Raw genomic sequence first — 132,345 nt, forward strand, 5'->3', positions numbered from 1 at the left:
GCAGTCTGCGGTATTATCCGTCTAAAGAAACTTAGCATCACCTACTGTAAGGATCTGTCTGTGCTGCCTCAGGAATTTGCAAAGTTGGTAAACTTGGAAGTGCTGAGGCTTCGTTCTTGTAAGAGATTGCGACAGTTGCCAGGCTTGATTGGGAGCGTTCAGAAGTTGAGCATTCTTGATATTTCCTACTGCTCTTGTGTTGGGAAATTACCTGAAGAAATTGGTGAATTGATTAACCTAAGCAAGCTCTACATGACAGCATGCCCAGTTACAAAATTGCCGGACTCGATGAGAAATCTTGAGCACTTGAAATTTGCAGAATGCGACAACCAGGTAGCCCAACTGTTGAAATCTTTTAGACTTCCAAACCTGATCATAAAGATAAAATACTGATCATGGGCTCTTCATCCGGCTGTGAGCATCGATCCTTTTGCTAAGGTTTTTATTGTCTGAAACAGGAGATTGGACGACTATCTTATAGATTTAGAGTGTCTTTGGAATTGCTGTTCGGTGATTAAAAAACAGATTTGAATTTTTTTTTTTAATTTAATACATAATTCTTTTTAATTTTTTATAAACTGGTTTTCTCAAATCTCAGTTCACATACTTTTCGTAAAAATAATTTTTTTTAAAACTAAAAAAGAATATAAAATAAAAATTGAAGTTTCTCCAATTTTAATGCCAAACTTGCAATAAGATTAAGATATTTGTTACTTCTTTTACAAGCCCTGCAATCTCAGGTATAAAAGGCATATTAAACAAGGAATAATCCGAATCTTACCTTTACGAGTTTTTTCAATTTTTTGGCGCATCTTTTCGTTCCCTAAAATCACAATTAATTTGCAGATTGAGCTAGGATTCTGAAATATATATATACTAAAAGCTGATGAAGAACAAATGCATAACACATGTATAAACCAGCAGTTAAAGACTAAGGGTCAAGGCCTCAGGTCCTATCATCACAGGCCACCAAGCTGACATTAGGAGCAACCTTTCTTCCCTAAGGAAGAAAGGTCACTTCCACTAATCCCAGATCAAGAAATAAGAACGTTGACATAGAGTTTAGGGTCTAAATATCATAGCTATAAGACCGTTAACTTCAAATGTATATATTAGGGTCATATTCATTTAGTAGAACTTAGAATCTCAATTTTGTAAATCATCACAGTTCAATACAACAATTATTTCATCTTTTTCACATGGTATCAGAGCAGGTTTGATCCTGTCATCATCTACCCAGCCTCAATCACACAAAATACTTCATTGTCATGTCTCACAGTGACATTACCAAATTAACCAATATCACATTAAAAGACAATCAGAATTACTCCGAGTGGTCAAGGGCAGTATATATAAACCTAAGTGGCAGAAATAAATTAGGGTTCATCACAGGAACCTGATGCAAGCCATAGCCAATTAACCCCAATGAACCATCAAAGGAAGAAATTGAAGCAGTAGAATAGTGGCAGACGACTGACCACATGGTCATGTCACTACTCACCAATACCATGGAGCCTCAGATAGCCAGGCTATGTATGCTACTGGCTTCATCACAGGTGATTTGGGACAAAGTTAAAAACTTGTATGGGCATGACCGAAACTATGCTCATATTTTTCATTTAAAACAAGAACTGTCCCGGATACGACAAGGAACTCGGACAAGCACGAGTTATGCCACAGAAGTTCTGACTCGGTGGGAAGAACTCCAGAGTTACCTCCCACCAACCACAGACTAAGAGGAGGCGAGAAGAAGAGAGGAGCAAAATTTAGTATATACCTACCTGGGGGGGGGCTCGATTCGAGCTACGAAGCCCTTCGATCTCAGATACTGTTGTCAAACAGTCTGCCTAACATCGATGCTGTCATAGCAATAATCCAACAGGAGGAAACAAGACGGGCAATGATGGGGACTGCAGGTAGTTTAGACAACACAGAGCAAGCATACAACTCCAGTCTCTCGCAACCCCGTGACGCAGCTCGAGCACGAGGAGGACTGCCGGTAGAAAGTAGCGGGGCACACTCGAGCTGTTGGCACCTCCATCGGCTTAGAATGTTAACCGTGAAATGAAAGAGGGAGAAACGGGAGACGGGAGAATGAAGGAAGAAATACGTTTGGCGGCGTGGGAATGTCGAGTGGAAATAACCCTAGTGTCTATGAAGGATGTGACGCAGGTAGGGATGTAAGCAGCGGGTCGGGTTTTTGCAACTTAACTCGACTCGGCTCTCATACCCTGACCCGACCCGAAACCTTTGATCCGGCCCGACCCGACAACATTAACCTGACCCGGCCCATGGGTAGTGACCCAACCCGATCCGTGTGGAGTGACCCAGCTCGATCCGGTTCAAGCGACCCGACCCGGTTCGACTCCATCAATTGGTCCGGCCCTAATCCAATCGAAAAATTCCAAATTTCTCAACTTATCACCCAGCTTCAGTCAATTATTCAGCCTCCACACTCTCGTGGGTCAGGTTTGATATCACAAAATTAGATGAATTGCTTAAATAACTCTTTAAATTGGATACTTGACTCCGGGGCAACGGATCATATGATATGGGATGCCACAAAATTGTAAAATTTTGTTTCCATAAATTCCAGCCATGTGACCGTTGCCAATGGACACCGAGCTAAAATCTCTGGCTTTGGCTCCTTAAAATTATTGCATAATGATATTCACAATGTTCTTCTCTTACTGGATTTCAAATCCAATTTATTATCTATTGGTAAGATCACTAGAAATTTAAATTGCAATGTTATTTTCTCACCATCTACAGTCTTATTTCAGGATCGAATCACAGGGAAGATGATTGGTGAAGGCCGCTTCGAGAATGGCATCTATTATCTCATAAATTCTCCCAACCAGTGTCTAGTCTCATCCAATCCTGTCAGTCACGACATTTTGATTCACCAGCGGTTTGGGCATCCATCTGATCATGTTTTAAATCAGCTTTTCTGTCTCAAAATTAACACTAGTTGCTATGACATTTGCAAATTTACCAAGCATACTAGATTACCTTTTCCTGTATCCTCTACTACATCTGATCATATGTTCGATTTAATTCATTCTGCTATTTGGGACCTGCCCCCGTTACTTCTTATAATCACTTCTGCTATTTTGTCACCTTTATTGATGACCATTCTCGCACCACTTGGGTCTACTTATTAAAAGGAAAAATGAAATTTTTTCTTGCTTCCAGAAGTTTTTCCATTTTATTCAAACTCAGTACAATGCCAAAATTAAAACTTTTCTATCAGATAATGGCACTGAATACGTAAATAATTACTTTTTTGATTTTTTTCTCCAATCAATGAATTTTACATCAAACCACCTGCATTTACACTCCCGAACAAAATGACGTTTCTGAAAGAAAAAACCGTCATCTTCTTAAAGTCACCAGATTAATTCTTTTTCAAAATAATATTCCCCATATTTTTTGGTCGGATGCCCTCCTGACTGTTGCCTACCTCATCAATCGCCTACCTAGTCCCAAGCTCAAAAATCTCAGTCCCTTGGAAATTCTGAAAGAGGGAAAAACAGAATTAGGCCACATTCGAGTCTTTGGGTGCACATCCTTTATCCATATTAGACGTTCTCATAAACTTGCCCAAGTTCTGTGAAAATAATGTTCCTAAGGTACTCTTCTGAAAAGAAGGGGTATAAATGCTACTACCCTTCTACCCATAAAATCTATATCTCCCGGGATGTGTCATTTGACGAGTGTACCCCTTACTTTACAAAAGACTCTGCCCATGTCACCTCTACTCTGTTATTTCCCGATAACTATCTCTTTCCTAACAGGTTAGACTTTACTACTCCAGCCACCAGGGAGCCGCTTCCCGAGGCCACTCCTGACGCCTCTCCTTCAGGGGGAGCCAGTACCATTCTCGAGGCAACCTTTTCAGGGGGAGACAATGAGTTACGAGCTGACCAAATTGAAGAACTTGCCCCGCGAAGATCATCTCGGCCTATCCGCCCTCCTATCAGACTAAGGGACTATGTGTCCTATCAGGTGTCGTATCGCATTCAATAATTTATTAGCTATCATTCTGTGTCTAGTTCATATAAGACCTATTTAAGTAATCTCACCGCTCACACTGAGCCTTCTTCCTTTTATGAAGCTAACACCAACCTTAACTGGTGCAAGGCTATGAATGAAGAGCTTCAGGCTCTTGAAAAAAATGACACCTGAGAATTAACATCTCTGCCAAAAAATAAAAAACATGTGGGGTGTAAATGGGTGTATAAAATCAAATATAAACATGATGGGACGATTAAGTGATATAAGGCTAGATTGGTGGCAAAAGGGTTCACTCAAACATACGGGGTAGACTATCAGGAAACCTTGGCTCCTATAGCAAAAATGAGCACCGTTCGCATTTTATTATCTGTTGCTACTAACTCAGGATGGAGTCTATTTCAAATGGATGTGAAAAACGCGTTCCTCCAAGGGTCTCTCTCGAAGAAGTATACATGACCCTACCTCCAGGTTACGAGCCTACAACCGATCAATCCCTGGTATGTAAGCTAAAAAAGGCTATCTATGGATTGAAATAGTCCCCAAGAGCATGGTATGCCAAGCTAAGCCACTTCCTTTTAAAAATCAATTTCATTAAATGTGCATCTGATTCCTCTATGTTTGTCAAACACACTTATGCATGCACCATCATTGTCCTTGTTTACGCTGATGACATCATCATAACAGGTAACATTAATAAAGAAATTGAGGAAGTTAAACAAAAACTAAAAAAAGAATTTGACATCAAAGACCTCGGGCAACTGTCCTATTTTCTTGGAATAGAAATATCCAAATCTCATAAAGACCTATTTCTATCCCAAAGAAAGTACGTCCTTGATCTGTTAAAAGAAACAGGAAAACTAGGAGTGAAACCTATAGATACACCGATGGAAACTAAAGTCAAACTTAATCTTGAAGATGGCGATCTTTTAAACAATATAGGGCATTATCAGCGACTAGTAGGGAAACTAATCTACCTCACTGTAACCAGACCTGACATCACCTATGCTGTAAGTATGGTAAGTCAGTTCATGCATGCACCTCGCACTAGTCATTTGGATGCCATCGATAGGATTCTTAGGTATCTCAAGGGCACCCCTGGTCAAGGGATTTGGATGAAAAATAGTTGTTGATTTTTCTGATGCAGATTGGGCCAGAAGCTGTGACAGAAAATCAACTTTTGGTTTTTGTACCTTTGTGGGTGGCAACCTAGTAACGTGGAAAAGCAAAAAACAAACTGTAACTGCAAGATCCAGCGCAGAAGCAGAATACAGAACAATGGCATCAACTGCCAGTGAGCTAATATGGATCAAACAAGTACTTACAGACATGGGAATTGAATGAAAGGCCCAATGAAAATGTATTGTGACAATCAAGCAGCAAGGCACGTTGCTTCAAACCCTGTCTTCCATGAACGCACCAAGCATATTGAAGTAGACTGCCACTTCATAAGAGAAAAAGTCTAATCTGGCGAAATTGAAACTCCATTCATCAGAAGCCACGAACAGTTGGCAGACATTCTGACAAAAGCCTTGAACAAAGCTGATCATCAAAATCTTCTTAGCAAGATGGGATCGATCAACCTATTCGGACCCATCTTGAGGAGGAGCGTTGAAGAACAAAAGCATAACACAACATGTATAAACCAACAGTTAAAGATTGAAGGTCAAGGCCTCAGGTCCTATCATCACCGGCCACCAAGCTGACATTAGGAGCAACCTTTCTTCCCTAAGGAAGAAAGGTCACTTCCACTAATCCCAGATCAAGAAATAAAAACGTTGACATAGAGTTTAGAGTCTAAATATCATAGCTATAAGACCATTAACTTCAAATGTATATATTAGGGTCATATTCATTGAGTAGAATTTAGAATCTCAATTTGTAAATCATCACAGTTCAATACAACAATTATTTCATCTTTTTCACAGAAGCCAAGGGTTTTATTGTATTTACAATTTATTTTCAGGGAATTTAGTGAGTGACCACACTGTCTAAAATATAAGGTAGTACGGTGTAAGGATACACGCTAAAATAAGTATAAATAATTGTTGATCAATAACATCCAAGAGTACTGTGCACCACTAGGCCAAATCGAACCACAGGGTGAGCTTGATAGCAGTTTTGTCCATTAAGTTTCATTGCTCATCCTGGATATAACAAGTAGAACTCCTGTGTGAATTTTGGTACTCCGCAACCAATCATGCGCCACACTCTCATCTCCTCCACCTTCACCTGTTTGCCAGAATTTCTCGACGGGAAAACATCTATTGTCCACTAGTCCATATTTTCATGATATCCCAAAATATCGATTTGTTCATGTGCAGTAGTGTCATCATCTACAGCCGGTCCCTATAAAAAGGAGAAAAGATATCCTAAAGGAGGCAAACAAATTGCAGCAAGAAATAGATGTATATGTAGTTCCCATAAGCATACGAAGATGAGAATGGGAAAGGTCTCATGTAGCTGTATGATTACAAAGATATCTATATCCCAATCAGACAGTATCCTGAAATAAATTTGGAGCTACCTACTTGCACCTACTAAAATAACTTGAATTCTCCCTATAAGGCTGGTTATTCTATTTATGAATGAAGGTGAATAACTAAAAGATTATTGAGATTTTTCCTAATATATACTTTGGTCTAAGCTATTCAGAATAGTAAATTTAGTTCTTATATATGATCCATCAAGCAATGAATTTTTGGTGACCAAGTTGTACTTGTGAACTAGCAATTCGAGGACTAAACTAATAATTAAATTTCAGAAACCGTCATGCAGTTCAACTGAAACAATAACATACTAAATTCATTATGATTATGTAATCAAGTACTAAAGTGTAAACCACTAACAAAATTTAAAGACAAAGGTTACTAATTTTGAAACAAGAGGGACGGAAGTGCAAACTTTGTTAAATCTCTAAAACATCAAACTTCGGCGAACTCCAGATTTTTATGAAAAGAAGCTTGCTGAGGGTATATATTCAGGGAAAAGTAACTAGTCGGAGGATGATAAGCAATTTCTGATATTACCTAATGACCCAAAAAAGACCCTTTGCATGTTCTAGAGAAAAATATGGCAACAATATTACATCTTTATTTAAAATTCAGTAAGCAATATGGCATCATTCAATTCCAAAATTCTCGCATAAAAATAAATAATGAAACAAAAGGAGAAACTAAAGAAGGGCGGAACAGAGATATCGGGAAATTGGCCATACCTTCCCTTTGGTGAAGTAATTTATGGTGGTATTTAAGTCTCCCATTAATGCACAGTGGTGGGATTCAATACACACTTCCTCTAGCTTCAGCGTGCTCACATGTTTATAAGTGAATATCTTCATCTTGGGGCATCCTACCAAAATCAGCTTATCTAGTGATGGCATTTCAAAATCATAAATCCCCCTATAGAAAGCTTCGAGACTTGGTAAATTTTCCATTGTCAAATTCCGTAGCTCAGGTAACTCAATCTTATTATCTGCTGCTTCATGCTCTTTGTCATCTTCCTTCTCAATGATTTCCATAATCATTTTGCAATTCGATATTTTCAGTGTTTTGAGTTGCTGAAGACTTGCAGCCACAGATAGGCAGAATATGCTTCTGAGACTGCTGCAATCGTTAACCTTTAGGATTTCAAGATGCTGAAAGTTCAGAAACCTTACACCGCTCAGTAGATGTGTAAGGTTTGGCAGAGATGCCAGATTGATTTCTTTCAGCTTTCCAGCTCTTGTTTCATCCAAACTCACTCGTTTAGGTTCAAATATTTCAGACAAGGAGGCACAGGAACGTACAGTTAGCTTTTCTAGTTTTAGAAACATTTCCATCATGTGGGAAGGAAAAATATTTAATAAGTGTTTACACTCTTTAACTTCCATTTCTCTAAGTTTTCGTAAAAAGCCACCTGATAGTTGGTCATGCCCTACACTTCTCAAATTGTCCACACGAGATATATGCAATGTCTCCAATTTGTCCAATGCCACCTACAAAAGAAATATATATATGTTTAATAACCTTGAATTTTGAAAAAGAAAAAAATAGAAAATGAAATGGGTTTAGAAATGCATCATCAATTATGTACTTGAAATCAAATTAGGACTGAAGAAAATAAGTTTGTCAATGAGCTTCTTGAAAAACATATCTGTCCATGCTATAAGTTGTTTCTTTCTAACTAGTATGATTAAGCATTGGTAAGTTAAGGAAGTCTGAAAAAGCAGTTTAGTAGAAGAATAAGTAATGATATTAATGGCTTAGTTACAGAAGAACAAAGGATTGAACTAATGGTTGACATGAGAATGTGTCAAATGCAAATTAAGGTGTTGAGGTTGAAGTGCGAGATAATCATGCAAAATGAAAGAAGCAATATAAACAATTGATAAATAAGAAGATAGCTCCAGTTGAAGAAGTCGGGAAAATATCAATTAACTTCTAATTTCAGTCTCGCTCTCTATCATGTGCACATACACACAAGCTTTTCTAAATATTGTTGGCATATATTTACAAAGCCTTGCCTAGGAAGTTGATGAACAGAATTCCGGAAAGTTAAGAAAAGGAAAAAGGCCATTGGAGAGGAAGATGTCATTCTCACAAAATCATTGCCACAATTCTCCATATAGAACTACATAACCATATAACGGAGCCTCCATTCCTAAGGCTTTTCCATTTTTGCAAAAAACAAGTAAATGAAGTTGTAATGCTAATCATTTTTCCCAAGGCCATTTGTCACAAATATGTAATTTATTTATTATGATAAACTTTCTATCCTGAAAAGATAGTCTCTTTTAATAAATTTGAGACTCCTCTGCAACTTGAAATGGATAGAAAAAGAAGAGGAAACTGCCTACAATAGAAGAAGATAAGGTGTCATTGTACAGGAGTAAAGCAATTGTAATCAACTCAACGGCCAATGGAATTGCCAAGAGGAAGTCAATGAAGTAAAAAAGGAATGCAGCATTCATAATGAGAATAACTTAAAACTCTTCAAGTCTTTATGATTTCTTTATTTTGAGTTTCCTAAATAGAAAGAAGTAAATTTGAAAAGTCAAATGACTACGCACCAGAGCGTAGCATGAAATATAATAATAGGCTTGGGCATGAATGAAAATAAATTGACAAAGAAAATACTCAAACTGGATTAATTGATTATATTTGGCTCTACGAGTATTCAAACCTGAGTTGCACCCCAAATCATTTTTGGATTAGTTAATGAATATTCAAAACAAATTTTTCAAAAATATTAATAACTTGGTCTTGAGTTTAGGAATAAAAATTTCAAGTAGTTAATTTGGAGTGTTCTAGCTACTTCCTCCCTCCCATCAGAGCCTTGATCAGAAGAGTAAATTCTCACTCTTTCCCCTGAATGCAACTTTATGTATTATCAGTGAGGGGTTTCATATTTTATGTAGTCAAGTTCTCATTCCCAAAAGCTTGTCAGTTTCTACACGTTCATGCAACTATAAGAAAGCTAATAATCTGGAAAATATTCATGAGCATTAGATTTTCTGTAAATCTTCCTCAAAATGTTCGATACTGATTCATGCCTCAAATTCTTAAATATTGTTTCTAGACTAGGCTGCAGTAATCATGATCTTGAGTTTTTGAATAATGAACTTTCCAGAACATGTGGGGGAAGGAGGAGAAATGCAATGGGAAATTGGGCATACCTTTTTCTTGAATTGGCTAGCTACATTTTTACTAGAGTCTCCCATTAGCAGGCACTCGGAGGATTCAATGCAGACCTTTTTTAGCTTTGGTGCATTCAGATGTCCGAAAGTGGGAGGCTTCACCTTCGGACATTCTTTTATAACCAGTTCTCCTAGAGATGGCAATTCAATAGCATACATCCCTTCACAGAAACATGTAAGGTTGGGTAACTTGACAAGCTCCAGAAATTCAAGTTGACGAAACAATCTCTGGTTATTCCTTGCTTCATGTGCTTCTTTATTTTCTTGTGCAACAATTTTCTCCACCTTTTGACAAGTAGATATCTTTAGCATCTGGAGTTGCTGAAGACTTGTTGCCAGAGAAAGAAAGAATATGATTTCCAGATTTCCACAATCATAAACTTCAAGCGTTCTAAGTCTCTGAAAGCATATAATTCTTCCTGGGTTTTCCAGTATGCTCGAAAGTCTGGGGAGAGACATCAAAATCATTTCTTCTAACTGGTAGACTATTTTTGTATGTTCATCTACCGCATGTGCTTGTGATTCAAAAATATCTAATAATGAAGCACAACGATACACAAAAAGCTTTTCTAGATTTTGGAATCGTGCTATCAAATTGGAGGCTAAGACATTCGGTAAATTTTCACAATTATCAACTTCTATCTCTCTTATGTTGCATAAGGAGCCATCCACAAGTTGATCATGCCCTATCCTTGTTAAGTTGTCCAAGCAAGACAGATGTAATACTATCATGTGCAATGCCACCTACACATGCAACCAATTATATTAATTACTTTCAGTTTCAGGAGAAATTATACAGTAGAGTGGTGATTCCAACTCAGCAGTCCTAGTGGAATTCCACTAGAAAATAGCCACCTAGGAAGTTTCACATGAATATAGATCTAGATATATAAATTTCTGTTGGCACAAACAAGAGTCAAAGAGGTAACTCACAATTTACATTTGGGTACATACCTTTGCATTAAAGAGAGGTTCTATAGTCATCGATTTAGTGTGGCCGCCTAGCGCTAGCTGTTGGCCTGTTGTATCAAATATTTTTAATCTGGTACACCTTTTGACTATCACTTTCTTCAGTAACGGCCATTCAGAAGCATTGGCATCTGAGCAGAAATTCATAAGATTTGGAAGATGCACCAGCTTCAGAGAATTTAAGTGAGGGAACAGCATAGCATTGGCTTTCTCATCTTCTCCTGCTTTTGGGACAATGCCTTCCATAGCCTCACAAGAAGTAATTTCTAGAACCTGCAAGTTAGATAAAAGGGTGGCAATGCAAGGTGAAAATAATATTTTCAAACTTCTGCACCCTTCTACCGTTAACAATCTTAAGTTTTGGAAGCCCTGAGTTCCTTGAAAACAATTTTTCCAAACATGTGTAAGCTTTGTTAAATATCGCAGTTCAAGCTTTCTTAAGCAAGAAAGAGCAGCATTTCCTTGGTATTTTAGGTCAAATACCACTTCTAATGAATCACACCCTTTCAGTACAAGCCATTCCAAATTCAGCAACCACTGCATCCAGCAGGATGTAAATAGTTTGTTAGAGACAAGCTCCAGCATGTATCTTGATCTGGAGATGTCGTGTACTTGATGTGGACTGTGTTGGGTCTTGATCTTGTCAAGTGGACATATACTTTGTTTGAAGCCAGACCATTCTAACTGCATAATCCATTAAACTATACTACGTCAAATACTTTTTCAGAGTTTCCATTCATTAGTGACGGAGACAGTAACACAAGAATGAATCATTTTCCTTTAGTCTATCTACTTAAGCTCAATAGAGTGTTTGTGGAGTAATGAATAAGAGGAGTTCCCAGGATAGAATTGGGTGTAGTTTAGAATTGGATTGGATAAAAATAATCCAAGGAGAAAGAATTGCAGTGCTGCCTAGGCCAAATTCAGAATGGACCACCCGTAGATACTTGTTCAAACAGAAGTAACTTCAGCATTCCTTAAAAATTAAATGAAGACCACAACTTTATAACTTGTTTAGTGTTGCTGTGGCTGTTGTTTCCAAGAAGTTCATGTCACTATGTTGTAAAATTAGTGAATTCATTGTATTGGCTTGTCTCTAGGTGCCCATATATGTAGGGCGTTATAGTCTTAACATCAACTTCAGATATACAATGGAAAATCTCCCTCACTTTAAATAAACAAATTAAAAATCTAAAAAATAACTGAAGATGTGATTATTTGGTAGGCAGAGGAAAAAAAGACTGCATAATTGACAAGTATAATTCAACAAGCAGAGCAATAAAGACTGCAAAACGAAGAAAAGGAAAAAAAAGAAAAAAAAGAAAGAATAAGTTAAATATCAGTATCATCCTTTTCATAGAGATGCATGTGAAGTAAGACTTCTTAAACCCACTATAACTAATCAAAGTTTTGGGAAATCCACCTAATAATATTCCATCTGGATATGGAATTTGAAATCAAGGTTTGATTTTGAAGTTCTACTTCTATTATGAACAAACATGCAGACTTTTAAATGAGAAGAAAACAATGTCCCATAACCAAATCTTAGAATAAATGAAATCATGCTTTTATTCTAGAGCTTTCAGACTCTGGCTTCCTCAAAAACTTTTCACTGGCATTCATGAACTTCAACAAAAAGTAAAATGAAGAATCGATATGATTTAAACATCAGTTATGTACTTTAAACCAAAAAGAAATTCACACTCCGTTTATTTTTACTATGAAATGCCTTGATTTGAAATGCTCTCATGAGAGACATGGAACAGGATTCAAATTTTTGTTCTTAATATTCAAATCTCAACATCCATTCCCATATAGCTTTATCTTCACTACAAAGCCAAGACACCAGTTAAAAGTCCAACCATACGGTAGGACAAAGCATCTTAGTATGTTTCTTTTTTCCCTTCTAGTCTCCTAATACAACTAGTTGTAAAAAGAAACCGAAAGATATGCTTATTTTCAGAATTTTTAAACATGCTAGTTTCAAAACTAATCACAAAATTATTTCAAATATACCAACACCAGAATTATTTTTCCAACAGGTCAGATTGTTCATCCAGTTTTTCCACCTCTAAATAGAATCTAGTAAAATGTACAAAAAATCAGTTGCTCATACTGCAAAACAATACAGAACTTTTACAATCAGCAGAAGTGCAGATAACTAGTTCAAAGAAGAATCTGAAACAGAAAGGATACCTGATGGTTTGAAGGTCGCTGAGCAACTGCATCAGCCATAGCTTGGCAGAAACTTATTAGTTCTGGAAGAGAATCCAGCTCCAAGTAGGTTAATTTGGGGAACCAAGTATTTTCTGCTGCTTCTGCAATTCTGAAATCTTCACCTTCCTTTTTTGAGATAATTTCTCGTATTTTTCCACAGTGAGAGCAGTCTAAGTATTCAAGATGTACCAAAACTCTGGCTATGGACAGAGAAAAAACATTTTTCAATTTACCACAGTCATGTATATGAAGAGACCTAAGGTTGTCAAAACATGGAAGGCCACTAGGATTCTTTGGGAGTTCCCCATGCCATATCTCCTTTAGTTTGTACAACGATCTGAGTGAAAGTGACTCTAGAAGGGGGAAGGCTGTAGTATGTGGCACCCAATCCCTGGCATTAATGATACATTCAAGTTTATAACAAGAAGCTAATGACAGAATCTGAGTTTTCTCCAAAAGTTTATGAATACCACACCAAATAGCACCATGCATATCACCCGAAATTCTAAAATAGTTTTGAAATAGATATGCACCCGTTTCATAAACAGGGGAGCCTACAGATATCTTAAACCTTTCCAGGTTTTGAAAAATCAAGCCTTCTGTCAAAAGATTGACTTCTGGTAAATGAATGTCTAAAACCTTCAAATGACCAGATAAAGAACCAAGCTCAGCAATGCTTGCATTGTTTTTCTGTTCAAAATCTCCACAGGCAGATTGCCATTTAGAAAAGCTATTTCTCATATATAGCTCCTCTAGTCGGGATAATTTTGAAAGAACACCTACTGGAATTTTTCTGAGAGAAGTGCATGATGTCAAATCCAACAACCTTAGATGACTTAGTTGTCCTATTTCTCTCGGCAACTCCATAATATCAGAACCAGCAAAGCTTAGAATCTCTAGATTTACCAAAATTCCAATTTTGAACAGGTCTTTGGTGGAGCTAGACATTGCCTCAAAGCAACAATTACCAAGACATAAGACTTTAAGATTCTCCAGTACATGGAATGACACTAAATTTGATGAAATACGCATATCCAGAAAAGCTAAAACTTGAACCCCTCTCATTCCTTCAAATGCAGAGTTTAAGTCTTGAAGTTTCACAATCAAGGAACAGTTGATGGAGACTAACTGCAAAAACTTAAGTCTTGAGCAATCTAAATCAACAGCTCCTTTGTATGTATCATTGCAGACAATTGAAAGCACAGTGAAACTATTGTATGCATCATTCATCAGCCCTTCCCTTTCAGCATCACGAAGTACTAGAAACTTGTTCTCTCTTTTGGATGCAATTGATAGGGCAGTACTGCGGACAACAACATGCAATTTGACACACTCCACCTTGCTACTTTGGAATAGTAAAAAGGATGTCCTTAGCTTATCGACTAGGGCATGCACCCTATTCCTTCCTTCTTTCAAGGTATAAACTCCATCAAACAACCCTAGTCCCATTCCATATCTGACCAAATATTCAATTGGGATATCAGAATCTTCAGGAAATAAACAACAAAGCAGAAAACAAGACTTGGCCTCATTGCTTTCTAACTTGCTGTAACTCAGCTCAATTTTAGAATATACCTCATTTTCCATCTCTAAAACATCTACTTTTATAGCCTTCTTCAATTTCCCAAGCACATCCTTCCATATATGCACTTCTTTACCTCTCAGTGCATTTCCCAAATTAGTGATAGCGACTGGTAAACCCCCACATTTCTTTCCAACTTCTTTTGCCAAAGGATGAATATCGGGACTGTTTGCAGTATTGCCTGCTACCTCCACGAAATACTTCCACGCCTCTTGTTCAGAAAGGGCATCAAGAATGAAATTTATTTGACTGTTCATCCTACAACAAACATCTTGATTTCCTGATGTTAAAACAATTTTGCATCCCTGATGCTGATGTGCTGAAGGTAGACCAATCTCCTCAAAATTGAGCTTTTCCCAAACGTCATCCAATACTATCAGGATCCTGTTAATACGTCTCAGACTCATCTGCAGATGACCTGCTATTCCATGTAACCCTTTCTGTTCAAGCTTCAAGCCTAGCCTATCAGAAATTTCGAGTTGAATCTTTTGAATACAAGGACACTGAGAGACTTTTGCCATCACCACGTTGTCAAACATGTTCTCAGCCTCTACTCTTCTTATGACTTCTTTAACCATTGTGGTTTTACCCACGCCTACCATTCCACAAATAGAAATCATGTTTATCCTACTATCTTTCAGAGCCTCCATAACCTCAATTATTATTGATTCTCTAGATTGAAAGCTCTTAAAACTATCAATGAACATAGATCCAAGATTTGGTGGAGAAGCAGGATAGGATTTTTTATCCAACTTATACCATTTTTCCCTGAGCTTAAGAACAAGCCCAGTCTTCTTCTTAGCTTCCTTACTTGAGTAATAACATAACCTAATCTTTGGATGCCACCTGTATAAAGCAGTCCTGTCTCCTTCAACAACGTTCGCCAAAAGCTCCCTTGACTCTTCAATTATTTTGTCCGTCTCTGTCAACCAACTCTCGACATCATGTGTGATAAGTCTACCATTGCTAGTAGCTGCATTCCTCAGTTGTTTACTCGAGTCCCTTAGCTCATTCAGTTTGTCTATTTCATCCTTAAGAACCTTAACATTGCTCTCATAGTCAATAAGATATCCAATCCGTCTGCCAATTGGATTGACCAAGTTTTCACCAATTTTAGATGCAACTGAAATAATAATCTCCATCTCTTTCCACCTTATTATCTCTCCCTCACCCTTTTTTTTTAATATTTCCCTTTTCTATTTATTTTTTCCTTTGCTAATTTTTTTAAAGGACTATTATTTAAAAGTGCAGGTGAAGATATAGAACTGAGCAACAGCAGCAAAACAAAAATAGAAGACTTAACTCAGCAGTCTGTAAAGCTCAGGAAGGTTCAGCAAAGATGTATCCCAGCAAATAACAACAGCAATATCTCAGAACAGTTATGCATATTGATTTGTGTATTGAACAGATAAAACCACAACACAAGTGCAAACCTTTGTAATGAAATTATATGCAAAGAAAGAAGAACCTGATGCGTCGCTTTAAGAAATCACTGCTACTTCTGTTGTCAAACACGACAATTACTTTTATCTAAAGAAGAAACAAATGACAGTTAATTCCTCAACAATCGAGAACCTTTTAAATTTGCAAAAGAAAAATATAACAAAAGGAAGAAAAAGAATATTAACTCATTATTAGCTAATCTAGTTTCAATCATACTAATCTAGCACATATCATAAACTGAAGATTTGATGTTGTTTAATCATAATCTACCTTGTGGCCCACTAAAATTTGCCACATTGCTTGCTGTTTCTCCCAACTCTCGGCCCCATCAAAGACCAACATTCTCTTCTCAACAATCTATCCGCTTTTTTCCCTCTCTGTGGCAAATTAGATTCTTTTTATTTAATTAATTCTTTTGATAACATTTCAAAAGAATTAGAACAACAAACCATTATTATACAATTACACCAAGCCACCAACCCTAGTTCCAAATCATTTATACTCACACAAGATAATTCCAGAAAGAAAAAACCAACAAAAGTTTTGGAAACCATGTCTATCAAACACATACTTTCACCAATTTTGCAATGCATTGATAAGATACTAAACTAGTGAGATATGATGTTAAGATTATAAGAATTGAAGAAACAATGGAGCATGAGGATTTATTAATGTCAAAATTACTAAAAAGAACTACATTATATCATTATATCTTGAAGTGCAGAAATCAAGTAAATGGTGCAACTCACCAGTATATTAAGAGCAGCAATTTCCACCACCTATGCAGCAGAACGCAAGAGGCAATAATTTGAGAACGGAGGCAAATTTAAAATGGAAAATGTAATTTAGCCGTATAGATTAAATAATTTGAATTCACAATTTAAAGCATTCTGACCAGCCACTTTTATTATTATTATTATTATTATTATTATTTGTTTTGCCCTTAATTCCTTAATTCACAGTCAAGCATATCTTTCTTAGCTTCATTAATGATCTCAAGAATCTAAGGATATTGTTTGCATACACAATCTACCAGAAACATTACAAAAGCGAATAAAAAGAATCACTAGAGAAAAAAAAAAGTTTCAATTGTTTATTATAAATATAGGGTGCAATCCAACTCAGTCGAGCCGAGCCGAGCTAAACAAAAATTCATATTTCTTGAGCCGCTAGCCTAAATGAACTTAATTAATGTAATTAAAAATTAAATTATTCAGCGATCAATTAAAAATATGAAATTTTATAAGGACTATAATAAATATAATAAATTTATAACTTTATTCAGACAAATATATTTTAATAGGGATTATAATATCTAATAAAATCATAGATATATAAATTTTATATTTAAATTTCCCGCTATTGATAATATTAATTTATGAGCTAACTAAACAAATTTTTACCCGTCAAGCTCTGATTTGAAGGAGTAAAATTGACGTGACGCCCGTCCGGGAAGAATGCCCAAAAAGATCTCCAGTAAATTGAAAGGCTGAAACCTGTTCGACGACATATTTAAAAGAGTCGATAACAATATAATTTCGTAATGTTGTTATCTCACTGCTAGCAAGAAGATGGCAGGTTTAAGCTTGCCTCACTTGTAAACTTAAATTTCAAAATCAAACTGGAGCCTGATGAAGTTTTATTTGAAATTCGAGCTCATTAAAATAGTTGAAGTAATCAAGCTTTGCTCAACTTGAGCAAACTAGTCAGATGAAAAAAAAGAATTTCTTTTTTCTTCTCCTTATCCTGTTGTGCAGTACTTTGAGTAGTTCGAGGTTTGGAATATTTTGGAAATTGTTTAGTTAAATATAAGATAAGATTTGTTGCTAAAAAGAGGATTTGGGTTGGGCTAGAGGCATCCTTTCTTTTTGTTCCGAGTCAATATCAATTGGTTTTCTTTGCAGACAATTGCATTGGTTTTTTTGTTGAAATCACGCAGCTCTACCTGCAGAAATTAATGGATATTTCCGAGTGGATTGCTTTGGTGGCCTCAATCAGATGAGAAGAGATGTGAGTGTTTTCTACATGTTCATATTTTTGAGAAACAGATGGCTTCTTGCATTCTGCTCTGGTAAAGTTTAAGTCTTTGTTTATGACATGTTTAGTTTTGTGATGGTGCTGGCATTGCCCGTTTGCTGAATGCCACTCCAGTTTTTTGCCCAAGTTTGAAGCGGCTTCATATTGGAACTAGTCAAGGTAACTTTTGCTTATATTTATCCATTGGTTTCTTCATAATTTTATCAGATGTTTAAACATGAATTATAACTTCTTAATGTATCTAAGTCTCTAAATATTAAGCTTTGTTGGTCTTGCTGAGATTTTTTGTTCAAGAATCTAATCAAGCTTAGTCAGATTTCAGGTAATGTTAACTATATTTCATTAATGTAATTATATCTCTGGAATGTTATTAGTTCTGGGTGAAAATGAATAGTGATCCTTGTTTCAGGGACACAAGTATGGTGTTAGGTTTAGTAGATTTTGACTAAAAAAAGAATTTCTCTCCATAAAAAGGAGGTTTTTGTGTAGTGCGTATTGTATTGAAAGAAAGGCAAGAAAATAAGGAAGAAAAAGAAGAAAAAAATGTTTATAATTTTTAGAGTTACAATTTTTATCTTTTCTTGCATTTAATCTATATTTTCTGCTGCCAATCTTTTGTTCCATGTTTTTCTCTCCTTTCTCCTAAACTCAAACGTCAAGAAAGAAAAAAATGTTTATAATTTTCAGACTTATAACTTTTATTCTTTACTGCATTTAACTTATATTTTCTATTGCAAATTTTTTGTTCCATGTTCTTCTTTTCTATTTCCTGAACTCAACAGTGGTATTAAAGCTTTAATGATCCTTGAGGGGTTTGTTTATGCTAACAAAAAAGAATGAGCTTGTCTTTGATTTAAGAAGAAGCTTAGCTTTATGTTTGTTAAGTTCATGCCTCCATGTTTGCATTTTGAATTCACCTTTCTTGGAAAGGAAAAAAGCAAAATAAGTGTTTAATTAATTCTCTACACAATGAAAATGAAAATTCGCCTCCAAAATGTCTTTGGAAGGATATTTTTTACAATGACGATCTATTATGATCTGTTGTTTCTCAAAAAAGAGAAAAAGAAGAAGGTTGTGGTATTTACTTAGGTTGTAAGAAAAAAAGTATCTTTGAAGGGACCAATGTGTCCTTAAATTGAAATGTCTATGAAAAGAAACCTAATGAAGTCTTTAAACTGCATAACTTGATGAACACCATCATGTCTCTAAACTAAGAATTTGATAAGAACTTGATGGAAATCTAAGCAAGTCTATAAACTGTAAAAATTTGATGGAAGCTTTCATGTCTTAAAACTGAAAATATGATAAAGACCATAGTAGTCTTTAAACTGAAAGTTGATGAAAATTTGGGAGGACCATCAAGTCCATAGACTGAAACGCTCGTGATAGGAACTTACATGTCCAAAAACTGCTTCAATTTGTTGAGTTTGTTGACAAGCCATCAACCATTTGCTAAATACCTTTAAGGAGGCGTTTTTTCTTGTTGGTAAGAGGCAAAAAGCAAAAGATAAACATTAAAGATAAAGCAATCCAAGTAAAGTTATAGAGAAAAAATCAGATTTCCATCTATGGAAACACAACACGAAAACTCCAACAAAAATCTCATCAAGGAGGAGTGTTGGATTTGCTAAGATTTTTGCTTAAGAATCTAATCAAGATTAGTCAAATTTCATGCAATGTTAACTATGTTTTATTAATGTAATTATATCTCAGCAATGTTATTAGTTTTAGATGAAAAGGAACGGTGACTCTTGTTTCAAGAACACGAGCATGGTGTTAGGTTATAGTAGTTTTGAGTAAGAAAAATGAATTTCTCTTAATTATAGGGAGCATAATGTTATTATTGGAAAGACTATGATTAACTTTTGTGAACAACGCAATTAGACAACTCTAAATGCTTGAAAGATTCCCAAATACACAAAAGTCAAATATTCTTATATGCTAGAATTCTATTAAAACCTTCGTACCTGTTTTTATTCTCTCAAACTTGCAGAATATGATGAGCCCATTTCGAGTTCAGTGTGGAGATTCCTCATTGATCAATGCTTGAAAATGCACTGTTGGACAAGCAGCATACATATTCCAACTTGAAGATAATCTTGAAGCTTTGCAGGCTGCTTTAGAAGAATTAAGAGAGTTAAAGAATGATGTGATCCTAAATATTGGCCTTTCAAACCATCAACGATCATAAAGCTTTAGTGAAAAGTCTACCTAATGACTCTGCTACTAAGACCTATTTTCAATCTTGTTTTGAAGCATTTTCAGTGCAAAAGAAAAAAAGAAGGTTAAGTTAAGGATTGTTAATTTTCTTTTCGATTTCATAAATTCCAACTCTAGCACTCTGTTTTTTCTTTTATTTTATCCTTTTATTCCTCAATTATCCTGTCTACTTGCTCCATTTCTGCTGTTTTAGTTTTTGACATACTAATTCAATAGAATTTCAATCAGATCAATCTCTTTATCACAGAATGATGATCGATGAGATTGAGGTTTTAATTTATATTTCTAGGAAACATTTCTCAGTAGCAAGTTTCTGAGCCCCATCCAAGCTTGCTCTAAAATCTCTAGTCACTTTTGTACTCAAGAACTTTTCCAGTACAAGAACCATTCTCCATCATGATTCTGATTGCTTTTAACAGAATCATCATCACTGTAGTACTTGCGATTATGATCAGAATATGCACCAGAATAATTGATCAGCTGGGCATTTGCTTTAATGCATGGAATTACAAGCAGTCCTAGCTTTCTATTATGAACACTAGGAATTTATGGCTGACAAATGGTTGACAAAGAAATGACAGTGTATACTTCAGTTGTTGAGATGGTCCCCTCAATAATGGCGACCTCTCTTTATTCAAGTGGAAAGATTTATCAGCTCATCTTTCTTTTATCAAAGAAACTTTAATAAAATTTTCGATAAGTACAAAAGTAAATTAGTTTCATACATTGACAAAAACATCTTTTCAAGACTTGAACTTTTTTCTTTTATTTTGCTAACAAACCACGTCTTTCTTCTTCTGAACTAATAGAGCAATTTGCAAGAACTTCAATCATACAGGGTCCATAATGTTGATACTGTTAGAGGCTTGACTTTTCGTCTGAACCACCTTACGTGTATGAAAACAATTACGCGACTCTGGATGCTTTAAAGATTGTCAAATCTAATTTTACTCAAAAGTCATATTTCTCATGTTAAAATTCAATGGTGGAATTGACATTTTATTTTCCCTTCATCAAACAAATTTCTATTTTTGTGATCTGCCACTGCTGAAATTCTATCAAAAACTTGAGATCTGCCTAGTTCTCTATTTTTTGTTTTTTATCTCAAACTTGCAAACCATGGTCTGCCCATTTCAAGTACAGTGTGGAGATTCCTTGATCCGTCAATGTTTGAAATGCACTGCTGGACAAGGAGCATACATATGCAAACTTGAAGATAATCTTGTAGCTTTGCAGACTGCTACAGAAGAATTAAGAGAGTTAAAGGATGATGTGATCCAAAAGCTCAGTATAGAGGAAGGACAGCGAATGAAGCGGCTGAAACAAGTTCAAGGGTGGATTTCAAGAGCTGAAGCTAAGATAACTGAGGTTGATGAGCTTATTAAAGAAGGTCTACCAAAAATTCTCAACTGTAAATCTCGCTACATATTTGGAAGAAGTGTCGCTAAGAAACTAGAAGATGTGATTGCTATGAAGAGAAAAGGAGATTTCAAAGTGGTGGCTGAAAGGGCAGCAGGAGAAGCTGTAGTTGAAAGGCCTAGCGAGCCAACGGTCGGTTTGGAAAGTATATTGAATAGGGTGTGGAAATGCCTTGTAGAAGAAGAAGTGGGAGTTGTTGGCATATATGGCATGGGGGGTGTTGGAAAAACTACCATCTTGACCCAAATCAATAACATGTTCGTTACTTCACCCAATGATTTTGTTGCGGTGATTTGGGTGGTGGTGTCAAAAGATTTAAGACTTGACAAAGTTCAAGAAGAAATTGCAAAAAGGATAGGTCTTTCTGATGATCAACAATGGAAGAACAAAAACTTTAGCGACAAAGCTGAAGACATCTTCAGGGTATTACACAAGAGGAAGTTTGTACTTTTGCTAGATGATATATGGAAGCGACTCGAGCTTAAAGAAGTTGGGGTTCCTCTTCCAAAAAGACAAAGCAGGTCGAAAATAGTATTCACAGCACGTTCTGAGGCAGTGTGTAGCAGCATGGAGGCTCAAAAGAAGATTAAGGTGGAACCTCTGGAATGGCTTGAAGCTTGGGAGCTATTCCAAGAAAAAGTTGGTGGAGACACCCTTCGTGCACATCCTGAAATCCCTCTCATAGCTGAAGCCGTAGCAAGGAAATGCGGCGGTTTACCACTTGCACTCGTTACAATTGCTCGGGCCATGGCTTGTAGGAGGACACTTCAAGAGTGGAAGTACGCTGTTGAAACCTTAAGAAAATCTGCCTCAAATTTACAAGGTATGGGGGATGAAGTGTTTCCTATTTTGAAATTTAGTTATGATTGTTTACCTAATGATACAATCAAATCCTGCTTTTTATACTGTGCCTTGTTCCCTGAGGATGTCAAGATTCTGAAGGATAACTTGATAGATTATTGGATTTGCGAGGATTTTTGGGACAACGATGATGATAATCAAGAGGATGCCCTGAACAAGGGTTATAATATTATAGGCACACTTGTTCATGCGTGCTTACTGAAAGAGGAAAAGGAAGGCAGATTTGTTAAAATGCATGATATGATCCGTGATATGGCTTTGTGGGTAGCATGTGAGGTTGAAAAGAAGGAAAATTATTTGGTGTCGGCAGGTGCCCGTTTAACCAAAGCACCAGAGATGGGAAGATGGAGAAGGGTAAAGAGAATTTCACTGATGGATAACAGAATCGAACAACTAAAGGAAGTACCAAACTGCCCTGATCTTTTAACCTTGATTCTTCGCTGTAATAAAAATTTGTGGATGATCACTAGTGACTTCTTTCAATCTATGAATGCATTAACAGTTCTAGACTTAGCACATACTGCATTGCAAGTTTTGCCTACTGGAATTTCGGAATTGATTGCATTACAGTATCTTAATTTACTAGGAACGAAGCTGAAAGAATTGCCTCCTGAGTTAACCAAGTTAAAAAAGCTGAAATATTTGAACCTGAGTTGGAATGAACATCTAAGAAACATTCCAGGAGACCTGATAGCAAGTCTGCCGATGTTGCAGGTTTTGAGAATGTATAGATGCGGTATAGTTTGTAACATAGAAGAGAAGGGGGATGTGTTTCGTGGCACTCATCATGTAACTGTACAGGAACTGCAGAGGTTAGTGCATTTGCAGGAGTTGAGCATAACAATTAGACATGCATCTGTTCTCCATCTATTTCTCGACAGCCAGAAATTAGTAAGTTGTACTCAAGCATTATCCCTAGAGGGTTTTTGGGATTTAGAGTTGCTAAACTTTTCAGCACTATCATTAGCAAAAATGGAGCATCAAGATAGGTTATTAACCTCTTATCATGGTGATTTGGGAGTGACAAGACTTGGCAACTTACTGAGTTTGAGAAATAGATGCTTTGATAGCCTTCACACAGTGACAGTGTCCGAATGTTATCATTTGCAGGACTTGACATGGCTAATTCTAGCTCCAAATCTGGCCAACTTGGTGGTCTCGAGCTGTGAAGAATTGGAACAAGTAATCAGCTCTGAAAAACTAGGTGAAGTTCTTGATGGAGATGAAAAACTAAATCCATTTTGGAGAATTGAGCTTCTTACCTTGCAAAAATTGCCACGACTGAAGAGTATATATTGGAATGCCTTGCCTTTTCCATTTCTTGAGGAAATTGTTGTATTCCAATGCCCATTGCTCGAGAAGCTTCCATTAAGCTCTAGCAGCGCAGAGGGGCGTCAAGTTGCCATCAAAGCTGAGAAACATTGGTGGAGCACTGTTGAATGGGAAGATGATGATACTAAAACTGCTTTTCAATCATGTTTCTATGATATTCTTGAGCATTTTCATGTTTTATCTATTTACTAATTGTAACTAGAGATTTTTCAGATGTATATCATTCTGTAGTATATTTATATCTAAGGAAAGGCATAGGTACACTTGATTACCAATATTTCAGACCGGATCTTCAACCTGTTTTTCTTAACCATTTTTAATGATATTTCATCGCAATCCACCTTTAAAAGGGACAAAAAATGCAGATGAGGAGAAGCTGCTCCAGAAAATTGGGTTTGACGACTATATTTTTGCTGATGTTTATATCAACAGCCGTGGTCTTTTTTTCTTTTCTTTTTTAGTACTCTATGCATTTCTCTCTTAGCAAAAATGTTACAAATTCATTGGTATTCACTAACATTGCCATATGATGCAAGATTATATGAAGTTCGTTTTTGTTATTTTTAATATGTTGCACTTAATCCTTTAGTATTTTTTTTTTAGTACATATATATTTAAAATTGATATAGAGTGTGTCGGATAAATTCTTACGGAGGTATCGTTTTACAAAAAAAGTATTTTTGTGATAGATTCTATTCTTTTCCAAAATAATTCTATTCATTTCCAAAAGAATCTTGATATTAAAAATGTTCAAACATGGACAGTTTTGAAACTATTAAACACTCAAAGCAATCAAGATCGTTATCGATCGTTTGAGCGTTAGTCCGTTTTTATATTCTTCATATCAAGATATAAATTTTAATAGAATAATTATATGATAGGTCATTTTTTTATCAAATAACACCACTCTAGAGTCTGAAGTTTTAATTATTTTATAGTAGCTAATAATTAAATTGGTTTCAGTTGAAATCCATTTTAGGCATGCATTTACTGTCCCAAAATAACTTAATTTTAAAATGGGATAACATGCTCGATAAGGCATGAACTCGAATGTCATAAGTTTTTCTTTATAAGAATGTCCACGAATCTAATCAATTATTCTTTGTGCTTTCTGAATGAATATACATATACATTGGCCTAAAGCATATATTTCCATATATGAATTTCTCTTTTTCTTTATTTTTTGCGGATAGTAAAATATTACTTTAAAAATTTTAATAAGCATATTGAATGTTTGAATTCGAAACTTTAGTTAAGCTAAAATAGACCTTTACTATCCCTATGCACGCTCTTGATTATGTGGTTTATATTTAACAATAAAAGAATGTCATATAATTTAAATTTTATATATTTTGTAAATACGTTAAAAAGTGCAATACTTAGGAGTAAAAAAAAATCTTCCAAATTAATGTAATGAGAATCTTATATACCTTGAGTTGCATTGTTAAAAAAAAAAAAATCTATTATAGAAAAAAGAACCGATTTAAACTGAATGAGGTTTGGTCTGGCCGGAGTCCAGGCCAACAACAGTTATAATACTGAAATAATTACATTTTTAATGTTTAAACTTGTCAAAAAATGACAATTTAGTGGTTGAATTTTTAAAATTAACAATTGAGTGTGACAACATGTAAAAGAATAATTGAGTTGTGTTTTTAATAGGTAACTTTTAGACTTTTCTTAAATTTTCACAAATATAGATAAGAAAGTAAAAATTGTTGAATATGTCAAAAACTAAATAGATTCATTAATGATATAGCTTTAGGGTAAATTTATTTTATTTAACTCTCTTTTTCTAACTTCTATTAATCTTCAATTTAGTAGTTCTAATACTTAATTTTCAATTTATGAATCATATTATTTATTGTGCTATAAAACTCTAATGACTTGATAAAAACATATTCATATAAGATGGACAAATTTATTATTTTATTATTTTTATAATACATTTATACTGCATATCTCTTATTTTTTATCTCATTTAATATAAAAAGAATCACATCGTTATTTATAACGGTGACCTACTAAAAATGATAAATAATTGTGACACTAGTGTCACAATTATTTATACCTACAATAACAGGTAAAACAAGTAACAATGTTTTATATTAATATTATTTAAAAATTCCTAGAATTAAAATAAGACCAATTACAAAATGCTTTTTATTCAAAAAAATATGCAAACCACTTTTCTCTTTTAATTATTTTTATTTTAAATTTTTGTGCATTAAGATAATATATATAAAAATCACAAATATTTTGAATTTTAGAGGAAACAAAAAGAAATTAGATAATTCAAATATATATCCTACATACTAATTTATTAAATAAAAAACTAAAAATTTATGATATAATTATTATGTTTTCACTATGCCGTAATTAAATTTGAAAATTATTTTATATTAAGATATTTATAATGAATTGTTAATATTTGATGGAATCAAATCCAATAATATTACCTATAAATTAGTGTTAAAAGATGTCAAATAAAACCCTTATTGTTTAATCATAAAAGTTAATAAGATAAAATAAATATTTTTTCAATTATATGAATTTAGTTTTTCCATGCCATGTTTTTATTGGTTTCAATTAATTTTTCTTATTTCATTATTACAAATAAATGTTCTAACCTACTGTAATCCTATCATAATAGGACTTCATCTAGCATTTTTGAAGTGGTACCATCTTGTTTTTAATAATATTTTGTATTAAAATTTAATATTTATTTTATCAGATTTTTTTTTTGTACATGTAATAATATAAATACCATATTAGATACAAGATTAAATTAATTTAAGGATATAATTTATATTAAATTGATAATTTAATTTAGAATTATTTAATGAATATATGTAAATTGATTGCTACATTAATATATTATTTTTATAGGACTTATCAATTTCAGTTGCACGAATAATATTTATAAAATTGAACAAGTGTATATATTCTATTTTTAAGCAAATATTTGATTGTATTAATGAAAAGAAAAGAATTAGAAAAAAAATAAATTAAAGATATATTAATTTTTATTTTGATTTAATAAATATGATTAGTTTAATGAATAGAAATGAATTATTTTTAAAAAAAATGACTATTTATCGATTAGTATTATTTTGAATTTAATTTAATTTTTTTAACTAGTTATTCAAGTTATAAGTTATTTAAGAAAATGAAGTTGAATAGTTGAGATTTAAAATAAGTAATCCAACCATTAAAATTTAACATGTCATCATTTTACATGACACCGGTGATATATGATACATGTGTCACATGACACCAAATAATGCTAAAAATACTATTTTATTTGAAAAAATTTAGATGGTCACTGAATTTTGTATTTAGTTTCATTCTGGTTATAAAAAATTTATTTGTTTCATTTTAATCATTCAATTTTACTTTGGTTGCAATCTAGTCACCTTACCGAGAGATGTCATATTTTTCTTTTTTAATTATTTTTTTTTATTGGTTGTTTTTGCCACATGTCGACTTTTTATTTATAAATTGACTAAATTGAAACAAGATTAAAGTTAGATGATAAAAACAAAATAAATTAAAATTTTGTGACTAAAATAAAATTAAGTGCAAAGTTCAATGGCCATTTATATTATTATCCCATTTTATCACATTCTTACAAGTTGACACACTTTATTGTTAGATTTTGATGTTCAACCACTCTATTGTAATTTTTAACAACTTTACACACTATAAATATAATTATTTCTATAATATGACATAATAGTTTAAAAAATTTAAATTTTTGTGACAGTTTGCTATTTTAATTAATTTTTTAAAAATTATCAATTTAACTATAATTTAATCAATTGAATGTAATTTTGGGTAAATTGTATTGCTGGTTAAAATTAAATAAATGGATAGCGATGTGAATGTAATTTAGAAAATAAAAATTTAAAATTAAGTAATGTGTATAGATAATATGACATTAAAATTTATTAATTTAAATTTATTATTTTTTAATTAGTGTCTATATGACTATTTATATTGTTTAATTTTAAAAATAACTAAATTAAATTAAAATTATATTCAATTTATTAAATTATAATTAAATTAATAATTTTTAAAAAATTGATCAAAATAATAAAATTTTATAAAAATTTAGATAATTTACGCTGTTAGGCCCGTAAAAGTCGAGGCAAAAAGTAGCCAACGCAGCGAAAGAAAGCAAAATCATTCACTCTCCAGCAATTTCTTCAGATCAGACTCACAACACAACGGACGCCATAAATATCATCAAATTGCACTTCAATAATCAAATCACATTCCTACAAATGATTGCAGGAGTCTCTGTGAAGCCATTGTTCATTGCAATCTTCACTTTCTCAGTGTTGCTTGCTGTCATTTTACTATCTCCTTCAACGACGTCATTCTCTTCAGGCCAACTTTCTTCTCCAGATTCATACACGTAAGCGTTCTTCTAAATGATACCGCAGTTTTTTTTATTGTTTAATTCGATTCTTCATTAAATTCTTATATCTTTGTTGATTATTTTGTGTAAATTGTAGAGGGAAATCATTGGATATATGGAGTGTTAAAAGGGTTTTAGAGTGGCGCCCTTGTAAATGGTGGCTTCAAGGACATCTTTCAGGTATTAAATTTTTCGTGTTTTTCCTATTAATTGCTTCTTTTGTTGTTAATTGAAATATCAGAGAGCTGATAATTTGAAAATGGATATTTCTGTGTTTTGTTTTGCAAGTACAGATTGTTGAAGTTGCTGTTACAGTGTTACTTTCTGTTTAGTTGGGTCTGAAGCAGTCCATTTGAGCTACATTAGTGGCATGTTTAGATAACAATATTCTTGTTCCACGTTTATTCTTGAAATAATTAAATTAGATTAAAGTGATAATCATAAGAGTTAAGCTTATTTCAACACGAATCAAGTTTTTTAAACATAAGATAAGAACGTCAGAAAAATATTGAACCTTTTTTCTTTTCTTTTTTGCTTTTCCTTTTCCTTGTCCTGTTGTGCAGTACTTTGAGTAGTTCAAGGTTCGGAGTATTTTGGAATTTTCGGAAATTATTGAGTTAAATATAAGATAAGATCTAGACTGTATTTTTTGCTAAAAAGAGGACTTGGGTTGGGCTAGAGGACATACTTTTGTTTTATTCTGAGTCAATTTTAATTGGTTTTCATTGCAGACAATTCCATTGGTTTTTTTGTTGAAATCATGCAGCTCTACCAGCAGAAAGTAATGGATATGTCCGAGTGGATTGTTATGGTGGCCTCAATCAGATGAGAAGAGATGTGAGTGTTTTCTACTTGTGGATGTTTTTGAGAAACAGTTGCTTCTTGCTTTCTGCTATGGTAAAATTAAGTCTTTGTTTATGACATGTTCAGTTTTGTGATGGTGTTGGCATTGCCCGTTTGCTGAATGCAACTCTAGTTTTGCCCAAGTTTGAAGTGGCTTCATATTGGAACGAGTCAAGGTAGCTTTTGCTTATATTTATCAATTGGTTTCTTCATAATTTAGACATCTACTTTGATTTCTCAGATGTATAAACATGAATTATAACTTCTTAATATTGTTTAAGTCTCTGTAATACTAAGCTTATCAAAACATGTTGTCTATGTCTTAGTTCTGAAGGATTACTGTTTGTTTTTAACTGACATAGATGATCATTGCTTAATAGTAACCTTTCTGGTCATGTATTCTTTTCTAGGTAACACTTTCAAATTATTTTGAGAGATACATTTTTAATACAAAATCAAGGCTAATGTCTTATTGATGTATTACTCTTCTAAATCTTCTTGTTATTTATCCTTTTTTGGGGGGTTATATTGATGTATTACTTTTTATATTGTTTACTGATCATTTGAACCTATAACTTATTAGTTTTTACCTCAGCGGCTTTGCAGATGTATTTGATGTAGATTACTTCATTCAACAGATAAATGGTTTTGTTAAAGTTGTTAAGGAATTGCCACCAGAGATTGCATCAAAAGAACCGTTTCGGGTAGACACTAGCAAACGCAAAGGTCAATTTGATTATATTGAAAGTATTCTCCCATCCCTATTGGAGCACCATTATATTTCACTTACGCCAGCAATGAGCCAAAGAAGGGACAGGTAGTGCATTCCGGCTTTGCCTTTTTATTTGTTATGACATCCAAAGAAAATAGGGTAGAACTAACCATTTACTTGATTGGCCTACCGTTTGGTTTTATTGGTTATGGAATTCATAGTCAAGTATTGAGAAAAAGTTAAGATGGACGACATGGATTCAACACTTAGGCCTTGCATCCCAAAGACAAAGAAATAAATAAGAGATAAAAGAAAAAAATAAATTAAGTGGTATGGTATTAATAGCATGTGATTGTTTTATATCTGAATTGATTTTCACAATATGTAAACAGAATTGAAATGCGTACACTTTGTCATTTTAGGTATCCTTTGTATGCAAAGGCTGCACTTTGTCAAGCTTGTTATAGTGCTTTACGCCTTACACGATCCTTGGAAAAGAAAGCTTCAGAACTTCTGGGAGCTATACCAAAACCCTTTCTTTCCCTTCACCTTCGATTTGAACCTGATATGGTTGCATACAGCCAATGTGAGTACTCAGGCCTTTCTCCTGCATCAATGAAAGCCATTGAAGCTGCAAGGGTAGATAGAAAACCATGGACTGGAGAGTTGGCTCGTATTTGGAGAAGAAGGGGGAAGTGTCCTCTCACCCCTAACGAGACAGCCATCATATTTCAGGCGCTTGCTATTCCCACAAAAACAAATATATATCTTGCAGCTGGGGATGGCCTGATGGAGATTGAAGGCTTAACATCTGTGTACACAAATGTTTTTAAAAAGTCTGAGCTTCTTAGTGGTGAGGACTTTATAAACATGCATGGGAACACAAAAGCTGCCTTGGATTATTATGTATCTATTCATAGTGATTCATATATGGCTACCTATTTTGGTAACATGGATAAGATGGTTTCTGCAATGCGAGCTTACAAGGGGCTCTATAAAACCCTATTCTTAAGCCGAAGAGCCTTTTCAGAGCTCACCTTTCAGGGCTTGAGAGGGAAGGAATTGATGCAAGCCTTATGGAAAGCTCACAAAGAAGATTTTGTCATGGGTAAAGGGTCTGCTTTGCCCGACTGTTTTTGTGAATTTAAATTGTGACACGAGGTTTATGTGTCTTTTATCGTGATTTAATCATGTAATATTAGTTTTGTATTGTATCTGTTACATTGCTTCCTTGTGTTCATTTTCAGAAAGTTAAGAGGCCTATTATCAAAAACCGATTAAAATAGGAAACAACAATCAGTTTTGGCAACTGTGTTGGTTGGATTATGCCATAGAAGATTAGCTCATTCCCTTTGTTCACATCGGATTTTATGCCACCCTGTTATCCGACTATTCTCCGATTGGCAAATAGTCTTGTCTTATTCTTATATAAGGGAGAGAAGAAAAAAAACCCTATCTCTTAGATCTAGAACTATATATAATCTATCTATCTAACTATTTCTAAAAGATCTTAACTTAACAACCTATTTTCCAAACATTATGTCGGCACTGTGTTGGTTGGATTATGCCATAGAAGATTTACACATGCAGGGAATTGTGCTTTCACTTCTAATCTAATGGTGCCGTCATGGCGCTGGGTTGGTCTAGCGATCAGTTTCTGTTGAACTTTGAGCCTTTCTGGTGAACGCATGATGCTGAGTAATTTGATAGATAGGACAAACTAATTACTGAAGGTAGAGAGCTAGAATTTAGGATATCAGCTTCGGACGCCCTCAGTGTCAGATGACCATACATAAATATATTTTTTAAAAACCCTTAATTGAGAGGTTAAATTTTAACCCTCAATTAACCATAAAATCACAATCGCAACTTGGTACCAACTGTATGATTCGAACCATAGTTTTATGGAGCAGGTACGTCTACCTGTTGTTTCTTTAAGCGGCATCACCGCCAAGAAGTTCAGGAGACCCTAAAAAAAAACCATGCATTTCTAGTGAAAAACTATCACATCATTCATGGTCCTGACGTAGCATTAGTGTCAAATTTTTCACACATGTTAATCACTTAATTGTCAAGCAGTGGCAGAAAAAATCAACGTCGAACTAATTTCCTCCTATAGTCCTTGTTGATATGGTGTAGTCCGGTATCTTTATTTGAACTAAACCATTTAACTACCATCCAGGATTCAGCATAATAGTTCAAAAGTCCCGTGCTATAAAAAATCAGCAGCTCCTGACTATAATGAAACAAGTTCAGAAACACACAACTGTCATCAGGAAGTTAGCTGATCAGTGTGTTATCATATCATAGCAGCATCCCAAAAGCTTCCCCTTTTCATATAAAAGTAGAAAGAGCGCTTTTGCTTCTATTTTACAATTGTTTCACATTTGGCAAATGCTACTCTTTCTTTCTGTAAGAATATGCAGGTAAGTAAACAAAAAAAATGAGTACAGAAACTTTTATTGAAAAAAATTGGCTTCAACATAGATGTGGTAATAATGCCCAAGAAAGTAGTCAGATACCTGCCAAGTTATATCTTTCAAGGAAAAAAGAAAGCAGAGGAGTATTGAAAGGAGTCAATGCACTATAGGAATCTGTGTGTGTTTGTACTGGAATATTACATCACATTTGTTAACCTATTTACAAGTCAGCAATATGAAGAGCAACAGGAAAAAAAGAAGAAGTCAAAATCGTGTTTTCTCTATACAGAAGTGATGAACATGATCACTCTGCTGTCCTAGCTGCATAAGAATAAAAGATGCACAAAATAAAATTATGTTGCATACCTCCAAAAGCAAACTCATTTTTCCTTCAATGTCTTGCTGATGGATGCAAAACTTCTTCCTTCACAACATAATTACAGCTATTTTACAAATATGTGCAATTGCACTTGGAGGTATGAATGAAACACAGTAGCATCATAACTGAGCTATAACTAAAGATGAATCCAGTCTCTCATCATAAATCAAATGCAAGACCTGCAAAAGAATTTAACCGCCAGCATTTATCCACATTAACATGTTGACTGACAGCAAAGTCCAAGGGCCACCTCATGCAACAGATTCTTCAGAATCAGATAACCAACAGGATCTAAAAGGATTTTTCTGGCAGATTCTCGTCAAGGAACTGATAAGCATTCCGAAGTATCACTAGAATGGAATTTTAACTACCAACTCAATTCAAAGGTCTGGTTTTCGATGAGGCCTCGAGGTTATCCACTTCTTCCATCTGGAGGCTGAACTGATCAGCCAAGGAATGCAAAATCAACGAGGCCTCAGAAGTTTGTCCCTGGGAGAGGAACGCATCCAATTTCTCTGAGTACTTGACAGCAACTTGGAGTTCTCGTTCATTCAGTTTACAGGAGATGACATTGTTCCAATCCTGTGATCTTCCTTCCAAGCAAAGGCCATGCAGCAGTGCAACAAGAGAAACAGGATCCGGAAGGAATCCCTTGCTCATCATTTTATCGCGCAAATGCAAAGCATGTTTCACCATTTTATGTTGGCAAAGGCAGATGAGTATAGAATTATAGGAAGCAGCCCTCCTATCCCATCCATCTGAAATCATCATTCCAAAAGATTCCAGGACTAGAGAATTCTCAGTCTGTTCACTTCTTTGGTTAGAAATCACAAAATCAACGTTATTTGTTAAGCCATTCATCAAATAATTGTAGGTAACATCATTAGGGAGGCACTTCTCCATCAACATTTGCTCAAAAAAGGAGCAAGCCTTAGTGAGATTAACCCCTTTACAAAAGCAACCAATAAGTATTGTATATGTTACTACATTGGGCTTCAATCTAAGAGATCGCATCTGTTTAAAAGTTTTTTCTGCTCTATTGATGTCTCCGCTGAGACAAAACCCATTAATTAGCAAGGTATAAGTTACCACATTTGGTTTGCAGGCCCCTTTCACCATCAGTCCAAACATTCTCAGTGCTCCATGCAAGTCATTCATCTTTATGTATCCATCTATGATTGTAGAATAGGTGAACTCATCTGGAGAATGAAGCCCTTGTATCATTCTTTTAAAGCATAGCAGTGCATCCTTCATCATTCCAAATTTGCAATAACCCTTAATCATGGCATTATATCCAACAACACCAGGATCTATACCCTTTTCAATTGTGAGCTCAAAAAGTTTTTTGGCTTCTTCAAAGTCACCATGTCTTATAAATCCATCAACCAAGGTAGCAGTAATAAATGCATCAGGGGCTACATTTTGGTCAAGCATCTCTGCAAGCAGGACCTTAGCAGCGGGAAGCCTCCCTTTCTTGCAAAGTCCACTCATCAAAACATTGTAAATATTTGCATCAGGCAATACTCCCTTTTCCACCATTTTATTTCGAACTGTTAATGCAACATCAACCTCCCCTGCAACAATAAGCCCATGGATAAGTGCTGCATAAGTAACCAAATCAGGCTTATGTCCTCTCTCTGACATCTTAATAAGCAAATCTAAGGCCCTCAAGTATTCCCCTTGTTTGCAATAGTTGTGTATAAGAGGAGTATAACTAACTTTATTGGGCAACAATCCCCTCTTTATAGCTTGTTCTAGAAGTTGTTCAGCTTTATGAACTTCTCCACAGCTGCATGAACCAGTAATCAAGATATTATATGTTGCCATATCAGGATCACAACCACTTTTAATCATCCATCCTACAGTATCTGCTGCTTCAATTCTACAGCCATGCTTAAATTGAGCATCAATAATATTATTATAAATATGAATACTAACATCCAAACCTCTCTCGCTCATTTCAACTAGAAGCTTATCAACCACCTCAAACTTCCCTTTTTTACAGAACCCATTAATTATGGCACCATAAGTCTTCACTGTAGGTAAGAAACCCTTCATTTTCAACTCCTTGAAGAGTACATTAGCCCTTTCAGTATCTCCTTTCTTGCAATACCCATCAATTAGAGTATTATAAAACACAATATTCGGCATACACCCTCTTCCCCATCTCTTCTCAATCAACTTCCAACCATCCTCAACTTTCCCTTCTTTACACAGACCTTTTACCATTATACAAACAGTGTAATTATCAACTTCCCCATTTCTATCAACCATTTCATCATACACCTTACATGCAATTTCAACTTTCCCATGTTTTACCAGCACATTAAGCAATGAATTGCAAGAAAAAACGTCAGGCACACAATGATGGATTTTAATAAAAGTACGGTAGAATTCAAGAGCCCTATCAACCAACCCACAATCCGCAAATACACTAATTACAAGACTGAAAGCTTCACGTGTAGGCATTAAATCCTTCGATTTCATTATCTTTAATAAACTCTCAACCTCTGAAAACAGTCTACGTCTTGCCAATAACCTCAAAAGCGAAGAACAAGAAAACTCATTTAAGTAATTTCCGCAATTCGACTGCTTTGATGCCCAATGAAAGAACTCTAGACCCATTTCTGGGTCGTGAATTTGATCAAACATATGGCATGCGATATCTGAAGCCGGGATTTCTGTATCCAAGAAATGGGTTTCGAGAGATTCTTGCCATTCTGGGTCGGTTTTGATGATGTAAATTGCGTCTTTAACCATATCTTTGAGATGAGGTGTGAAGGGAATGCGAGAACTAGAAGTGGGTGTTGGGCGATGAAGGGGTTTGATGCGAGAGAGAAGAGTTTTAGACATGAGAAAGTAAAGCTGAGTTTTGAGGGTTTTAAGTATTAAAATGTGGAGATGAATTCTTCATTATTTTCTTCCTACCAGATCTCATGGATAAGCAGAAATGGGCGCCAAATTTGAATATTATTAGGGCATGCCCATTTCCTCAAAACCCCAGTTAATTACCTTTTCTGATTAGGTAAGCACGCATTTTCGAGTCCTTAACTTTTTATATTTTGTTTTATTAAGCCCCTAAATTTCAGATGTAATGCATTAAATCCTTGTATTTGTAATTGTGTGGTATCAAGATTTTTGGACTTAATTCATTGGTTAAGAAAAGAAAACTACAGTTGAACAAAAAATTTCCAAGCCTTTGAATTTTTATATTTTATTTTATTAAGTTCTCAAATTTCAGTTATTATTTGACTAATAATAACATTTTTTATTTTATTAAATATGTGAACTTCAATATTACAGTGAGGATATATATTTTATTTGACCAATAGTAATAAAATATAGCAGTTAGTATTAAGAAAAAGATATAAGGATAAAATATTGATCAATTAATCATATAACAATTACAATTTTTGAAAAGAAAAAAAAGAAAGATAAATCTCGAACTCGACATACCGAGACACAAATGCCTGGTAGTTTACGCCCTTTGGCAGTTTCTGAGAGGACAAAATAATATATTAGAACCCATCTGTTACTTTCATTTTCAAGCAGAACTAATTCAGTTTTGGAACGAATTCCACGTTTATAATTACATTTGGACTGGCAAGCCTTGCACCGAGGAAGTTAGGGTTCATGCTGTGAATAGAGTAATGGCAGAGAATAGAACATGTGAAGAAGAGAATACAATAAAGAAAGCCATAGTGAAGAACTTGTATCATTTCAATCATGACAGTAATTCCTTTTGACAACCCTTCTGATCTTATTAGTGGCTCAAAATAGAAATCAGTTACAAGCCCTAATAGCTAATTTGCTAATAACATAATTTGTTCCAACTGTATGACAGTTGATAACAAATTCTCCCTCCAAAACCTGGGCCGCACATATTACTAACGCGTGCTGAATTCCCTAACTCCCCTTGGGCAACAGACATGTTCATCTGCTCAGTCTTCAACTTGATTGAACTGTTTGGTCCAACTCTTACTCTTCTTAAGCTCTTTTGGCCATGCATGCGTGCAACATTGCTTGCATTTCTCAGCTGCCAAATATCTTTCCTGATGATATGAAGATAGCACATCTATGACAAGAAAAAAGAAAAAGTAAATAAATAATTGAAAGGAAGACAATCAACACCACAATATAATGCAGGTCGAAAAGTATCTAATCAAACTTGCTTAACATCAAGAAAATAGTTTATCAACCCAATCAACATCCCCATAAAGCAATTCACAGGTAAAAAAAGTAAAAGACAATTAGACAGTGCTCCACCCCTGAAGCCACTAAATCACACCTCTAGTTTTAGGATGTGCGATGCGCCTTTATATGTGTAAGCTAGTTTCTGTCTTTACTCTTTACATTGTCAACAAAACAATATCCAAATTCAGCTGGATAAGGAATCAAGGTGAAAATAGGAAACATGGTAAAGAAACATTTGTAGTCTAAATATACCTGTTTATAGAGGACTAATCTCCCAAATACAAACCATAGCTAAAACTAATTACAGACCAGCTAAAAGATCCTTTTGGCATGATAACAGTGCATTAAGAAGTTACTAAAGAAATATATTAAAATTGAGAGATATTTGGCCAGAGAGTTAAGCAAACAATTTGATTGACTATAAATTAGGTCTTTTTTAACTGTGATTTACATTGCCAGCCTTATACAAGGTAAAATCTTCCCTATTCTATGCTTCCTGTCATAGATTTACGGTACATTTAGCATTTTCTTTCATCCTCATTTCAAAAGTTTACATTAAGGTCCCTCACAGTATTAACATTTTGGGAATAAGGCACCACCATTTAGTCAACAGAACTGTTTCTTAGTTATTTTGGAACCAAAATGTTGATTTCTCTAAGACCTAAGGGAACATTGTGCAGATTTTTCTAAAATTTGAGGATCAAATAGTAATTACAACTGAATCTCAGAGATTTTCCCTATTATTTTCCTATAATTATACTTCTTTCTATGGCAGGTGAATAGATCCGCAGAGTTGTGTGACATTAAGGGCACTATACTATATGTTTATGTGGACTCTATTGTATGTTTTATGCTATCTCCCTCCTTTAGGGTATCCTCAAGATAAGAATAAAATTCTTTCAGAAAATTAATGTAAAAATTATTCATCCAATGCCATCTGGAAATGAATATGTACAAAATATGAGACAATAAATAGCTATCATCCCTTTCAGTCTCAATTAATGACAAATATTGGAGGATGCTGGCTATTTTCACAACACACAGTGACCCATTCAACTTTGTTAAGAAAATCTACTGTTCTTTAGATCCCTCATATATGATTCCTGCCATATACTTCCATTCACAAAGTGCTTATTTGCATGATATGCAGAGGTTTCTTCTAAGACATTTTATGATTCTATCTATTTCTAATTACTCAGGGACCTGCCCAATTACAATGCGAAGACGATTACTCACACCAAAAGCAATTAACTTCTCATCATTTATATGTGACAAAGACAAACTTCAAGTTACTGGTGACTGAATTACCTTCTAGCATTCTATGTTATTACAATAATTTTATTGAGTTAATGCATTACAACATTTCCAAAAGATTAGATACAGCCAACTGTAACATCAAACATTTGAAAGTATACATATAAACTAACCTTCACTCTCATCGCAAGCAAACTTATAGAGAAATATGAAACTTTTATTTGAAACTGAAGGGCATCTAAAATAATGAAGCAATAAGTGCCTTGTATCACTAATGCTTGTGCTAAACCTAATAGTAATAAGCAAAAACATTATGCTTACCTATATTAGCATCTAAGCAATATACAACAAGAAGATTGACTTCTTTTCATTGGCCAACAAACTCTCCATCAGTAACACTGAAAAGAAGATCAACAACACGCACAATCTCAGAAATCAACTACCATCAAATCAAAACTTCAGATTCAGGACCAATGCAGCATAACATGACATCAATAAAGCTTAATCTAATATAATAAAGCCATATTTTGAGTTTAACTCAATTTATTAACTCAAATGCACCACCATATTGTAAATGGCATGGCATGTACATTTATAAAGAGTGATAAAACATAGAGGCGAAAAAAATATATAAACTTATACAATTGCACTTAAAATGAAAATAGAAAGAGAGGATTTGCATAATAATTGGTAACTTACAAGAATCACAGCACCATAAAGTGGAGATTTCATTCGATCATGAGTTGTATTGAGTTGGTACAACGAATTAATTAGAAAAGAATGGATCTCCCCTGGATCTGATATTAACCACTAAGATTTTGACTCCAGTTAGTTTTGCAAATCTACCAAAATTGCGTGAAAAGAATATCTATTTCTGTTATGCTGGAGATTACAAATAATTAAACTCATCGAGTTCTTTCCATCAATTGAATCAACTTCTAGACAATAAGGAATCAAAAATACTCAATTGCTTTGAAGAAAAAGGAGGCATTCTTCTTTGAGCCAATGTCACAATCATCTTAGCCTTATCTAGCTGCCCATTCTTCTTTAGTCCATCAAGCAGCGTGTGAATGGTATCCACATTCAAAAACCAACTCTTTTTCATGCAGTCTTTACACATTGTATATGCCAAATCAAACTCCCCACCCTTGCACAAACAATGAATCATGGTTTGGTAAATTTTAACATTGGGCTTATACCCCTTGCCGTGTAAAGCAGAGTAAACCCTTCTGGCCATCTCTAGATACCCAGCTTGACCAAACCCTTTGATAACCAAATTATATGTAACCTCATCAGGTGAAATCCCAATTCTCTCCATCAAAAGCATCACTTCATTAGCTTGCCATGATTGTCTAATGTTAACTAGATGTTGAATCCTAACATTAAATGTTGAAAGGTTGGGTAAGCACCCCTTAAGCACCATAAGGTTCCACAAGCCATTGCTAATTTCCCACCGATCATTCTTATAAAATGCTGATATAAGTGTTGTATATGTAACGACATCAGGTCTTATCCCCAACCTTTCCATCTGTATCATGACCAAATATGCTTTATCCAAAATACTCATTTTGCAAAAAGCCTTGATAATAATGTTTACTGAGAAAATATCCAGTATAATATCAAACTTCTCAGGAACCTCGCTAAGAAATGCCTTAATTGCTTCTAAATCACAGGTTTCTGTCAACACCTTAAGTGCAGCATTAAAAGATTTAACAGTCCTCTTACACCCATACATGTGCATATCATTAAAAGTATCTACAGCATGCTTAGTCATCCCTGCCTTACCATACAACATTATAATCCTAATAATAAACCCTTCACGCCTACCTTGGGGAAGAGTCTTTTGGTGCTCAAGCAAATGCTCAATGTAATCGAACCGACGAGCACCAGCTAAACGAGAAATGGTGTCTTCAAATGCAAAGCGGTTTTCAATGACAAGCCTATTCCGAGCATTAGCTTTGAAAAGGTTAAATAGTTTTTCAGGGTCTCTCTCAGCTTTTAGCTTGGCAAGGGCAGGTTCTTCCAAAGGTTTTTGATTTAAAACACGATTGGATACAGCTGCAGGACTATCAGTTGACGAAATAGCAGCAGCGGCGGAGTAACAAAATCTGCGAATAGGTCGCAGAGAAAGCATATTCTAAGCCCTTCGTCAAAACAAAACATACCGGTATGGCAAGTTTAATATCTTATGCAATAAAGTCACAATTGTCAATTCCCATTTTCCAAAATGAAAACCCAGAAACATCAAAACACCTTTTGTTGATGGAACTGAACTACTATATGGTACACTTTTCTCAAATTGAAGCATACCATTGCCCGTTTAACCCACAAACACAAGTCCTTCAAATGTAGAATTTTCCACTCAGAACTTTTATCAAACAGATACAGACCAATTGCTAAAAACTAGATTGTAATCAAGAACCAAAAAGGAATTTTCAAAACCAATACAGAGAAATGAATAAACCAATAATAATCAATCCCCAAAAGGCAAAAGGTAGCAATTGACTTAATAATCCAAACCAAAACAAAGATAAAAGTTTTCCTGTTAATAGATTGTGTAGAAAATGGACATTAAATGGATATTGGATTAAGAATCGAGGAAAAAAAAAAGAAAGAAGAAGAGGAAAGATGGGATCAGATTCAGAATGAATCTTCTCTTTTTATTTTCGCTTTGATTGGGTTCTCTTGTTGGAGGTTTTGGGATTTAGGTCTTAATTTTTGCCAACTTTCAAGCAAGTTTTGAAGTTAAAGAGGTGAAGCTCATGGTAAGCTACCGTAGACTGCCATGATGGGCGATTGTGATTGGTTGGAATAGTGGATCCGCATGGAGTTTCGTGTCCTGAATTTGGCCCTAACATTCCTTATTTTGACATAATAAATAATTTCACAATAATGATTTCAAGAAAATAAAGATTTCACAACAAGTCAAAGGAAACTATTTATCTCAAAACTTTTAATATGAATTTATTTTCTTAAATTTTTTATTTTTCAAAAATAAAGTAAATTTATTTTTATCATTTAAAGATGGTATGGATTATCTTTAGTTTACTGTTTGGAAGCAACATTGAAAAAATCACCGCAACAAAATTAGAATTCATTTGATTAAATTGTTGTTAATAACTAATAGTTTTTTTTTTGTTGGGAGTTAATAGCTAATAGTTAGGCTGGCAGTGGATAGCAGATAAATGTCTAAGTGTTTGGTAATTATTATTAACTATTCGTTTATCCATGCATTATTATAAAATTAAATTGAAAGATATAATAATAGTTTAAAAGTAATAACAAATTAATTATTTTTAAATATTTTTTAAAATTTAAAATTTTATTAATATAATAATATAAAAATTATTTTAAAATATTTATTAATTAATTTTATGAATTAATACTATCAATATCATTGATATGGAGTTCAATGTGATGTTAAAAATATATGGTTGATATGAATCTATTTTTTAAAATTAAAAATTTATTGTATAATTAAAAAATTAATTTATTATTAAATATAATATTCAAAAAAAATTTAAGGTATTATTTCTAGAATTGGAGTTATTATTCAATTAGAATTTATTAGTTAATATAATATTAAAATATAATTAACGTGCTATTTTTTATGATAAACATTAGTATCTTTATATAATTAAGAAACTATTTATTAGTTAATATAATATTAAAATATAATTAATATGTTATTTCAGTATTTAATTAAAAATATAACTTCTTAATCAATAAATTATGAAAAATTATAAAATCACATATAAATTTAAATCTCATGTATTAAAAATAAATTCACATATTAAAATAAAAATTATATATGTCAAAAATTAAGCACACATGTCAAAAAAATTTAGATTTCAGAAATTAATATATATATAAATTTTAAAATATTTGTATTTAAATACTATTATAAGTACTAATTAAAGATGCATCAGAAATTTCAATAAAATAATTATTCAATTATAAAAGTTATTATTTTCTATTTATTTATTTATTTTAAATATTTATTATTATATTTTTGGTTGATTTTCAGCTAATGACAGAACTATTATTTTTCATTGAGATATTTATAGAGTTTTAGTGAACTTAAAATGAGATCCGCTAGGATAAAAGGGTTGAATCTCTTAGCCGAATCCTCTCTTAACTTTTACTTAGTATAACCAATATAAGTCCAGGCTAAAAAGAAGCCCAAAACACAAATAAAAGGCAAGGATCTTTGTCCTAAAAAAAAGCTTTCTAATATCCTTTAATAAAATGTTCTTTTACAAAAAATTAGAATAAATTTCAGAAATTTTTATTTTCTTTTATTTAAAAGTTATTTACTCTCTTTTATCTATATACAAAAATAGAGATATTAATTAAAATATTAATTTAGTTTAAGTAGATTATTGTTGTTAGATAAGACATTCATAATATTAGAATTTGAATAATTAATTAATGGAGTTAAATGAATGAGTATAGAGTAGAAGATGCTAATATGATTCCATTTTGGTCCAATTAATACCAAAATGACTAAAACTAGTCATTTAGTAAATTGAAGTTTAGCATTTATAAATTAATTTTATAGTTTATCCTTTAGTAATATGAGAATTTTATACTCTGCATCAAGTGTATATTTAATTTTGCTACTCTATTGTTACTTAAATTCTCATTCTCTCTCTAAAATATGAACCTAATTTGAAATGTAAATATATTATATATTAAGCTACTGAGACTGGATAATCATTCAAAAAAAACTAAGAAATTAAGAAAATAAGCATTCATCGTGGTAAAAAACTGAAAATTAATACATGGGTCAATGCAAAGTTTATTAACGGAATTGGACTTAATTCCTATAAATATCAAAATGACTAAAACTAACCATTTAATGAATTAAATCTTCGACATTAATAAATTATTTGAATTTTTTCTTTTTTAATAACATGAAATCTCTAAAACGTGGTGCTTTAAAGAGTCATATCAACTAATTAGCTTATTCTATGACTATGAAGGGACTAAACCAATAAACATAAAATTAAGTTTATACCACTGTTATTTATTTATATTTTAAATATTAATTTAATATAGTTACTACTTTAATTAGATGAAATAAATCCAAATAAATTAATTATAAAAATTATTATCATAATTTAATTCTAACCATACTTATAATAATTTTTTAAGTCCTACAAATATTATAAGTTGGAAAAAATTAAGATATTATATAGTTACTTTGAATAATATTTTTTTGTTGACCTTTGATTGATACTTACTTGATGTTAAGATGTTATAGTTTATGTTTGATTGATTTTACGATCTATGAAAAATTATCTTCAATTTCTTTCGTTAAATATCTTTTTTTTGATCTCTACTTTAATTTATCTCTATCGCTAAATATAATTTCTTTTGTAGTAAACTTATAGCAGAAATGAGAAAGTACTTATTATCTAATCCATATTTGTTTAGATCTTAATTTTATTCGTTTTATTCATTCAATAATTTTTTTTTTGTAATCAAATAATTTTGTTGATTTTTTGTTGACATTTAGTTGATGTGTGGTTGATTTTATGACTGATATGTTTGATGTTTGGTTGATTTTCAGATTTATAAAGTGGTGTCTTTATTTTTTTTCTTAAAGTATTTATTTTGGGTCTCATTTTTTTTATTTTTTCTCTAATTTCTGTTATTTTAGTTAATTTTTATGTAAAATATTATAATTTTTGAATTTTTCTTAAAATTTGTTAGATTTTACTCTCTATAAGAAGTTCAATTTTTTTTAAAAAATTCTATGTAAATAAATTATTTCAACTTGAAATCTTTTAAATTTTTAGCTAAATCATTTAAATTGATATTCTATTAATTTGATTTGTCATCCGTTTCTTTACTTGAAATGATATATTACTTCTTGAAATAGTTCTAAAATATTAAAAATAATTTTTTTGGTTAAGAAATTATGTCTCAATATTGAAAAATATTAAAAATTGAGTTTCAATTTCACATTAATAATTCTCATAATCTCAAAAACAATAATAATTTTTATCCGGGCATAAAAGAAAAAAAATATTCTATTAATATAAATAAAGTGAAAGTAATTACATATAGTAAAAATAATTATTTTTTTATTAAAAATAATTTCTTTGCAATAAAAAGATGCATGTTGTAAACAAAAGTAATACATGAATAATTAAACAAATAATTTTTCTTATAAAAAATATAAAATCTCTAAAATAAAAAGAAAATATAGGTATAATATAAAAAAAGATTCGTGTACCCTATAGTCATATTAATCGTTTTCTGTTTTAAATTTCTGCATAAATTAAAAATCGATAGTATTATCATTATTTTTTGCAAAAAAATGTTAGCTTGAATGGTTTATGTGAACTTGTGTGTTATAGAGGAATTTTTGTAAGACTTCTATTTTAGGTGAAATTTTATTATTATTGTAAAAAAAGAGTATTTTTATAAAGAACCTGTTTTTTTCCATAGAAGGTGAAGGACCTTCCACTTTCCGCTATAAATAGCAATCTATCATTCATTTTCAATGAAAAAGCATATAATTCTAAACTCAATTTCTAAAATTTCAAAATCTATTTTTTTTAAACATCTATATCTTTAACTTGTTAAGGTTCATACATAATCCAAAAATTTAATTACTGCAATTTTTGAAGTTGAATTTGTATTACAAGGATTCAAATAAAAATTGCATAAGTTTAATCTATCATTTTCTTTTAGTATAAATTGCTAAAAAGAAATTCACTTTGTTTTTTCTAGTCATTTTTTATGATCCTTGATGGTAAAGGGGTCTTCAGAAAAAGTTCTAAAAGCCAACTAAAATATCAGACAAAATCAAGTGATGCTACTCATGCATAATAATCTACCAAGGATTCACACCTTAATCTATCCATAAAATTATTTTTCTTTTTCTTTTTCTTTTCTATTTCTCTGTCCAACTTAAAATAACCGTTATAAAAACTTTTAGCTCAAGCAACAGCAACTTCTACTCTGCTCCACCCTTCAAACTGATAAGCATCCTTCAGTCCTTCGAAGTTATGACAAGCAATCCCAATGCACCAATAAGTATGTACTGCGCAAGCAAAAACAAACAACACACAATTAAACGTCCAAATATAAAAGAAATGCGAATGAAAAAACAAATAATCAAATGAAAAGAAAAATAAAAGAACTGAAATGCAAAATGATCATCACTAGAAAATTACTTTTCAGTTAATCAAATGATTCATAGAGAAACAAACCTTAATAATTGGCTTTTCTGTCATGATAATTGTTACCCAACCAACATAAGGTAAGAACCTGGGAACATGAAAATATGTTCGCAACATTAAGAGTCTATGCATGCCATTCTATACCAACAGCAGATTGGACATGTCCGACTACACCTCCCACCGGGAAAAGGGGAGGAAAAGAAATTAAGGTTACGAATAAGGCTTTTACCCAACAGCTCTGCCCATGATATGGTGCCGCTGCAGCCAGAGCTGACCTTGAGCATACAAAAGTCTGTCATCCCCATAATTATTATCCCCTGAAGCAATAAGATTGCAGGTCGAACATTAAAGTAGTTGTTAAAACAAACATAATGTAATGCAGGATGACCTTGTAAGAAGCAACTTAGTCAATTTTAACAAAGTAGTCTTTGCTCAAGAAGCTGGCACCTTTTGTGAGGACATCAACTTCCCCAGTATCTTCCCTTTCATGGACCTACACAACAATTGATTATCAAGAATCATTGTAAGAGAAGGCAACGGTTTGTAACTCAAAATTACTCCAACAAATAACAAAATGAAACCCTTCAATCCACCAAATACCCCAGCCCCCTCCAGGGGGTGCCAGCCTCCACTCAAAAGGAACAAAACTTTAATTCAAAAGCTGGCAAAGGGTGTGATATAATGATAACTTCAATCTGTATCACTTCAAATTTTGCTTTTACAGTCAGTGCCTACAGCTCATCCAAAGGGAGATTTGGGTAGAGGCGGTTTATTAAAATAAGCCCTTAGTAATTGGAGTAATTACCTTAATTACACGATGGACAATTGGAATCTCCCGGCCCTGATGAATAAAGTAGAAATTTTCAAAATGCACATGGTGATGGAGAAAAGTAGTAGAAACAGCACATAAGAAAATTTTCAAGGGGGAAAAAGAACAAGCAAGAAAATGAGACAGAACCACATTGACAAGTGATCTCAGTGCTAAAATGCAATATCAGTAACATGTTGATGAAAATAGAACAGCAACAGGAACTTTACCAACTGAAAAATCAGTAATAAGAACAATGTACCAAAACTATTTAGTTATATTCTGAATCGCCAAATACAGTTTTTCTTCCACTTGCCTTTAACTAATGTGAAGAGAGCGTTTTGGTGAACTTGCATGGTGAAATGAGCAAGTCAACACAATTTAAATCCACCTACTTTCTACTAGATAAAAAATGGCTTAACTCGTTAATATACGCAAAGCAATGCCTTTCACTGTGTACGATATCAATTAGTTGCTTCTCTCAAGAATCCTACCAATATCGAGTATTAATGCTTTCCTCACCCATTATTATTGAAAAAGAAAGCTAATTTTGGACATAAGCATGCTAAAATGCATCATCTGATATAACAGAGATATTCACAATCTGATTTTGCAGTTATTTATTCATATACTTTTTATGATTCTTTCTCTCCAGAAGGTACAGAGAGCAAGTCCTTTATTTTTTTTAATAAAAAGGCTACTTTATAGGTCATAATGAGTGCTTATATTAAAAGAAAACTGCATACTATAATTGCAAGCTGGAAATGACCAGAGCATGGAATAGTACAAGTAGAAGCAAAACTCCAACAGCCAATCCCAGCATAATCCCAGTCACAATTAAAGCACTCAGAGAAACATTATATTCAGCATACTTCTAAAAGCATAAACATATTCCTTACTACTCATGCCCTATGCTGAAGTAAATATAGAGGACTGTGCTGTACAGTCAAAAACCAACCAAAGAAATTGTGCTAGCTTGCCTACAATCATATGCACAAGTTTATTGATGTTTCTTTATGAGTCAATAATGCAAAACCAAATATTTTCTTCATGTGGACACATATGGATACAAATGAATAGCACAGTGATAACTAATTACGAAAGCACAGAACTAATTTCCAATTCTAAGACATGGAAAGAAAGAAAATAATACAGAGAAAAGCTCAACAACAAACATATACAGACAACATACAACTAATGATACATAACAAAACAAGACATCAAAGTAATAGGATCTTACATCAACATTAAAGACAACAATCTCCCCTGTACGAATAGGATCCCTACTCATGTGCAAAAACAATATATCCCCCTGCAAAGGAAGTGAATATAATTAGTCAAGCAATGTAATCAGTACAAAAGGGCACCAACTGCATCATCAAATAACAACAGTACCACTAGTAACCCCATTACAAATGCTTGGTGAAAATATTACCAAGTTCAATCTTGCAAAATATTAAAAATAAGTGAATGGTCAACTAATTTAGCGATGATACATATTAGATCTCAACGAGAACAGAACAAACAGTACATACGCATATGAGCAGTATGCCAAGGCATCATAAGATTTCTGTCACACCTAACATGACTTTTCATATAATACCAGATACAAAGATTCTGCTTTGACAGAGGACAGTCAGTCACAAATAAAAAAAAAGTTGTCCTTCAGAAAACGATCTCTTACAGGAATTAAAATCGCATTTTAAGAACTTTTGAGGCCTCAAGGCAGAAGATAACTTGCTAAGAACATAGCAAGGAGAAGAAAAGAAAATGTTAATCTTCACTTTCACATATGGGAACTGAACTTCTATATTTCAATCTTTCTGCAAGCTCTATGGATATTATTAAACTAATAACATGTGATGGATAGAGAACTAGGGCAGCAAGATTCGTTAAAAAAACTGGAAAAGAAAGGGGGAAAACTACTCTGATCCAAATAATTAAGTCACATAATATGCTCACCCTCTTGAAGCCAGGTTCCATACTTCCAGATAGAACAACCACCACAGGAGACTCACTACCGGTAATGCACATCAATGCCTTCCATATAATTAGTGCAGATGTAACAATCATTCCTGAAATAACAAGCCAACGTTCAAAAAACCAGCGACTCTAGCTAATGCTGATGCCAAAGAGCAAATCACAACATTTTATGATCACCTCCTGCTAATGGGCAAAGTGAAGGTGAAGCAACTTAAACAAGATGAAAGCTAAACTTGACCCACCCAGAGTATAAAAGTATTGATTTTTCCTTAAAACAGTTTGTCAATATGCACAACCAAAGACACTAGCAAAATATTCCATTAGATACCCAAGTAGGTACATTCATATTCTATATTTTTGGTAAGTAACTTTTGAAGGAATGCCAAGATACCATGGCCTATACAAACAAACCATAAAAGCTACAGGAAAAATAAAATTACCAAAGAAATGTGATAATTTTTATCAAAGCTACTGCTGCTATGCAGAAATAAAAATGCCAGACAACTAAGTTCTCAAACTGGTGTCAAACACTCATATTCATGATTCACGTTCATTACAGATTTATGTCTGTCATGCATTTAGATCAAACACAACAGACAGTTATTACTTCATAGTCATTTTACAATCTATGGCTGAACTTGCCCAATCCAGTAAACAATCAGAGTTAAGTCTTTAATTCTGAAAACCCTTCTTCATAAATATCTTTTCCAAAAATAACAACTTCAAAAGAAAATTTTGAATCTATAACTCTGTAGTTGTGTTTGTACCAATGATACAAAATTCCTAATTCAACAGAGTATATGAGTCAAATTAAGCTTAAAAGTTCAGTTCTTCCAAACTTTAATCTCTATCCAGTATGATAGTCTCAATTTCAGTATTAATTACAGTAAAAACAGATATTTCAACCAAAATAAAAACTGTAGCAGCGAAGTACGATAATTCGACTTTTCTAAGCCCAATAGCAATATACATATACAAACTTTAACAAACTGAAAAAAAGAAGAAAATAACCTATTTTTGGCCAAATTAAGTCAGAACCGAAATGAAGATTCAAAAAATAAAAATTTCTCTTAGTATAATTATCTCCTCACCTTCATTCTCGTATATAAGGAAAAAATAAATAAAAGAACTGACCTAGACTAACGGCCTGAGTAAGAAGCTGCCGGATCTGTATAGATTTGATAGAATCCACTGTTTCTCCGATCCACCCCATTTTTCCTTTTCTTTTCCTTTTGCTTCTGCTTTTCTCCTCTTGCTCTTCGTTTTTAAAGGCGTTTTGTAGACTCTTATATCGGCTTTTGTTTTCAGTTGTCTAATGTTCCCCTTTTTTTCAAAATAAAATTATCAAATAATTAATGGTTTATATGGAAAAACAAAGCGATTTACTTTTTTGAAATTCTGTCCTTTTTCTTTCTCCGTTCTGTAGGAAAAACAAAACAGGAGTTTTGAGATTAGTGGACTTGCTAAACCAGTATTTTTTATTTTTATTTTTATTTTTAGCATGTCATCATATTATTTTCCTGTTTACTTCCATCTCAGCTGATTTTGTTTAAAATTATATTAGTTTTGTATGAAATTTTAATAATAAAATAGTTTATTATATGATTAATTCTAATTAATAAAATCAATATGAGTTTCTATTTTATAAGAGGTAATTTTTAAAATAATATTTTTAGGTATTATTTATATCAGCGAGTTTGATAGTAAATTAATTAGAAAATAATTTTATTATTAAAAATAAATATTTATTCCCTTTAAAAAAAGAAACATATAACTAAATAGTATTTTTCTTATACTTTTTTAATATTCTTATTAATTAAGTAATTGATACGCTGATTATATATATTTTATGGTTGAATGGAGTAGAATTGATTAATATTATTTAGAAAAATGATTAACTTCGTGAAGTTTGTAAAAGCCAGCAAATCGATAGAGTGACATTCAGATAGAGTCAATGGACAAAGTATGAATAGCGATAGCAAAGTGACATTCAGATTTAAAAGTATTTTTGGAGATGTGAATGAAGAAGTTTTAGAGAGGTTAAATAACAAACAAACTCTATTCAACAATTTCTTATAACCATCTTATAAAGGATTACATGGCTTTCTAAAATAAAATATGCGTTCTTTTTTTCTAAGGTGATGCGACTTTAATTTTAGTTTTCGAAAGTTATTTTTTTGAATTTATTTTATTTTGTTATAAATTTTTAAATTTATTTCAATGTAGTGAGTTGTCTTCTTTTAATAGATTTTAATTTTTTTATTATATATTTAATATAATTATCAAAATATTTTTATTTTTACAAAATCTGAATTTAATGTTTAAATTTTATGATAGTTGAGTTTTAAGGTTTTAGTTTTGTTTTTTAAGTCTAATGATGAAAGAAAACTATGCAAGTTAGTGAGATTTTAGTTTATTATTTTAAATTATTAAAATAGACTTAAATTTATAAATTTATATATAATTTTAATTTAATTAGTTATTTATCTATATATTGTATAGTGTTATTATTATTTTAATTATAAGTAATATTGTAAATTAAATTTATAAATGTAATTTAATAAAAAATTTAATAGAAGCTGGTGTACCCCAAACCTCTCCTCTCTCCCCCTTTTTAGCCAACATCATCAACCCCATTTTTCACTTTGAATGGGTCAAAAAATCTGATGACCTCTTGCTTTTCCAACAAAAAATACGGGAAAAATGAAACAATGGCACGATTGAACTCTCACTTAGGAAAGGAAATTGACTTTCATGAAAAATTTCCGAAAAAATGCAAACTTGTCTGATTTTAATTTGATTTATGAAGGGAAAAGTGATATATTTTTTATAATATGTTAAATAATAATTAATAAATTAAAAATATTTTTTTAAAAAAATATATTTTAAAATTTTATTAGTTTAGCATATGAGTTTGTTTAGTTATACTTAATATGTGGTTTTTTTTTCCTTAAGGCGCTAAGCGGAAATATGAGACAACCAATGGTAGTAATTTCTGCCGAACATAACTATAAAGTTCTTTTATGCTATGGAAGGCTCATAGATTTATAGCTAAACTTGAGATGAAGTCGAAATCAATCACCATGGCACTAACTTTGAACCAAATGGAAGAGACTCAATCAATGCGTCAATTGAATAGTATTTATGTGATGTAAATACCTCAAAGAAATGTCTTCCATAAATCGAGCCTAAGCCCTTTAGCATGGTGGAAGCATATCTTATCACTGGGCTATCACTCTAATTATTATAGGTGGTTTGATTTGCTGAGTAGGTTGGAAGTTTAATTTCTCTTTTATATTTGGTTTTAGGAAATTTATAAAATATTGGAAAACAAGATTAAGAAATTTTGTTAGCTTTTATTATTTGGCATGATGTGGTAAAAACAAAAATACAATAACTCTATTTCCTGTTTAGTTACTTAATTTTAGATTAAACTATAATTAGACCAAAATTTGACCTTTGATAATTTGGAAACGATAGGCGAACATGGCATTAAGTCGCATAGATTTCGATTTTTTTACCGTTAGATCCTTTTCTAATTATCCTCGTGATTTTTCATCAAATTAGTGGTTTATCAAATCCCACGTTAATAATCCATATCGGCATAATAAATGACATAAACCAGTACCATTTTTACCTGTCTACCCCACACATTTATACAGTATCACAAAATGTACCACTCTGATTTCAAACATCCTTGATCAGCAAAAAGGGCCTTCTCGTAATTTTGAACTAAAATTTCTCTATCTCTCTCCTGTTGTATTTTATCAACCGGAAAAACGCAACACCTGAGTGAACTGAACTAAGAACTCCCGCGTTTTCAATGGCATTAGTTACTCCCAGCAGTTGCGTCCGATTAACAGCGGTACCTACTGCGCACGTTAGGCACAGAATGGCTGTGTTTGCTACTATATCCCCTCCAAGTAGTGGAACCGTGAATTGGGTCGAGGCAACTAATGGCTTCTTTGAAAGAGACGCCAGACCCATCATGTTGTTTGATGGTAAAAAACTGTTTAAAGAACAACTCTTTTTGTCATTTAAGTTTTACTCTAGTTGGTTTTATTACAGTTTGGTTTTCTATAGGTGTTTGCAATCTTTGCAATGGAGGTGTTAGGTTTGTGCGTGACAATGATAGAAATAGGTCAGTGTTAACATTCTTTCCTTGCTTCAAGATTAAGCCATTTTGTTTTTTTGTTTTTTGTTCTGTTTTTGGACATTTTTTACTTAATTGAAAGTGCTGGGCTGTTATCTGCATAATTGATTTTGGCTTAGAAAGATATATATTAGATATTTTGATCAACAAAAGGAAAGATATAAATTAGATTTTGATTTGTTGGTTTTATGTTGTAGACAAGGATATATTGATATAGTGAATTGTTGAAGGTCTTTAATGGGTTTAGTTTTTGTTTTTTAACATTGTCATAAGCTTTTTTTTTCTTTTTCTTTTGGCTTGGCATGGGCAGGAAAATTAGGTATGAAGCTCTTCAAAGTGAGGCAGGTAAAAAGCTGCTCAGGAGGTCAGGAAGAGCCCCTGATGATATTTCAAGTGTTGTACTTGTTGAAAAGGACAGGTATCTATGTAGTTAGCAATTCGGTTCTTTTATTGTTTTCTTGAAATGAAGTTTGATTTTAGTGTTAAAATTGGTGAAATGCTTGAACTTAAAACAATTTTACGATTCTGAGATATTGATCAGTTTTCATGTTATACAACTTTGATAAGGCCACAAGTGGTTAATGATCTTTTTCTGAAGCATATTGGTTGAATCTGGTTTTACCATTTTCTTGAGTTTTTGGTAATTCATTTGGTTGAGGAGGAGGTGGAGTGATATAGGAGAAATGTCCCTGGAATCAGAAAATTAAACTAAAATCATTTTTGAAATCCTCATAATCAAGGTCTTCTTGCCAGACTGAATGATAATTACAGATTTCTTGAGGTAAAAAGGATTGAATGAGGAAAAGTAAGACTTTGCATTGAATTTCAGATCATATATCAAGTCAGAAGCTGTGTTGAAGATAATGGAATACATTGACTTGCCTTTTCCCCAGCTAGCATTCTTCCTACAGTTTGTACCTCTGTAAGTCAGTCCTTTCATGCTACTTGTCATTTTTTTCAGTCAGTTTTATTAGGCAACTAATTGTACCTATCCATTAATTTGAAGCTATCTATTGTGGCTGGTTACAGGTTCATAAGGGATTTTGTCTATGACAACGTTGCAAACAATCGTTACACAATTTTTGGTCGGTCGGAATCATGTGAGATATATAATGATTGAGAACCAGTCATTGCAGTTATGTGTATGTATATTGTATAGTCCATAAATGAAAGATCTTTAGTTTCTTAGTTATTGCTCTGTCCAAAAGAAACAGAATTATGTCAATCTGCATCATTTAAGATATAACAACATAATCTTATTGGTGCATTGATTTATAGTGCCTGATTCAGCAGCTAAATCTTTCCGTTCCTAGTTGATAATCAAATCTCCTTCTGGAATTTCTTTCCTCTATTTTCGAGGCAATCGGAAGATTAGAACTTTGAGAAGATTGCATATATCTTTTGTCACCTGAGATTGCATTCTTATCTGAGCACAGCGCTTGAAGAGGCCTTTCTTTCATTTTTGTTTCTAATTTTCCTTGGCATATAAAAGTTACAAACCCCTATTAGGTGTTGTGTGTTATCAATTTGTAGGAATAGTTTGGAAGAAGATATCCCATTTGTTAAGAAAGGTGAGGAAAGCTATCTAATCCAAGTGAGAATTATTAAAGGGATTGGACTAGGAGGCTGTAAATTTATTTCCCTCCTATTGGAGAGATAGATGGTTGTTAAAGACTACTTACTTAGATGTTAACTATTGGTCACCAGATTCAGTTTGGGTGATAGCTAAAACAGTTATGACTAAATAAATCAGGTGCTTGAACTTTATGCCTGTAGGGCCTTATGCCTTCCAAGAAGAAGGAAGATATCATTCCTTAAACTATTTTCTTATGGAGTTTGTATACCATTTCTGATCTCAAGAATAATCATAGTTATCCCTTTTTACATCTGATTTTAGCATTTTAGCCAGATATTTTTGTCTTGCCAATAGTCATTTCACAGCTTGTAAAGCTCTGCTTATGTGATTCATCAAAATTTTCTGAAACTCATATGCAATTTCTCTAATTCACTGTAACTCATCTCAACTAATCGATCAAAAAGAACTGTTTCAACAAGCTGTTGAAATAGTTAGCCTAAGAGTACTAAAGTAGTTTAGCATCACTGTATTTTAAGGTGTTTGACGATGTCTTTTTTACACTTTTAGTTTGCGGATAAAAGAATCCTGCATCAACTCCTTCTATACTTCACTTTCGCTTAAATTTCTCGTATGATCAGCAAAAGCATTATTGCATACAGAAGTTAATAACATCTATCAGCACCTTCTTTGATATCTTGCAAGATTATAGATTCTATATAGTAATTTACACCAGGAAGAAAATTACTAAAAGCAAAATCCGACTACTTCTAAAGAGAGGTTCTTGATTTGAGATCATTATCTTTTAAAATGAAACAACCTACAACTTCTTTAGATTCCGAGTATTTTATCTATTTAACATACTATATGTGAGCCAATATACAAAAGCCTTAGGATGTGTTGTCTGTTCAGCGCTGCTCTCCTTCAGCTTCACTCACAAAAAACACATACCTTGAAATTGAAAGAGAACAGCAGCAATATACTACTGATGAGTAAAGAAGATAACAGCAATATACATTACTACAAACGCACAACTGCCTATAATTCTACATCTAACACACAATTATGTGCGCAATGTATTTCATTTATACTAGTAACTTATAGTTCGGTAGGAGTGTACATACATAGAAGGAAAGTTTTCTTTTTCTGGTCTTGAGCTCTTTGAAGAACTAGCTAATTCAGGAGGTATCTATAATGTATGGCCACCGTACAGTGCAGCCAAACCCCATATATATCTGCCAACATCAGAAACAATAGCTAAAAATTAATAGTTTTAATGTGAATATCTCCAAAGCTTATTGCAGTGAAGAAATTCCTAGTTTAAGTAAGAAAAAGAAGAAGAAAAGTTCAGTTACCCGACAATTAGGACAACTAATGCTGTGATCAACAGTAGGTACTGATAGCATTTGTGCTTGGATTTCTTTTTGATATTGTATCCTACAGGTATATACCTGCTGCTTACATATCCATATTGAGGACGCATTAGAAGAATGAATCCAAGAAGAAATCCTGAAAGAAATCCTCCAATATGAGCTGAATTGTCCACATGAGGTATGAGACCAAAGGCCAAATTCAGGGCAATGATTAGCAAGAGGGTGCTAATTGCTGAACACTGAATGGACAGGGTTAAAAAGGAAAAAAAAAAAAAACTGTTTAGCAACATCGTGTTGATGACATATTTTAGCTTGTGACAAGTTATTTACGTTCTGAATTCATATGCACCAGCTGTTTACCTTATTTGCATAGATTGTCCAGTTCATGAGGAGCTCTGATAGCATTGATCCCAGAAGTCCGAGAAGTGCACCAGATGCACCGACTGATATACTTGGCTTCCGACGAAGAGAAGACATCAAGCTTCCACCAAAACCGGACAATACATACAACACTCCTATCCTCACTGCCATATTAAGTAATTGAGTATCAATAGTGATTGAATATAAATTAAAGCAGCAATTTTACTGTATACAATCTACATTGGTAAGTTCTTACAAAACCCGAATTCCTCCTCAAGTCGGATTCCTATAAATAGAAGGCTGATCATATTTGTAAACAGATGAACAACTCCAGCATGTAGCCATATACAGGAAAAGAAGCGCCACGCTTCGCCATTCTTTACTATTGCCATCGGATCAAGTGCCCCTAAACGTTCCAGCCTGTGAAGAAAAGACAAGTGAGATATACTCAAAACATGTTGGATGAATCTGCTAGCAATGATCTGAAATAAAACTGTTATAATCTGAATATTACATAACTCTGCAAGAATGCAAGAAATATATGTCCTTTGAAGCTCAAGCACAAAATATAATGATGCTAGATAAAGTAAAAACCTGTCGGGATTCTGCTATAGAAATGCTAATTCTATTAGTATAAATGATATAATGTTTGAGCGAGTCTGAATGTCTATGCTGCCAATCCTAATTATCCTGTTATTTAGTAAATGTTTCTAACAGAAATTGACTAGAATTTTATCACTTTCTCGAGTTAAAGCTCATGGTTATTGCAAATTGTTAGTCCTGAAACTATAAGCGATTCAAAAAAGGTGTTGCCCCAAAATAGCTAAAAGAACTAAGTAATATTGATATCATATTTTTGATAGATCCATGAGTAACAAACTAAAGCTTTCAATTATGAAACAGCAATAATTTATGAAATAAAAATAAAAAAATTAACCAAGAATCAAGCATAGAGACGGAAAATGGAAGGAACAGAATAAATGCCAATGGAAAATAAATTTAATAATCAGAATTGCCAATGATATTAAGGAACTAAACATAAAAAGATTAAACTTGCAGACTTAGAAGAACGAGGAATATTACGTGATAACGGAAGGTCCAAGGACAGCATTTTCTTGCAATGGTTGGAATGAAAATCTCCCTAAAAGATCATATAGAAGACATTTATCTGCACCTGTCTTTGCAGGGCAATCATTCACATACATTGTATAAACAAATATGGTTATGTTAACACTAAATATGACAGGCACCAGCCAGGAGCGCCATTTCTCAGGGAGTGGTGGAGGAGGAGGAGGAGGAGGAGGCGGCGGCTGTTTGACATAGGCCCCCACCTCAATATCTGGTACTGGCGGCCTCTTGCCCATCTGCACCGAGAAGCAGCGGAGCAAGTAGGAGTTTCAGGGAGAGGGAGAAAGAGAGAAGAAAAAAAAAAGGAAGAGAGATATATGGTTTTGGATGGTAAAGAATGAATCTTGCTTCATGCTAGGCTGTGGCAGTTAAGTTAGGTACTCTTTTTAATTTTTTCCCCTTTAGTTGAAGTCGGTCCAAAACTTATTTCAGCTTTCAGGTTGATCAAATTCTAGCCCACGTGCGATTTGTTTGCAATTTAATAATCTATTGCCTCCTTTTTCTTTCTAGTATGACCTGATTCCTCAAATATTTTTTGATACAAATGAAGGGAAAAAGAACTTGAATTTAACATCACTTTACTTAATTTTGTTTAGAAAATCTTGGTTAGGCCGAATGTTTATGAATCACCTTGAATTAGTCCATCATAGAAATGACGTTTAACATATAGCGGCATGCAAAAGTTAGCCCTTTAAAGTATAAAAAAGAAAAAAGGGTTTTTGTGCTATGCATGAATTTGTACACGGTCTAACTTGGTATATATAGAAAATCCCATCCTGGAGGGAAGTATGAGCACTATCAACAGAGATTTAAGGCAACAAGATAAAAATGGGATACTAGTGCATGCATTCACAAGATTTTTACCCCATGAAGCCTAAGCCAAATACATGTGAATCTATTGAAGAATTAAATCTTGAACTTCTTGTGGATGATCAAACAATGTATTCTTAGTCTTTGTTACGAAAGGTAATCTATGAAATGAATTGGGTATTGAATAGTATAACTTATAGCATATAGCAGTTACGAGTTGTAGTAACAATGCACCGCTTTGTCTCCTTCAATATTGATCTTCCATCTCCCAATATATATCCATAACAGTAAGTTAACCCCATGACCTTCCATTTTTACCTTTTCTTAAATTCCCTCTCCTCCTTTTCTTGCTATAAATTGGGTCATCGCAATCCACTCTTGAAGCACTCATTGTCTTGACAGTAGTTATTTTCTTTGTCTTACATCTCAAAAGAATGGCTGCCGTTTCCAGTATTTATGTCTCTTTATTCATAGCCTTCATTAGTATGGTATCAGCTTTTTCACTTGTAGAAGCCAGGAATGCCGGTTTTTCTGCCAGTCTCATTCATCGCGATTCTTCCGTTTCTCCACTTTACAACCCGAGGGATACTTACTTTGATCGTTTGCGGAACTCCTTTCATCGTTCCATATCGCGTGCTAATCGTTTCAAGCCAAATTCAATCTCTGCGAGAGCACTAGTCCAATCTGATATAGTGCCAGGCGGTGGAGAATATCTCATGAGAATTTCAATTGGCAATCCACAAGTTGAGATACTTGCAATTGCTGATACAGGTAGTGATCTAATCTGGGTTCAATGTCAGCCTTGTGAAATGTGTTACAAGCAGAATTCTCCTATCTTCGATCCTAGGCGGTCTTCAAGTTATCGAAATGTGTTATGCGGGAATGAGTTTTGCAATAAATTAGATGGTGAAGCTCGATCATGTGATGCCAGAGGATTTGTCAAGACCTGCGGTTACACTTACTCTTATGGAGATCAATCCTTTTCTGATGGTCATCTTGCCATTGAAAGATTTGGCATTGGCTCCACGAATAGCAGCACCAGTGCTGCTATAGCTTATTTTCAAGAAGTTGCATTTGGCTGTGGAACAAAAAATGGTGGCACCTTTGATGAGTTAGGTTCTGGTATAATTGGCCTTGGAGGTGGTTCTATGTCTCTTGTTTCTCAGCTAGGTCCTAAACTAAGTGGCAAATTCTCATACTGTTTAGTACCCACATCAGAACAATCAAATTACACCAGCAAGATTAATTTTGGTAATGACATTAACATTTCAGGTTCTAACTATAATGTGGTTTCTACTCCGTTGTTACCTAAAAAGCCTGAGACTTACTATTACTTGACACTAGAGGCAATTAGTGTTGAAAACAAGAGATTACCTTATACAAATTTATGGAATGGTGAAGTCGAAAAGGGTAACATTATCATTGATTCAGGTACAACATTGACGTTTCTTGATTCTGAGTTCTTCAATAACTTGGATTCAGCAGTGGAAGAAGCCGTTAAGGGAGAACGCGTTAGTGATCCACATGGGCTGTTCAACATCTGCTTTAAAGATGAAAAGGCTATTGAACTTCCAATCATCACTGCTCATTTTACTGGTGCAGATGTGGAATTACAGCCTGTGAATACATTTGCCAAAGTAGAGGAAGATTTGCTTTGTTTTACTATGATCCCATCTAATGATATAGCCATTTTTGGGAACTTGGCTCAGATGAACTTTCTGGTAGGGTATGACCTTGAGAAAAAAGCTGTGTCTTTCTTACCTACCGACTGTACCAAACAGTAGTCCCAGAAATAAAGTATATGATGGTTCAATTCTAACTGTTTAGAAATATATACGAAATAATTTACTATTTTGCTTGTTAGTTTGTAATACATGCGGCATTTCATTTATTCATATTTCGAACTCTTCGTGCTAAATAATAAACTATTATCAGTATAAATCAAAATTCTGCCATTAGGAGTCTGAGAGTGTCCTCAGAGTACAATTTGAAACATGATGGACAAAAAAATATATCTCTTAGTTCTATCTCTAGTATACAGAAAGAGTATTACTTGATAGCTAACGAATGGAGAAACGCGAAACATAAAAGAGTTAGGACAACAATTAACTGTTCATGTAGGAAATGCAGAACCTTGACACTTTGGCTGTTTCGTGATTGACACCCAGATTCTTGTTGGGAGGGCAAACCTTCGTAGGAGAGTGAGGTTGTTAGACAATTGACAACGGGAGTGGAGTAAGAAGCTGTTCCATAGGCATTAAAGCAGAAGGCATGAGTTTGAATCCCTTGATTTGCAGATATAATGTCAATGTCACTAAGAAAAATGTTACTGCAACTAGTGCTTTGACTACATCTTAGTTGAATTGCCTCTTCTGTTATTGAAGTTCCGTGCACCCCCTTGTAGAAGATATTACTCACTTTCACTGCTGATGTCTGTGACATAGATTAACAGAAAAGAAACTTATTGGTGAATCTGCTATATTTTGATTTAATTCAATTTATAGAGAGAGATTATTAGCATGTGATTTTTCCACTTTTAAGAATGGTGAAATCAAAATTTGTATAATTAATCTTCTTTTTGTAAAAAAAATACTCTTAAAATTTAAATCGCTGAATCAAAAGAGAATCAAACTTTTAGTTTTATTTAAATATTAGAGATAAGAAATTAAATTTTTGTGCTAAAGTATATGATATCAATATAAATTAATAACCGGTGGATAATCACACAATATTCTATATTAGAAAAAAAAGAAAAGAAAAGCCTTGTATAGCATGTATTTTGCCAGGATGGCAGCTGGAATTACTTGATTTTTGCAAGCTGATTTATGTTCACAGTAGTACTGATCAATGATGATAGGGTTGTCAACTGCATCAAGTGTAATCCCTTCAAAATGTATCTGTCTAGCGTGTCCAGATCCTCCCTAGAAAATGAGTGATTCAAAAAACAAAATGTTATGAATTCTTTTAGTGAATCTAATTAACCTCTTAATATGATGGTTTTATCTATATAATAACTCCATTACTTGCCAAGTTTTGATCCTCAATCCATTTGTTGTTCCTTTCAGAGTGCAGTCCTTGACATACACTTCTTCTACTGTGTCACTCTTTCCATTTTTTCCTAAGCTTCCGATGCTACAAAGAAAATTACATCAAGAAAAGGCCAAAATTAAATTGTAAGTAAAACATATAAAAATCTAAAACACAAGAAAATTTATTTTTGTATTATTTAGGAGTAGTTATTATTATATAGAATAAGGTTAATTAGCAGGGTTAATCAGATACCTTATACCATGGCCTGGTCCACACGTCACACCAGTTATATTGATGTTTGAGGAACCTCCTCCAATGGCAACACAATCATCACCTATTTATAAGAAACATGCAAAATAAAAAGTAGTAAATAAAATAGTAATAATGTGCCTAAGGAAAGCAATTAAAAGGAAGAAAAGGGTACCAGTTCCAATGGTGCAATCATGAATTTGGATATTGCTGGAGTGACTAATGTCAATGCCATCAGTGTTAGGGCTCGATTCTGGAGCAGTTATATGAAGGTCAGAGACAAGGACATTGCTGCACCCAGAAAAATGGATGTGGTCTTGGGCACTATTAATATGTGTCAATCCACTAAGTTGAAGGTTGTTGCATTGGTCGAACGTTAATGCCTGGGGTGGTTGTGCATATCATCAAGTAGTTTCTTACAATATCTTACTTTTAAAAAAAATTAATTAAATAAATAAAATTTCTAAAAATACCTACGAAATAATTGATTTATTAATTAAATAAAAGCTTACTTAAACCGTAATAATTATATGTCGATTGATGTATAAATCGAGAATTATACTGAATATATGTTATTTATCTTTAATATTTGGCTGGAGAATTACATATAGTTTATGATATATATAAGCATTATTTTTCTTTTTATTAATTTTGTATTGTTGGGTGTGCTTACAGTGGGTCGTCTCCCGCCGATTTCGTCGAACTTCTGCCACCAAATTGCACCTTGGCCATCAATCTTTCCATTTCCATTGATGTCGAGATCATTCACACTAAAGAAAGCGAGCCACTGTTTATTGTCACGATCATCATATGCTGTAGTGTCAGTTGTTGCAATGATATCTCCGAAAACCTGCAATTAGTATTCCAAGATTACAGATTTATATTTTCCATTGCGTATACACATAAAATTTAATGAGATTTAAAACAAGAATACAGTAGTTAATTAGGTTTGTGAGAATTAGAACGATCCCGAATTTAATATTGACGGTAATTTGTCACAAAAGAAATATACAAGTAAATAAAAAGTATGAAGCATATAAATAACCTGGATGTTAATTGGGGAGGATTTACAGGACCTTGAAACCTGACTGGCTTTAACAAGAATGTCCTTTCTGCCGGTATTAGTAGGATTGCGGAGCTTATATCACAATTACAAATGCTTTCCCAAGCCTTCATAAAACCCTTCAGAAGTTTCATTAAAATAAAACAGTTATGTTTCGAAAATAATAATTATGTAGTTGCCTTGATTGAAATGTTGCAAGCATGCATAGAATAGAAAGTACAAAAACTGCTGTGGTGGCTCCTTTATAAAATTTCCAAGCTTAAGGTCAATTTGGCCCCTCACTTAATATTCATGATTCAATTTTTCGTAAAATCAACTATCTTACCCAATTTGCCTCTAGAATGGTTATTAACGACTGATTAATTCTATAACTATTCACTGAAAACTTCAATAAGTCATTTCAAGGAACATTTTGTCAGTATTCCGATTTGTTCAGTCAATTTAGATGATTAGATAAAGAATTTCACTCTCATAGGAAACCATTTGTGACTAAATTACAGATTTTTAATAGAAAAACTTAAAAGAAAATTAAGCTGAAAAGAAAATTTTGAAATGAATAGGATCTTGAAATATTCAAAAGCTAAAATCAACCTGTTTAGTCCATATTCAAATCTTGAACATTCAAAAATGAAAAACCCTTCTCATATAAAAAGATTTTACTTATATATTTGACTTATTTTTCTTCAAATACGTGCACTAGCACTCCAATTTCTCAAAACTTCAGTTTTTATTCATGGGTTTGGTATAAAATTGTTCAAACGTATCTTCAAAGTTTTAAAATGTTGTGTATGTATTTCATACAAGTATTTTTAAGAATATGAATTTTACATGTTATCCACATTCACACATAAGATTATCACAGTTTCTTTTCTTCTCTTAAGACGTGGAGTTTTAAAAATGTTTGTATTGCCTCACAATTTTTATAATTATTGTTATTTATTTGCTCTCCTTTTCTATTTGGCTTCCACATCTCCAAGTATAATTCCTCCTTTCAATTCCTCTAACCACGCAAAGGAGGGAGATCTGGGCATTGCTGCATTCGGACATAGTCAGAAAAGTAGTTGAAGAATTATAAGTGCTTAATGAACCCTATAAATGTATGAGTTGCAGATAAGCGAAGATGATCACAGGCATAGAAACACATTACTTCGGAGTCGTCTATTTCTCCATCTCCAACAGCTCCATATTGCATCACATCTGTAATTATACTGCAAGAAATTGCTTCACCCGACTTGCTCCATATTGCTAAAACAATGATCCCAATGAGCAATTCCTGCTTCAAACAAAGTATGTAAGTTAAGGGCTAATATAGTGAAACAATCATTAACTTCTTTTATGTTTCTCCATAAATAAACAGTATGGATCGTGGATCAAAGAATTAAAACTTGAGGGTGACCTTGAACTTGCATAAATTAAATAGAAAAAATTTTCTAAGTAAGAAAGGATCCTACCCTTCAGTCAAAGAAGATAACTTAGAATAATTAACAATGTACCCTATGATAGAACGAGTAAAGAAATTTGACTCAAAGGAATAAAGTTTAGAATAAAATTGTATATGTTCATAAGATGTTTCACCTTTATTTTGCGAAGCATTGGAGTGAGAATTATATGAGACAGAATGGTGAACAAAATTTCTTCTATTTCTCCTTCATGGAATTGCAATATGCTGTGCTAAATATCATTACAAGGATGCAATATGTTTTAATGCTACTGCAAGATTCTTGGGATTCTCGAAATTTAAAAAGTTACTAGTCTGTTCACCTAAAAAGTCAGTGCCTAATTGAGTTTCCTAAACAAAATCCAAAAATATTCTCATTTAAAACCAATTTAGTCTTTACTCCTTTAGGAAGTAAAGACACGAAGGAATGCACGAAATTAGAAATTACAAGCTTTTTGGAATCAAATGCAATTGTTATTAGGACAGAATATTTTAGCGAAGGCCGACGATTCTAGTGGAGGAGACACTTGACAGCGGTAATAGCGGAGGCGAGTGAAAGAAGGCAGGCCATACTTTCAGCCATGATTATTTTTTACGACTTCGGATTCCAATCGCTATGATTTTTGATAGCAATGCATCCTTTATATTCTTTTTGAGATTTCTATAGATAACAAACAAGTTTGAAGTTTGTCATGGTGATTTGAGGTAGAATTTAGAGATAGAGAGAATGATTTTCATGATTAATTTTCATTTCCATACTCATAGTCATGTTTCTATGATTGAACCAGTTTACATTTATATGCTAGCAAAATATGAACTTGGCTAGCATTACAAAAAAAGTTTACAATTTTTAGTTAATTTTATCAAAATTAGAGGAATTAGATATAATAATTGATACGGCTTATTGTTTTGAGCATAAAAGCAAGACTGCAAGGGCATTTTATTAGATGCAAAGAATTATAGTTACAGCTTGTGTCGCATTGTATAAAATGTTAAGCAACAGAAGGCATGGCAATGGTGATTTTTTTTCTTCTTTTCTTTCTAAAAGAAGCTAAGTAGCTATCCTAACAAACAGAAGACTAATATTTGGATAAACAATCAACTGAAGGAACAGTGGAGCCAGATCTTCCATGGGCATTGATGCATTTTGATCCAACCTTCTTGATTCCACTTGAAGGAGTAATGTCGATGTTATCAAGTACAATATTAGAGCACCCTACAGTTTCACTGCAAGCTATGTTGATTGCTGGGTCTGTGAACGAACTTCCTTTGAATTTTGTGAATGTAATACCGCTTACTTTGACGGCACTTGCCTTTAAAATTTTAATCAAAAGAAGAAGATAAACATAATATAATTTAGTATGCATATACAAAATTGACAATACTTAATTTTCCAACTCTAACAATATTGTTACCTGTTCAGCACAGTTGCCTCTGGGGCAGTAATATTGATCAATATTGATTGGATTGGAAGTGTTTAACAATGTAATATTTTCAAATAGGACATTCCTGACATATCCAGATCCTCCCTAAAACAAAAAACAATAAGAGATATTTTATATAAGTTATTTTACGAGTGTGACTGAATTCATTTTTTATCTTTCAATTTTACCTGCCATGTCTTGATATGTGCTCCATTTAAAGCCGGTCCAAAAGTACAATTTCTCACATGTACTTCTTCCACTGTGTCATAATCTCCATGATTTCCCATGCTACCAATACTACAATTAAAAGGTAATCAGATTCAAAACATTTACCCTAATGTGGGTCAAGAGCTACCAATGTGTTAATTCACTTAATTCGAAAAGTTAATTCAACAGAAGAAACAAAACCAACATGGCTTAGTCTGGTTACTGTCAACTGCGGAAACGTCTAAGCTATCTTCATAGAGCAATTTCTGGATTAAATAATATCTAATTAAGAAGGCCAGTGATATACCTTATACCATGGCCTTGAATGCATGATACCCCAGTTATGTTAATGTGGGAGCAGCCAGAAAGAATTGCAATGCAGTCATCACCTATACGTATACATTTCATACCAAATTAAAAGATTTAGAGAAGAAAAAGCATATTGATGGGTAACAAAAAGTTTCTCTACTCGTAGGTTATATACCTGTGGATATGTGACAGTCCTTAACGTGGATGTTGGTGGAGTGAGTAAGATCCATGCCATCAGTATTAGGGCTTGTTTCAGGGTTAATAATTTTAAGGTTGGAGATTAACACATCATCACAGTGAGATACAGACAGAAACCTAGATGGACTGTTTATTATTTTCAATCCTCCGATTTGAATGTTTTTGCAGAAATGGAATTTCATGCCCTACTCATCATCAACAAGCAGATCTTGTGTTAGTTAAGTTCATACATTTTTAACAAGAAAAGAAACATATGCACATAAATTCTTGTAACTTACCATAGGTCTGGGGCACTGAGTCTTCTGCACAAATTAATACCATGAGTAAGAAATTTTCTTCAAGGAAATTAAGTAAAGAAAAAAGAAAATCTTGTGGATTTTGAACATAGATTTAGAAGAAGAAAATATTATGCAATTTGGTTGACCTACATACCACTGCACAATCCCACCAGTCAGAGCCACGGCCATCAATTTGTCCACTGCCAACAACACCGAGTCCATTTACATTTACAAAGACAATCCAGCTATCCATGTACGGTGTACTCCATTCTGATATTTGACTTGGTGCTACTATATCCCCTTGAATCTGCAAATTAATATATATATATAATAAAAGATTTGTAAAGTATTATTTATACTTGATTTATGTCTTGTTTACGTATGTGCACAAATATATATATATATATATATATATATATATATATATATAATTACTTACCCAAAAGTGAATTCTAGGGGACCTGCATGGACCGATAAATTTCACCGGCTTTAGTAAAAACGTTCTTGTTGCTGGCACTTTCAGAATAATTTCTTGTGTAGCTTTGCATGCTGCTTGCCATGCTTGCATAAAAGCCTGTATAGATTTCAAACCAATTAGAAATTCTAATTTAACATTTTGCGACTACCAAGCAAGATAAATAAATAGTATAAAATTGAGAGTATGTGCAGCAGTGTTCACTAATTTAACAAACTTTGTGGTACGGTTGAACCCATATATGACAGAAAATCCTAGCAAATCTTGGGGTATATATCAAATCATTGATTGAGGTTAGTGCATATGGAAGAAAGCATTTTTTTTTTTAAAGATTTAGAGCTTCACATACCCAGATTCTAGCAAATGCAGCAAGCAAAAAAGAAACAGACAAGTTTTTTAGTAACTGAATTTATGCAAAATTAAGGTGTATACTTGAGAATCATCTTTTCTTCCATCTCCAGCAGCTCCAAAATCAACTACATTTAGAAGACCAGGAACCTTGCTTGAACTCAATGAAGCCATGCACAAGACCAGGAATAGAGTGTAAAGATCCTGCAAGGAAAAAGAAAACAAGACAAAAGGGGGGGAATCACAAAAGTCAAATTCAATCTCCAACTTAATTCAATATGCCTGAAGAGAGAGAGGGAGAAATTTCACCATCTTTTGGCAGTCGAGAAAGAGAAAATGCAAGAATCAAGAAAAGCCACAAAGCAACACAGCTTGCAGGTGTGGCAGCAACTGCAGTATTGGTCTCTATATATAATTATTTTTTATGCTCTAGAAATGGTAGCTAAAGCGGATAATTTTGCAGTGAAATCCTCCATTCTTTTTCTTATGGAAAGTAATCCCTCTGCTTATCTTTCTCATTAAGCCCATATGTCTGAAAGAAAAGAAAAAGAGATCCCATCAAATTTAGTATTCTGATTAGTGCAAGAATGTTTCCATATGGATTTCTCATTTTCCATTTCAGAGGTCAGTCTGGCTTTTGAATCTTGATTGGAAAAATCTAAGCATCTGATAATGTTTACATGTTTCTGTTTATTTATCTCATGACTCTAACCGTAAAATTATCATAATGTGTTGCTAAATTGTATGGTAAGTTTTTTGAATGGGATATATAGGATAATTAAGCCAATACAAGGGCCTTAGTAAATTAAAATAGGAAACTAATAACAGAATAATTGAGTTATTGAGTTTTGCTAGAGTACCGTTGCGACACTCCGTCATTATAAATCCATTTTTTAATTACAAATTATAAATTAATATTATTTAAATAATTTATTTATGTTATATGTTCTTCTACTAATATAGATTGTTAATGAGTTTATATATAATTTTTAATTATTTATATGAATTAAAATTTTATAATTGTCAAGTAATATTAATTAAATTCTAAAAATAATATATTTAATTAATCAATAATTAAGTTAATCTAGTATTTAATTATATTAATAAAATATTAAAAATAAAATAATATCAATATTTATACTCTGAATTATTATATATTATTATTGTTATTTTTAAGAGTAATGGACACTTGTGAATTGACTAGGAATTGGTGCTGGTTTACTGGAGAGAGTTGAAAGAGCCAAAATGGTGGCAAAACTTTGTTGAAAATGGTGCAAAACCAGAACCTAAATGGAAAGATCGAGAAGAAATTATGGCCAAATAACCTTCAGGGTAAAACAACAGATGCAGCTTAACGGGACAAATGAAACTGGGTATAACTTTAACAGGAAATATCATAAATTGATTTTAAGAATGTAATAAATTATTTAAATTTGCTATAAATCTGAATTTATTTATTTTATTTTTTTTTTACATTTAACCTCAATTACATTATATGTAATGGTAGGAGTTACATAATCCAATATGGAAATTACATATTCGTTTCAGAAAATTACATAAATTTTAGTGCCTTCCTTGGCATTGCATATTCTGGTTCAGTCTCCTTCAGTGCACTCTCAATTGTTTAATGGAGATTTATTTCAGAAAAAATTAAATAAAATAAAGGTGTTACCATCTAAGTATCTTGCTCATTCATTCTGAAACACTTTGCTTATAGAGTACAAAAAAGAGATCTCATGAAACAAAATTAATCATGGTTAGGATTTTGGTTGCTGTATATACTTTATAATTAATCATGATTAGGATTTTGGTTGCTATATGTATTTTAAAATTAATCACTACTTAATTTTTGAGTTCGACCTAATTCTGAGCTCATGAAAACTATATTATATATTGTGAGTCAGTTGTCGATTTTGTAAATAATATAATTTAGAAATTAAAAATTAAATCGATTTACATATTTAAATATAATAATAATAAGGGGGAAGTAATATGTTTAGTCGACGGACAACAAACACCAGAAGATAATTTTTATAATGTAACTAAAATAAAAAATAAATGATTTTTTGGAAAAATATTTTACTCACTCTTTCATAAATTTTGTAATGGAACCGCAAACATTTCAAATCTTCAAACAAAAGTAAAATACAGTAATCTGGTGGAGACATTCCTGTTGATAAAATTTAAAGCTTAAATTATTATTCTTTTTAAGTGTCTCTTTTTAATGATTTAAAAATGCTTGAATTGGCAAACTACATTTCTAAATATATCTAGTTTGGAGAAAATTTAAAATTATCTCACAATTTGAATGGACTAATTATTAATGAGTTGATATTATTAATATATAAATTAATTAAATTCAATAATCATATATCAGTAAAAATAAATCGAACAAGTGATAAGCAACACAAATTAAAAAAAAAATAATAGTAATACTAAAAAAGATTAAAAAATTAATAAATGTGATGTTGAATTTACCCACAAAATGTTAGGATAGGTTTTTTTAATTTATTTGAATAATTGTAGTCATGAATTAAATATAGCATAGGTCAATTTGACCTTAATTAGATGACTTGATTGATTCTAGTAAGCTAATAAATTAAATTCAGATCAAACATTTTTATAATTTAGGAGCTTCAAAGATAGGAGGCAACAAAGAATAGCTATATTTTCTCACCCTTATTTTATAAATCCTTTAGCATTCAACTCGATACCTCTATTCTGAAGAACAACTGTTGTTACATATTACTTGAATTAAGCCTCTCGAATGTTAAGTTTAGGGCGAAATTTAGTGATAATGGATGTAATTTATAAAAATCCTTACATTAAACTCTTACAAAAAGTAATAAAACCTATACTATGATGCATTAGTAATCAAAATTCTTCAATCCCAATAAGGTTCATCAATTACAATGAATAACACAAGCTAACATTTGACAACAGGAAATTGATATTCTTGTTCAAACTGCTGAATGACTGGAAGAAAAGATTTACATGTGGGTTTTTCTTTTGTCAACTTCAGTAGACAAGACAGGATGCAGGCACCACAACTCCTTTAGCAAATCCATGGGCATTGTTGCAGCTAGCACTGACTTTCTTCCTTGATTTTCCACTTTTTGCTAATCTAATGTTTTCCAAACTGATATCCGTACAAGGCACATTTTCACTACAATTAAAATTGATTGCCACATCTGTCATTGATGTCCCAACAAATCCTGAATAACGCACTTCAGTTATATGAACTCCGTTTTTCTGTGCAGTACAAAAAGAAAAAAAATAGAATTATTTGATTTGGATATATATATGTAAAATTAACTAAATATAACATGTTTTTACCGTCTTTTTTGGTGGGGCATTTTTGGGTTCACCATAATGCTGGTCAATAATTATTGGGTTTTTCACATCAGTTAAGTTTATGTTAGAGAACTCAACATTTCGAACTCGGCCTCTCCCTTCCTGGAGAAAAGAAAATATAATGTAACTATAGAATTTTGAGGATTTATAAAGTTGGTTTGAAGATTGGTTCATGTCCATTTTAACATCATATATACCTGCCATGTCTTGATTCTTGCTCCATTGGTTGTTTTGTAGAAGTTCACATTACGAATAGTTATGTTCTGAACATCTACCTTTGTTCCATCTGAACCTAAGCTTCCAATGCTGTTACAGAAAGGAAACCAAGGAAAACGTCCTGAGTACGCATAGACAGGCTCTTCGCAGAATCGCACATGCATACAGGACTCTCCCCCTAACCCTCATAAGACTTTGGAGTTTCTCTGCACTGAAAATGCTGAAATCACTCACCTTATACCATGACCAGGTCCGCAATTAATATTAGTAATGTTAACGTTGTAACTACGATCTAGCATTGATATGCAGTCGTCACCTGTTAATCAAGACCATTAACAAGAATTAGCTTACGGCATGGTTTTATGCTACCTGATAATGTCTAATTCAAGAGGGGTAAGTAAAAAGGAAAATGAAAGAAGCTAAAAGAGGGAGGTTCAAAAATGTCAATTACCGGAGCCGATTACTGATTTATGAATGTGCACAAAATTTGAGTGCGATATGTGGATACCATCAGTGTTGGGGCTTTTTCCAGGAGACTGTAGATTCAGTATTGAAAATCGAACGTTTTCACAGCCGAACACCGCGATATGACCTCCGCCGCTTCGTACAGTACTAATTCGCCTCAGGTTGACATTTTTACACATTTCGAAACTGATTATCTAAAAGGCAATACCATCAAACTAGTTAATATTTTAAACTGCTACATACCTATGCAAATAACTGGTATATGCAAGTACTCACCGTGGGGGAAAGTATGTTGCAATCCTGCAAATAAGAATTCAAGAAGTTACAGTAATTCTATTAAAAATCAGTAATATTAATAATTCCATGCAGACTATAATATTGCGAACCTTCGATTTATTATATCTGCAAGAGATTTCCCACCAGCGATGTCCACGCCCATCTAGTACACCCACACCATTGCCTGACACAGTAAGATCATTTACATATCGAAATGCCAACCATGTTCCATGGAATCTTCCATTCCAAACATTGGGATGATCAGGGGCTATTATAGTTCCTAATATCTGCAACAAACAAGAATTGTCACTTGTAAGTTACAAAATGAAATACAATAATGCTCGACAAATTCTATAATAATCCACAAATCTTGACTTGTTTTACGTTGCAAGAAATTATTAATTCGAATTTTTCAATGACTTTATTTGAACTTACCATAACAATGAGGTTGCTAGAGTTACAGGGGCCAAAAAGGGTTACAGGATAAACCAAAAATGTCTTTCCCATAGGAACCACCATTACGGGTCTTCTTGAATCTTTGCATGTGTCATTCCATGCCTTCATAAACGCCTGCAATTCGCCAGTTCCAGAAAATAATAATAATAATAAGCAGTAGTAAATAATATTTGAGATTTTCAACTTCTTAAGGCAATAAATAAACAACAGAATACAGAAGTCAAAGATGTTTTACCATTGTATCATCTACAATTCCATTGCCAACGGCTCCATAACTTAGAACATTATACTTGCGCTGACTCCAGGCGACACTGAACATTGCTGAGCCGAGACTCAACATATACACAATACTCAAGAGATCCTGCCAAAATGTTCGAGAAGAAATTATGATTAGCTGTATGTTCATGAGCTAAAACTGTATTTAACTGTAATAGATTACTTAACTACCATCTTGTGTCTTAAGAAAAATGGAAGAGGTATAAAGAAGAAGATGAAGTAATCAATTTTTCCTTGCAGAGATCAATGGTCTAAAGAAGGCGATACATATATATATACACATGGTTTAATTAGATTGGCTTCTTGAGGCAAGAAATCTAGGTTGACCCATATTTCTTTACTTGTTCATTTCTTATACACTACTGCTAAAGAAAGAATCATAACTTCAAATAATACTATATCGGTATTTCATGCATGAATTGCGTAATATTATATCGGTATTAATTAACTACGTTATAATAATCAGATTTTTCTAAAAGCTTTTGAATTTCTTATTCTTACTTAATTTTGTTACAAAAATTTGCAGATGTTACAGTGAAATTTCTAGAACCTGTAATTTTGATTATCATATAATTTTACTTTACATATAAAAGAATTAATGCAGTGCGGTTCAATGTGCCTTTTTTTTTTTAATCTGAAGACATGAAGTCAAATTCTGAATTCACAAAATCCAAGATAAATTTCCAACTAAAACTACAGATCATTTCAAACCAAAAGAACAGGAATATATTTCTGGCATAGCAGATCAAGTACATTTGGCAGTATATCAAATTTTGGCCTGTTAATTGATGAATTTGCACAAACTTAGAAATAAATTTGTAACCAAAAGAATCTTCTTTTTAAGAAAAATAGGTGGAAATAATTGAGTTGGATATTATCTGTCTCATTTTTTGAAAATTAAATTGTGCAATAAGTTTTTTTCTTTTAATAGAGATAGAAGATTTTATACCATCAAACTAGAAAAACGTTTTTGGGTTAACCGTGAGCCAAATGATTACAAGAACGAGGGATTAATAAAGCTAAATTCCTGCAGTAAGTCGGAAATATCAGCAAAGACGGTTCCAGTAAAAGAAAGAATCTGTAAGGATTTCTCAGCCATTTGAATAACAACCAAGGCATTCCCTTCAAACAAGACCTTAGACCAAGAAAATTCAGCAGCCCGAACGTTGCTATCCCGAAATGCAAGATTTTCTCATTGGAAAGGATATCACTGGTGCCAACATACAGTTTAGAATGACAATTAATAATTTGATCATTGGCATTGCATGCAAGAAAACCAACATTTCCTCTGTTGATCTTAATCAAGTCCGAATGAGGTAAAGGAGTTGAAGCAGACGGCTAAAGACCTGAGAAGTCTTAACCTGATCAGAATCCTCCACAATGGCTAAGTTGCATTCAGGAAATTCTGTGTTAACTAGATAGATGACATATCAGCTTCCTTCTGCCACTTGTTGTAAAAAATAAGAACGTTTCTTGCTTTCCATAAATTCCAAAAGGTAAAAGCTAACAACTTAGGAGCCGAATCATCGTCCGTGATGTTCTGAAAATCATGAAGTAACCGGTCCCAAACAACTTGAACAGACGACAAGTGAAAAGCTGAGGAAATAATACCCAGAGGTATGTGGAGAAAAAGAGAAATGGAAGAACAAGTGCATTCGAGACTCTAATGCTCCACGCCGTTGACATGTCCCATATTTGACTAAACGCCGAGCCATGACTGAACCTACTCATAAAGCATTCGAAAGCAGCTTCCAAGAAACACTTTGATCTTGTCAGAAGCCTTCAGCTTCCAAAGAGGGCTCACAGACCCAAACGAAGAAATGTTAGAGCGACGATTCTCTGAACGGAGCAAAATGCTCCATGAGAAATATACCGAACCAACTGTATACCTCCCAAACGGGTGAAAATGCCAAATCAAAGAATCCGCATGACTTGGGGAGAAGTGCTGATGAAGAAGAGAAACTTTCCGAGCTTTAGAACTCGAATCAATAAAATGAGCCACTGATTGGTTCCCTAAGTTTGAACAAGGTTATAACAAAAGAAAAAAAATCTATTAAATCTCTCATATAGCTTCGGAAATTTCTTTTAAGAAGAATTAAAAGTTAGCTGATTGAATTATGAGTACGTACAAAAAATATTTGTAGTATTACATTATGAACAAAATAAGTTGATACACTATTAAATTCACAATTAAAAACAAATGAAAAATGAGAAACTGAAAGATATGAAAATTATAGAATGGAAAAGAATTGATTTTCTCCAACTAAATAGACCCTTTATTTCTCTAAACTTCAATTTTCTAGTTTTAAGAAATTGAATATTTTCAATTGAGTCTTTTCGATTACCACTCGATTCAATACATAAATCATTACATCCTTTACTTTTTCAAATTCCATTTTTCTAGTTTTAGAAAATTAAATATTTTCCCTGGAGTCCTTTCACTTTTTTCACTCCATTCAATACATAAATCATTCGGCCTTTTACTTTTCCAAATACCATTTTTCTAGTTTTAGAAAATTAAATATTTTAACTTAAGTCTTTCTAATTTTCACTCGATTCAGTACATAAATTATTAGATCCTTTATTTTTTAAAATTCCACTTTTCTAGTTTTAAAAGTTTAAATATTTTCATTAAAATCCTTCCAATTTTAAATCAATTTAATGTATAAATCAGTAGCTTAACAACAATAACTAAAAAATAAAACATTTCTAATTCATTTTTTACATATTATCAAACCCTTTATTTAAAAAAAAATTATAAAACGACATTCGTACATTTTCTATGTTTTAAATAAAAAATAAAAAATTAATATATAAAAAATTAAACTTCACTCTTTACGTACAATTTTTTATACTTTTAATTTAATTTATATTTGTAACTTTAACCTTTTTTATAAAAAATAAAAATATTTAAATTAAAACTAATAATACACAAAAATAAAAATAAAAATAAAATATAAAACATATTAAACTTAAATAAAATATTATACTCTTTATATTTAAATATTTACTAAAAAAAGCACTCCCTAATAAATAGATCGAAGCATCGACCATTGAATAAGCAAATGTATTGGAATGCATAAAGCAGTAAATATACATCTAAGTTTAAACGATGCAACATATAACAATAATAATAGATCCACATCAAAGTTTGACCAATGCAACATTCCGATTATAAAATACATCAGGGATAGAAAAACTTAACAATTAGGGACAGAAAATAACCCAAAAATGTCCCAGTGTAATACTACTGCCTGCATGAATCGCATATTACAAGATAATAAGTCAACCTATCAAGCTCTCATGATATCAACCGTCTGTCGATCACGATGGCACTGCACATAAGATGAGAGAAGTGTCAGATTCATAACCATGACATGAGGTGAAATGAAGGAAAATTCGATCATCTCGAGCAAATATTTATTACACCCGCTGCTTAAGCTGTAGCCGGTACAACTATTTGACCGGGTCACACAGATTATCAATTAAACTTAATATGCCACTGAACCATGGGACTTCCTCATCACGGGTAGGTTAATGATGCTCAGCCTCAAAATCAGTTGCTAAACAAACATCCATTGAAAACCCCAAAAAAAAAAAAAAAGAAGCCGTCCCAATAGATTTAATATCCCATTACTCTCGGATCATTTAGAAAGGATAAAATATGAATTGAGGGGTGTGGGAGGACTCCAACGGAAATGATGTATCCTTCATGTATGCAAGTCTGAAACTTATAAAATTAAAAGGGCTCCAGCTAAGTTGATTTTACTAAGTTGCTAACGAGTTTTACTGATGAACACATCCATAAGGATGCTGAACATTTTGTCTCTAGCCAAGTCTAACAACTATGATTTACATCAAGCGGTATACAATATGAGCAAAAAACAAATGCACAAGCAAAGAAATTGGATAGGATCTTACTATATGTGGAAGTATCAATCTGCTCAGGGAGCTCCTTAATATCCACCTCAAACCTGGCTTGAACCTGAAACCATTATGATGTAAATTAAGATAAAAGAAGAAAGAATAAAAATATGTAATTTATTGTACAAAAGAGAATTATTGGAGAATAAGGTACTTGATTCAGAACATCTGAGTCTGATGCAGAGGAGACGAATGTAATTGCAAGGCCCTTGGTCCCAAACCTACCAGCTCTTCCCACCTGACATTGTCAGAAGCTAAAACTTCAGTTTTAGAAGCAAATTTTCTCCAATCATCTAATAACAAAGTAAATGTATGCAGATGATACATACCCTGTGCAAATAGGTATCAGCAGAATCAGGCATGTCATAGTTGATAACAATGTTAACACGTTCAATATCAATTCCTCTTCCAACCAAATCAGTCGCTACAAGAATTCTTTTGTGCCCCTCCTTAAAATTCTTATACTTTGTCAACCTAAAATCATAGAAATCACGGAATATTAGACACTCGGTCAATCCATACTTCAGGAAAAAGATGTAATACAAGAATTCGACTTTCATGTAATTTATTTAGTATACAAAGCATGTCCTTCAAAACAACATTCACATTTCCCATCTGATCTGGTTTAGATATGCTACACATCATATACAAAAGGTAATTGGATTTTAAAGTAATAGCTTCAGAAGCAATACAAATATAAAAGACCAACATAATATATAAATAAACTGAAAAGAAAGGACTGATAAACTTCAACGTACGGAAGTTTCCAGAAACAAGAATTTAGAGCAGAAGTACAGAAAATCGTAATGAAAACTTAGACCCTTATGCAGTTCATACTTTCTAAATCACTCCAGAACAGTCCTTAAATCCACTCCAGTTCCCCTCTGCTTCCCCAAAACACAGGTCATGTTGGCTGGCAACTCCCAGAGCTTCACATGGGTACAAGCACACACCTCTTCTACAAAGGGCAGCCAACAAAAATGGCTAAGGAATTTGCTCTAGGACAGCAGGTGGATAACCAAACCCAAAGCAGGTACTAAAACAGCATGATTGCTTCATACTGCTAGAACACATGTCAAGGAGAATAAAAGACGGTACAATAACATTAAATTGGTCCTACATTAAAACAAACCCACCCAATTCAATCAGACAGCAGATGGCGACTCAAAAGTACAAAAAATGGTTTGCATGGTAAGTTAAGCTCAGGTTCTAATTGAGTATCATAACCAATATAAGATGTGGCATCAAACCCATTGGGAAATTCCAATACACTGCACTAGTCATCAATAGATTGTCAACTGAGAATAAATACCGTTCTTCCTGAGACATTCCAGAGTGAATACATATAGAGGGGAAGTTACACTCCATCAATAACTTGTTCAGCTCAGCTGCTCTGCTCACACTTTTGACAAAGATGACAACTTGGTTGAAATCCAAGGCATCAAGCAGGTCATTCAACTTTCGATTTTTCTCCAGCTCGGTCAATTTAATGTAGTGCTGCAAGAAAGGGAGGAAAAGGCAGCATTAGATGAGAAAACATTTGTTTGATAGCCAAGGCTCAACTTTAAGGTGTCATTATGCTATAGATACCTGTACAAGACCATGAAGAGTCAACTTGGCCTCATCATCTACATAAATTTCCATAGGCTGAAAGGAGCACACCATAAGAAAAAAGAATTTAGGAAAGAAGTTGAGCTAGGATTATCCAAAGCTGATAGAATCAAGAAAAATACTTCCTATATTAGAAATACAGCATTAAAGGATAAAATAAAACTGCATAAAATAAAAGAAAGCTAGTTAGTACTGTTACTTAATACAACTAACCTAACTAATATTTCACAAAACAAGTTGGCTGAATTAAAGTAGGGATTTTACCTATCACTTACAAGAGTGGCATTCAAAACAAATAACACTTATTTAAACATACAAAGTGGGAAAAAAGGGTTCTTTCAGCTAAAAATCTAGAAAACTCATCTGTCCTCCCTACCATAGGAATGTATAATGCAGGAATACCACCTAAGCCATTCTGAATCATACACCTCAAGCAAATAGCAAAGATTAGAATATATCGAGTATATTATATTACTAAGTGGTAAAAATCATTACAGCTTGCATAAATTTCTTGCAAACAGGACGAATTTCCTTGCTAAGTGTAGCTGAAAACATCATAACTTGCTTATCATAAGGAGTCATCTTGAAGATCTCCTGCACATCTCTCCTCATATCTATCAACAATACAAACAAGCATTTAACAATAGCAACAAATATATAAGGAGAACATACAAACAGAAAGAAAATTATTTGTTATTCCAGTGGATCAAAGGTCAACAACATACCAAGTGATTCAAGCATCTTGTCACACTCATCCAGGATAAAATGTCTCACATTCTTCAATCCAAGATCTTTATCCCTGGCCAGAGCCAATATTCTTCCAGGAGTTCCAACAACAACATGAGGGCATTCATTTTTAAGTAAATCCTTGTGAATCTTGATATTGACACCGCCATAGAAGACAGAAACCTTTAAATCCGGCAAATATGTACTGAACCTCTCAAATTCATGGCATATCTAGAAGACAATAAAGCAATTAACTTCTTATCAGAAGGACAATACTCAATTCCAAAACCAAAAAATCCACCCCAACACTCACACAAAAGACGAGACCATAACACTTCAAGAAGCATCACCTGATATGCTAATTCTCTTGTATGGCAAAGAACGAGCGCAGCAACTTGACCTGCAACAGGATCAATCTGCTGCAGAGTGGATAAAACAAATACGGCAGTCTTTCCCATCCCAGATTTTGCTTGGCATATGACATGCATTCCTAGAATTGCTTGAGGGATGCACTCGTGTTGCACTAATGAAGGAAACAAAATCGTAGTGGATGAATCCTGATTAAGTATAAAGACCTTCCAGATCCTTTTAAAGGAAAGGTTTACGAAAACCAGTATTCTTGCTGAAACTATGACTTTCAGCAAATATAGTTAGTAGTAGTTACCTGCAAAATGTTAAAAAGAAAGTCAAAAGTAGTGTGAGAAAAAAATTGCCCAATGTGAATGCAGAATGAAAGATAGAAAACTTCTCGACTATTGTACAGTTCAGGAAACAGTTCCGATTCTCCTATTAAAGAAAATGACCGCTTCCTAATATGAGACATGGAGGAAGTAACATATTAAAATGGCTATTCCATTTAAACAACACATTGAAGTTTTCAAATCACACAAGCACAGGTCAAGGGAGAAGTGTGGGGCAGCAAATCTGACTTGAATAAGAAGTTAAACGTGTAAATGGTGCAAAAGACTAGTAGAGGGCCTAATGGCCGAACTAAGAGCTGGAACAACTGCAATTAGAATTATATGCATTGAGATTGAAGAAATTGAATATTTGGGGTGAAAGGAGTTCAATTTTGCTGAAACTCTGAAATTTTGAATTCCAAATGGTTGCAGGAATTCAGATTCACAAAAGCAAACAATCAAAAGGAATATATCTAGATTCAGTCCAACTCATTTAATGTCAAAGACATCACTATTAAATAAATACATGACAAAAGAACTTGCCTTCTGAAGGATGCTCAAATCCAGAATCTATAATGGCTCGTAGAAGCTCTGGCTTCAGTAGGAAGTCTCTGAAACCTGAACTGTGTATCCCAACATATCCCCTGCATTATACAAAGTAAAGCCACATGAATACAAGAGACTCTGAATAGTCACCCTATACGAAGAAGATCATCCACTAGCACAAGGAAGTACATTAAAACTACAAAATAATGATTAACAATACTGAATGCCAATTGCTAGCTCGAACACAGACACAGACCCCATTTCTCAAATACAAATTTACCGAATGGAATCCAAATACAGAAGCAAATAACTATCCAAAACATAAAAATTAAGAAAATTGTAAAAAATAGTATCAAAAGAACTTAAAGGAAGAACAAACTTTTTAGCAGTATCAGCCGCTTTAGCAGAGACAGAGTCAGGGGCTTTTTCCTCTTCTTCCTCGTAGTCGAGTAGCTCCTCCTCGTAAGCCTCGGTATCTTTAACTTCTTCCATTCTAATTTTACCTGTAGAGTAAAATTAAAATCCAAATCTAGTTTTAGGGTTTTGATAATCACATAATCTGTATTGTTTTTAAGAGAAACTGAGTTTACCTTAAGAGCTTAAAGAAGACCTAGTGCCCACAGAAAATTGAACTTAAGAACTAAAATGTAAACAAATTGGAGGAAAAAAAAGAAAGGAAATATCACTAGGGTTTTGAGGTGACTGATATATGAGAGGATAATACTATATCATATATGCGGAGGAATTAGGCAGTGAAGGATTGTGATAGAATAACGAAATTGTCCTTGTCTATTGATCTTTGATAGGAGAAAAGAGGGACAGTGGCGGGAATGTAAATATCTTTTGGATCTTTTGGATGCAAATTTCGTTTGAGATATTTTATTGTGGAAAAGTTTCAATCTTGCACCTAATATTTAGGCCAAATCTCATATTGGCACTATATGTGTGTTTTGGTTCTGTTATGCCCCTGTTTGGTCTAAAATATTCTAAATACACCCTTCTCTTAGTTGGAGCCATTAACACACTGTCAAAGAGAGAAAAAGGTAATTATTGTTGAAGATTATGAAATTCACTTTCATATAGGGAAAAGAATACTCATCAAATTTTAAATGTTTTTCAAAGTATATATTTGGTTACTGAGAAGTTTTAGACATCCGTAGCCAAAATGATTACGTGAAAGACCAAAGTTAATATACAGTATTGACCTTAAAAAAATTATGTTTACTATATATATGTTTTTAATAATAGAAAAGTAGTCAACCAGAAATCTATCATATTTTTTAGTCTTTGTTTCTATAAACAAAAATAAAGAGACTTTTTGTTTAAAATAAGAGTTTGCACTACATTAATAAATAAAAAATATGAGTCCAAAACTTAAAAAGTACCTTACTATGAGTTTACATTGATGCATCTGAATAAAAAATGTGAAGGATAATTGGTTCCACAACCCAATTTTGTGCATGAGTATATGAACATATTCCCCTCCCTAATCTATTTGATTGGCTTTAGAACTGCTATTAAGTTGTTTTTCAACATGGTTTTTAAACATTAGGAACACTTTTGAAAGTTCATTTCTTTGGCTTAAATGGAAAAAACAAGTGTAACGGGTAAAGAGTAAAGACATCAATAAAAAAATTACAAAGTAGCAATGTCCTTGGTTTGGAACATGAGGAAAGGGTTCCCCATGTCCAAATATATGAACCTCAAATAGTAAGAACTTGAATACAAAAGAGATGGTAAAGAAAATCTAGTGAGCTTGCCTTGATAGCAAGAAGACAATAATTATTTTTATTCGTAGATTTCAAATCACAAGCTAAACCAAATTGAAAAATAATCTTATTAACAGATTGAAAAGTAGAATGTCTCATACGAGAATGCTAGTATTTGTCAATCCATGTAAAATATATAAAACCTGAGGAAAGTTTTGTCATGCGACTGTTTTTGCTTATAGGAGGAAGTCTTCTCTTCTTCTTCTTCTTCTTTTTTTTTATAAGAAAAATGATAAGTTCGTTTAATCAAAACCTTGTTATAGACGCAAGATTTGATAAATCAGGAAGGGATTGGCAACCCAAGCAGAGGTCGGACTTCCTTGTAACAGGGACTTTGTTAACTGATGTGAAGGTTTGTTGCTGGATTTGCAGACAAACCTGACAATAGAAAAACTAAATGAAGTAAGTCTCTTGCTTACTTGGGTGATTTTAATGTTGAAGAAGCCCCAATACTTGTTGAAGACACACCAAAACCACCAGACCATGACAACAATGTTCAACAGTCTTTGACTGTTGGATATGGCCTCAGAACTTCTGATCATCACAGGTCTATTAGGGAAAAGGAGAAACACTCTCCCCTAAGGGAAAAAGGCTGCTTCTACCTTCCCCTAAGCTAGAATTGAACGTTGGAGTGCAACAAGCAGCAAGAAATAACAATAAGACCGTTGCATTCAAAAACTAGTATATAACAGGATTCTCATTTCTCATGTAATTTCATAATACTAACAATTACTGTATATTCATCATTGATAATAGAAGCTTAAATTCATCATGGTATCAGAGCAGGAATGATCATGTCATCCCTTACCCAAACAATCAAAATCCCAACCAAAAACTCAGCCAACCAAAATTCTCATCATGTCTCAAAACGATCTTACCAAACTCACCAACATCACATTAACAAGCAATCAAAATTATTTCCAATGGTCGAGAGCAGTATACATCGGCCTCAGTGGAAGAAAAAAATTAGGGTTCATCACAGGGACCCGAAAGAAGCCACAGCTAATCAACCCCAATCAACCAACAAAAGAAGAGATTGAGGCAATCGAAGATTGGTAGACGACTGACCATATGGTCATGTCCCTTCTAACCAACACGATCGAGCCTCAGATTGCCAGGCTATGTATGTTGCTGGCATCATCACAGGCAATATGGGAGAAATTAAAACAGTTGTATGGTCAAGAGCAAAATTATGCTCATATATTCAACTTAAAACAGGAATTGGCACAGATAAAGCTGAGAACTCGGTCCAGCGCGAGTTACGCGACCGAAGTAGTAACCAGGTGGGAGGAGCTACAGAGCTACCTCCCACCTACATCAGACCCAGAAGAAGCAATGAAGAGAACAAAACAGGATTTAGTATTCACTTACCTGGGCGGGCTCGATTCAAGTTACGAGGCCGTTAGGTCTCAAATTTTACTGTCCAGTAGACTCCCTGGACTTGACGCGGTCATCTCTCTCGTTCAACAAGAAGAGACCAGGCGTGTTACCATGGGAGCAATGTCAAACCAACACACATCAGAAAATCGAACTTTTGCTTCTCAATCGCGAGAATCGGCTCGGGTGCGAAGGACGCCTAACAGCGTCGAGAGATGTGACCACTACAAAAAGCAGGGTCACTCCCACGAGCGTTGTTGGCACCTTCATCCGCACCTTCGACCGACGCTTAATCGAGGGGAACGAAGCAGAAGTGGAGAAAGGAGAAATGGCGAGGAACGAAGAAGAGAAGGGGGGTATGGCGGCTTAGGAATGTTGAACGCGTCTAACCCTAAGGGTTACGATGCGTTCAGCGGGTCGGATGTAGCAAGCGGGTGCGGGTCGGCATCTTTTAATTCAACTCGACCCGACCCTGCTACTTACACTCGACCCGGCCCTAACGTCTCGGCCCAGCCCACCTACAATTTATGGGCCGGCCCAGATTCAAGCACTTCGGCCCAGCCCATCTGCAGCTCATAGGTCAACCCGGAATCTCAGCCCAACCCACAAGCCCGACCCAAATTTGGCCTAACCCGACCCGACTTCGGCCCGACAGAAAATTGCCAAATTTCCCAAATTCTCTCTCAGCTTCAATCCATTTTACAGCTCCAACAGTCCCGTGGGACAAGTTTAGTATCTCATAATTCCCAAAAATCTTCAAAATGGATTATTGACTCCGGAGCGACTGATCACATGACTTGGGACCAAACAAAATTATATAATTTTGTCCCTACGGATACCCAACATGTGATCGTTGCAAATGGAGATAGAGCCAAAATTTCTGGTTTTGGCTCTTCACAATTGTTTAATAATACTAATCTCATACATGACATTCTTTTATTACCTAATTTTACATCTAATTTGTTATCTGTGGGCACTATAACTCGCACTTTAAATTATAATGTAATTTTCTCACCTTCCGCTGTAATATTTCAGGATCGCACCACAGAGAAGATGATTGGTGAGGGGTACTTTGAAAACGGCCTCTACTACCTCACCGATCATACCAATCGGTGCCTTGCAACCACTAAATCCTCCCACGACAGCACCTTGATGCATAGGCGATTTGGGCATCCGACCGATAAAATTTTAAATCAATTATTTTGTCTTAAAATCAACTCTGGTTGTTGTGACACCTGCAAATTTTCAAAGCATACCAGATTGCCATTTCCTGTATCCTCCATTATTTCAACAAAGATGTTTGATTTAATTCACTCCGATGTTTAGGGACCTGTCCCTTGTACTTCATACAATCATTTTCGTTATTTTGTAACATTTATTGATGATTTCTCCCGTCTCACATGGGTACACTTACTAAAAGGCAAAAATGAAATTTTTTCTTGTTTTCAGAATTTCTTTTATTTCATTCAAACTCAATATAATGCCAAAATTAAAATTTTTCGGTCTGACAATGGCACCGAATATATTAATAAAACCTTCTCTGATTTCTTTTCCACAGAAGGCATTTTACATTAAACTACCTGTATTTACACTCTTGAACAAAATGGCGTTTCTGAAAGAAAAAACCGTCATCTTCTTGAAGTTACAAGATCACTTCTTTTTCAAAACAATGTCCCCATATTTTTTGTCGGATGCCCTCCTCACCGCTGCCTACCTTATTAATCGATTACCTACTCCCACTCTTAAAAACCTCAGTCCTCTGGAAATTCTTAAAGGCCGAAAAGTAGAATTAGGCCACATTCGAGTTTTTGGCTGTATTACTTTTGTTCATGTTAAACGATCCCATAAACTTGACAAAAGTTCCGTTAAAACTATTTTCCTAGGATACTCCTCTGAAAAAAAGGGGTACAAGTGCTATGATTCCTCCACACACAAGTCTTATATTTCCAAAGATGTATTTTTTGATGAAAGTTCAGCCTACTTCCCCACTCCTTCTCACCCCACGTCTCCCTTATTTCCCGATAATTTTTCCTTTTTTGACAGATCTGATCCATCTCTCTCAGCAGAAGTAGAGATTCTGGAGGTCCCATCTATGGCTACTCCTTCAGGGGGAGATCGACCTATTCCCGCGGCAACTCCTTCAGGGGGAGAAAATGAACCATACGTGGAAGAAGCAATTGCCCTGCGGAGATCATCTCGACCATCTAGACCTCCTGCTAAGCTAAAGGACTATGTGTCCCACTCGGTATTGTATCCTATCCATCGCTTTATCAATTATAAATCAGTCTTGAACTCTTATAAGGCATATCTCAACACTCTTTCCTCTCACACTGAGCCAACTTCTTTCTATGATGCTAACACCAACCCTAATTGGTGTAAAGTCATGAAAGAAGAACTCCAGGCCCTAGAGAAGAATGAAACCTGGAAGCTTGTCACCTTACTACCAAATAAAAGACCAGTTGGTTGTAAATGGGTGTACAAAATTAAATACAAGCATGATGGTTCAATTGAGAGGTATAAAGCTAGGCTGGTAGCAAAAGGCTTTACTCAGACCTATGGTGTAGATTACCAGGATACCTTTGCTCTAGTAGCAAAAATGAGCACTGTTCATATTTTACTATCTGTTGCTACTAACTCAGGATGGAGATTATTTCAGATGGATGTTAAGAACGTATTTCTTCAAGGATCTCTGGAAGAAGAGGTGTACATGTCTCTCCCTCTAGTTCATAAATTTTCCTCTGACTCCTCCCTGGTATGTAAGTTACAAAAGGCAATCTACGGATTGAAGCAATCTCCTAGAGCATGGTATGCCAAGCTAAGTCATTTTTTGTTAAAAATTGATTTCAGCAAATGTACCTCTGATTCATCCATGTTCATTAAACACACTCACATATACACGATCATTATCTTGATTTATGTATATGACATTATTGTAACAGGGAACAGTAATGAAGAAATTGAGAAAATAAAGCAAAAACTAAAGAGGAATTTGACATTAAGGATCTTGATCAATTAACTTACTTTCTCGGAATAGAAATAGCAAAATCTCATAAAGGGCTATTTCTGTCTCAAAGAAAGTATGTTCTAGATCTCTTAAAAGAAACAGGAAAAATAGGAGCTAAGCCTATAGATACCCCTATGGAGACCAAAACTAGACTCAACTTAGAAGATGGTGATCCTTTAGGTGACATAGGTCATTACTAGCGCCTGGTAGGAAAATTAATATATTTAACAATCACCAGACCTGACATTAGTTATGCTGTGAGTATGATTAGCCAATTTATGCATGCTTCCCGTACCCCTCATTTAGATGCGGTTGATAGGATCCTAAGATATCTCAAAGGTACTTCAGGACAAGGTATCTGGATGAAAAATAACAATAATACTATCACTATTATTGGTTTCTCTGATGCAGATTGGGCAGGGAGCTGTGACAGGAAATCGACTTCAGGATTCTACACATTTATAGGGAGAAACCTAGTAACGTGAAGAGCAAAAAGCAATCAGTAACCGCAAGGTCCAGTGCTGAAGCCGAGTATCGTGCTATGGCATCGACGGCTAGCGGACTCATTTGGATAAAACAAGTATTGTCTGATATGGGGGTAGAACATAAAGGTCCAATGGAGATGTACTGTGACAATCAAGCAGCCAAACACATTGCATCGAACCCAGTCTTTCACGAAAGGACTAAACATATTGAAATTGACTGTCACTTCACAAGGGAGAAAGTTTAATCAGGAGAAATCACAACTCCATTCGTCCGAAGCCACGAACAACTGGCAGACATCTTCACCAAGGCTCTAGACAAAACAAGTCATCGAAGGCTTCTCAACAAGATGGGTTCTATCAACTTATTTGAACCCACCTTGAGGGGGAGTGTTGAAAAAGCCCCAATACCTGTCGAAGACACACCAAAACCACCAGACCATGGCAACAATGTTCAACAGTCAAAGACTGTTAAGGACCAACAGTCTTTGACTGTTGGATATGGCCTTAAAACTTCTGATCATCACAGGCCTATTAGGGAAAAGGAGCAACACTCTCCCCTAAGGGAAAAAGGCTGCTTCTATCTTCCCCTAAGCTAGAATTGAACGTTGGAGTGCAACAAGCAGCAAGAAATAGCAATAAGACCGTTGCATTCAAAAACTAGTATATAACAGGATTCTCATTTCTCATGTAATCTCATAATACTAAAAATTACTGTATATTCATCATTGATAATAGAAACTTAAATTCATCAATTAAGTAGCCATATCCTAGGAAATCTTAGAACTAGCATTCTTAAGCAAATAGTATTCTGATAAAGAAGAACAAAATTCGATAATCCAATGTCTTTGGCTAGGTTGAGGGCCAAGAGAAACAGCAAAAGCTTGAGAGCTCCCTTGAGTCGAAGTACTGATCTACTGTTTGCCCTTGAACATTTTTGCAAATAATAGCAACAACTGTTTTATCAGACAAAGAATTCCTTTTAATCCCAGTATGAATCATATGAGTAGCAAAACTTGGAAGGAGGACAGGACAACTGTTAGAAGATTGTTGTCTATTAGGAAAACCAGAGCGTTTCTCATTTAAAAGTAAGAATTCCTCTGCAAACTTTTCACTTTGACCAAATTTAGATAAATAGGAGAAAGTTGATTCTTTAAAAATAACATGGTTTTGTCGGAAGCTTTTGCATTATTTTTCACATGTCTATATATATCTTTTTTTCCTTTTTCCTTTTCATTTCTCATTTTATATTCGCATTTGCAGACATAACGCACAACATGAATAAATCTAACATTCAATAGAAATAGACTTCAAAGTAAAAGAATTCTGTTAATCATTCTATAAATCGGGTTTCATAATACATTTTCATACCTTCTCTTTTCTTCTTTTCAATTGTTTTTTCTTTAAATATTTTGTTTTATTGGTTATGATGCTTAACAAATGCATTCATTTGTTCATGATCTTCTTAAACTTTATAATTTAAAAATATGCTTTATAAGCATAATGTTTAAAAATATATATCATTTTTTTAATAAATAAATGATCTTCTTAAACTTCACATATTGCGCAAATTAGTGACTTGCAATTGCATTGAATTATGTTGCTGGCCGGGAACTTGTCCTTGTCGGAGTAACCTTTTGTCAAAAATAATTTCTAATTCAAAAGATAAAATCTGTAAAAGTAGAAATGGTTCCATCGCAGGAACAAATAAAATCTGTCTCAAGGAAGGTAGAAAATACACCCAACAGCCAGTAAGAATAAGCTATTTTCAAATAGAACTACACTTGAGGATCATTCAATTCTGGACACTTGAGGATCATTCAATTTAGGTAATAACTTAGAGAATGTTAGACATTAATCTAGCGGATGGCAAAATATTATTTTAAAAGTTTTAACAAAACTGCATATTTAATACTCAAATTTAAAATTTTAATTAATAAAATAATATAAAACAATTACCAAATAAGATACGGAATATGTAAAAGACAAATTTAGGGTTGAGAAACAATCACACTGTTCCTGTGATTAAAATAAGAAGCAAAACCTGCTTATAAGGTAAAGAATTAATTTTTTGATAACTCATTTTCCTTTTAAGAGTTTCCAGAATAGCAAAGAATGAGAAACAAATTATCAACCATTATCACACAGACACTCCAATGCCATTATCATTCTTTTAGAATAGAGAGTTGATTGTCAATTATATCTCACAAACAAAGCTGCTCTCATTACAAGGAAAATATAAAAGAAAGCTAAATATGCATGCTTACAGAACTCCAAAATGACACTAAGACAGTACTTATATTGTTCAATTGGATGACAAGGCTCCATTACAGTAATTGAAGCCAAACCAAACACCATTAGGAATAAAGGTGTTGTATGTAAATGTAACAGACTTGGTATAATAGCCATAAACAGTCACAGTCTTTGGTTTCCAGCCATCATAACCACTCCTATAGACATACACATAGCAAATCTGGAATGTGCAAGGTCCTTTTATCTGCAATGTATCTGTAGAGCAACTTTCAAATGTAGCTGAATATGGATCATCTAATTTTGGAGCATAAACCTGATAATCATTCATATATGACCATTTTCAATTAATTCTTGCAAAACCCATTACAGATAACACAGTTTCCTCGAATGGGTTACTGTAAAATTTGAAGATTTTAGATGCTAACCTGATTGCCATAAGCATCCCCAAATGCAAGACTAATTTGGTCTCTTGTATACCGAGTTGAAGAACAGCTTGTTGTTATCTTGACTGTGTAAGAACAGCTATTTGCATTCTAGAATAAAAAGATGTGTTGACCAATTGATTTAGACTCCATATCCCCTTAAAGAAATAATTGACGAAGAAATTTATCTTTCTAGCTCCCTAAAAACAATACACACACACACACAACTTTCAAATTTATCTTTGTCGAGCTTACCAATATGTAGTTGTATATCTCACATTATAAATAAATTATTCACAAAATAAAATATGTAAATAACTTCCCAAACCTAAATAATTAAACCAAGTTCTTGACTAAAAAAAAAAAGAATTTAGCAAACTCCATAGTAGCAAATTAGAAAACAAAATTACCAATAGCAAATTAGAATACAATAAAGAAAATTCCAACAACAACATGTCATAACACAAGTGATATAAGGCAGCTTGAAATAATCTGAATCCTGCAAAAATAATGAACGATTTAATACCTCTTGGATATTATAATCACTTGTTGAATCCTTCACCTAGAGAAAGGAATACAAAATCACTTGTCTTAATCAAATTTGCAATGTATAAAAACATCAAACTTTGGCCTGAAACAATAAAAAAAAGGAAAGAAAAAGAAAAAGAGAAACAAACAAGAAAAGAACGAAATAAACACTAGTAGAAGTTAGAATCATTTGCGGGTGGAAAATTTTCGAACCAAATGTTTCATAGATGATAACATTGGTCGACTTGAATTATTTCAACGCAATACTTTTCTAGCTAATGGAAACATAGTGTTTGAAACCCAAAAAGTTCTTTGAGTAAATTGCTCACAGCGTTTAACATAGAAGTTCACCTCTTTTCTTTTTTTTCTTTTAATACTCAGAAGCTAGATTTACAACTTGAAGGCCATTAAACTAAGAAGATATCAGTTTATTAAGAAAAAGCTATAAGACCAACAATAATCTCAATCTGTTAAGACAAAAAACTTCGTTATGAAGCTCAGTCGATCGCATTTTTCCAATTTATTTAATTGCTAAGTCCCAAGTCTTATTTTGGTATCAATTTCTTTTTCATAGTTATCCATCTTCAAGCTTTAAAAGAAAAAAAAAAAAACAAATGCAAAGAAAGAGCTGCTCACCTGGGTCGTGACAGAAAATGATGGAGGAGGAAGGCGGCTGAATCGTGACAGAAAATGGAGGAGGAGGCAGCGGAATCGTAAAGGAGGAGGACGGCTGGAAACTTGACAGTACTCGATGGAAGAGGAGGCCGGCTGAGTGGTGACCGAAAATGGAGGAGGGCGGCGGCTGAACAAATGGGGTTATGTACGTTAGTCTTTCCTTTATTTTAGTTTACAATTATATCAAAACTATTTAATGTTGATTTTGGAGAAAAATAAAAATGAGATAAATTAGTCAAAATCTAAAAATAAATATTAAATTTAAATTTTACTGCATAATAAAATCTAAAATTTTTTTAAATTTTTTTATATCATATTTAATTAATTAAAAAATTAGTTAAATTATTTATATGAGATTATAAAAATGTTTTTCCAATTTTAATTTTTGAAAATTATTTTTGAAAAAAAAAAACAGTCATTTAATGTCAAAGACATCACTATTAAATAAATACATGACAAAAGAACTTGCCTTCTGAAGGATGCTCAAATCCAGAATCTATAATGGCTCGTAGAAGCTCTGGCTTCAGTAGGAAGTCTCTGAAACCTGAACTGTGTATCCCAACATATCCCCTGCATTATACAAAGTAAAGCCACATGAATACAAGAGACTCTGAATAGTCACCCTATACGAAGAAGATCATCCACTAGCACAAGGAAGTACATTAAAACTACAAAGTAATGATTAACAATACTGAATGCCAATTGCTAGCTCGAACACAGACACAGACCCCATTTCTCAAATACAAATTTACCAAATGGAATCCAAATACAGAAGCAAATAACTATCGAAAAATAAAAATTAAGAAAATTGTAAAAAATAGTATCAAAAGAATTTAAAGGAAGAAAAAACTTTTTAGCAGTATCAGCCGCTTTAGCAGAGACAGAGTCAGGGGCTTTTTCCTCTTCTTCCTCGTAGTCGAGTAGCTCCTCCTCGTAAGCCTCGGTATCTTTAACTTCTTCCACTCTAATTTTACCTGTAGAGTAAAATTAAAATCCAAATCTAGTTTTAGGGTTTTGACAATCACATAATCTGTACTGTTTTTAAGAGAAACTGAGTTTACCTTAAGAGCTTAAAGAAGACCTAGTGCCCACAGAAAATTGAACTTAAGAACTAAAATGTAAACAAATTGGAGGAAAAAAAAGAAAGGAAATATCACTAGGGTTTTGAGGTGACTGATATATGAGAGGATAATACTATATCATATATGCGGAGGAATTAGGCAGTGAAGGATTGTGATAGAATAACGAAATTGTCCTTGTCTATTGATCTTTGATAGGAGAAAAGAGGGACAGTGGCGGGAATGTAAATATCTTTTGGATCTTTTGGATGCAAATTTCGTTTGAGATATTTTATTGTGGAAAAGTTTCAATCTTGCACCTAATATTTAGGCCAAATCTCATATTGGCACTATATGTGTGTTTTGGTTCTGTTATGCCCCTATTTGGTCTAAAATATTCTAAATACACCCTTCTCTTAGTTGGAGCCAGTTAACACACTGTCAAAGAGAGAAAAAGGTAATTATTGTTGAAGATTATGAAATTCACTTTCATATAGGGAAAAGAATACTCATCAAATTTTAAATATTCTTCAAAGTATATATTTGGTTACTGAAAAGTTCTAGACATCCGTAGCCAAAATGATTACGTGAAAGACCAAAGTTAATATACAGTATTGACCTTAAAAAAATTATGTTTACTATATATATGGTTTTAATAATAGAAAAGTAGTCAACCAGAAATCTATCATATTTTTTAGTCTTTGTTTGTATAAACAAAAATAAAGAGACTTTTTGTTTAAAATAAGAGTTTGCACTACATTAATAAATAAAAAATATGAGTCCAAAACTTAAAAGGTACCTTACTATGAGTTTATATTGATGCATCTGAATAAAAAATGTGAAGGATAATTGGTTCCACAACCCAATTTTGTGCATGAGTATATGGACATATTCCCTTCCTTAATCTATTTGATTGGCTTTAGAACTGCTATTAAGTTGTTTTTCAACATGGTTTTTAAACATTAGGAACACTTTTGAAAGTTCATTTCTTTGGCTTAAATGGAAAAAACAAGTGTAACGGGTAAAGAGTAAAGACATCAATAAAAAAATTACAAAGTAGCAATGTCCTTGGTTTGGAACATGAGGAAAGGGTTCCGCATGTCCAAATATATGAACCTCAGATAGTAAGAACTTGAATGCAAAAGAGATGGTAAAGAAAATCTAGTGAGCTTGCCTTGATAGCAAGAAGACAATAATTATTTTTATTCGTAGATTTCAAATCACAAGCTAAACCAAATTGAAAAATAATCTTATTAACAGATTGAAAAGTAGAATGTCTCATACGAGAATGCTAGTATTTGTCAATCCATGTAAAATATATAAAACCTGAGGAAAGTTTTGTCATGCGACTGTTTTTGCTTATAGGAGGAAGTCTTCTCTTCTTCTTCTTCTTCTTCTTCTTCTTCTTCTTCTTCTTCTTTTTTATAAGAAAAATGATAAGTTCGTTTAATCAAGACCCCGTTATAGACGCAAAATTTGATAAATCAGGAAGGGATTGGCAACCCAAGCAGAGGTCGGACTTCCTTGTAACAGGGACTTTGTTAACTGATGTGAAGGTTTGTTGCTGGATTTGCAGACAAACCTGACAATAGAAAAACTAAATGAAGCAAGTTTCTTGCTTACTTGGGTGATATTAAGTAGCCATATCCTAGGAAATCTTAGAACTAGCATTCTTAAGCAAATAGTATTCTGATAAAGAAGAACAAAATTCGATAATCCAATGTCTTTGGCTAGGTTGAGGGCCAAGAGAAACAGCAAAAGCTTGAGAGCTCCCTTGAGTCAATCGATCTACTGTTTGCCCTTGAACATTTTTGCAAATAATAGCAACAACTGTTTTATCAGACAAAGAATTCCTTTTAATCCCAGTATGAATCATATGAGTAGCAAAACTTGGAAGGAGGACAGGACAACTGTTAGAAGATTGTTGTCTATTAGGAAAACCAGAGCGTTTCTCATTTAAAAGTAAGAATTCCTCTGCAAACTTTTCACTTTGACCGAGCTAGATAAATAGGAGAAAGTTGATTCTTTAAAAATAACATGGTTTTGTCGAAGCTTTTGCATTATTTTTCACATGTCTATATATATCTTTTTTTCCTTTTTCCTTTTCATTTCTCATTTTATATTCGCATTTGCAGACATAACGCACAACATGAATAAATCTAACATTCAATAGAAATAGACTTCAAAGTAAAAGAATTCTGTTAATCATTCTATAAATCGGGTTTCATAATACATTTTCATACCTTCTCTTTTCTTCTTTTCAATTGTTTTTTCTTTAAATATTTTGTTTTATTGGTTATGATGCTTAACAAATGCATTCATTTGTTCATGATCTTCTTAAACTTTATAATTTAAAAATATGCTTTATAAGCATAATGTTTAAAAATATATATCATTTTTTTAATAAATAAATGATCTTCTTAAACTTCACATATTGCGCAAATTAGTGACTTGCAATTGCATTGAATTATGTTGCTGGCCGGGAACTTGTCCTTGTCGGAGTAACCTTTTGTCAAAAATAATTTCTAATTCAAAAGATAAAATCTGTAAAAGTAGAAATGGTTCCATCGCAGGAACAAATAAAATCTGTCTCAAGGAAGGTAGAAAATAGACCCAACAGCCAGTAAGAATAAGCTATTTTCAAATAGAACTACACTTGAGGATCATTCAATTCTGGACACTTGAGGATCATTCAATTTAGGTAATAACAGTGTATATTTAAGGCTCGGTAATCTAAAATAACTTAGAGAATGTTAGACATTAATCTAGCGGTTATTATTTTAAAAATTTCAACAAAACTGCATATTTAATACACGAATTTAAAACTTTAATTAGGGTCGAGAAACAATCACACTGTTCCTGTGATTAAAATAAGAAGCAAAACCTGCTTATAAGGTAAAGAATTAAATTTTTGATAACTCATTTTCCTTTTGAGAGTTTCCAGAATAGCAAAGAATGAGAAACAAATTATCAACCATTATCACACAGACACTCCAATGCCATTATCATTCTTTTAGAATAGAGAGTTGATTGTCAATTATATCTCACAAACAAAGCTGCTCTCATTACAAGGAAAATATAAAAGAAAGCTAAATATGCATGCTTACAGAACTCCAAAATGACACCAAGACAGTACTTATATTGTTCAATTGGATGACAAGGCTCCATTACAGTAATTGAAGCCAAACCAAACACCATTAGGAATAAAGGTGTTGTATGTAAATGTAACAGACTTGGTATAATAACCATAAACAGTCACAGTCTTTGGTTTCCAGCCATCATAACCACTCCTATAGAGATACACATAGCAAATCTGGTATGTGCAAGGTCCTTTTATCTGAAATGTATCTGTAGAGCAACTTTCAAATGTAGCTGAATATGGATCATCTAATCTTGGAGCATAAACCTGATAATCATTCATATTTGACCATTTTCAAATAATTCTTGCAAAACCCATTACAGACAACACAGTTTCCTCAAATGGGTTACTGTAAAATTTGAAGATTTTAGATGCTAACCTGATTGCCATAAGCATCCCCAAATGCAAGACTAATTTGGTCTCTTGTATACCGAGTTGAAGAACAGCTTGTTGTTATCTTGACTGTGTAAGAACAGCTATTTGCATTCTAGAATAAAAAGATGTGTTGACCAATTGATTTAGACTCCATATCCCCTTAAAGAAATAATTGACGAAGAAATTTATCTTTCTAGCTCCCTAAAAACAATACACACACACACACACACACACACACACACACATGTGGAATACATCCGTACCTGGGTAGCGTTGATCTTGAAAGATTTCAGAGGCTGTGGCAGAGGAATGATTGACCTGGCATTCGAAAGGGTGACTATTAAGGCCAAGAAGAGCAGAAATGTCACGGCTTTGCCTTTGATCATTTTGCCAACAACAGAGAGAGGGAGAGAGGGGCAGAGCGTGTGTGTGTGGGTGTGTGTCAAGATTTTGGATAGTCTTTGAGGTGCAGTGATGGCACATGATAATTGATATATACAAGTATCAATGAACTTTCCAGCAAACAAGGGTACATCAGTCTTTTAATTTACTCTTCCCTACCTACCTAAGACATATTGTATATCTCAAGCAATGTAGAATATACTACTTTTTAGAAGCTGTTTTTGGCAGTCTCCAAAAACTTGCAAAATTAAGAAAATTTTCCTTTTCTATTTTCTACTTCTGAAAACACAGAGTCCAGGTTGGGAAACCAACAAATTTGCCCAATTTTAGACATAATATTGCAACTCGGGGTTCTCTTGTCTTGGTCTCGTTGAAGAGAAATAAGGATAGAATTTTCTTTTTCAGGAGAATCAATAGGTATTTGTGGTACACTTGGCCATTAACAGATAAGTTGCAAAAACGATAACGGTAAGTGCTGGCTTTAGTTTTCAATGTCATTTATTAGCCACATGTATAATCAATAGATATTCCTTCTCCCTCTCTTCTTGACAATCAATCGGTGGGCCACTTAATAATAAATTCCAAGTGTTTATGGTTAGAATTTTGTTTGAGAGTACTCAAAGGTAAGCAATAATCCGGACTACAGGTGTTCTTTTCTTAACAAAATCTCACACGTAGCATTGTAGAATTTTGAATCCGTATATTATGGTTCATTATTCATTAAAATTAGTAAAATCTTATCGTCTTACTGTGAAAGTAACTTGATTAATATTTAACATGAGTATTAAAAAATTTCAAACTCAAACCTCTTTATTTAGCATTCAGTAAAACTTTATCACCGTATAATAAATGTTAAGAATTCTCGTACACCTTAGATTAAAAAATAAAATTAAATAATATATATGTAAAAAGGAAAAAAAACAAAAAATCATCTGCTTTTCCATTAAATTTTACTAACAATGGTACTCTGATCATGACCCAGTTCATGTTCGTCTTACTACTCTCTGTTTCTAGCGTCCAGTCTGGAACAGCACAAAACAATACAGCTTTTTTAACACTTCTGATTACTCAAAAGTGGCATTCGTGCCGGTCGATCCAAAGAAGATAATCAGTGATGTGTTTTATCATCAGTTAATCAGTCCAATAAGTACTGTCAAAGGAAATGTCTAATTCACATTAGAGGGGCTCTAATCAAATACTTTCTTTAAGAGCTTCTTCTAATCCTGATGATGCAAAACTGAGAAACATGTTAATAATACAATTAGGCAGAGATGCTTACGCTTTGCAATAGAACGATTATTCGTATTCTTAACTCCAAAAATAAAATTATGACCTGGTTGACATCCTTCAAATTTATCTTTATACAGCAACACTTACCCCTCTGCATCGAAACACAGTATTGCAACAAAAAAAGTTCATTGCATCTGTTGCAAACTTATGATAAGGCATATTCGCATTGCAATTGGTATCCAAAGATGAAATTTTGGGGGCATCAGATAATGCAAAACAAAGCAATAATATCTGCAGCTGAACACAATGGAGTCAAAAATCCAACCACTTGCTATAGTAGACGCAAGTTTGTGGAGAGATAATACCATCAGGTGTACATTGACTTATACGTGGACAAACTCCACATGGAATGGAAGCCATTGCCCCAATTCTTGGCTCTCCTGCAGTGCTTCCCTTACCAACGCATTTATAACAAACTTTTCCAATTGGAATAAAACTAAACTCTAACATTCCATTACTCTTAACTTCTATGAGTGCATTATCTAAAACCAATGCCTTCACAATCTCTTCAATTTGCTGTTTTGTTAATTCAGTATTAAAGATTCCGCTCCTTTTGATCGAGTCGGTAATTCCTTCCAATGTAGCAACTTTCAGCTTAAGTACTTGCTTGGTGCAGACCTCTTTCAAGAGCTTTATGAACTCCGTATCGAGGTTCCCTTCAACATACCATGCCCCTCCAGTTATTTCCTTCGATGGTTCAAATTCTGTTGCCATGTAATGTTTCCTTCCCTTGTTTTGAATGTTTACCACCTCTTTTATCAAATTCTTGGCCTGAAGTACCTTTAGGGATTTATTTACCACATTGTCGGGAAGGTTGGTTTCCCGTTTCATGTCTCGTGTCCAAATTCCCATATCTTGTTTGCTCCATATCACATTATAGAGGGTGCACTCATGTTCCGTCAGAGATTGAGCTGGAGAACTTGATTCTGGCTGTTTCCGTTTTAGTGCCTGTGATCGGTTCATTCCTATTCAAAGGAATGGAAAAATAAGTATATCATACATGGGGTACATCAAATAAGCAATTTGAGGGTACTTCTTCTGCAAGGAGCTATACATTGAAAGTTCCAGCATATGCATCAAAAAGCCATACAAGCCTTCTTTTTCTTTTTCTTTTTTTGATCAAGCAAAAAGTCATGCAAGCCTAGTAGCTCTATTTGGCTGCTGAGAAATCGTAAATAAACTTGAGCAACAAGAAGAAATAAAACTCTCAATCTTTACACTTATGGTCATATCTTCAACAAGAGAAAATAAAAAATCTGCATCAACTATATCTACTACCCTTGCAATCAAGCTGAATTCACATCTTATAAAACACTTTAGGCATAGAAGTCATTAATCTATTTTCTTTAATTATCCAACTGTCCTCAATCTTATTATTGTTGAAGGAGATTCCGAATGCAAACTATGACATTCAATTTTATGTTAAACTCTCAAAACAGATTGTTAAACGAAATCTCTCCAAAGCTTCAAAGAAATGACTTTTGATTCAATAACAACACCCTTATTTTTGTTTTCTATGCACTCCAAATCTAACTGCAATTGCAATAAGCAATTCAGTTGTCATTATATAAGTTTTTCTAGCTAGTGAAAGCTTTATTTTCTTCGTAAAAGTGGCAATACATAGAGAAAGATATTTCCTTGCTTTTAATTTAACAAAGATTAAACAAAGAAATAATTTTCATTTTTTCTTTTAGGCAAACAATCAAACACCTTATGCTGAAGAAACCAACAAAATGGAGTCCATTTATATCATACAAGATATCGAAAAGGTTAAAAGAATCTTACTTGATGGAGACTGAGACGTCAAGTGTTCACTAAAACCTAAGTTTTTTAATGTTCAGGCTCGGCTCGTGAAAAATTGACTGAGCTCGAGCTCGGCTCATAATTAGCTGCATAATATATATAAATGAATTACACTCAAGCTCGACTTGTTATTAGCTCAATATTTTATATAAACGAGCTAAGCTCGGGCTCGACTCATATACAAGCTCGAGCTTACCAATATGTAGTTGTATATCTTATAAATAAATTATTCACAAAATAAAATATGTAAATAACTTCCCAAACCTAAATAATTAAACCAAGTTCTTAACAAAAAAAAAAAAAAAGAATTTAGCAAACTCCATAGTAGCAAATTAGAAAACAAAATTACCAATAGCAAATTAGAATACAATAAAGAAAATTCCAACAACAACATGTCATAACACAAGTGATATAAGGCAGCTTGGAATAACCTGAATCCTGCAAAAATAATGAACAATTTAATACCTCTTGGATATTATAATCATTTGTTGAATCCTTCACCTGGAGAAAGGAATACAAAATCACTTGTCTTAATCAAATTTGCAATGTGTAAAAACATCAAACTTTGGCCTGAAACAATAGAAAAAAAAAAAAAAAGAGAAACAAACAAGAAAAGAACGACATAAACACTAGTAGAAGTTAGAATCATTTGCGGGTGGAAAATTTTCGAACCAAATGTTTCATAGATGATAACATTGGTCGACTTGAATTATTTCAACGCAATACTTTTCTAGCTAATGGAAACATAGTGTTTGAAACCCAAAAAGTTCTTTGAGTAAATTGCTCACAGCGTTTAACATAGAAGTTCACCTCTTTTCTTTTTTTTCTTTTAATACTCAGAAGCTAGATTTACAACTTGAAGGCCATTAAACTAAGAAGATATCAGTTTATTAAGAAAAGCTATAAGACCAACAATAATCTCAATCTGTTAAGACAAAAAACTTCGTTATGAAGCTCAGTCGATCGCATTTTTCCAATTTATTTAATTGCTAAGTCCCAAGTCTTATTTTGGTATCAATTTCTTTTTCATAGTTATCCATCTTCAAGCTTTAAAAGAAAAAAAAAAAACAAATGCAAAGAAAGAGCTGCTCACCTGGGTCGTGACAGAAAATGATGGAGGAGGAAGGCGGCTGAATCGTGACAGAAAATGGAGGAGGAGGCAGCGGAATCGTAAAGGAGGAGGACGGCTGGAAACTTGACAGTACTCGATGGAAGAGGAGGCCGGCTGAGTGGTGACCGAAAATGGAGGAGGGCGGCGGCTGAACAAATGGGGTTATGTACGTTAGTCTTTCCTTTATTTTAGTTTACAATTATATCAAAACTATTTAATGTTGATTTTGGAGAAAAATAAAAATGAGATAAATTAGTCAAAATCTAAAAATAAATATTAAATTTAAATTTTACTGCATAATAAAATCTAAAATTTTTTAAATTTTTTATATCATATTTAATTAATTAAAAATTAGTTAAATTATTTATATGAGATTATAAAAATGTTTTTCCAATTTTAATTTTTGAAAATTATTTTTGAAAAAAAAAAACAGTCATTTAATGTCAAAGACATCACTATTAAATAAATACATGACAAAAGAACTTGCCTTCTGAAGGATGCTCAAATCCAGAATCTATAATGGCTCGTAGAAGCTCTGGCTTCAGTAGGAAGTCTCTGAAACCTGAACTGTGTATCCCAACATATCCCCTGCATTATACAAAGTAAAGCCACATGAATACAAGAGACTCTGAATAGTCACCCTATACGAAGAAGATCATCCACTAGCACAAGGAAGTACATTAAAACTACAAAGTAATGATTAACAATACTGAATGCCAATTGCTAGCTCGAACACAGACACAGACCCCATTTCTCAAATACAAATTTACCAAATGGAATCCAAATACAGAAGCAAATAACTATCGAAAAATAAAAATTAAGAAAATTGTAAAAATAGTATCAAAAGAATTTAAAGGAAGAAAAAACTTTTTAGCAGTATCAGCCGCTTTAGCAGAGACAGAGTCAGGGCTTTTTCCTCTTCTTCCTCGTAGTCGAGTAGCTCCTCCTCGTAAGCCTCGGTATCTTTAACTTCTTCCACTCTAATTTTACCTGTAGAGTAAAATTAAAATCCAAATCTAGTTTTAGGGTTTTGACAATCACATAATCTGTACTGTTTTTAAGAGAAACTGAGTTTACCTTAAGAGCTTAAAGAAGACCTAGTGCCCACAGAAAATTGAACTTAAGAACTAAAATGTAAACAAATTGGAGGAAAAAAGAAAGGAAATATCACTAGGGTTTTGAGGTGACTGATATATGAGAGGATAATACTATATCATATATGCGGAGGAATTAGGCAGTGAAGGATTGTGATAGAATAACGAAATTGTCCTTGTCTATTGATCTTTGATAGGAGAAAAGAGGGACAGTGGCGGGAATGTAAATATCTTTTGGATCTTTTGGATGCAAATTTCGTTTGAGATATTTTATTGTGGAAAAGTTTCAATCTTGCACCTAATATTTAGGCCAAATCTCATATTGGCACTATATGTGTGTTTTGGTTCTGTTATGCCCCTATTTGGTCTAAAATATTCTAAATACACCCTTCTCTTAGTTGGAGCCAGTTAACACACTGTCAAAGAGAGAAAAAGGTAATTATTGTTGAAGATTATGAAATTCACTTTCATATAGGGAAAAGAATACTCATCAAATTTTAAATATTCTTCAAAGTATATATTTGGTTACTTGAAAAGTTCTAGACATCCGTAGCCAAAATGATTACGTGAAAGACCAAAGTTAATATACAGTATTGACCTTAAAAAAATTATGTTTACTATATATATGGTTTTAATAATAGAAAAGTAGTCAACCAGAAATCTATCATATTTTTTAGTCTTTGTTTGTATAAACAAAAATAAAGAGACTTTTTGTTTAAAATAAGAGTTTGCACTACATTAATAAATAAAAAATATGAGTCCAAAACTTAAAAGGTACCTTACTATGAGTTTATATTGATGCATCTGAATAAAAAATGTGAAGGATAATTGGTTCCACAACCCAATTTTGTGCATGAGTATATGGACATATTCCCTTCCTTAATCTATTTGATTGGCTTTAGAACTGCTATTAAGTTGTTTTTCAACATGGTTTTTAAACATTAGGAACACTTTTGAAAGTTCATTTCTTTGGCTTAAATGGAAAAAACAAGTGTAACGGGTAAAGAGTAAAGACATCAATAAAAAAATTACAAAGTAGCAATGTCCTTGGTTTGGAACATGAGGAAAGGGTTCCGCATGTCCAAATATATGAACCTCAGATAGTAAGAACTTGAATGCAAAAGAGATGGTAAAGAAAATCTAGTGAGCTTGCCTTGATAGCAAGAAGACAATAATTATTTTTATTCGTAGATTTCAAATCACAAGCTAAACCAAATTGAAAAATAATCTTATTAACAGATTGAAAAGTAGAATGTCTCATACGAGAATGCTAGTATTTGTCAATCCATGTAAAATATATAAAACCTGAGGAAAGTTTTGTCATGCGACTGTTTTTGCTTATAGGAGGAAGTCTTCTCTTCTTCTTCTTCTTCTTCTTCTTCTTCTTCTTCTTTTTTATAAGAAAAATGATAAGTTCGTTTAATCAAGACCCCGTTATAGACGCAAAATTTGATAAATCAGGAAGGGATTGGCAACCCAAGCAGAGGTCGGACTTCCTTGTAACAGGGACTTTGTTAACTGATGTGAAGGTTTGTTGCTGGATTTGCAGACAAACCTGACAATAGAAAAACTAAATGAAGCAAGTTTCTTGCTTACTTGGGTGATATTAAGTAGCCATATCCTAGGAAATCTTAGAACTAGCATTCTTAAGCAAATAGTATTCTGATAAAGAAGAACAAAATTCGATAATCCAATGTCTTTGGCTAGGTTGAGGGCCAAGAGAAACAGCAAAAGCTTGAGAGCTCCCTTGAGTCGAAGTACTGATCTACTGTTTGCCCTTGAACATTTTTGCAAATAATAGCAACAACTGTTTTATCAGACAAAGAATTCCTTTTAATCCCAGTATGAATCATATGAGTAGCAAAACTTGGAAGGAGGACAGGACAACTGTTAGAAGATTGTTGTCTATTAGGAAAACCAGAGCGTTTCTCATTTAAAAGTAAGAATTCCTCTGCAAACTTTTCACTTTGACCAGCTAGATAAATAGGAGAAAGTTGATTCTTTAAAAATAACATGGTTTTGTCGAAGCTTTTGCATTATTTTTCACATGTCTATATATATCTTTTTTTCCTTTTTCCTTTTCATTTCTCATTTTATATTCGCATTTGCAGACATAACGCACAACATGAATAAATCTAACATTCAATAGAAATAGACTTCAAAGTAAAAGAATTCTGTTAATCATTCTATAAATCGGGTTTCATAATACATTTTCATACCTTCTCTTTTCTTCTTTTCAATTGTTTTTTCTTTAAATATTTTGTTTTATTGGTTATGATGCTTAACAAATGCATTCATTTGTTCATGATCTTCTTAAACTTTATAATTTAAAAATATGCTTTATAAGCATAATGTTTAAAAATATATATCATTTTTTTAATAAATAAATGATCTTCTTAAACTTCACATATTGCGCAAATTAGTGACTTGCAATTGCATTGAATTATGTTGCTGGCCGGGAACTTGTCCTTGTCGGAGTAACCTTTTGTCAAAAATAATTTCTAATTCAAAAGATAAAATCTGTAAAAGTAGAAATGGTTCCATCGCAGGAACAAATAAAATCTGTCTCAAGGAAGGTAGAAAATACACCCAACAGCCAGTAAGAATAAGCTATTTTCAAATAGAACTACACTTGAGGATCATTCAATTCTGGACACTTGAGGATCATTCAATTTAGGTAATAACTTAGAGAATGTTAGACATTAATCTAGCGGATGGCAAAATATTATTTTAAAAGTTTTAACAAAACTGCATATTTAATACTCAAATTTAAAATTTTAATTAATAAAATAATATAAAACAATTACCAAATAAGATACGGAATATGTAAAAGACAAATTTAGGGTTGAGAAACAATCACACTGTTCCTGTGATTAAAATAAGAAGCAAAACCTGCTTATAAGGTAAAGAATTAATTTTTTGATAACTCATTTTCCTTTTAAGAGTTTCCAGAATAGCAAAGAATGAGAAACAAATTATCAACCATTATCACACAGACACTCCAATGCCATTATCATTCTTTTAGAATAGAGAGTTGATTGTCAATTATATCTCACAAACAAAGCTGCTCTCATTACAAGGAAAATATAAAAGAAAGCTAAATATGCATGCTTACAGAACTCCAAAATGACACTAAGACAGTACTTATATTGTTCAATTGGATGACAAGGCTCCATTACAGTAATTGAAGCCAAACCAAACACCATTAGGAATAAAGGTGTTGTATGTAAATGTAACAGACTTGGTATAATAGCCATAAACAGTCACAGTCTTTGGTTTCCAGCCATCATAACCACTCCTATAGACATACACATAGCAAATCTGGAATGTGCAAGGTCCTTTTATCTGCAATGTATCTGTAGAGCAACTTTCAAATGTAGCTGAATATGGATCATCTAATTTTGGAGCATAAACCTGATAATCATTCATATATGACCATTTTCAATTAATTCTTGCAAAACCCATTACAGATAACACAGTTTCCTCGAATGGGTTACTGTAAAATTTGAAGATTTTAGATGCTAACCTGATTGCCATAAGCATCCCCAAATGCAAGACTAATTTGGTCTCTTGTATACCGAGTTGAAGAACAGCTTGTTGTTATCTTGACTGTGTAAGAACAGCTATTTGCATTCTAGAATAAAAAGATGTGTTGACCAATTGATTTAGACTCCATATCCCCTTAAAGAAATAATTGACGAAGAAATTTATCTTTCTAGCTCCCTAAAAACAATACACACACACACACAACTTTCAAATTTATCTTTGTCGAGCTTACCAATATGTAGTTGTATATCTCACATTATAAATAAATTATTCACAAAATAAAATATGTAAATAACTTCCCAAACCTAAATAATTAAACCAAGTTCTTGACTAAAAAAAAGAATTTAGCAAACTCCATAGTAGCAAATTAGAAACAAAATTACCAATAGCAAATTAGAATACAATAAAGAAAATTCCAACAACAACATGTCATAACACAAGTGATATAAGGCGGCTTGAAATAATCTGAATCCTGCAAAATAATGAGCGATTTAATACCTCTTGGATATTATAATCACTTGTTGAATCCTTCACCTAGAGAAAGGAATACAAAATCACTTGTCTTAATCAAATTTGCAATGTATAAAAACATCAAACTTTGGCCTGAAACAATAAAAAAAAGGAAAGAAAAAGAAAAAGAGAAACAAACAAGAAAAGAACGAAATAAACACTAGTAGAAGTTAGAATCATTTGCGGGTGGAAAATTTTCGAACCAAATGTTTCATAGATGATAAAATTGGTCGACTTGAATTATTTCAATGCAATACTTTTCTTTTAATACTCGGAAGCTAGATTTACGACTTGAAGGCCATTAAACTAAGAAGATATCAGTTTAATGGCCTTCAAGTATTGCATTGAAATAGTTTCATCATTAAAACAGTAAAACAGTATACCAACCATACAGTATTTCATCGTTAAAAATGGCAGCAATAATACCTGATAGGAACAACACCAACGATGGGCGACGGGAAGCAGCAACGATGGACGACGGGAAGCAGCAACGATGGGCGACGGGAAGCGACGGAAATAGCGGCAACGATGGGAAGCAATGGGAACAACGGCAACGATGGGCATAAACACCAGCCCGTGTTGGGAACAGAGGCATAAACACGTCCCGTGTTGGCATCAATAGGGTGAATTAATTAAATTATAAAAAAGGTATTAAATTATATTCATAGTTTAATTTTTTTTGAAAAGGATGAAACAAAACTTAACAAAAAAATTGTCAAAACATAACAAAGTTAAGGTTTTTTCATTGTTGCCGTTCCCAATCGCCCATAATTGCTGCCATTCCTGTCGCCCATTATTGCTGCTATTCCCGTTGCTTCCCATCGCCCATCGTTGCCGCTATTCCCATCGCTTCCCATCGCCCATCGTTCTTGCCGCCGCTTTCCGGCCGCCCATCGTTCTTCCGCCGCCCATCATTGCTGCTGTTCCCATCAGGTATTATTGCTGCCATTTTTAACGATGAAATACTGTATGGTTGGTATACTGTTTTATTGTTTTAACGATGAAATTATTTCAATGCAATACCTGAAGGCCATTAAACTGATATCTTCTTAGTTTAATGGCCTTCAAGTTGTAAATCTAGCTTCCGAGTATTAAAAGAAAAAAAAGAAAAGTATTGCATTGAAATAATTCAAGTCGACCAATGTTATCATCTATGAAATATTTGGTTCAAAAATTTTCCACCCGCAAATGATTCTAACTTTTACTAGTGTTTATGTCGTTCTTTTCTTGTTTGTTTCTCTTTTTCTTTTTTCTTTTTTTTTTTATTGTTTCAGGCCAAAGTTTGATGTTTTTATACATTGCAAATTTGATTAAGACAAGTGATTTTGTATTCCTTTCTCCAGGTGAAGGATTCAACAAGTAATTATAATATCCAAGAGGTATTAATCGTTCATTATTTTTTGCAGGATTCAGATTATTCCAAGCTGCCTTATATCACTTGTGTTATTACATGTTGTTGGAATTTTCTTTATTGTATTCTAATTTGCTATTGGTAATTTTGTTTTCTAATTTGCTACTATAAAGTTTGCTAAATTTTTTTTTTTTTTTGTCAAGAACTTGGTTTAATTATTTAGGTTTGGAAAGTTATTTACATATTTTATTTTGTGAATAATTTATTTATAATGTGAGATATACAACTACATATTGGTAAGCTCGAGCTGGAATTCGAGCTTGTATATGAGTCGAGCCCGAGTTTAGCTCGTTTATATAAAATATTGAGCTAATAACAAGTCGAGTTTGGGTGCAATTCATTTATATATATTATGCAGCTAATTATGAGCCGAGCTCGAGCTCAGTCAATTTTTCACGAGCCGAGCCTGAACATTAAAAAATTTAGGTTTTAGTAAACACTTGACGTCTCAGTCTCCATCAAGTAAGATTCTTTTAACCTTTTCGATATCTTGTATGATATAAATGGACTCATTTTGTTGATTTCTTCAGCATAAGGTGTTTGATTGTTTTCCTAAAAGAAAAAATGAAAATTATTTCTTTGTTAAATTAAAAGCAAGGAAATATCTTTCTCTATCTATTGCCACTTTTACAAAGAAAATAAAGCTTTCACTAGCTAGAAAAAATTATATAATGACAACTGAATTGCTTATTGCAATTGCAGTTAGATTTGGAGTGCATTGGAAAATAAAAATAAGGGTGTTGTTATTGAATCAAAAGTCATTTCTTTGAAGCTTTGGAGAGATTTCGTTTGACAATCTGTTTTAGCTCGCATTTCAATGGTCATTTCACTTAGCTCACTATCCTTGCTAATTTTAAAAGCATCTAGTTCTTTTAAAATCTTTATCACCTCCAGAAAATAAAGATTTAAAGTAGAGTACAATGTACCAGATAGCTTGCAAGTAGCATCGTAGAATTTCTTAAGAAATTTTATTAGCACCTTAGCTTTAGTCCAATCTACTTCAGTAGGTATATCATCACCAAAATCAGCCAGGAATTTGGAGTCTATGTCCTCCAACATATCAAAAGCCTTTTGATAGCCCAAAGCACAATCTAACATCAAATAAGTTGAATTCCACCTAGTTAGGCAATCTAACTGTAAAGAGGACTTATTCTTTAAATTTGCTAACTCGCAAGCCTTCTTAAATAGATCCATTCTTTGAGGACTACTTCTAATGTACTTCACAGCATCTCTAATTTTTTTAATGGAAACTTGAGATATTTGAAGTCCATCTTTCACAATTAATTGAAGGATATGAGCAAAACACTTCATATGAAATGCATCTCCACCCAAAATAAATGTATTTTTCTTTAATAATCTTTTCTTCAACTGTTGAATAGCAGTGTCATTACTAGATGCATTATCAACAGTTATGCACATGACTTTTTTTATACCCCACTCCTCCATACAAGCATCTACTGCATTACCTATATTTATACCTCTATGACTCTTAACAACACAAAAATTCAATATCCTCTTATGCATATTCCAATCAGCATCTATAAAATGAGCAGTCAAACAAAGATAGCTTAAATTTTGCAGACTTGTCCAAGTATCAGTGGTCAAAGAGACTCTTTGACATTGTGTTGCAATAATGACTTTCAATTTTTTTTTCTCTTCAGCAAACAAAGTGAAACAATCCCTCACAATGGTGAATCTAGAAGGAATAATAAAATCAGATACAGCAACTTGAATAAATTCTCTAAACCCTTCCCTTTCCATAAATCTAAAAGGTAATTCATCTTTAATTATCATTCGAACTAATGCTTTCCTACAAGCTTCTTGATCAAAACACCAAGTTCCAATCTTAGGACTTTCTGTATTTATGGACTTTAAGAACGTTAGGGTCTTTTGCGATTTGTCCTTCTTAATCTCTGCATCAATCAACTGTTGTTTATGAGGAAATTTTTTACAGGTTACTCGCAAGTGTTTCCTAAGACCCGAAGTTCCCATGGCAGTACCACCTTAGTAATTCTTACCGCACCATAAACACCTAACTCTACTCATCTCTTTACCATCAGAGTTCTTAAATTTTTCAAAATGCAACCAAACAAATGACCTAGTTTTACTAGGAGGGGAAGTAGGTGGATCAACAGTATTAGTACCTTCATTAGTGTCAACAGTCTGCATTTCTTTTTCTGTTGGTGGTGGACACAGATGTTTACTTGAACAGGCAACGATACTGTTATTGCCAGCAGATGAAGCATTATTTTCCGATGGAGGTGGAATTGAAGCTAACCACAAGCCATCGCTGTTTGAAGAAGTAGAATCAGTTGTTTTCCTCTTCTTAGTGCTGGATAGTTGGCTAACTCCATGTTTTACCATCTTTATAAACTGCAAACAGTTCAATAATGCAACGGGAATAGCAATAAAAATGGCAGCACTAAAACAGTATTTCATCGTTAAAACAGTAAAACAGTATACCAACCATACAGTATTTCATCGTTAAAAATGGCAGCAATAATACCTGATGGGAACAGCAGCAATGATGGGCGATGGGAACAGCACCAACGATGGGCGATGGGAAGCGACGGGAAGCAGCAACGATGGGCGACGGAAAGCGATGGAAACAGCAGCAACAATGGGCGACGGAAAGCGACGAAAACAGCGGCAACGATGGGCGACGGGAAGCAATGGGAACAATAGATGGGCGACGGGAATGGCAGCAATGATGGGCGATTGGGAACGGCAGCAATGAAAAAATCCTAACTTTGTTTTGTTTTGACAATTTTTTTGTGAAATTTTGTTTCATCCTTTTCAAAAAAAATTAAACAGTAAATATAATTTAATATATTTTTTTATATTTTAATTAATTCACTTTGTTGACGTCAACACGGCCGTGTTTATGCCTGTGTTCCCAACACAGTCTGGTGTTTATACCCGTGTTACTTTCTGTGGCCCTGCTCCCTAAAAGTTTCTTTTTCTTTGATGTTTGATGCACCCAACATGGTCGTGTTCACGCCTGTGTCCCCAATACAGGATGGTGTTTATGTCTGTGTTACTCTCTGTGGGCGTGCTCCCTAAAAGCTTCTTTTTCGTTGATGTTGATGCATCCAACACGGTCAGTGTTGAAAGCAACACGGCCATGTTCAGCTTTCTCATGCCCATACTTAGCTCGTTTCAATAGCTTTGACGTCCAATTATGCTCCAATTCTTCCCTTTATCATTCTTTGATTTCTTTTGGACCTAATGCACATAAACAGACGGATAGGGTGAGTGTTGGGACCAATTCACATCCAAATGTCCATATAATCAATCTTAAAAACCCCATTTAGATGTGTGTATTTTACGCACATCAAATAACCCCATACTTCGCTCATTACTTGTCCTCAAGCAATCAAAAGTAAAATAAAAAAAATAGTATGTATACTAAATTACTAGTATCAATATACTATGTGACATATTAATATATATAACTTATATTTTTTATAGAGTATAAAGTATATTATAATATTATAGTTAATTTTTAATATGTATTATTTTTTATATTTCGATAACAATTGCTTCAATTATATAAATGATAAATATGAAATAGTTTTTTATAGAGTATATGTATTATTTTTTTAATATGTATTATTTATATAATATAAATAATTATTTATAAATATATATAAAAAATTTGGTTCTACGGTTTGATCCGGATCAGTACAAGACGGATCGGTTCTAGTACGGTTACAGTACGGTTTTTACTAAAGAACTAGTACTATACCGTAATAGTAAAAAAAAATCGGATCAGTACAATTCGGTTATAAAAACTTTTGGTTTTTTTCGGTTCTGGTATTTTTCGGTACGGTTATTCAGTTTGGGCGGGAATCACCGAGATCCATGCTCAGCCCTAATGTAGACTGAGAAAAAAGATGGCAAGTTGCTCGGAAGACTTTGACTTGGTAACCTTGCTGGAGTATTCATACACACACACATAAATAATTGGATAGTGTTGAAGGACTTGAGACGCTGTGGCAGAGGAACAATGACCTAGCTTGTGAAAGGGTGAATATTAGTATTCAAATATCAATGAACTTTCCAGCAAACCATGATACACCATTCTTTTAATTTCCTCTTCCCTACCCAAAACTAGACCTCTTCATTATTTTAAAAAAAAAAAAAAATAAAAAAAGACTTTTCACTGTAATGATCAAGGGCCAAGATATATGTCAGTTCTAAATTGGTTTATATGTTAGCCAATGGAATTAGTAGTTTGAGATCAGTTGTTAATGGAATCTTGTATATAAACCAGCTACAGATTGTAAAAGAGGATTATCAAATACCATAATACAATATCAGTTTCCATTCTCTCCCAAACTCTTTCAATCTTATCTCTATTCCTCTGTTTCTCATCTCTTTCTTTCTCTTTCTCTATCTTTCTCTGTTTCCAACCACAAGTTATGACCTCGGGCCATAACATTCCCCGCTTGAATACCACCTATCTGAAAATCTGGCTTACTGCTGCATATGAATGCTAACTCTAAAACTAGAACTTTATATATTAAAATAACAAGTGAACCAACCAATCACTCGAATTAACCATTATAATTACAGCTCAAAAAAAATATTGATATCATAAAATTTATTTTATAAATATTAAGATCCATAATATTCATTTAAATATAATTTATTTGTCTTCTGAAAAAGATAGAATTTATTTATAAATTGGACTAGATCATTTCTAATGTTTAGAATTCTTGAATTTTTTCTTCATAAGCCAAAAAAAATCATTAGACATGTAATGCAATTACTGAGTAAACCAATATCACATCACAGTATTAAATCATTATTATCATAATCATCATTACAGCATCCATGAAAGTATAATACAACTTCCATAATCATCATATTACTAGAGTAGAGGATCTCTGTCATTGTATTTGCACACTGTAATCATGTATAAGCTAGCAAAAACTATAAGCTTTCTCTTCTTGCAATGGTCCAGGATCATACATTTTATAACTATATCTAGAGAAGGGGTTTTTCTCCTAGTGAAGAAATTATTTTCTTATCTGTATCTACATAAGCAAGCTTGGAATGGACATTAGAAGTCATCTCGAAGAAACAGGCGAGCCAGCATTGCTTCAGCCTCCTTCATAAGGTTGTAAAGCAGATCAGTGGAGAAGAATGACTGCTGCATAACCTTTGGCATGGTAGAGAACTCAAAGGTTGTGCCTGTCTTCTTGTTGTGCTTCTTGACAATTTTTATCAATCCTGTTTTTAGAGAACAATTATAATAACAGCAAGGACTTCTTTTCTCCTTTTGAAAGTTACAAGACCCTTTATACAAAATATTTACCCAAAGGAAAGAGCAATTTACCAAAATGCAAGAGACTTCCTGCTTTGCGCAAATACAAGGTAGTAGGTATGCAGGTAAAGTATATCCATTCGCAACCCTTAGTTTCACCTAATGGCTAGTGGGAAAAATTCATTTGTTAGCTTTGCAGCTCAGAAATTGAGCAAAGAAATTATTTTTATCTGTAGCAATTTCTGCTAACAAAATAATCTTCAGAGTGGGCAGTTAACAGACTAGTAAATTAAGGACTGTCCAGTGAAGTAAACTGGCGGAGCAGCCTGACAACTGATTCTCCCTCTTTCCATCTAAATTAGCTTTGAATGGTTATAGTGAAAAGAATTCATGCTTCACTGTCAATAGAACTGTGAACAGAAAACTTCATTTGTTTCTGCTCCAACTGATCGACCAAACATGCACCAGCCCGTGACATATGAAATTGAATTCAATTCAATATAACGTTTTAAACATTCTATCATATCCTCCGTCGAACGATTTCATAGAAATGACTCCGAAGTCGCGCAAAAATAAGAAAAAGAAAACAGAAAAATACCTGTAAAATTAAGGGCACTGTACTGGAGTAGCAGAACCATTTCTCCGTGAAATTTTAGGATATCCTTCTGCACTTCTAGCTTCTCTTCATCACTATGCAAGTTTGCTGCTCTAACTTGCAGCTCCTGCAATACCAGCCCATTTGTAATCTGCTCCCTCTTTATGTAAAATAGTAAATGTAGCATAATGATATCATATTTCTAAGCAACTTGACAGAACTGGTATACGGTAAGCACCTTTAATCTGATGATGTAATCTTCTTCTTTATCCAAATAAAATGTGTTAACTTTCTTGAGTTCATCATCTAATAATCTGGAAAAACCAGTTCTAAGTCCCCTATTATTTACTTCCAAAAATCTTCTAGTTGCATATCTTGGCCATCTTCTAGTAGCGACAATCTTTCCCCTGGATCGAGGGTAAATCAGCTTCAACTGCTTCTTCAACTTCTTGTATGATATGAACTGACCTTTCCATGCGCGAAAAGTCCTCTCGACCTCATCGCGAAGCATCTTTCCATACTTCATTCCTCTCCTTCTTTCTCAACCTCCACTATTGGAGGATGAGATAAGAAATGATATTCATATATAATTACAGCATGTTCTCTTAGTCCTGGATCAGATATTCTCTAAATAATAATATTTATGCTTAAACAAGTGAACATGTTTCTTTGAACCAACCGAAAAGCTAGACAAATAAGGATCAGTAAATGTATGACGAACGTAACTTGCTGTTAATTCAAGAATTCTCGTCCAAGTAATGAATTTTAATTGGAAGTTAAATCTGTCCGAATTCAAGACCATTTTGGATCTTTCCTGAAACCAATCGGAAAGTGAGGTATACATTCTTGTTTTCTTCTACCAACCATCTAGTGCTTGTAGTTATTGTTGTGGACGCCTCTTTTTAGAGAGCAGAATATAACGTAAAAATCCAAGAATGCAGCTGTATTTCCAACAAAAAAAAAAACTATCTCACTATGGCAAAGAGAGTAACTTGGAATTTAATGACGAATGGGAATAATTAATCATAATAACACTTTCTTAGTCGGCTGTCATGATAGGAAAGAAACATGGAGGAACTTGTATACAGAATTGGGAATACACCGGAAAGTATGTTTGCACCTTCTACTGGAATCATGAAACTTCATAAGGGTTTCCATCTGAATTTTTTAGCATTTGAAGCATGTCCTGCAGCCCCATTCATCTCAAAAACCAGAGAGCATGCATTTTCAAGTTAGGGTTTATTCCGATTTGGGATATTTTGAGGTTGAAGTAGTTTCTCTAATGCTCTCGAATAAGATCTATAGACCAGAGTACTCCGTTTATACTTATTAAAGGGTTAGATCACTTTGACAATTTTCCTGCCAATTATAGTCTAAAAATGGCAACATCTGAACACCGTCTACTTTCATCAAACTTTGTGTTCATGGCATTCCTCCCACTGTAAATATATTGATAAGCTAGTTCTAAGAAATTGTCACCAGCAAGACAACAAATTCAGGATCTTAAATAGAAGAAAATTAAGTACAAAAGAAATACAGTGTGGACAAATAACAATGGCAATCATTTCGAGACAACAAGATCAACTGTGTTTTCCATATGATACAAAAACCAAAGGACCATCGCCATTTTTCTGATTACACGAACCAGCTTTTCTACTCAGAAATCTGTTGGAGGTTTTAGTCTCATCAATCTTCTAATTCTGTCCCTGTCAGTATTCTCCAGCAATCCCTTCAAAGAATGGAAAAATAGATAAGTGTTTGAAGACGCAAGAAACAGCATACAATTATGTGTATTTGTTTAGAAGGTGAGTGTGCAACAGCTAGAAGATGCCACTTAAGGTTATAATAATGGCTGCAAAGCTTAGTTGTCATGCCATTGACATGGTAATCAAAACATCCACGGCAAGGTGAGCCCATTCTATTTTGTTACTATGTCCCCATTAAAACATATGGTCATGTCATGACCAAATTTAATAAGGTTATGCTACCCTACCTATTTAAGTATTTAAGAAACTCCCAAACAGCTAATAAGGCAGTTTAAAGCTAAACGTAGTTTACCACCCTTACCTTCCAAACTATTTCGTCCAGGCATAAGCATATCTTTCCATACTTGTCAAGGAAAAGTCGCTCAGTCGGAGGCTTCCCACATACATCCTTCACGGCTGAGGTGATAGCAAAGATGACTTCTGCCACTACAGGAAAACCATCCCAAGGAAAAGAAAAAGAAAAACCATATGCTCATCAGTAATCCAGTCAATTACATGCTCAGAACCTCCCCATTCTATTTTGTGTTATTTCTTATTTTGTACATTACAGTCCAAACAGGTTACACTACAATTTCCTATCAAAGGAACCAGAAGTGTCAAAAGTTTTTGCTTTACTTCTCAATAGAACCCATCTATCCATTCTAGTAGGCTGTTACAGGTGGCAGTCTAGCAATCTCAATAGAGGAGATGAACCAGGTCTTCACAGCATCAGAGGAAAATTACAGAAAAAAATGCCTGGAAGCAACTTAAACTAGAGGATGTACTAAAAGGACCTATATGTTGCAGGGTCTTCAACCCTGTAATGGTTTTGCATTCGTAAGCTTAATTGTTTTCTCATTTTTGCATAAACAATTAGGAGATTCTTAATGAAGATAAATTATATATATACTCACAGGCAAGTTCATCATACTCATCCTTGCCAACAACAAAAATGCTGACATCCCCAAGCACTGTGTACACAATATACACTGACCTAATAAAATGAAAAAAAAAATAAGAACACCAATCCACAGGGAATTAAGTAATATAACGCGAAAAAAAGTTTTTGGATAAACTAGAAAAGAATATAACAAATTTAGAACTAGCTATCAGTTAAGCTTGCAACTTAATACTATAAAGAGATTTAGTATAGTAAAGTTGAATGGTTCATGAGCAGATGAAATTTGGGACTACCTATAAATTATCACATTGAATGAATGAAAACAGCATATCAGCAAGGTTTCCTGTCAAGCAAGAATGTCCAAAAAATTTCCCTCTGTTATCAAAATGTCTTAAATTGAGTAAAACGATTTCCCTACTTTGGTTTTGGAAACAACAGAATCAAATTTGCAGAAGTTATCCTGCTTTCTTGGGAAAAATGCCACTTCAAGCATTAGAAGTGGAAAACTGAGATGGTAAAAATTTATTAACCATTTCCTGACATCAAATTTCTAATATAACAAGAACTATTTTCCCCAAGAGTTGCACCATGCAAAAATAAGTACTGAGACAACAAAATTTGTGGCAAAGCTGATTCAACAATTTTGCACTTTAACATTATATCAAACTGAATCAAAAAGATTTGCTATATAGGGAAACTAAAGTTACATTTAAATGGATACTGCTAAACAACAGAGGTTACATACTTGTGGGAAGCAACAAGAAGCTCTTCATTTTTTACACCTTTAAGATTATCCGCCCCCAGCTTAACTAAGAAAGATCTCCAATGCAATCGCTCCTCAGCTGGAACTCCACTAAATCTGAAATAATAACTAGACAGTTGAATCGATATGTTGACAATTTAATTGTAAACAGAAAGAAAATGAAAAGTGGTTCCTTTCAAATAGAGACCAAATTATTATTAACAAATAACAACAGGTTTTCCTCGACATCTCCCAGATGCAGATTTCTCACTTTTATGAGATCATCAAATGGAGCATGCCCATATCAGGCAGGATGCTTTATCTTCCCTCAAAAAGCAGAACATATGAGCTCCTCATGCAACAAGCTCTTCTAGAAACAGAAGACAGCACCATCCATACAAAGCATGGTGCAGTCTAATCCATTATCTCTTATTCACCACTGATGAATAACAGACACGCACATGTCTAACTCTAGTTCGGCTCTAAAGCAGTTACAATTACATATCAGAACATGATTTAACTGGATTCTCTTTCAAAGGGAATGATAGAACTAAAATTTAAAGGAAAGAATGACATATGACAGTAATCAAGCTGTCACATCTTTCATTTAAACAAAAGGAATATGTGAATTTTTCTTTTTTAATCTTATAGGTTGTTGTGCATTTCTTTTGTGTCATTGTTCCCCAAGCTCTTCAGGTCCACAAATGATCAATTGAAATTCTAAAACTACATTATCTCCTATAATGGAGTATTAGATAGCTTTTGCTTGACATGATCAAACACTTCCCATCATTTTACTCAGCCATAGACATACAAAGAAAACAAACTCACAAGTCGTACTAAAATGCAAGAAAGGAAATTTTGGAAATACACACCTAGCACTACTAGACCTTAATAAAATTTAAGGCTAATTTGAGTTGAATTAATTACCATTTAAAATCAATGTATTGATAGTCAGCATTTCATACTACATTTCCTGTTGCCAACAAGTGATAAAACTCCATAATATCACTCTCTTAAGCTTAACTCCAATACAGCTTTCACCTTCTTATGACTCCCTCTATCCTAAAGAAGTCATTCACCACCTCTCCCCCCCGACATCAACTCCAACTTGGAGTTTAAAGTAGCTTGAATATAGACATATAACAAGAGAAGCAGCATTACATTGACTGCAACTGACCCTTAAAACCTACCCGCTATGATTTTCTTCCCATCCTAATAACCTCCTATCCGTATTAGCAGAAGTGCTAAACAGATTTTGATTCTTATGCCTGAGCAAGGTTATTTCTACGAGCAAACACAGAATTATTATATGTGGAATCCAAAGTATATCTTGATCATAACAAGTATCACCAATCTACTTGTCAACTCTCTGCAACAAAGGGAAAACACACGAAAACATATTAATTTATAAATTCTTTTGATTCTTTTCACCATCAAATTGTGCAAATGCTGCACCAAAAATAGGGTCTTGCTAACAACCAGCAATGATTCTAAGCTTTAGCTTTTTCTCATGGAATGGCCTCTCTCAAGAATTTTACACGGTGGATCTACTTGTTTCAACAAAATAATGTCCTTTCAAGATCAGTAGAGCATGTCTTGCTGATCCGTACCAAATTTCCCTTACTGTACACAAAGGTTTTGAATTTGATAAAACACTGTTCAAAGAAAACTGAATTTCCTTATATGTAATCACCATAGTTCCAAATTACACCCTTCTAAGTGCCATATCAGCTAAAATGATTAATAAGAAGTCATTTGAATTCCTATAAAACTTAGAATCCAAATAATTAACCTTCCCAGAACCCAAATGCACACATCAATAGAAAGATATAACATGAACCAATTTCAGATTGAACAAAATAAAGAGAATCCAAAAAGAAGTAATTAGAGTTGAACATGAACACATCATGCGTACCGTTCGATCAAGATGTTGCCTTCCACATTGGCAAACAATACTGCAAGTATCATTTTACCTTTTTCTTTTTTCTGTTTTTTCTTTTCCTTCTTAATTTCTGTTTCCGGTTCGGAATTTCGATTTGAAAGTAACCGGAAAATAGAAGTGTCTGTCTAAAGAAATTGCTCTTTAAAGCTACCGTTTAGATTATTGATTTTATACCCCCATACTTTTACATATTTATTAAATCGCCCCTATCCAATCTTGTTTAGTTTTATTTATTGACCTCTCAATGTTTCAAATTTCCAATTTGTTTCTTTTTCTTATTTTTAAGAAGATGGAGAGAGAGATATATGCATTCGTACATTTGCCTCGAAATTTTATTTTAGCTCTTTAGTTTTTATTTTAATGTATTTGAGTCCTTCAATTATTCAATAAGCATAAATGAGTCACATTTTATGAGTCTAGTCTCACGTTATCCTGCCTCCTGAACCAAACACTACTTATAAGGTCATGAATTACTAGCAACATTCAATTAGCATAAAAAATAATTGGCCACCTCTTACTACAACTATATAATTAACTCCATTATTTTACTAATTTATTTCATATTAAATTGATTTCTTTTATATATGATAAAAGTACATATATGAATAGTTATAGCACTACAATTAGAAATGGCAACAGATGAGGACTATTAAGAAAAAAATATTTAAACACAGAACTCGTTTAAAATGTAATTATTTAATCTATTTAAAAATTGATTTTATTATCCCTTAATTAATACTACTTGTATACTATATGAGTTCATCTAAAATTGATTATTTATAAATGTAATTTATGGTATTAATCATGTTTTACATTCACTAGAAATTTGTTTATATAAACAAGTTTAGGTAATAAAACAGGCATCTATTTAATAGACTCATTTGATATATAAATATTAACAAGATCAAAAGATAAAATTAAATTAATAAAATAACATATTATAATGAAATAAGAATACTAATTAAATGAAATGAATAAAATTCAAAATCAATCAAATATAAAATATGAGTAAAATATTAATAGATATCCGGTACTCGTGGATACAAAAATCCAAACTATATTTAAGTTCGTCACTGAGTATTAAAAATTAAATCCGAATTCATATCTATCCGAATCCATATCTACTTGATAGTCCAGTTTATGTCTACTTGTCAATTATCATTTGTGCAATTTATTGTTCATCGTTCAAAGTCATTAACCTTTTCTGGGATTTGTTTTCCTAAGAATGCAAATACCTTCTGAATTATTGAATTGCCTAACCTAGCTAGTCTTAGATTTCATTCATTGTAAAACCATTCAAATCCTTAAGCAATGGCTTAATATTGCCCCTTCTTTCTGCAAATTTGTCATAGAAATTTGAAAGAAAAAAAGAAAAGAAAGGATCCTCATGGTCATAATTATTACAAAGTAGCCAACCTATAAAAGGTCCCCAGAAAGTTAGATATGCACAAAAGAGCAAACCTACCAATCTCCAAAAGGCTCTTTGCTGAATTCATGATTTGCTGTATAATGTAGGGATGGACATTACGGAAACAGCCAACAAGTCTTAAAGAGAAACAGTACTATTATTATTATTGTGATTAATGTAAGAGATTTCAGCTTTCAAATATGGCCGTAGATTGTACAATGAAAACTTTTTAAATGTAGCTTCTAAATCACCTTAATTGACTTCTGCTTTTGATATACTATTCTATCCTCATTTCGGATTCTTTCTTTTTCGAGTTTTTAAAATTATTTTTCAGAAAAAGTAGGTAAATTATTTTCTTTTTTGAAAGGGTTTTTTTAAAAAAAAATGATATATATCAAATAAAAGAAACATTAACTTTTATCCATTTTACTTCTGTATTTTCTAGTTTAAATTTGAATTTTAAATATATAATTATATTAAAATTGTTGAAACAGTATTTTATAAAAAAATTCTTGCAGGGCGAGCTAGAAGAATTAAACCTATGATGTTTGGCACTTAGCAATAGCAATGATTTCAAACAGCCATAGAGAAATTTCATTGAATGAGCAGTAGCAGTAATAAAGAGGCGGAAATTAAATGAAGAACTTTAATTTTATCTTTAGCCTAATCAAATAACGGTGGTCACCTCACCTCTGAATTTAGTATTGGTGGCCCAAGAAATCTCCTAATCGGGGTGATTCGGTGTTTGTATGGCACGTAATGTATATATCTTAATTAGCATATTTAATATTACGATGTTTAATCACACTTAACTTAATGTTCTTCAACTAATGGAAATTATAAAAGGTTCGAGTCCATTATTACAGCTAAGATAATATTAAAATCTTAATATTTTATAACTTTCTGCAACTGATATTAATTAATTTAGAACACTTTGTCTCAATAAATAAATAAATAAACTTATATATATACATATTTAGATATAACAGTTATTAGGATAGGTAAAGAGACTTGTTTTGCCCCAGCCAAAAAGGAAACATGAAAAAAAAAGGTACCTAACACTTGTAGCCAATTAAAATCTACTGGAGTTTTCATTTCACACTTTTACTTGAAACAGTAGTATCATCTTCCCCCTAACAAAAGGAGAGACAGCTGCAATGGCAACATAGAATTGATTAGGCCACCAACCAGCATATGCACTCCAGTTGCATATCCCTCGTCATTTTCCTTACAAGTACATTCTTTCATGCCCTTGATCTCCGTCATACTCCATCACATGCATGAGTTCAAACCTGCAAAAAAAAGTGATCATTAACTCTTTGTTCTCTTTCTCTTTTTGTCGAATTCTTGAAACTGCAGAGTTCTTTAGCATGCCAGCTTCCATTGGGTAGTAGAGTATGAGATATCAAATCTGTCAATACTCACATGGAGTTATTACATATTTATAGTAAAAGATATCAAACTGTTTTTAACTAAAAAGTACAGTATAAATGTTAGAGATTAGATTATAGTATGAAAGTAGAAAAATCAGGAATCAGATGTGACAATTAAAACTGTTACATGGGAAGCATTCAGGCAATAAGCAAGCTATTTCCATCTCCACTCTTTCTCATGCCTTATAAACATTCTTGCTTTAATATTATATGCAAACTTGTTGAACTAAAATGAAGTTGATGCTCTTGAAAATCCAGAGGTTGATGTTATGGACAATATATTGGTTAATTATTTAAGCTCAGGAATGTTTTTGATATCTCTGACAAATTTACCATTTCTTTGATATAACAATCATATATAACTTTCCAGTTGGAAATCTGTGGTGTTACATTTTGGATAATGATGGGATGCAGTGACTTCTAACTATTTATGTAAGTAAATAGTTACATAATTATTTTTCTATGGGTAGATATATCTATTTTTATTTTATAAATTTTTAATTAATCATTATAATCTATTTATATGATTATATAAATAACTCATTACACCAATTATGTTTCATTTAAGTTTTTTCTGGTTATATCAATATCAGAATTTAATTAGTCACCCAAAGAGACTTATTGTTCAGTTTCTCTTCATCTAAATATCTCCTTTTTTTAAAAAAAATTTCTTAATTCATTTCCTTTTTCAAATTCTTAATTCATTTATTAAAAATATTAGTGGAAAGAGGATTAGTTTAGTTGGTTAAGGAGATATTTATTTCTTTTGTCAATTATAGTCCGATCTCATAGAAGACTTTAGAAACAAAATAGTAGCAAGAAAGATGATAAAGTATAAATTTTAAGTATTTAACTGTATAAAAAATGTTAGGGAAAAAAGATCCAATTGTTTTTACTTTTTAGTATATAAACTTTCTAATCTATTCCATCAATCATATTTCTATAATTATCTTAACTATTTGCTGCATCAAAAGCCAAATTAAGCTTCCTGTGTATCAACTATGCCTCTTGCTGCAGCAAATAAGCAATTAAAATGATTGATGATTTGTGAGTGCTTAACAAATGTCAATTAACTATTTATGTATCCTTCCTTAGTTTGTCTTAATTTGACAAAATGATTTAGAATGAACAGTCGGTAAGCAAGTGTTGTGTGTATATGTATATATAATCCAGCAATACAAACACATCTTCAAAAATAATGAAGAAGATCTTAAGAAAAGTCCCACTTAATTTATTTTCTTTTACATATAAATATTATTACATAGATTATAGAACTCTAGTGTATATATAACTAAAAATATTATACAAAGTAAAAAATGTATATATATGGAGGTCATAATCAAAACATATATATGTAGACAACTAATAATAATACTATCCTGAACTTAAAACAATGGAACAAACATAATGCGATTGACAGCAACTTTGCACATGGAGTTTCCTTGATGAGCTCCATGTCAATAATGTGATCAAGATCAAAATAAAGTGCTACTCTATAGCTCAGTTCCTATTGAGTAGTTCTTCAATCATCTGCAATGCAATCCTCTGCTCGTCATCTAAACCCTCACCATCACCTTCTTGCGCTATTTCTGGTGCCGCCACACTAGGCAATTTAGGCTCCGGTGCTTGTCCACCCTTCTTTCCAAGCTCAACAATCATAACCCAATTCGAATCGGGTCGTGATCCTGCCCGCTTTTGCCATACTCCAATATGACAGTTCTCAGTGTCAAGCCTTAAGCAAGTTAGAGAAGGAGATGGAGATTTGCAACACTTGCGAAGTTTAGCACTAAGTATAGAAGACAGTGCACTAGGCGATGAAGCTGACGATGATAAGGAGGTGGAAAATTTCTCGCTATTACTGCCTTCTTGATTAGTAGAAACAGGAAAGTTTGTTTTCGCATTACGACCGCTCATCAAAACAGCTGCCTGATCGTATGCTCTAGCTGCCTCTTCAGCTGTCTCAAATGTTCCAAGCCACACCCTTCTTTTCCTATATACATAACAAACAAATATAAGTACCTGTGTATTAAGCATTACATGACCCATAAAGAAGCTAGAACAATTCATTATTGCAGTTTTTTATATTTTAAGACAGAAATTATAAGAAAGTACAGTAAAGGGTGACGAATCTCGGAGACCCAGGAGCCCCAATGGCGTTGCCTGACACCTCTGAACTTCTTTGACTGTACCATATTGTTGTCTCTGATCACTCTGACTAGTGTATCTTTCTCTTAGGACAGACACAGAAAAAGAGAAAGGGAAGGGAAAGTTTAATGTTGAAGTTGTAGGGTAAAAAAATACAAGAGACTGACCATGATACATATACATATATATAGAGAAATCAAGAAAATTTGACACAAAGGGTATCTCGTGGTTTACTTGCTCAGTTATTTCATGTAGCTAAATGGAATTGAACAAGTACATACGCAACTAAGTGGTCCATTGGTAGTGGTAGCATTCACATTAACCTACCCTACAATGAGTTGCGATGAGGTCATGAGCTGCCTTACTACCGTCTTTTGGCCGCTTATATGTGACATTATTGAGTAGAAATTCACTACAGCATCAGTTGTATTTTTGTACCATATCACATCTTGCTGCATAATATAGGAAAGAAAATTAAGAAATGACGATAAGTTTCACATAAATGGAGGATATGGAAATCCCAGTTCATTATGGAGTGATCAATTCGATACCAAATAGAACATAAATCAGGATACCTGTATTGAATAAAAATTATTTCATTTGTTCCTGCATCCACACATATATCTAGATCTCATGATCATGCTGATCGTGTTAAGTAAAAGTTTAGAGTACCTTCAATATGCAACCATATATAAGTAAAATTCAATTCTCAGCCCTCGGACATAGCTTGTCAGTAAACCAACCTGCTGTTGGTAAAATGTACTTGGTTTAATTATCATCAAAAATTTCCATGTGACCATGATATATATGCACTTTGCTGGGTGGATCTGTCCTGCAAGTAAGGGGTTAGTGTTTTTTTTTTTTTATATGACCAAAGATAGTAAAGACCTAAAATAACTATGCTTTCAAGAGTGACCCAGTAATCCATTTATGCTTGGCAAATCTCTAAGTATATATATGCACGGATTTTCTTTATGTTATGATAAGGAATTTAAACCATGAAGTATTCAGTGTGTTCCAATCTTGATAGTATGGAACTTTTGATCCCACATTGCTTGTAAGAGAGTGTGCTTATGATGAGCATGCGTTTTACTAGGTTTAAGATATTAAGGTGTGTTTTTATTGGGTCATACCACGTTCGTTTCTGCTTTTATTTATATATATATATATATATATATATATATATATATATATATATATATATATATATATATATAATTTTTATTTTCTTTATTGTTTTTAACAAAAGAAAAAAAATAAATAAAATCTTGAGCAATAGAATCACGTCTAATTTTAAAAGGTTAAATTATCGAATTGTATACTTTGGATGGCAAAAAATTAATCTTTAAAGATATTTACTAACAAATTAATCTTGTTCATTATTATGTCCTTAATTTCTGCTATGCGAGTGTCCAGAAATGCTTAATCATATTCCTATCTTATATAGATATATACTACAACAACACTTGCTCTTAAACAGTCTTACCTAATTTTGTTCACTTATTTTCATTGTGAAAGTAAGGGTCCCGAGCCAACTTCAAACAATTCGAAGAAATAACTTCAAAACTTTATGCAATTATACAATATATTAGGTTAAACTATTAAGTGGGTATCACTATGCTACGTGCCTACATGGCTGCCATTCTATACCACCAAATTACTGCTTTATTACCTCAATAAAAGAAAAGACATGCAGTTTCTCAAGTGCTCAAATTAATTAACGATGGATCTCTAGCTGTATACCATTGGTCCTGAAATAGAGAGGATTAATACATGGTTGAAATTTAAGTTAAAATTTCAGGACTTAACCAAAAAAAAACAACGAAAGTTTAATTCATGAAAGGCTATACAGTTCTCTACAGAAGACTGCCTTTGCTATACACTCAATTAGTGGAGGCAAGGAAAGTGTATTCTATTTTAACTATTTGCCAAAGGATTTTTCATGATTTAAGTGTATATCAACATGTTTTTCCTTGCATTCATTCAGAAGAAATGATTAAGTCTTATTGTGGATCAAATTCTTAATTAGCTTCCCCATTTTAATATATCCTTAATAAGATCAAACCATTACAGTAGTGATAATGACAAATTTTCAGTGGTTTGTATGTCTTGATATCAATACTGATGTATGAGTTGATTGAAATGCCTATTGCACATCATGCTTGTCAATTGCATTATCCAAATAGAAAATGGATGTGTTATTTTTCCTTACTCTCCTAAAACATATTCTATTTAGGTGTTAAAGCAAACTATTAATGCTCTCAAGAGTGTGTTATCTTTATTAACTTTTCTGGGTACTTTTTTCTTCCCAAAAGCAACATGAAATCCGTTACTTCTTCTCCCAATGTGGGAAAGCCTTGCTTGTTTCGAGATCATAATGTCAAAGTTTGTAAACTCAAATTAGTGGATTTCTTTTACCGAAAAGTTTCTAAGCATCCCTTCTTTTGTGGTTCATCTATTTCTTTTATTTATAACTAGTTTTTTTTATGTGTTTTACATGTGAATTTTACTAATTGGAGTCGTTATTATTATACCTATTTATTTTTTATTATTTTAATAAATTTATAATCAAATTATAATGCTATATAAGAGTCTTTTGAATGAGGCTCATTTTCATTTATATAATAAAAGATATAGTGATTATTAATAATTAAATTTATTATTATTTATGTAATAAAAGATAAAACTATTATTTGAATTTAATAAAATAACTGTTAAAACAAATTGTAAAAGAAAAGGCAAAGAATGATAAGAATTTATAACCATTTAATAATTCTTAAGATGATCATTTCCCCCACAATAATAAAATTATAAATACATTACATCAATAGCTTTTTCAAAGAATTTACTAAATATATTTCAATTGAATATTTGTATTAAATAGTTTACACAATTTTAAGTTGTATACAATTAAGATTAGTATTAAATCAACATTAGATTAACATAACTTAATTAGAAATTAATATATAATCGAACAAAATATTCTTATATTTAAAATTGCTGTAAAATTCTGTTGATTTTCATTTCTCAATTTTATATATACAACACATATATTGCCATAAGAAATTTTTTAATTATTATTAATAAATTTATTTATTATTAATTAATATTTAAATATTATTTTTTAAATATGTCATCATATATTTGTTTGGTGAATATGACTCCTATTTTTTCTATAATTAATAATTATTTAGATGAGAATAGTTTACTGTGCGTAAAATATATTTTTCCTTTTTTATATAATAAAGATTCTAATATATAATTAATATTAAAATCATAATAAAGTTAAAATTATAGAATTAGACATGTGCTTAATGTATTATTAATATTATTTATTAGTAAATTTAATTAATAAGTATACTCATGAATGAAACTCTCTTTTTATGTTATGCATGTGTTCTACACGTGATTTATTATATTTTTAACTCATAAATAAAATTTTTAAAATTTAATAATTTGAGATTTAAATATCATTTTTTGTATTGCTGGTAATTTTGTTAGAAACTAATATTTTTTAAAAATTATTTTTTGCTATTATATAATATTTTATTATTGATTAATTCTCAAACACGTGCTTTGCATGTGATTTGATATATTCTAAATTTTATGTTTTATTATTTTAATTAGATTTATATTAAATAATTTCTTGTTTTAATTAATTTAATTAGCTTTTCTTTTTCTTATACTGGTATTAGATAATATATATTTATACATATTTACTTGTAGAGAATTTTTTTTCATTTTTATTTTCTAATTTAAAATAAATATAAAAAAAAGTTATTTTCATAGAAAAATTATAAAATTTGTAAAACATGTTTACTTTATAAAAAATATAATAAAATTAAAATAAATAAAGTAAATTTCCTTATTTTTTTTTTAAATGACATAATTTTCTAAATAAATTTCCTTTTTTAAATAGTGAAGCCACTAAAATTTTTCTTTTTGGAGCCAAACATTAGGTTAATATATATATGAAATTCTTGTTTGCTTGTATTCTATCTTTTCATAAATTGTATCCTATATTATTGTCATTTATTATATTTTTAAATAACTTGTATTAAATTGATAAAAAAAATTAAATCAACCAATTTTAATAATATTAATCCTAAAATTCTTTCAATAAAATTTTATAATATTATTATATATGATGTGTGTAGTTTTAGCGATACGAATAAGCATGTCCAAAAGTAAAACAAACCTCTCGTACTGGTATGGAAAATACTATCGAATTTATGTAGTAGGGTAATTATAAAATTCCCTCCAATCTATGGATAATTGTTTGTTACATTGTGAACCCCGGCCTATCATAATTATTATAATCTCAAACATCCACCAACCAACTACTAATTTATTAACGAAACATCTACTGCATTATTTTATGAAAAATAATTTTTTAAAGAATAATAAAGAAAAATACATGTTTCTAAAAGCAAAGTCCTGGGTCAGTTTACCTAATAACTGTAAGTTCAATTATATATGTTTCCTTAAAATCCCCATGAAAATGATATTATCGCCCTAAGAGTAAAGGAAATTATTAAATAGTGGACACAGTTGTGCCAAATATTATCGACCAGAGAAAGTCAACGTTGTCGTGCAATGGCCGCTGCCGAGCAGTCCAAATCAAATCAATTTGGATGAACGAAGGTACCAATTTATAGTTCTACGAATCGTTTCAGAAATATTATTTTATTTGAACTGCTCACAGAATAGCTTGTGAATCTTATAATTTCATATAATCCAATATTAGCTTTTATAGATGGTATTATAGAAAGAAAAAAAACAAAATGAATTGATTAATTTTTTGTTTTGGTTTCAATTGATTTGTTTGGACCAGTTTTATTATTCCCCAAGTGTAAGTTACTTTAATTTTATAATTAACTTGTTATTTAAATTGACATATACTTTTTATAATATAAAGTTTAATTTATAAATTAATATGATTATTTTGAAAGTATTAAAAATCCTTTTGCAAAAATATAGCATTTGTATTCACACTGTCCTAATTAATTAAAGTCCTTACTCGTCCATTTCCATCGTCACTCAAACCCTTTAGCAAATGACCAAAATCCAACTTTTTTATATTTCATTCTTACTTTATTTGTGCTACCTTATGGCGCAAGAAAAAGATTGTGAGATGCATGCCCATGAAGAGCAAATTACTTTCGAAATGAGAACAACTAATTGATCTGAAGGAACGTGAGCAATTTAAAGCAGATATACACACACACAGAGAAGAGAAGAGGACCACCTCAGTAGAGTTAGGCTGAGACATAGCACTAAAAGCAACACATCCCAGTCAAGTGCAAGATTTAAAGCTAATGCATCTTGCGTTGCTACCACTCAAATATATGTATTGCACATGGACATGGCCAATGGGTATAATTTCGCAACATTATAGTATATATTTATATATGTATTTATGAGTTAGGCTAAGGAGCCCTATAACCATTTTGCATATATGGGTAGCTCGAAAAGATGGCTGGCAAATAATTCAGTTTGGGTTGGTTAGGGCAGAAGGATTAATTAAGGGCTTTTACATTTATTAGTCATGTCTACCTCAAGCTGGATGCTTTCCTTGTACTCTATTTTGATTTTCTTTTTCTTTCTGTTCAATAACTAGCTTTAGTCGGTTGAGATATTTTAAATTCTGCTAGAGATTTATTGGTGCTAGAATTGAACTTTTTTTTGAAAGTAATGCATGCTTAACCCTTGTTTTTCCCCAAGTGAAATTATTTAGTCACCCCATATGAAGTCTCTCATTCAGTCCTTTTTCTTCATATTTTCTTAATTGAAAAAACTTTAAACGAATAAATGACAGTCTTATGTATGTTTAAAGACTAAAAGGATTATAGCACAAACTGAAATATTAATTTGGAATCGTATTCTAATAGCAATTAGTTATTCGAAAATCAATCCCTCAAAGAGTTGAAAACATATACTAAACGCAAATACTCTAACTAACCTTTCTATGAGTACCAATTAACATAAACAATGAAAATAAATCATAAATACTTTAAGCCATATTAGTTTTAGAATCTTGAGAAAAGAAAGATGCAACCTGAAATTAGTAAGGCAAAATAATAAAAGACAAACAACTACTTTCTTAGAACAGATATTTAGTTCATTATAGACTAAAGCAAACTAATACATTTAATGTAAACCAAATTCCAATAAAGAATAAATAAATTTTATTACAGCTATAGAGAGTTTTACAAAATACCCATAATAGATCTAAATTCTCATACTCATTTCAAGCTAATGTTGTAAATATAAGAAAATCAAGTAATATTGATATCTACTTAAGAACCTTGAAGGGGTTGATCTTCCTCTCCAAATAATCCAAGCAAATCTATCAAGAAAGGTATAACACAATTAAATGGAAAAGAAAGAGTTGTTTCAAGAAGATTAGTACTTAGTAGCCAAAACGAAAGGGAGACTCCCCCTTACCCTTTGGATGGCTAAACTATAAAGTTAGGATCCTAAAACCCAACTCTCTTCTTTTATTTAGATTGTCTCGAAACTCTTTGAAAAAATTAATTTTTGAATTTCTTTCTAATGACTGTCGGGGCTCTTGACGGATATAGGCAGAATCTGTGCAGTTTGGGATGACAAGCAGACACACATACAAAATGTCATTACAACTCACGATTAAAACTATGGAAAAAAAGTGAAATCTGCAAAGATCTTTCTTTCACTTCCAATTTTGCTTTAGTGTATTTTCTTTTCCTTCTAAGTTTCAACTTCATTACTACTTTTCTTATTTAAATATCTAAATCATATATTTATAGTAAATTTATCAACAAAAAACAATTAGACAATGATTAAATCAGAAAATAAGCACTAAATTAGAGTGTACAAAACACACTTATCATACAACATTTAAGACTCAAAAAATTTACATTCATCTTCCTTAATTTGGTAAATGAGTGCATATTTCTTAATTTAAATAGAGATTAAAATTTCAATCATATTTATAAATAAATAAAATAATAAAAACTGAATCTTCAATTTTAAATTTTTAATCGTTATCTTTTTATCCATGTAATAATATAATTTTTCTAATATCTAATAATAGTATTAATAAATAATGTTATTATTTTAAGTATTTATTTATTTAATTAAATATATTTACTGAATATATTTATTTATTATAATTTTATATTTTATATTTTATAATATTTAATAATAAATTATTATATATATAATATAATATATTTATTTTTTAATATAATGTTATACATTTATTATTTTATTATAATATTATTGATATTAAATATGTTTATTATTTTATCATATAATTTTATAAATATTATATATATATCTATAATATTTATTATCATTTATATTTCCTTACATTTATTGGTGGGTATGTAAATATTTGAAATGAAAACCTTTTCTGAGGGTTAGAGCTACTCTTTATGAGTAATAATCAATAAAGTAAAAGTTATAGCTAATCCTTTTCTCAAGGTCACCTCTACTTGTTATGAGAGACGCCCAGAAGAGATCTCTAGAGAGCTTGACATTACTTTGCGTATGGGGACAGTAGATGTGTATCTCTCCTGTAAAACAATGAGATGGGATGGGCATGAAATGTAACCCTTTTGAGCCCATCCACATACAATGGGCTGTTATGTCTTAAGATAGCCTGTCAGTACCAATACATACATATAGCCAGCTTGTTAGCGTCAGACATCCATTGCCATAGTTAATCAATCAATCAAGAAGAATACTAAATAAATATATTAATTACACTTAATGTCTAGTTCAAGTGATAATATCGTTTATTTTCATGGACTAGAGATTTTGAATTTAAATCCTCTTCTTTTACTAGGTTAATTTTTATATATATGATGAGGGTAAGAAGATAACAACTCCATTAATATATAGTTTATAGCCAATTGGCTCTCTTATAAATAAAAAAATTATTTAAATTAGTAAATTTAATAAATTAATATTTAATTACCTCTTTCATTTATTTCTTGTTTTCATATTCATTCTGTGATTTTAAATGCTAAAGATATTAATTTTATATCAAATCCCCTAGAAAAATACTTTAAAAGAATTCGAAAAGTTGGGGATATTGATATTATAGGTTCTTTCAATAAAATTCCATTTTTTAAATTGAATGTATTAATTTTTTCTAAAATTTAAATAAAATAAGACCATATATTAAATAAATAATTTTTTCAACATATGTTGCCGGCTTAGTACGCAACGATCACTTGTTTGTTTTGTTCAAGAAAGAAAAAAAGGGACCTTTGCAAGAAAAAAATTATTTTGAACTTTTTAGACAAAAATAATATCTTGTTTGCTCGTGTGGTTAAAATTGCTCAAAAAGAAATACTTGTTAGGTTTTTAGTTTTATTTACAATCAATGTATTAAGCGTATAGTTTATTTTCATTTTACGGCTTTAATGAACCGGGTCCATCCTTATCCTGTCTTTAAATGACATCAACGGCCAGGATGGGACTTCTACTGCTTGTCGGCAATCTTCTGCTGGGACCCTACCTGTCATGGAGCATGGCAATTTCTAAAATGTGGATGCACGCCCCAAAATGTTTTCATTTTCCTCTCTTTCTTGGAAATTACTCGTTGAAGGTTCTTTAACTGATAAGCTTTTTCATGATTTGTAATTTTTGTCCAATTTTATTTAAAACTTTGCAATTTTTTCAAAAGAATTCTTTTAATCATTTATTATGTGAACGTCAGGTCAGCTTTATACACATTTTTTTTCAATTAATAATTTATTTCAATACTTTTGTAACTGTTAATTTGATTCTCGTACACCCTTCAGATTGATAATCTCGTCAACTCCACAGCTTTTTTTCCATCAAACACGAAAAATATTATATCCAATCAAATTAAATTAAAAAAGGACATATCCTGAATTATTCAGCTATGAAAATATAAAATTATTTCTTTTCACTTTATATCATTACCCTATCAATTCTTAAACACTAGCAATAAATTATTTAATGAACTTTTTAATAAAAGTATAAGTGTAAAAGAAATAATTTAACTATTTTGAATCAAGAGTCATTCTAATGTACCATAGATGTATCACATAAATTTATAAATATTGATATTATTTTAATTTCAATAATATATTAACATGATTAAATACTAGATTAATCAATTATATGCATTACTTGATTATTATCAATTAAATAGATTATATTTATTTATTAAATTCTTTTATTTATTTATATAATTTAATTAGTGGCACTTGACAGCTATAAGATTCAACTATAAAATTTTAACTCATAAAAATGATTAAAAATTATATATAAATTCATTGAAAATCTATATTAGTAGGAAAATATATAAATAAATAAATTATTTAAAATAATATTAATTAATAGTCTATAATTAAAAAATAGACTTATAATGATAAACGTCATAATGGTATTTTAACAAAATTCTTTAATCAATATTTAATTATTAAATGAGTTGGCAAATTATAAATGTATTAGAGGTCTCAACATCACTTAAAAATGAAAAATATAGAGAATGTATAACTACCATATTCAATAAAATCAATGACTAATTTTAGCCCATTTTGATTTTTATTTAATCTAAGTTTAATAATATCAATGTACTCTGTAATTTACTTATTTACTTAATTCTCAAATTAATTAGGTAATTCGGATTTTTAATAGCTTTATACTATGACAGATTGAAACGTATCTAAAACTTTATAATTATTCATCTAACCATTAACTCAGATACATTAGAAGAAGCCATGAAAGATCCTTTGAAAAAAGAAATTCTTTTGTTTCTCTTGTTCATTGTTTTCTCAACAGTTTGCTCATAAAGGCATTCAAAAAGAAGTTTCACTCGGAAAAAAGAGTAGCAATAGGTAAGATTTTCTACCGTCTGACGTGGTCGATCGCAGCAACAGCTTTTAAGTGGTCAAGTCGGAGATTCTGTTATATATATTATATAATATATATATAAAAAAACGACCAAAACTTTATTTTTAGTACATTCCGCTGTAATAAAAATAAATTTAATATTATAAATTAAAATAATTTTTTATATATATTTATTTATATTATTAGGTATTAAATGGTTGAATCGCGACCATGTTATAACCAAGAAAAAAGTCATGACCATGTTACTCGTGATCTAAAAAGCAATCTTTCCAATTTAAAAGAGAAGAGAAAAAAATCAATTTTGTATTTTTTTATTAATTTAATGTGTTTTAATATAATTGACATTTAAATTAAAAGATTAATTAAACCTGCAAAGTGAGAAAATTAAATTTAAAATAAAATATTATGAATTATAAGAATTTGGTTAAAACTATCAAAATGAGAATAAGTATAAAAAATAATTTAGAGCTATAATCTAATTAACGAAGTATTTTTCTGAAGAGATGAACCCTTTAATTAGATTTTACATTTAATCATTCGCGAGTATATGAATATACTCATATTTAATATTTTAAAATTATATAATAAAAATAAATAAATAATTTTTTAATTTATTTTTGACATATGATATAGATTTACTGATTTTAAAATAAAAAATATATGTGAATTATTTAATATTAAAATATAAAATAATTATATTTTATTAATTATGAATATATTCTAAAATTACATAAAAATTATATTTATAATTTTGTTTGAAATGAAAAAATATTAAATTATGATATCTGAATATTTTAATTAGACTGAAATTGTTAATGCCGACGTCACTCTGCCTGCCTTTCAGATCATTTAATAGAAAGTAGGACAGTAATAAATCATGTAGGTTGAATCAGGCAGCAATTGTGATTGGTTTTCACTTTAATTTACAAGGTCCCTAATATAATTCAACCTTTTTCCTTCATCCATTCTAAGTTCATTAAAAAATAAATAAATAAATAAAAGAGAAAAACTTTTTCTTTTTTCTCGAAAGATTTATGTTTTGGTTTGAATGTAAGAGGGAAAAAAAAAAAACTAAAAAGCGCAAAATAAAAGGTTTGACTTCAGG

At 32.6% G+C, this 132,345-nt stretch overlaps 21 protein-coding genes and 2 long non-coding RNA genes across 38 annotated transcripts in view; 6 read left to right on the forward strand and 17 right to left on the reverse strand.

The window, feature by feature from the left end:
• The window catches only part of LOC8282308 (probable disease resistance protein At5g66900), a 5,970-nt gene extending 5,392 nt beyond the window's left edge, over positions 1–578 (forward strand). Inside the window, exon 8 of the mRNA XM_025157075.2 lies at positions 1–578. This exon is cut by the window's left edge and continues 389 nt beyond it. Within this exon, the coding sequence (XP_025012843.2) occupies positions 1–393 (393 nt within the window). The 3' untranslated portion in view covers positions 394–578.
• Positions 579–5,909: 5,331 nt separating this feature from the next.
• Positions 5,910–17,501, reverse strand: LOC8282309 (disease resistance protein At4g27190). 4 transcript variants are annotated; one of them, XM_025157070.2, is made up of 8 exons: positions 17,306–17,501; positions 16,652–16,681; positions 16,173–16,279; positions 12,857–15,989; positions 10,646–11,344; positions 9,671–10,435; positions 7,232–7,990; positions 5,910–6,363 (listed from the first exon to the last, which is right to left on the reverse strand). In XM_025157070.2, the coding sequence occupies exons 4-8, from the start codon at positions 15,599–15,601 to the stop codon at positions 6,289–6,291; spliced, it is 5,043 nt and encodes a 1,680-aa protein (XP_025012838.2). In that variant the 5' UTR covers positions 15,602–15,989; positions 16,173–16,279; positions 16,652–16,681; positions 17,306–17,501; the 3' UTR covers positions 5,910–6,288. The 4 variants fall into 4 exon arrangements, with proteins under 4 accessions (XP_025012838.2, XP_015573739.2, XP_048234147.1 ...); XM_015718253.3 differs by lacking the exon at positions 16,173–16,279; XM_048378190.1 differs by lacking the exons at positions 16,173–16,279; positions 17,306–17,501 and having other exon boundaries at positions 10,646–10,933; positions 16,652–16,898.
• Positions 17,502–17,659: 158 nt separating this feature from the next.
• Positions 17,660–20,393, forward strand: LOC125370873. The gene is made up of 3 exons (XR_007217061.1): positions 17,660–17,912; positions 18,008–18,098; positions 19,933–20,393. It is a non-coding gene; the product is annotated as an uncharacterized LOC125370873 (long non-coding RNA).
• A 577-nt stretch (positions 20,394–20,970) lies between these two features.
• Positions 20,971–24,340, forward strand: LOC8282311 (probable disease resistance protein At1g52660). 2 transcript variants are annotated; one of them, XM_015718256.3, is made up of 2 exons: positions 20,971–23,330; positions 23,550–24,340. In XM_015718256.3, the coding sequence occupies exons 1-2, from the start codon at positions 21,129–21,131 to the stop codon at positions 23,961–23,963; spliced, it is 2,616 nt and encodes an 871-aa protein (XP_015573742.2). In that variant the 5' UTR covers positions 20,971–21,128; the 3' UTR covers positions 23,964–24,340. The 2 variants fall into 2 exon arrangements, with proteins under 2 accessions (XP_015573742.2, XP_025012849.2); XM_025157081.2 differs by having other exon boundaries at positions 20,971–23,251; positions 23,550–23,612.
• Positions 24,341–27,903: 3,563 nt separating this feature from the next.
• LOC8282312 (O-fucosyltransferase 13) lies at positions 27,904–31,058 on the forward strand. 3 transcript variants are annotated; one of them, XM_015718254.3, is made up of 6 exons: positions 27,904–28,191; positions 28,292–28,374; positions 28,961–29,031; positions 29,125–29,213; positions 29,633–29,854; positions 30,172–31,058. In XM_015718254.3, the coding sequence occupies exons 1-6, from the start codon at positions 28,058–28,060 to the stop codon at positions 30,902–30,904; spliced, it is 1,332 nt and encodes a 443-aa protein (XP_015573740.1). In that variant the 5' UTR covers positions 27,904–28,057; the 3' UTR covers positions 30,905–31,058. The 3 variants fall into 3 exon arrangements, with proteins under 3 accessions (XP_015573740.1, XP_015573741.1, XP_048234654.1); XM_048378697.1 differs by having other exon boundaries at positions 28,147–28,191; positions 28,926–29,031; XM_015718255.3 differs by having other exon boundaries at positions 27,908–28,374; positions 28,926–29,031.
• Positions 31,059–32,313: 1,255 nt separating this feature from the next.
• LOC8282313 (pentatricopeptide repeat-containing protein At1g52620) lies at positions 32,314–35,607 on the reverse strand. Its single transcript, XM_002517566.3, has one exon. It carries the CDS (start codon positions 35,399–35,401, stop codon positions 32,924–32,926), a length of 2,478 nt encoding a protein of 825 aa, XP_002517612.3. The 5' UTR covers positions 35,402–35,607; the 3' UTR covers positions 32,314–32,923.
• A 611-nt stretch (positions 35,608–36,218) lies between these two features.
• LOC8282314 (pentatricopeptide repeat-containing protein At1g80150, mitochondrial) lies at positions 36,219–40,736 on the reverse strand. 2 transcript variants are annotated; one of them, XM_015718342.3, is made up of 3 exons: positions 38,696–40,736; positions 38,318–38,394; positions 36,219–36,623 (listed from the first exon to the last, which is right to left on the reverse strand). In XM_015718342.3, the coding sequence occupies exon 1, from the start codon at positions 40,128–40,130 to the stop codon at positions 38,928–38,930; it is 1,203 nt and encodes a 400-aa protein (XP_015573828.1). In that variant the 5' UTR covers positions 40,131–40,736; the 3' UTR covers positions 36,219–36,623; positions 38,318–38,394; positions 38,696–38,927. The 2 variants fall into 2 exon arrangements, with proteins under 2 accessions (XP_015573828.1, XP_002517613.1); XM_002517567.4 differs by lacking the exon at positions 38,318–38,394.
• A 4,067-nt stretch (positions 40,737–44,803) lies between these two features.
• On the reverse strand, positions 44,804–49,422 carry LOC8282315 (signal peptidase complex catalytic subunit SEC11A). The gene is made up of 8 exons (XM_002517568.4): positions 49,118–49,422; positions 47,963–48,075; positions 47,241–47,312; positions 45,998–46,033; positions 45,640–45,685; positions 45,422–45,509; positions 45,223–45,280; positions 44,804–45,053 (listed from the first exon to the last, which is right to left on the reverse strand). The coding sequence occupies exons 1-8, from the start codon at positions 49,194–49,196 to the stop codon at positions 45,003–45,005; spliced, it is 543 nt and encodes a 180-aa protein (XP_002517614.2). The 5' UTR covers positions 49,197–49,422; the 3' UTR covers positions 44,804–45,002.
• Positions 49,423–51,717: 2,295 nt separating this feature from the next.
• LOC8282316 (DCC family protein At1g52590, chloroplastic) lies at positions 51,718–53,531 on the forward strand. 2 transcript variants are annotated; one of them, XM_048377607.1, is made up of 5 exons: positions 51,718–51,984; positions 52,067–52,124; positions 52,447–52,554; positions 52,966–53,058; positions 53,143–53,382. In XM_048377607.1, exons 1-5 carry the CDS (start codon positions 51,807–51,809, stop codon positions 53,171–53,173), a joined length of 468 nt encoding a protein of 155 aa, XP_048233564.1. In that variant the 5' UTR covers positions 51,718–51,806; the 3' UTR covers positions 53,174–53,382. The 2 variants fall into 2 exon arrangements, with proteins under 2 accessions (XP_048233564.1, XP_048233563.1); XM_048377606.1 differs by having other exon boundaries at positions 51,721–51,984; positions 53,166–53,531.
• Positions 53,532–54,539: 1,008 nt separating this feature from the next.
• Positions 54,540–57,060, reverse strand: LOC8282317 (RHOMBOID-like protein 5). Its single transcript, XM_002517570.3, has 5 exons — positions 56,526–57,060; positions 55,699–55,862; positions 55,443–55,606; positions 55,065–55,321; positions 54,540–54,944 (listed from the first exon to the last, which is right to left on the reverse strand). Exons 1-5 carry the CDS (start codon positions 56,804–56,806, stop codon positions 54,899–54,901), a joined length of 912 nt encoding a protein of 303 aa, XP_002517616.2. The 5' UTR covers positions 56,807–57,060; the 3' UTR covers positions 54,540–54,898.
• Positions 57,061–57,814: 754 nt separating this feature from the next.
• LOC8282318 (probable aspartic protease At2g35615) lies at positions 57,815–59,164 on the forward strand. Its single transcript, XM_002517571.2, has one exon. It carries the CDS (start codon positions 57,815–57,817, stop codon positions 59,162–59,164), a length of 1,350 nt encoding a protein of 449 aa, XP_002517617.2.
• Positions 59,165–59,636: 472 nt separating this feature from the next.
• LOC125370909 (probable polygalacturonase At3g15720) lies at positions 59,637–63,131 on the reverse strand. The gene is given in 9 exon segments (XM_048378357.1): positions 59,637–60,301; positions 60,404–60,512; positions 60,663–60,744; positions 60,835–61,042; positions 61,333–61,509; positions 61,705–61,733; positions 61,736–61,841; positions 62,870–62,995; positions 63,108–63,131. Coding segments are annotated over 9 exon segments (1,044 nt in total). The 3' UTR covers positions 59,637–60,118.
• A 964-nt stretch (positions 63,132–64,095) lies between these two features.
• On the reverse strand, positions 64,096–66,772 carry LOC8282319 (probable polygalacturonase At3g15720). The gene is made up of 10 exons (XM_048378529.1): positions 66,709–66,772; positions 66,484–66,603; positions 66,016–66,150; positions 65,731–65,883; positions 65,577–65,600; positions 65,276–65,483; positions 65,099–65,180; positions 64,773–64,881; positions 64,576–64,689; positions 64,096–64,473 (listed from the first exon to the last, which is right to left on the reverse strand). The coding sequence occupies exons 1-10, from the start codon at positions 66,709–66,711 to the stop codon at positions 64,240–64,242; spliced, it is 1,182 nt and encodes a 393-aa protein (XP_048234486.1). The 5' UTR covers positions 66,712–66,772; the 3' UTR covers positions 64,096–64,239.
• A 2,609-nt stretch (positions 66,773–69,381) lies between these two features.
• On the reverse strand, positions 69,382–72,541 carry LOC112534606 (polygalacturonase ADPG1-like). Its single transcript, XM_025157077.2, has 11 exons — positions 72,441–72,541; positions 72,154–72,220; positions 71,402–71,527; positions 71,146–71,280; positions 70,821–70,997; positions 70,711–70,734; positions 70,421–70,628; positions 70,204–70,285; positions 69,951–70,059; positions 69,736–69,855; positions 69,382–69,651 (listed from the first exon to the last, which is right to left on the reverse strand). Exons 1-11 carry the CDS (start codon positions 72,539–72,541, stop codon positions 69,418–69,420), a joined length of 1,383 nt encoding a protein of 460 aa, XP_025012845.2. The 3' UTR covers positions 69,382–69,417.
• A 2,001-nt stretch (positions 72,542–74,542) lies between these two features.
• On the reverse strand, positions 74,543–79,686 carry LOC8282320 (DEAD-box ATP-dependent RNA helicase 15). The gene is made up of 12 exons (XM_002517573.4): positions 79,520–79,686; positions 79,309–79,432; positions 78,927–79,027; positions 78,054–78,226; positions 77,703–77,934; positions 77,473–77,591; positions 76,957–77,013; positions 76,679–76,863; positions 75,696–75,840; positions 75,521–75,604; positions 75,364–75,427; positions 74,543–74,777 (listed from the first exon to the last, which is right to left on the reverse strand). The coding sequence occupies exons 2-12, from the start codon at positions 79,419–79,421 to the stop codon at positions 74,767–74,769; spliced, it is 1,284 nt and encodes a 427-aa protein (XP_002517619.1). The 5' UTR covers positions 79,422–79,432; positions 79,520–79,686; the 3' UTR covers positions 74,543–74,766.
• An 8,002-nt stretch (positions 79,687–87,688) lies between these two features.
• Positions 87,689–89,571, reverse strand: LOC125370910 (embryo-specific protein ATS3B-like; the record flags this gene model as incomplete). The annotated part of the gene is made up of 4 exons (XM_048378358.1): positions 87,689–88,127; positions 88,240–88,347; positions 88,763–88,798; positions 89,401–89,571. Coding segments are annotated over 4 exons (576 nt in total), but the record flags the coding sequence as incomplete, so codon positions are not given.
• A 332-nt stretch (positions 89,572–89,903) lies between these two features.
• LOC8282322 lies at positions 89,904–90,664 on the reverse strand. The gene is made up of 3 exons (XR_001535102.3): positions 90,501–90,664; positions 90,290–90,413; positions 89,904–90,009 (listed from the first exon to the last, which is right to left on the reverse strand). It is a non-coding gene; the product is annotated as an uncharacterized LOC8282322 (long non-coding RNA).
• Positions 90,665–93,464: 2,800 nt separating this feature from the next.
• On the reverse strand, positions 93,465–94,759 carry LOC8282321 (embryo-specific protein ATS3B). The gene is made up of 3 exons (XM_002517574.4): positions 94,275–94,759; positions 94,016–94,123; positions 93,465–93,903 (listed from the first exon to the last, which is right to left on the reverse strand). Exons 1-3 carry the CDS (start codon positions 94,395–94,397, stop codon positions 93,643–93,645), a joined length of 492 nt encoding a protein of 163 aa, XP_002517620.1. The 5' UTR covers positions 94,398–94,759; the 3' UTR covers positions 93,465–93,642.
• A 1,151-nt stretch (positions 94,760–95,910) lies between these two features.
• LOC8271442 (DNA-directed RNA polymerase III subunit RPC6) lies at positions 95,911–98,765 on the reverse strand. 6 transcript variants are annotated; one of them, XM_048377814.1, is made up of 4 exons: positions 98,600–98,765; positions 97,972–98,007; positions 97,489–97,592; positions 95,911–96,668 (listed from the first exon to the last, which is right to left on the reverse strand). In XM_048377814.1, the coding sequence occupies exon 4, from the start codon at positions 96,664–96,666 to the stop codon at positions 95,956–95,958; it is 711 nt and encodes a 236-aa protein (XP_048233771.1). In that variant the 5' UTR covers positions 96,667–96,668; positions 97,489–97,592; positions 97,972–98,007; positions 98,600–98,765; the 3' UTR covers positions 95,911–95,955. The 6 variants fall into 6 exon arrangements, with proteins under 6 accessions (XP_048233771.1, XP_048233773.1, XP_048233772.1 ...); XM_048377816.1 differs by having other exon boundaries at positions 97,972–98,076; XM_048377815.1 differs by lacking the exon at positions 97,972–98,007.
• A 3,921-nt stretch (positions 98,766–102,686) lies between these two features.
• Positions 102,687–104,169, reverse strand: LOC107261136 (embryo-specific protein ATS3B-like). The gene is made up of 4 exons (XM_048378359.1): positions 104,155–104,169; positions 103,756–103,791; positions 103,238–103,345; positions 102,687–103,125 (listed from the first exon to the last, which is right to left on the reverse strand). The coding sequence occupies exons 1-4, from the start codon at positions 104,167–104,169 to the stop codon at positions 102,865–102,867; spliced, it is 420 nt and encodes a 139-aa protein (XP_048234316.1). The 3' UTR covers positions 102,687–102,864.
• A 5,788-nt stretch (positions 104,170–109,957) lies between these two features.
• On the reverse strand, positions 109,958–111,796 carry LOC8282323 (SPX domain-containing protein 1). Of its 3 annotated transcripts, XM_015718299.3 has the most exons (4): positions 111,284–111,796; positions 111,049–111,172; positions 110,523–110,609; positions 109,958–110,416 (listed from the first exon to the last, which is right to left on the reverse strand). In XM_015718299.3, the coding sequence occupies exons 1-4, from the start codon at positions 111,569–111,571 to the stop codon at positions 110,247–110,249; spliced, it is 669 nt and encodes a 222-aa protein (XP_015573785.2). In that variant the 5' UTR covers positions 111,572–111,796; the 3' UTR covers positions 109,958–110,246. The 3 variants fall into 3 exon arrangements, 2 of the variants coding, with proteins under 2 accessions (XP_015573785.2, XP_002517622.2); XM_002517576.4 differs by lacking the exon at positions 110,523–110,609 and having other exon boundaries at positions 111,284–111,783; XR_007217131.1 differs by lacking the exon at positions 109,958–110,416 and having other exon boundaries at positions 110,603–110,616; positions 111,049–111,426.
• Positions 111,797–112,529: 733 nt separating this feature from the next.
• LOC8282324 (TSET complex member tstD) lies at positions 112,530–116,512 on the reverse strand. The gene is made up of 5 exons (XM_002517577.3): positions 116,352–116,512; positions 114,437–114,550; positions 113,705–113,784; positions 113,113–113,237; positions 112,530–112,774 (listed from the first exon to the last, which is right to left on the reverse strand). Exons 1-5 carry the CDS (start codon positions 116,402–116,404, stop codon positions 112,703–112,705), a joined length of 444 nt encoding a protein of 147 aa, XP_002517623.1. The 5' UTR covers positions 116,405–116,512; the 3' UTR covers positions 112,530–112,702.
• A 4,007-nt stretch (positions 116,513–120,519) lies between these two features.
• Positions 120,520–121,532, reverse strand: LOC8282325 (ethylene-responsive transcription factor WIN1). Its single transcript, XM_002517578.3, has 2 exons — positions 121,332–121,532; positions 120,520–121,209 (listed from the first exon to the last, which is right to left on the reverse strand). The coding sequence occupies exons 1-2, from the start codon at positions 121,409–121,411 to the stop codon at positions 120,720–120,722; spliced, it is 570 nt and encodes a 189-aa protein (XP_002517624.2). The 5' UTR covers positions 121,412–121,532; the 3' UTR covers positions 120,520–120,719.
• Positions 121,533–132,345: the final 10,813 nt, after the last annotated feature.

This window comes from Ricinus communis, chromosome 8 (assembly GCF_019578655.1).
Source record: "Ricinus communis isolate WT05 ecotype wild-type chromosome 8, ASM1957865v1, whole genome shotgun sequence".
In the NCBI taxonomy this organism is placed as follows: Eukaryota; Viridiplantae; Streptophyta; class Magnoliopsida; order Malpighiales; family Euphorbiaceae; genus Ricinus; species Ricinus communis.

What these genes read in the sequence shown, in the direction of transcription:
- LOC8282311 (XM_015718256.3), top strand. Translation starts at nt 21,129, where the DNA reads ATGTTAAAATTCAATGGTGGAATTGACATTTTATTTTCCCTTCATCAA. An exon ending in TTCTCGACAGCCAGAAATTA is followed by an intron (nt 23,331 to 23,549) that starts GTAAGTTGTACT and finishes TATCATTTGCAG; the next exon opens with GACTTGACATGGCTAATTCT.
- LOC112534606 (XM_025157077.2), bottom strand. Translation starts at nt 72,541, where the DNA reads ATGGCTGAGAAATCCTTACAGATTCTTTCTTTTACTGGAACCGTCTTT. An exon ending in GGACCTGGTCATGGTATAAG is followed by an intron (nt 70,060 to 70,203) that starts GTGAGTGATTTC and finishes TTTCTGTAACAG; the next exon opens with CATTGGAAGCTTAGGTTCAG. An exon ending in ATGCCCCACCAAAAAAGACG is followed by an intron (nt 69,652 to 69,735) that starts GTAAAAACATGT and finishes TGTACTGCACAG; the next exon opens with AAAAACGGAGTTCATATAAC.
- LOC8282323 (XM_015718299.3), bottom strand. Translation starts at nt 111,571, where the DNA reads ATGAAGTATGGAAAGATGCTTCGCGATGAGGTCGAGAGGACTTTTCGC. An exon ending in ATTACATCATCAGATTAAAG is followed by an intron (nt 111,173 to 111,283) that starts GTGCTTACCGTA and finishes CTGGTATTGCAG; the next exon opens with GAGCTGCAAGTTAGAGCAGC. An exon ending in CAGTGCCCTTAATTTTACAG is followed by an intron (nt 110,610 to 111,048) that starts GTATTTTTCTGT and finishes ACTAGCCATTAG; the next exon opens with GTGAAACTAAGGGTTGCGAA.
- LOC8282317 (XM_002517570.3), bottom strand. Translation starts at nt 56,806, where the DNA reads ATGGGCAAGAGGCCGCCAGTACCAGATATTGAGGTGGGGGCCTATGTC. An exon ending in GGACAATCTATGCAAATAAG is followed by an intron (nt 55,322 to 55,442) that starts GTAAACAGCTGG and finishes CTGTCCATTCAG; the next exon opens with TGTTCAGCAATTAGCACCCT. An exon ending in TTAGTTGTCCTAATTGTCGG is followed by an intron (nt 54,945 to 55,064) that starts GTAACTGAACTT and finishes TGATGTTGGCAG; the next exon opens with ATATATATGGGGTTTGGCTG.
- LOC8282309 (XM_015718253.3), bottom strand. Translation starts at nt 15,601, where the DNA reads ATGGAGATTATTATTTCAGTTGCATCTAAAATTGGTGAAAACTTGGTC. An exon ending in AGCGACCTTCAAACCATCAG is followed by an intron (nt 11,345 to 12,856) that starts GTATCCTTTCTG and finishes TGGATTATGCAG; the next exon opens with TTAGAATGGTCTGGCTTCAA. An exon ending in AACCTCTCTTTAATGCAAAG is followed by an intron (nt 10,436 to 10,645) that starts GTATGTACCCAA and finishes TTGCATGTGTAG; the next exon opens with GTGGCATTGCACATGATAGT.
- LOC8282316 (XM_048377606.1), top strand. Translation starts at nt 51,807, where the DNA reads ATGGCATTAGTTACTCCCAGCAGTTGCGTCCGATTAACAGCGGTACCT. An exon ending in ACCCATCATGTTGTTTGATG is followed by an intron (nt 51,985 to 52,066) that starts GTAAAAAACTGT and finishes GGTTTTCTATAG; the next exon opens with GTGTTTGCAATCTTTGCAAT. An exon ending in TTCCTACAGTTTGTACCTCT is followed by an intron (nt 53,059 to 53,165) that starts GTAAGTCAGTCC and finishes GGCTGGTTACAG; the next exon opens with GTTCATAAGGGATTTTGTCT.
- LOC8282314 (XM_002517567.4), bottom strand. Translation starts at nt 40,130, where the DNA reads ATGCTTTCTCTGCGACCTATTCGCAGATTTTGTTACTCCGCCGCTGCT.
- LOC8282318 (XM_002517571.2), top strand. Translation starts at nt 57,815, where the DNA reads ATGGCTGCCGTTTCCAGTATTTATGTCTCTTTATTCATAGCCTTCATT.
- LOC8282319 (XM_048378529.1), bottom strand. An exon ending in GAAGAAAAGATGATTCTCAA is followed by an intron (nt 66,151 to 66,483) that starts GTATACACCTTA and finishes AAATCTATACAG; the next exon opens with GCTTTTATGCAAGCATGGCA. An exon ending in CACATATCAAGACATGGCAG is followed by an intron (nt 64,690 to 64,772) that starts GTAAAATTGAAA and finishes TTTTTGTTTTAG; the next exon opens with GGAGGATCTGGATATGTCAG.
- LOC8271442 (XM_048377819.1), bottom strand. Translation starts at nt 96,666, where the DNA reads ATGAACCGATCACAGGCACTAAAACGGAAACAGCCAGAATCAAGTTCT.
- LOC8282320 (XM_002517573.4), bottom strand. Translation starts at nt 79,421, where the DNA reads ATGGAAGAAGTTAAAGATACCGAGGCTTACGAGGAGGAGCTACTCGAC. An exon ending in GCGGCTGATACTGCTAAAAA is followed by an intron (nt 79,028 to 79,308) that starts GTTTGTTCTTCC and finishes TGTATAATGCAG; the next exon opens with GGGATATGTTGGGATACACA. An exon ending in CTGATACCTATTTGCACAGG is followed by an intron (nt 75,605 to 75,695) that starts GTATGTATCATC and finishes TGACAATGTCAG; the next exon opens with GTGGGAAGAGCTGGTAGGTT.
- LOC8282315 (XM_002517568.4), bottom strand. Translation starts at nt 49,196, where the DNA reads ATGGGGTGGATCGGAGAAACAGTGGATTCTATCAAATCTATACAGATC. An exon ending in TGGAACCTGGCTTCAAGAGG is followed by an intron (nt 47,313 to 47,962) that starts GTGAGCATATTA and finishes CTTCCTTTGCAG; the next exon opens with GGGGATATATTGTTTTTGCA. An exon ending in AGTTGATGTCCTCACAAAAG is followed by an intron (nt 45,510 to 45,639) that starts GTGCCAGCTTCT and finishes TTATTGCTTCAG; the next exon opens with GGGATAATAATTATGGGGAT.
- LOC8282312 (XM_015718254.3), top strand. Translation starts at nt 28,058, where the DNA reads ATGATTGCAGGAGTCTCTGTGAAGCCATTGTTCATTGCAATCTTCACT. An exon ending in TCAATCAGATGAGAAGAGAT is followed by an intron (nt 29,032 to 29,124) that starts GTGAGTGTTTTC and finishes TGACATGTTCAG; the next exon opens with TTTTGTGATGGTGTTGGCAT. An exon ending in TCATATTGGAACGAGTCAAG is followed by an intron (nt 29,214 to 29,632) that starts GTAGCTTTTGCT and finishes TTTTTACCTCAG; the next exon opens with CGGCTTTGCAGATGTATTTG.
- LOC8282324 (XM_002517577.3), bottom strand. Translation starts at nt 116,404, where the DNA reads ATGATACTTGCAGTATTGTTTGCCAATGTGGAAGGCAACATCTTGATC. An exon ending in GGCAACATCTTGATCGAACG is followed by an intron (nt 114,551 to 116,351) that starts GTACGCATGATG and finishes TTATTATTTCAG; the next exon opens with ATTTAGTGGAGTTCCAGCTG. An exon ending in CTTCTTGTTGCTTCCCACAA is followed by an intron (nt 113,785 to 114,436) that starts GTATGTAACCTC and finishes TCATTTTATTAG; the next exon opens with GTCAGTGTATATTGTGTACA.
- LOC8282313 (XM_002517566.3), bottom strand. Translation starts at nt 35,401, where the DNA reads ATGTCTAAAACTCTTCTCTCTCGCATCAAACCCCTTCATCGCCCAACA.
- LOC8282325 (XM_002517578.3), bottom strand. Translation starts at nt 121,411, where the DNA reads ATGGTACAGTCAAAGAAGTTCAGAGGTGTCAGGCAACGCCATTGGGGC. An exon ending in GAGATTCGTCACCCTTTACT is followed by an intron (nt 121,210 to 121,331) that starts GTACTTTCTTAT and finishes TTATGTATATAG; the next exon opens with GAAAAGAAGGGTGTGGCTTG.
- LOC8282321 (XM_002517574.4), bottom strand. Translation starts at nt 94,397, where the DNA reads ATGATCAAAGGCAAAGCCGTGACATTTCTGCTCTTCTTGGCCTTAATA. An exon ending in TCAAGATCAACGCTACCCAG is followed by an intron (nt 94,124 to 94,274) that starts GTACGGATGTAT and finishes TTTTTATTCTAG; the next exon opens with AATGCAAATAGCTGTTCTTA. An exon ending in GGGATGCTTATGGCAATCAG is followed by an intron (nt 93,904 to 94,015) that starts GTTAGCATCTAA and finishes AATGATTATCAG; the next exon opens with GTTTATGCTCCAAGATTAGA.
- LOC107261136 (XM_048378359.1), bottom strand. An exon ending in GTGATTATAATATCCAAGAG is followed by an intron (nt 103,346 to 103,755) that starts GTATTAAATCGC and finishes TTTTTATTCTAG; the next exon opens with AATGCAAATAGCTGTTCTTA. An exon ending in GGGATGCTTATGGCAATCAG is followed by an intron (nt 103,126 to 103,237) that starts GTTAGCATCTAA and finishes AATGATTATCAG; the next exon opens with GTTTATGCTCCAAAATTAGA.